Source organism: Siphateles boraxobius, unplaced genomic scaffold, assembly GCF_051911475.1.
Source record: "Siphateles boraxobius isolate OS27281-9 unplaced genomic scaffold, OSU_SipBor_1 11, whole genome shotgun sequence".
Lineage (NCBI taxonomy): Eukaryota > Metazoa > Chordata > Actinopteri > Cypriniformes > Leuciscidae > Siphateles > Siphateles boraxobius.
The window spans coordinates 16822170-16966348 of record NW_027508711.1 but is presented as its reverse complement, the minus strand read 5'-3'; the positions used below and the strand labels follow the sequence as shown (position 1 = coordinate 16966348).

At 40.3% G+C, this 144179-nt stretch overlaps 1 protein-coding gene across 1 annotated transcript; it reads right to left on the bottom strand.

The window, feature by feature from the left end:
• Window positions 1-36813: 36813 nt before the first annotated feature.
• Window positions 36814-134754, bottom strand: gabrb4 (gamma-aminobutyric acid type A receptor subunit beta4). The gene is made up of 10 exons (XM_077197382.1): window positions 134151-134754; window positions 132015-132109; window positions 88597-88664; window positions 70948-71168; window positions 58296-58378; window positions 50861-50998; window positions 46331-46483; window positions 44978-45234; window positions 44229-44318; window positions 36814-43912 (listed from the first exon to the last, which is right to left on the bottom strand). The coding sequence occupies exons 1-10, from the start codon at window positions 134228-134230 to the stop codon at window positions 43559-43561; spliced, it is 1539 nt and encodes a 512-aa protein (XP_077053497.1). The 5' UTR covers window positions 134231-134754; the 3' UTR covers window positions 36814-43558.
• Window positions 134755-144179: the final 9425 nt, after the last annotated feature.

Below are 144179 nucleotides of genomic sequence, written 5' to 3'. Positions count from 1 at the left end.
CTCTTTTACAGCAGTAAATACATTTCCAGCCGCCTGAAAAGAGGGGACTGGGAGAGTGTAAGAACTTTATTGGAGGTTATTGGACCCGACCCCCCTTTTTTTACTCAGCTGCCTGAAATGTCTCAAGGGGAGGTCTCTGAGTGCAGTAGCACCAGAGATAAGTCTCAAGAGGGTATAGAGGCGAAAGGCGGATTCTCTCCTTTCTCCCCTCAGGAACCTGACGATCAAGCCGTGCTTCCCCATGGATTGTATTCACTGCATCATGATGTGCATGATGTGAGTTCATAGAGGCGCAACATACAATTTGAGGGTGGAGGAAGACAGCCCTCGCTCCGACCCATCTTGCAGGAAAGGAAGCACGGAAGAGATCGAACATCTTCAGGGGTCTTCCTGTAGAGAAAAACACCACTCAACGAACAGGTTCCACTTCAGGGCGTAAGCATGCTTCATAGAGGGTGCTCTCGCAGAAGTTATGGTGTCTACGACATGTTGTGGTAGATCATCTAGAACCTCCACGTCCCGTCCTTTCGGGACCATACATGGAGTTTCCAGGGGTCTGGAAGCGGGTGCCAACGGTGCCTCGTACCTGAGAACTGTCTCAAAGTAATGGGTCAGGAAGGGCTGTCGAGAGGAGCATAAGTTTGGGGGAACTAGGTCCGGTTGGGCCATTATGGGGCAACTAGAAAGACCTGCTCCTTCTCCTGCCTGACTTAGCACAGGGCTGTGCAAGAAGGCTCACTGGGGAAACGCATCTCTGCGGAGGCCCCGGGGCCAGCTGTCTGCCAGTGTCTCCGTGCCGAGGGTACTCCACTCAGTCAGGCAGTAAAACAACTGGCAATGGGACGAGTCCGGAGAGGCAAACAGATGTAACTGTGTGGCCCGAAGTGGTCCTTGAAGAGCTGGACAGCCTGGGGATGGAGTCTCCACTTCTCCTTGGGCCCCAGGCTGTCGTGAGGCCTAGTAGGTGGCATGATTGAGCAGGCCGGAAAATTAAGTGGAATGAAGCAAAGTCTGTGAAGGGGAGCCAGCGGCGGAACAGTAACCATCCGAAGAGCTCATTCCCCCATCCCTGGGTGGCCTGTGCAGGGGTGCTAGGCCTTACACTTGACACCTGGATTGGCAGTATTTGACAGACTGGCTCCACGCTGAGGACTGGGTGGAGGCTGCTGCGGAGGCCCAGCAGGAACAGGAGCGGTGGCAGTGGGACGTCCTCAGTGACGAGCAGGCGGAGGAACTGCCACCGACAACCTTGTCAGCATCCGCCATATCATCCAGGCTGAGTCAATGATGGCGCTCCTGGACCACTAAAGTGGCGATGTGCCAGACCGATCGCACACGCCACACTGCTCGTGCACCGGAGGGCGAGGGCGGTTGCAGTGCGGAGCTCACCTATGAGCGCATGGGCTGGGCTACCCTCGTGCATGTTATCTACTACATGCATGGACTACCCCTGGCCTGATAGACCTGTAGCAACGCCATGGCATGCAAAGAGGAGGCGGTTTGTCCACAGCTTTGTAAGCTCTGCCCGTCGGAATGGAGAACTCACAGGCCTTAGGGGGAGACGAGGATCCTCCATCCAAAAGGCAGCTGTGATCGTTTTAAAGGTACTCGAAGATGACAGGCTCCCTAAGCGTGATCCCAATCAGTCGACATGTCAAATATGTCGAACGTGACCGACTGAAAGGGAACCGGGAATACTTTCCACAACATCCACAACAGATTTGAAACATCTTAAGAACATCCTTATCCTGAGGCTAACAAACTCAGCCGAATCCGGTCCATATCCAGATCAGATGGTGGACCTGCACCTAGACACAACCAAAACGCACCCCTGAATATCAGCAGAGACCATGTCAACTAGACAATCCCCTGTGAAGACTTAATCGACATGACAGCTATCAGCACAGATCCTCAGCAAAGACCACAAGAACCAGACAAATCCTCTGTTCAGACCCCATTGGCTAGCTTTATCTCCATACCGGCGTGAAGAATCCAATCTTAAAGCAGAAAGAACTGGATAAAATATATTTTGAAAGATACCATTCCACAATCTGACTTCTAACTTGATGCAGCCTAGAATCAAACTATACCACGTTGCTTCATTTTGCCAGAGGAGAACTGGTCCCTTTACTGAGCCTGTTTTTTTTTTTTTTCTCCATTCTGTCGAGTTCCTTGCCACTGCCGCTTCTGGCTTGATGAGTTGGGGATACTTATTCAACAATATTATTGATCTGACTGTACTGATGCTGCTGTGTGAGAACTGAACTGAGTTGAACTACGATGATATCACTGTTTTCTACAGTGCTGCTTTATAACCAAATTGAACTAAATTTAATAATTAATGATCTTTACAACGGAACTGAATCAACAGTGAACTGACTTCAGATGAACAATGATACTTTTTTAGTGTAAAATTCAAATTGAACTATGTTTGCACAATTGAATCATTAATTTCCTGTTGATCACTTTAAAGCTGCTTTGAAACAATTTGTATTGAATAAAGCGCTACAAAATAAAGGTGACGAAACACTTTGAATGTTGGCATTAAAATCCCTTGTTCGAAAGTTTCAGTTTTAAAAGCCTTGAAGTTTAAGGATTTATAGGCCTTACCCTTACGAAAAAGAAGTGTATTCAAGTGTCTATACTTCTTTTAAACTAAAAATAAGGAAGTATACTTTCAGTCTACATTTTATATACTTCTATACTTCTCAGAAATATACTTAAAATTACACTTAAGTGTACTTGACTCATACTGAGAGAAAAGTCCAAGTATATTTGGGTTGTACTTGTACTCAATCTTTTTTGAGGGGGAGGTGCACCTGAGACGCATCTCTCTGTAGGCAAGGGTGTGATTAGCTGGTACCACAACTTCCAATAGGAAAATTCAACTGCAGTAGCCACCGTTCAACCTGGGCAGCACTCAGACATTTTTACACCATATATTATAGAATTAAAACACTTTAAACCCAAATGTCAAAAAATTTACTCGAATCAATGAACAGCATTTATGAAGCTCCATTCTTACAGATCTTTAACTAAAAAAAGTTGTTTTAGTGTTTAGTTACCCTTTAAATATACTTTTTACATAGGTTTTCATATTCATTTGAAACTTTCATTGTTTGAAAATATTGATTAGAATATTGGTATAAAACATATGTTTCTAATTCTGCGTGCCTGAATTTTTGTGTGGGCTAGTCCATTGGTAGTGTACATAGGAATTTGCTTTAATTCTACTTTACTCTTTCTCCACCATTGACTGAATTTTCCAGCTGTCCATGTATTCACTGTTTTAATGTAGGGGGCGCTATGACACATCTTCTAGTATAGAATTGAACACAGGAGAAGAAGAAGCTGAAACAAGTGATAGAAGATTGCTCACGCAAATGTAAAATAACGTGATCATCAAACATTAAACAGTATGTAAATCAAAACTGCTTAATGTTACCAAATGAAATGTCGAACCCATGAAGAGAAAACGACTGTGAAGCTTTGGGGGTGTTGGACTCGATCTACTCCATCTGTGTTTTGATCATCGTTCTGAATCTGATCAAGGCGTAGTCTTTTACAAAAATGTGATTTTCTTAACTTTTTTGTTTAAAATGTTGTCTTTCTTTATGAAACTTACCGACATTCAAGTGTTGATAAGAAAGGATGCATGAAAAAATTTGTTACAGTGCAGTTAAAGGTATCTTTCAAGTATAAAAAATAATATCTACATTTAAACATAGACTACATATACTGCAAATGCAAAAATAATATATAAATAGTAAACTATAAGTATAATGTTATGGTCACTTAATGAAAACTTACATGTATACTTGCAGTATAAACTACTAAACTAGTAGTTTACTGAGAGTACACTTCATTGTGTACTTTCATAAATTACTATTTTAATACAAGTAGTACATTTTTTAAACTACTAGTATACTTATAAGTTCACTTGTAGTACAGATGCATTACAAATAAGAAACCTAGTTGTGTACTTAAAGTTTACTACTGTTACACTTATAGTACAATTAAAGGTATATTTTTATATACTAAAAGTGGGCCAATTTAGTCCCAAGCAGTATTGAAATAGTACAGGTTTACTACAAGTACACATTGAAATTAGTATATTTTAGTTCACTAGTATACTTAGTTTACTACATAAAGTATTCTTAAAAATATACTTGAACTTTTTCGTAAGGGTATATATAGAACATAATACTTATGACCCCACAACGAATATGTACAACAGGTCATGACGCCACTCTAATAGCTGGGTTTCCATTCACATGTGAAGCAAATCTTTTCAAACTTCGCAAAAAAATAAGAAAAACAAACAAACAAATCCGAATTAGGGCGTTTCCATCAGGTTGTTCGAGCGGATGATGGTGGTATTGGTAACATAGTAACCAACAGTAAATAAAACACCATCATGATAAGTCACATGGCTTTAATGTTCGCTACGTCAGAATTTATTCGGCAAATGCGTTTCCATCTCCCATTATTCTCATTAACTCTTTTTCGCACAAGTCAAAAACCAACTCAAGCGAGTGTAAAAAACTTTTTGGAAATTAAGTGACAAGGTTTCTATCACTCGTTTCTGATGTGATACTTTAAAATGTGCATAAAACAGGGTGATGGAAACATAATTAATGATTAATAAACAAATAACAATAAATTTAAAATAATACAATATACTACTCTTTCCTGCAACAGAGGAGTATTTATCCATTGGGAATGGGTATGTATTTTTAAAGTCTGAAGAATAAGTTTGTGAATCGGATTTATGCATTGCTTACTCACAAATCTGATCTGATCTTAATTTAAGACACAATTATAGACAAACACAATATGACTAAACTGATAACAAAAAAACTATTGTACTTTTCATTTATATATATATATATATATATATAAATATTATTATTATTATTTTTATTTTTTTGTATACACGAAGTAAACCTTCACAGTTTGGGGTGGAGAAATTAAGTGAACCTCTGTGTTACGACAATCTTCAAATCTAATTGGTGTCAAGAAGATGAGATTGGAAGTGTGGGTTGCACAGGTGCACAGAGAGCCAAATCTGTTCTTCTCAAGAAAGATTGGTTAGTGTGAACCATGATATAAACGGAACACAAAAAATACTGTGATTGAACCTTTACTTATTTTTACTCCAGCCTCTAAGCACCAGTGTGTGATAAATGTATTAATGAATCATGTTTATATTGCAAGAGCAGTTTACAAATGTAAATGAAAAAAAATCCTCTTGGGAGCCTGAGAACAGTAGAGGAGACTCCCAGTTAATATCAGCTGATATATCTTGTATCACATCTCATACATTAAACTAAAGCAGTGCCAGGTAGACTTTGGTCTCCTTTGTTGAAGCTCTTGATTTGGAAGATTGAGCAGATGATTTTTTTCCCCTTCATTTTCTTTTTTACATAATTGACAATGAAACACATACACACAAACATGGCTTGGTGGTCATCAGTGGTTTTCATGCTGCTGTCAATATTACCTAATTAATTAGTGGTTCTTGATAAAGCTAGCATTATTGATTGGTCGGCTTATTGAGATCAATTTTACTGAAATATTTTCGGAAATATTTAAATATTCTCTACACAAGTGACTGATTTTATTTCAATGCGTTTAACCTGCAAATGTTTTGTATTTATTACATAATTTATAAGTTATTTGAGTAAATAAAGACAAATCTTTGGTTTTTGGAGAAAGATATATGATCTGGGAGTCTGAGCATTTTAATAATGTGTTGTTTACTGGTGATGCCAGCCATTGCCATCTCTGCTGTGAATAATATAGGAGATAGAGCAACATGCTCACAAGTTACGAAACAAGCACAAGAATGAACTGGGTTAACGTGTCATGACATGCCCTTTGTCTACCCTCCAAAAGCACTCAGAGCACTACAGCATGCTTTATTTTATAAATCCCTCTAAAACACCCCTTAGATATTTTTCTAAAAAAATGTTCTCACATCACACACAATAAATGCCCCTGATGATGGCATCATTCCTCATGAAATCAAGTTTTGACTTTTATGGTTTTAATCCATGCCTATTAGCTTTGTAGCAGTCTCTATGCTAGTGTAAATTTTAGCCTAAAACAACTGAGCAGATCATTAATGGTTTTTATTCTCCAGAAAATTGAAACGGGTATATTGACTGATCAGCATTCAGGGACACATACACATTTTTACAAAACAAAAAAACAATCACCTGAATTTTCTCGCCCCATAATACCAGCTTTGTCCAACAAGTCTCAAATCATTGTTCAAAAGCAAAGCCATTCAAACTGCCCAAGCCAAACCTCCTGTTTAAATAGGAAATAAATCAACACGGAGAAGAAAACTCTTTGCCAAAGTTATACTGTCTTACTGTAACGAACCTTTGCTGCAACACACTTTAGTCATTCATTAACCAATACGAATTTAATAGAGCCATTCCAGTGTTTTTTTCTTTTTTTTTTTCTTGGGGAAATTATATTTGCCCCTTGCGCATCCATTTGAGCATTCTCTAGTTTGTAGGCTACAGTAGGCACTCTTAAAAACAATGTGTTAAGAACAATAAAAAATGAGTTGCAGTATGACTGTTCTTGCCAATAGGGGGTGGTGTTGATTTAAAAAACACATTCAACCATCTGTAGCCAGAGCTGCAGGGTGTTGGAGCCAAGTGATGACAAAGACGTGTGTGCCTCAGTCAACAAAATGGCTCACATTTCCAGTTCTCCAGAGAAACCAGCCTAGACGTTAGCTGTGATTATGTTCCAGCCATATTTGCTCTCCTTATGCTGTGCCATAACGTGTCACAAACACGAGTGACATGCCAGAGCAATATGTTAAGCAAAAATATTAAAATCACAGTGTTTTATTGATTGTTTGTGCCAGTGTTCCTGTTAAAACTGTGCTACACATCTAATTAATCCCTTTTCTGCTCCTTTGTCAAATAAAAGCAAAGGCATCTGTCTGCCTGCCTGCATGCAATCCACAAGGAAATGCATGTTTGTTTGAATCATACAATGAAATTACCATGGAATTACTATAAATCATTAGTCTCCTTTAGTGCAATCATGTTTCACATGAAGCAATTGGCAGACATTTTTGGTGGATCACTTGTGAATTGGAAATAAATATGAACAAATAAATATGGGTGGGCAGAAGTGGAGGTAGATAGAAAGAGAAAAATAGATTTGCTTGTGCATCAGTGGTCATTTGAAATAGATAAAAGAGCACCAAGTCTTAATATTTTATCAGACTCATTCCTCATCTATTCATCCCTGACTACAGTGTGTGTGTGTGTGAGAGAGTGCACGGACGCGTGTGTGTGTGTGTGTGTGTGTGTGTGTGTGTGTGTGTGTGTGTGTGTGTGTGCGCGTGCATTTATGCATGCGTGTAATGTGTGCATTCTAGATATGTGGGACAACCTCAAAGGCACGTCATTTTAGTCATACTGCCCAAAAAAAATCTTCATGCTCTCTTTTACATTTTGAGCAAACACCATTACTTGAATTCAAAATGGTAAAGGCAAAAGCTGTGAACATCGAATGAAATATCAGTACTTGTGCTAGCAACACCATATGCTTTTCCATGAGTTGTCTGTCATCACAACAGTAGTTCTTGATGGATATGGGTTTTCTAATGCCACCAATATAGATACTCCATTTGGAGAACAGATGGCCAGCGGCTGAAAAAATATGTGTATGCAGAATGAAGTAACAATACACCAAATGAGATGCAGACAATCTCAAAATTGTATGAAACAGAACATGTTTATTAGTCATTTACAAAACCCACTGATCATCCGAAAATGTTTCTTATTTTCCATAAAAAATCCAAACATTCTTAAAAAAATAATTAAAGGTATGGGTAAGCAATTTATGAGAGGCTAGCAATAGCAAGCTAGCTCTAAAAACATAAGATCCCACCCACCCTTCAGAGCGTCTCGAAAGTCACGCCTCCTCCAAAATACGTGAACGCACCGAGCAGAGTGAGACAGTGTTAAATGACCTCATGTCTCAAAGAACATAACATTACAATAATAATGAACATAAACTACTTACAGAGCACTGACCTGTACCACCTGACTGCAGCAGATTCATTTTGGTGTTGATAGTTGCCATTGAAAGACATAAATCTGAGTCTGAGGATATGAACAGGTCAGAGTAGAACGCCACCAACTGACATCTCGTAATTACAGTTACAACATGCCGTGAACGCAGCATAAGCTCGTCGTTTTGTTTCAGGAGGAAGTGTAAAAGGCGGCTGCTGTTTGTTTGCGGCACTCTGTGACTGTCAGTCTAAAACTCTGCATAGCCTTACAGAACGCGCTGATGACGTGTGATGTCTGCGCGAGCATGGTGAGCGGAGGTATGCAAATACATATGTTAACAGGCAGGTAGGACATCGTATCGTATTCGGACCGAATGCAATGATTGGACGAACATTTTTTTTGGTCCTGTGACTTCATCAAAAGATATTTTGTTAAAACTTTCAATGAAGACCATACTTATAATGAATTATAGCCCCATTTAAACGTATTTATAAGTAAGTGTTACTATTCTATAAATATATTTACAAAAACTCATTAAGACCTATATATTATAAGAACTGTTATAGTTACAGTTATATTATTTTTTAGAATTCCTTATAATGCTTGCATTTGCTTTTTCAATGTGCATGCTCATTATCAATTATACACTGATTTATAAATGATCACATATCAAATAGATTCAGAGACACTTGTTTACCGTACCAATTAGTAAAATGTTTGAAAATGTTTGCATTAGAGGTCATGAATGGTAATTTTGATTTGTTAAAATCTGTATATCATGGTACTGGTTATAGCAGTTTGGAATCATACTTAAAAAAATAATATTGTTGCAGTGTTTTGCTAGTATGTAGTAAGTAGCTATTTTTTTTCAACTATTTTTTTCATTATTTAATTACATGAATTATTGTTCATTAGTGTCACGTTGTGGGTTCATGTCTTGTTCCTGTCTGTCCTGTGTTTCCCTTGTCTTGTGTGAACTTTAGTTATTTCCTGTGCTGTGTCGTGTTTTGTAGTCCTTTGTAGTTTTTCTAGTTTATAAGTATCCCCAGGTGTTCTGATAAACCACCCTCTTGTTATCTTGTTTAGCTCGTTTTCCCCTGTGTTTAAGCCCTGTGTTTCAGCCCTGTCTTTGTGAGTTGTTAATGTTGTAATGGTTGCTGTTTCTGTGTTCCTGGTCTGAGTTTCTTTTGTTTGTTTTACTAATAAATGTGCTTGCAATTGGATTCACTGCTCGCTTCATTCTCCCGAATCGTTACAGAACAACTCACCGAATATGAATCCAGCAGCACGGATCTCGCCTGATCTACACAGGCTAGACCGGGAGTTCGCTGGACAGATGGCTGGAAAGCCTTGATCTGTTCCAGTATACGTGGGGGTTTGTTCCTCTTGCTGCCTCCTGCTCCCTGGATGACGAGGCAATTAAAGTCTGTTACCGGCTGGGGGCTAAGGAGGTCAACCCGAGGGAACTCCCCGATCTCTCCGGTCTGGGCTGGAGAGAGGCGCTCTCCAGATGTTTGGAGAGCTTCATCCCGTGTCACGGCAGATCTTCACCGCTGGTCCCTGTTCCGGTGGTCCCAGTTCCGGTGGTCCCGAGTCCGGTGGTCCAGAGACGGAGGAGGAGGAGAAGAATGGCCTCCTCAACGACGTGTCCGGTGGCTCCTAAGCAAGAGACCGACAAGCCAGAGACCGTCGAGCCAGAGACCGTCCAGCCAGAGATCGTCCAGCCAGAGCTTCACGTCAGCCCCGTCCAGCCAGAGCTTCGGGTCAGCCACGTCCAGCCAGAGCTTCACGTCAGCCACGTCCAGCCAGAGCCAGTCTTCGAGCAAGAGCCAGAGCCAGTCTTCGAGCAAGAGCCAGAGCCAGTCTTCGAGCAAGAGCCAGAGCCAGTCTTCGAGCAAGAGCCAGAGCCATTCTTCGACCAAGAGCCAGAGCCATTCTTCGAGCAAGAGCCAGAGCCAGTCTTCGAGCAAGAGCCAGAGCCAGTCTTCGAGCAAGAGCCAGAGCCAGTCTTCGAGCAAGAGCCAGAGCCAGTCTTCGAGCAAGAGCCAGAGCCAGTCTTCGAGCAAGAGCCGGAGCCAGTCTTCGAGCAAGAGCCGGAGCCAGTCTTCGAGCAAGAGCCGGAGCCAGTCTTCGAGCAAGAGCCGGAGCCAGGCTTCGAGCAAGAGCTTGAGCCTGTCGCCTGTTCGTCAGAACCGGAGCCAATCACCTGCCCGCCAGAGACTGAAGACGCCGCACTTGAGTCTGCTCTGGAAGACACAGCACTCATTGTGGTGTTCATGGCTGTTTTGTGTGTGTGGGCAGCACACACATCAGTGACAGCCCATGAACCCAGACCAGAGTTTCCTTCGCCGCTGGTCCCGTCCAGCCCAGAGTTTCCTTCGCCACTGGTCCCATCCAGCCCTGAGTTTCCTTCGCCACTGTTCCCGTCCAGCCCAGAGTTTCCTTCGCCGCTGGTCCCGTCCAGCCCAGAGTTTCCTTCACCGCTGGTCCCGTCCAGCCCAGAGTTTCCGTCACCACTGGTCCTGCCCAGCACAAAGCCCTCTTCCCTGCTGATCATGCCCAGCCCCGAGCCCGTTGATCCTGCGCCAGAGCCCGCTGATCCAGAGACTGTCCTCGTCACTTCTGTCGATCCAGAGACTGTCCACGTCACTTCTGCCCAGTCAGAGACTGTTCACGTCACTTCAGCTGATCCAGAGACGGTTCACGTCACGTCTGCCCAGTCAGAGCCTGTTCACATCACGTCTGCCATGTCAGAGACTGTTCACGTCACTTCCTCCGAGCCAGTGTCTACGGACAAGATGGCTGAGCCAGAGACCATTCACGTCACTTCCTCCGAGCCAGTGTCTACAGACAAGATGGCCTATTCAGAGACTGTTCACATCGCTTCCTCCGAGCCACTGTCTATGGACAAGATGGCCTATTCAGAGACTGTTCCTGTTCCCGAGCCAGTGTGTGTGTTGTCTGTTCCCGAGCCAGTGAGTGTGTTTTCTGTTGTCCTTCTGTTGTTTCTTGTTCCTGTCTGTCCTGTGTTTCCCTTATCTTGTGTGAACTTTAGTTATTTCCTGTGATGTGTCATGTTTTGTAGTCCTTTGTAGTTTTTTTCTAGTTTATAAGTATCCCCAGGTGTTCTGATTAACCACACCCTCTTGTTATCTTGTTTAGCTCGTTTACCCCAGTATTTAAGCCCTGTGTTTCAGCCCTGTCTTTCTGAGATGTTAATGTTGTAATGGTTGCTGTTTCTGTGCTCCTGGTCTGAGTTTCTTTTGTTTGTTTTACTAATAAATGTGCTTGCAATTGGATTCACTTCTCGCTTCATTCTCCCGAATCGTTACAATTAGTTACATTTACAAGTAAACAACTTAACATTTATAATGAGAACATCTTCATGATTTCTTAACATTTGCTTTAGGAAAATTGCATCCTATGTTTTGACTTTACTAAAAGCCTACCTTTAAGAAACATATTTAAAGTCACCATGAAAACAAAATTGATATGTTTTTTTGTCATAATTTGTCATGATTATTATAAATGATTTATCCCTGCACATCTTCTTTTTTTAAAAATACAAAATCCAAATTAACAATTAAATGTTAACCTCCGCAAAACGACATCTGTTCTCTTCATGACGTATGTCTCAGGAGGGTGGGGCTAAATATCATCAATAACTGACTGCAAACTGGTATTCAGATCTTACTCCATTTAGTTAGCAACGCCCAACTTCCTATGATCCAGTCAATTCCTGAGGACGAAATCCAGCCCTACATTCATTCCAGAAGCCATTTCATTTGAAAATACACCACAATAGGACAGAAAAGACCATCACAACTTCCGTTTCATGCCGACTTCAAGATATGTATTCAATATCTTTAACTCAGCCCATGCTTATAGGAAAAACATGCATGTGGCAATATTTCTGCAAAGTGTTGTTTCCTGCACGTTTTGCATCACTTTCAAAGTGAAATGAGGTTTTACATGGCCATCAATAACTTCTAAAGAAAAAACTGCATTCTGATTCATAGGATTTATAAGTTTGCCAGAGCAATGTAAGATAGGAACAGTTTGGGGAAAATGTGTCTGAAACCTATTGCAATTTTTGCAATTCCGTTTCATGTTAATAGTTAATTCATTTTTAAGAAAACACAAAATTTGATTATTGTTTATTTATCAAGCATCCATATATATATATATATATATATATATAAATATTAATGCTACCAATAAAAACAAATAAACTAAAATTAAACAGTATTTCTACTTGTTTTGACATATCAAACCTGACAGACCTCTGCTTTTCAACATGGAGAGAACTGTCCACAGTTCACAAAAACCACCAGAAACCTCTTTTTACTGTTTTCATCTGATGTTTTGCCCCTCACCGGAGCAGCCATCAGTTTATGGCCCATGTTAATGCACCTTCTCAATATTTGATGTTTTTATGGAGTGCTGACAATAGAACAAGGAAATGGCCAGCACATTTCGCTGATCTAGTTCAGTGCTCTGCTTCCATCTTCCCAACAGATCTCTGTACTTCCAGCCCCATAAGTGCCTCTCCTCCACTGGGAACATTTTCAAAGTTTACTAAGGCAAGATGGAGCACAAAAAACAACAACTCTGTATTTCCCTCAAGGTTCTATGCAGTATCTTTCTTTTTTTCTGTCCTGCACCCCCTCCCTCCATTTAATGCGTCACTGGTTAACTACATGGACATGAAAAGAAGATAGCTACATTTAAGGAACAAAGTCTCGAGAAAGAGTAGTTATATACATCCTAGTTTCTTTAATACAGTGTTCTTCAGGGATAGCATTGTGCTTTGCACAACGGTCATGTATACCAATACACAAGAAAACACAAGATAGGGAGAAACCATGTTATGCTCAGGGGCAGAATTGCAAATGTTGTATTTATTTTATTTTATTTTATTTTACCAGGAAGTCCCATTGAGATAAATAAATATATATATATATATATATATATATATATATATATATATATATATATATACATTACAAGAGAGACCTGGCCAGGTGTGGGATTCCAAATCTCTGCATGTACAGTATTCAGTGTCTGTGAGGTGAAATCATACTGACACGCATAACGTTTAAGAGATTCACTAGTAATGTCAACTGGCATTGTCCATTAATCGGCTAAAACATAGTGCCTCAAACAGCCCTTGAAAGGAGGTGCTTAACCTTAATGTGCTTTTGTATTGTTTTAATTCATTTTAAATGAGGACCCTGTTACCAAAAATTGGGTTCAAAAACACTTTTAAACAACTATTTTTTTTCGGTTCTATATAATATGTGTAAAAGAATGACAGAATGGAACATCAGTTTTAAGGAATTTACTTTTTTTTGGTAACACTTTATAATAAGTATACAGAAATAAAGTATTTACAAATAATTAACAAAATATTAGTTTATAGTTTATTCATAGTTAATATATTGTAGTCTCTACATTCTTATTTTATTTTTTAGGCTATATTGATGACATTGATATACAAATAGTGAGTTCTTCATACATTGTCTCTGTAATTAAGAATTAATTGTAACTCAATTATTATTGTTTATTTAGTTCATAATTAATTACCTGTTTTTTATGCTTGTTATGCCACCGGCCTCGCGCCGTTCTCTCGCGGCCCTCGGCCTCATCCTGCTTATTTTAAACCAGTATTAAAGAAATGGTTAATTGGTTATTAGGAGTAAATAGTTCTAGGTTATGTCACGAGGACTGCTGCGTGAGGAAACTTCAGGAGACGAAAAGCAGGTTAACAGTCTTTAATGGAAACAAGGCAGAGCCGCAACGGCCGATCAACAGAAATAGTTTCAAAATATTCTTGAAGGAACAGAGGAGCGCACGCAGCAGGTCAAATGGACTGGTGAAGGGTGAGCAGAGTAGAGCTGGAGAAGTGCAGATCCCTCACACCTCTTCAGGACTCAACACAGGTAACCACCGATCTGGTAAAGTTGCAGGTGGATAACAGACAACTGGACTAGATGGGACAAAACAGATAACAACAGTTCAACAGCGGTAACGAACGTGACGGTCAACAATAATCCGACAAACTAGAGTGAAACACGAGAGACTAGAAATAGAGAGTAGCTAATGATAGAGGATAGAGAACAGGTGTGATAATGAGAGGATGAGATTCAGCTGGGGGAGATAAGAGGTAAATGAAGAGTGAGAGCGAACAAGAGGGAACAGATACAGAGAATGACCAGAAGAGGGAGACAGAGACCAATAAAACATGAGAAGAGAACCAGGATCATGACAGTACCCCCCACACCCCCCCCCGTCCCCCTCCCCGCCCCACCCCCCTCAAAGTGCACCCCCTGGCGCACTCAAAGAGGAAGACTGACGGGAGCGAAAGAAATCGTCGATGAGCGAGCGGTCCAGGACATCCCGGGCGGGTATCCAGCTTCTCTCCTCAATACCATAACTCTCCCAGTCGACCAAAAACTGATGGCCACGACCACGAGGACGGACATCAAGGATCTTACGGACCCGGTAGACAGGGGAACCCTCGACACGAACCGGAGGGTTAACTGCACTGGGGGGTGGGCGAACAACAGGCTTGAGAGAAGAGACATGAAACACGGGGTGAACACGGCGGAGATTGGATGGCAATCTGAGCCTCACAGAGACAGGGCTAAGGACCTGAATTATGCGATAGGGCCCAAAAATTTGGGGGCCAGTTTACGAGACGGATACTGGAGAAGAAGATTGGCTGTGGAAAGCCACACTCTTTGACCAATGGCATAACGGGGACTCTTGATACGGCGTCTGTTAGCGGACCGACGGGTGATGGAGCGAGACTTTAAAAGAGCTGATCTCACAGTCCTCCAGGTTCGTTTGCAGCGTAGGATAAACGCATTAACAGATGGAACATTAGACTCAGGACTCGAAGGAAAGAGTGAGGGTTGGTACCTTAAACAGCTCTGAAAAGGAGATAGGCCGGTGTCGGACGAGGGAGCGGAATTGAACGCGTACTCTGCCCATGGAAGTTGCTCAGACCAGGAGGCAGGGTTAGGGTACGCGAGGCTTCGCAGAATACGGCCAATGGTCTGATTAGCACGTTCAGCTTGTCCATTGGTCTGGGGGTGAAAACCCGAGGAGAGGCTGACCGTGGCTCCGATGAGGCGACAGAACTCTTTCCAAAACAGGGAAGCGAACTGTGGACCTCTATCGGATACGATATTCTCGGGGAGACCGTGGATCTTAAAAATGTGATCGACGACAATTTGGGTGGTCTCCTTGGCGGAGGGAAGCTTTGGAAGAGGGACAAAACGAACCGCTTTCGAAAATCGATCAACGACAGTAAGAATTACAGTCTTTCCACCCGAAGGAGGAAGTCCTGTAATAAAATCAAGACCAATCTGAGCCCACGGACATGACGGAACGGGCAGCGGTCTAAGGAGACCAGCGGGAGGTCTATTACTAACCTTGGTCTGAGCAAAGACACGACATGCCGCGGCGAAACGACGGATATCACATTCCCGAGTGGGCCACCAAAATTTCTGAGACACAGACGCACCCCTAACCACTAGTACCCCTAACCCCAGGATGAGCGAAAAGCTTGGAGGAGTGGCCCCACTGAAGGACGGCACAACGAGCGGAGGGAGGAATAAATAATGAACCCTTAGGGCAGCCACGGGGAGTTATGGCGTGGGAAAGCGCGCGCTTGACGGTTCGTTCTATTCCCCAAGTAACAGCCCCTACCACTCGTTCCTGAGGAAGGATAGACTCGATGGGTGACGTCTCGGGGGAGGAGAATTGACGAGACAGCGCGTCAGGCTTTAAATTCTTTGAACCAGGGCGGTAGGAGAGGGAGAAATCGAAACGAGCAAAGAATAGAGACCACACGCCTGACGAGCGTTGAGTCTCTTAGAGGAACGGATGTACTCAAGATTTCGGTGGTCTGTCCAGACCACGAATGGAAAGGAAGACCCCTCTAGCCAGTGACGCCATTCTCCCAGGGCTAAACGGACGGCGAGAAGTTCGCGATTACCCACATCATAGTTACGTTCAGACGGAGAGAGACGATGCGAAAAGAAAGCGCAAGGATGGAACCTCTCGTCGGCAGAAGACGGCTGCGAGAGGATGGCTCCTACTCCTACCTCTGAGGCATCAACCTCGACAATGAAAGGCTTAGAAGTGTCAGGGGTGACGAGAACCGCGCGGTCGTAAACAATGTCTTAAGATGATCAAAGGCGGTCTGAGCCGCGTTACTCCAGACAAAAAACGAGACTTGACAGAAGTTAAAGTGGTTAGTGGGGCAGCCACCTGTCTAAAGTTCTTTATAAACTTACGGTAGAAGTTAGCGAACCCTAAAAAACGTTGGAGCGCAATACGAGAGTCGGTGTGGGCCAATGACGGAGCCGAGAAATGTAACAGACTGAGCATGAAACGTGCATTTCTCGGCTTTGACGAACAATTTGTTCTCTAAAAGTCGTTGGAGGACTCGACGTACATGCTGCAAATGAACCTGTAAAGACGGAGAGAAAATCAAAATGTCATCAAGGTAGACGAAGACAAAAACGTTTAACATGTCTCGTAGAACGTCATTGACCAAAGCTTGAAATACGGCGGGAGCGTTGACCAGGCCGAACGGTAAAACCCGGTATTCAAAGTGGCCCAGCAGAGTATTAAAAGCGGTCTTCCATTCATCACCCTTCTTGATGCGGACTAAGTGATACGCGTTGCAAAGATCCAGTTTTGTGAAGAAGTTAGCTCCCTGCAAGATTTCAAAAGCTGATGACATAAGTGCCAAGGGGTAGCGGTTCTTGACAGTTATGTCATTCAAGCCTCTGTAATCGATGCAGGGACGTAACAAGCCGTCCTTCTTCTTCACAAAAAAGAAACCTGTACCGGCCGGAGAGGAAGAGGGAACTATGGTACCAGCGTCTAAGGATTCAGAGAGATATTTCTCTAAAGCCTGGCGCTCCGGGACGGAGAGAGAATAAAGCCTTCCCCGGGGAGTAGTGGTTCCAGGAAGAAGCTCAATGCTGCAGTCATACGGGCGATGAGGAGGAAGGGATGCCGCCCGGGATCGATTGAAAACTGCTTGCAAATCGTGATACTCATCGGGAACTCCTGACAAATCACCTGGCTCCTCCTGAAAAACAGAGACAGAAGACACAGGAAACACAGCAGACACCAAACACTTAGCATGACACGAGAGATTCCATGACAATATAGTGTTCTTGGACCAGTTAATCTGAGGGTTATGTTCTACCAGCCACGGATGACCTAGCACCAGAGGTATATCAGGGGAATGAAACACCAGAAAAGAAATGGTCTCGCGGTGGTTACCGGACACGGTGAGACTCAAGGGGGCAGTAGAGCGGTGCACCCTGGCGAGAACCCGTCTATCCAAGGTGAAAATAGTGGTGGGATCCTGAAGATCAATAAGGGGAACGCCATGCTTAAGAGCCCAGGCCTCATCCACAAAATTTCCAATAAGTCAATAAGAGCCTGACAGTCAATAGAAGAGTCGGACCAGCGGAGACAAACAGAAAAAATAGTCCGTGAAGGCAGCGGAGGGCTTAGAGAAGATGTGCTCACCAGTAACCCTCGCTTTACTGGGGAGCTTTGTCTTTTAAAGGACAGGAAGTGACGAAATGGTTGTTAGCGCCGCAATAAAGACACAGATGGTTTATAATTCGACGCTGGCGTTCTGAAGGAGAGATCCGGACACCACCCAGCTGCATGGGTTCCTGGTCTGCCGCAGGTGCAGTAGAAGAGCAGCAGATAGATGAAGAGAGAGAAGGCGGGGCCACTGGACGTGCTCGTCGACGCAACTCAAACCATTCCTCCACACGTAGAGCCAACTCAATGAGGGGGTTGAGGGAAGATGGTATTTCACGAGCCAGAACCTCATCCCTGATCTCTGCGTTTAATCCTTCGACAAAGCGCGTTACCAACGCGGGCTCGTTCCAGCCACAAGAGGTAGAGAGCTTGCGGAATTCCCCCGAGAAGTCGGCGACAGAACGTCTTCCCTGGCGCAGAGAGGACAACTGACCAGAGGCCTCCAATCCCCGCACTGAACGGTCGAACACTCGTAACATCTCGTCCTTAAAAAGGGAATAGCTGTTGAGGCAGATGGCATGGGAATTCCAGACCGCTGTTCCCCACTCACGAGCCCGTCCCTTGAGAAGTGAGATGATGTAGGCTATGCGAGTCCGTTGTCCCGAATAAGTGTGTGGCTGAAGCGAAAACACAACTTCACATTGGGTTAGAAATCCCATGCACTCGGTAGGCTCACCCGCATAGCAGGGGGGATTATTCACACGTGGCTCGGAAGCGGAGGAATCAGAGCACCGCACAGGGTCCGTTCGAAGAAGGTGAAACTGCCCAGACAAGTCAGACATCTGGGAAGCCAGGGTCTCAACAGCCTGACGAGCGGCGGTGGGTTCCTCTTCGTGTCTCCCCAGCATGGCTCCCTGGATCTCAAGCACGTTCCGAATGGGTTGCTCATCAGCTGGATTCATGTTGGTCGGATTATTCTGTCACGAGGACTGCTGCGTGAGGAAACTTCAGGAGACGAAAAGCAGGTTAACAGTCTTTACGCAACGGCCGATCAACAGAAATAGTCTCAAAATATTCTTGAAGGAACAGAGGAGCGCACGCAGCAGGTCTGGTGAAGGGTGAGCAGAGTAGAGCTGGAGAAGCGCAGATCCCTCACACCTCTTCAGGACTCAACACAGGTAACCACTGATCTGGTAAAGTTGCAGGTGGATAACAGACAACTGGACTAGACGGGACAAAACAGATAACAACAGTTCAACAGCGGTAACGAACGTGACGGTCAACAATAATCCGACAAACTAGAGTGAAACACGAGAGACTACAAATAGAGAGTAGCTAATGATAGAGGATAGAGAACAGGTGTGATAATGAGAGGATGAGATTCAGCTGGGGGAGATAAGAGGTAAATGAAGAGTGAGCGCGAAAAAGAGGGAACAGATACAGAGAATGACCAGAAGAGGAAGACAGAGACAAATAAAACATAGGAAGAGAACCAGGATCATGACAGGTTAAGATTAGGTCACAGAAAATGAGAAAATGTCATTAATCATGTGCTTTAAACCAACCTTTTTGGAAATGAATTGCATTTATATTTAGTGTTCCTTAAAATGTTTAGCCAACAAATACATGAAACACACCACACACACACACACACACACACACACACACACACACACACACACCCTCATGTTGTTCTAACCCCGTAAGACCTTCGTTCATCTTCGGAACACGAATTAAGATATTTTTGATGAAATCTGAGAGCTGGATCACTCCTCCATACTAGTCCATAGGCTTCTTCAGGGATTGAAACTTGCAAGTCCCGAAAAGTTATTAAAGACATCGTTAAAATAGTCCAAGTGACTACAGTGGCTCAATCTTAAGTTTATCAAACGACGAGAATACTTTTTGTGCGCAAAAACAAACAAAAATAACGACTTTATTTCAACTATTCATTTCCTTCTCTGTGGGCCTAGAGTCAGGTCACTAGCATAATAGCGTAAGCTTCTGTTGTTGTACTTCACACGCATCACCCACATGACCAGCGTCGGCCAATAGTGAGCCTACGTGTGACGTAGCTCTACGGAATCACACTAAGTTAACTGACTAGAGGTCCATAGAGGAAATGAATAGTTGAAATAAAGTCGTTATTTTTGTTTGTTTTTGCACACAAAAAGTATTCTCGTCGCTTGATAAACTTAAGATTGAGCCACTGTAATCACTTGGACTATTTTAATGATGTTTTTAATAACTTTTCGGGCCTGGCAAGTTTCAATCCCTTAAGAAGCCTATGGAGGAGTGATCCAGCTCTCAGATTTCATCAAAAATATCTTAATTCGTGTTCCGAAGATGAACGAAGGTCTTACTTGGTTGGAACAACATGAGGGTGAGTAAATACTGACAGAATTTTCATTTTTGGCTGAACTATCCCTTTAATAACTAATGCAATTATGTATAATAAAGGTTGGTGTAAAGCACTTACAGTTTTTTTCAATTGCTTAAAGGGACAATGTGTAGTTTTTTAGGTATTTTATCATCTAAAATAAATATTTTTTATTCATAAGTATGTCCTCAATGGTGTACAAATACATCTGCCGATTATCTGACTTATCCTCGTAAACGAATAATTTATTATCTTTATATACATGTGACGGGTAGGTCCACGGAGGCTTCCATGTCGTTCCGCCATCTTGAAAAATGATAATTGCAGAGAGGGTCAAAAAGTACTAGGCCAACGCGTTTCCACAACGCTTTTCGTTCAGAGCCAGCGTCATGTGACTGAAAGTAGCAGAAACGGAGGAGTAGAGCAGTGTGGCGCTTCACTACCCCGGCAAGTTTAAAAGGCTGCATTGCACTGCTATTATTTATACTGTAACATTCGTTTGTTCGTTGTGTCAAGTTGCAGTTTGTTTGAAATAACAAAACTGTTCACCCGAAGGAAAACATCTCAGGTTACGACTGTAACCTAGGTTCCCTGAGAAAAGGGAACTCAACAATACGTCATTGACGCTATGGGGAACGCCTCAGGCGTGACAGGTGTCTGAAATCAAGTATCAACTCACAGCAATCATGTTGACCGGCGACAGTCCATGCTTCAACAGAGCACGCAACCTGGATGTATAAAAAGGGCGGCTTGAGACCGTGACAACATCCTATCGTCTGAAGGGACTGTTGCAGGCAGGCCCCGAGGTATGGCAGGGAGACGTATTGTCTCGTTCCCTGTTCTCAGGGAACCTAGGTTACAGTCGTAACCTGATACGTTCCCTTTCGAAGGGAAGTCAACAATACGTCATTGACGCTATGGGGAACGAAATACCCACGCCGCCATACTGAGGGGAGTGCATGCCCAATGGCAGTGACAACTGTCAGAACCAGTAATACAAAGGACACTAAAACCACTCACCCTAGGTCATGTTGGGCTGTCAGTGACAGCACTCCCTACCAGTCATAGCCCAAGCTAATGAACAGAGAAAACTGCCAGAACATAGTTCATGGGAGGTATATCTGGGCCAGCTCAAAGGCCTAGGACCACAACTTCCTAATAGAAGGGGTCCCTTCTAGGGAGTGTGGCTAGGGGACTCAAGGGACTCCCAGCTAGTCACTATTCAGGAGAGCATGCCTCCTGACATGCCAACTGGCTGGCCTGGGGATATATACTAAGACGCACAGTCTGGCCATTGCCTGTCGGTCCAAGATAGAGCCTCTGGAAACTGCCTTGAAAAAGGCATCCAAAACTGAAGGCCTGCAAAGCTGGCAGAAAACATTCAGTTCAGGATCACAGAGACGGGACCACCTGGAGAGTGTAACTCAACCTCAAGCAATGACGGAAGTCGTCCACTCAATCCATGGGTCTACCCAGTGCTCGTTCTGAACACTGAGGGAGTAAGAGAGGGATCAAAACCAGGAAGGTTTGTTCCATCATGTGACTTACCATAAGTATGGTTTTGACATGACCAGGAAGGCCAGATGAGGCCTGTAACCTGATAGTCAAAATGTGTGGGAGCTCACATTCAGGAAGGCCGGGTGAGGCCTGTAACCTGGCGACCACAGTGTGTGGGAGCTCATATTCAGGAAGGCCGGGTGAGGCCTGTAACCTGGCGACCACAGCAGTAGGTGGGAGCTCATACTCAGGAAGGCTGGTGAGGCCCGAAACCTGGCAACCACAACCTGTGGGAGCTTACTTTCAGGAAGGCCTGCTGAGGCCTGTAACCTGACAAACACACCATGTGGGGCTACTTCCAGAAAGGCCATAAATATGGATTTTAGAAAGTACATGAAACGAAAGTGCATGAACTTAGCCATTCTGAGTCCAGGAAGGCCTGGATCAAAAAGTGGAAGTTAGGTAGAGAAAGGCGTCTGTCGTAGCATACTTCGACGACAGGACGCATCTAGAGTGGGACCCAAGGTGAAAGACCGGGATCTAGCCACATAGGAAGGGACTGAAACGTACAGCGCAAGACCCTTACCATAAAAAAATGGATTTTAGAAAGTACACAAGACGTTTCGTCGTGTGACTTACCATAAGTATGGGTTTAAGAAGGTACGGAGCGTACAAAGAAAATAGATGAAGTAAATGTGCATGTACTTCATCACTCTAAATTCAGGAGGCCGGTTTTGAGGCCTGAATTTTGCCCATGATCAGGAAGGCCAGGTGAGGCCTGTCACCTGATAGTCATAGGCCCAATATGTGGGAGCCCATAACCAGGAAGGCCGGGTGAGGCCTGTAACCTGCAACCACAGTATGTGGGAGCTCATATTCAGGAAGGCCGGGTGAGGCCTGTAACCTGGCGACCACGGTGTGTGGGAGCTCACATTCAGGAAGGCCTGGTGAGGCCTGTAACCTGGCGACCACAATATGTGGGAGCTCATAAACAGGCAGGTCGGGTGAGGCCTGTAACCTGGCGACCACAGCATGTGGGAGCTCACACCCAGGAAGGCCTAAGATGCCTAAAACCTAGTAACCACAGTGTGTGGGAACCCACATTCAGGAAGGCCGGATGAGGCCTGTAACCTGTCCTGAGGAAGCTCATGGGGGATCATACTCAGGAAGGCAGGGTGAGGCCTATAACCTGGCGACCACACTATGTGGGAGCTCATATTCAGGAAGGCCGGGTGAGGCCTGTAACCTGGCGACCACAGTATGTGGGAGCCCATAACCTGGGGCCTGTCACCTGCTACAGAATGTGCCGGGGCCACAGTATCTGGGAGCTCAAATTCAGGAAGGCCGGTGAGGCCCGTAACCCGGCAACCACAGTATGTGGGAGCCCACACTCAGGAAGGCCGGGTGAGGCCTGTAACCTGTCGACCACAGTATGTGGGAGCTCACATTCAGGGAGGCCGGGAGAGGCCTTCAACCTGACATGTAGAAGCCCATCACCAGGAAGGCCGGTGAGGCCTGTAACCTGGCGACCACAATATGTAGGAGCTCATAACCAGGAAGGCCGGCTAGGGCCTGTCACCTGGCGACCACAGTGTGTGGGAGCTCATAACCAGGAAGGCCGGATGAGGCCTATAACCTGGCGACCACAGTGTGTGGGAGCTCATAACCAGGAAGGCCGGATGAGGCCTGTAACCTGGCGACCACAGCATGTGGGAGCTCACACTCAGGGAGGCCGGGTGAGGCCAACAACCTGACAACCACAGTGTGTGGGAGCTCATAACCAGGAAGGCCGGATGAGGCCTATAACCTGGCGACCACAGTGTGTGGGAGCTCATAACCAGGAAGGCCAGATGAGGCCTGTAACCTGGCGACCACAGTGTGTGGGAGCTCACGTTCAGGGAGGCCGGGTGAGGCCTACAACCTGACAACCACAGTATATGGGAGCTCACATTCAGGAAGGCCTGGCGAGGCCTGTAACCTGGAGACCACAGTATGTGGGAGCTCGACTCACAACCTTGCTTACCAAACATGTCCCCGGCTCTGTACAGGAGGCGAGTTCTGAAAAAGAAGTGAAAAATGTTATTTGCCCAAAAGAACATTTTCACTCAGCATAAAAACCTGCAGCATGCGGAATGAGGCACACCGGGAGTCAGAAACTCAGTAACCCCCTCTTTCTTTTCTTTCATTTTTTTTTTTTTTCTGTTTCACAAGTAAAGGTAAGGCGCTCCTATCAACCAAGCTGAAGCGGGTCATCAGAGAATTCATGAGCTCATCATGGGCCCCGCACCAGGCCTGATGTAGGAGGAGCCTGGGAGCGATGGTGGATAGGAGACAAGATCCCGGGAGGTTAACGTTTGGTCTGAGAACGTTTGCTCTGGATCACCTCCCTGAGATCGTGCCTCCCGCGGGAGCCCTGCTCCCTCTGCTAGGAGGAGGGGGCGCGCGGGAAGCCACACTGGCCTTCTGGGTCTTTCTGTGATCCTCAGCCCACGACGGACCAGGCCCGCCTGCCTGGGCTGGGACGAGGACCTCCGCGGTATGCAGCTCTTAAACGCCGCAGAGCGCGCCCTCGCCTCCCTGAACTTATCGACCACCGTGTCGACGGAAGGTCCGAAAAGCTCGGAAGGTGAAACCGGCGAATCGAGGAGAAAGGTTTTTTCTTTCTCCCCGATGTCAGCCTGGTTGAGCCACAGATGCCTCTCGGTGGCAACCATAGCCGCCATCGAACGACCGAGATAGTTGGCCAACATCTCGTCCACTGGTGGCATCGACACATACCCGTGCTCCGCGGCCCCATCCACAGCAGCGAAATTATTCCGCTGATGCAGTTGAAGACGCGCAGAGAACGGGTTCTTCCATGCCTTCTCGATCTCAGAGTGGAGATCAGGAAGGAATGGAAGGCTCGTCCGGGCTGGTGGTTTATGGGAAGGGAGGAACCGATCGTCCAAAATACCACGAGCAGGATCCTCCCGGACGCGCCTCCACTGTAGCTGTAATCTGTTGGTGGCGCGCCACATAACATCCACCAATTCAGCGTACACTGGGCAGGAGGGCTGAGATGGTTCAGTCTCAACCAGACTGACATCATCAGCAGCCAACTCCTGCCCGGCCCGAAGAGAACCAGTTACAGATCCATCTGAAAGAGAAAGAACCTCTTCAACATCGATCTGTAACTCACCCTTGTCAGCTGGCAGATCATCCGCGAGGTTAACGCCCCTCTCCAGACGATCTGCCAGCTCCTTCTGAGAGCCCCACGAGCTCACGCGCCGCTGAGCCTCAGCCCCCGCGGGACAAACTTCCCGAGAACTTCCCGCGCGTGCTCCTCTCCCAGGCAGAAAACGCATAGATCGTGTGAGTCCTCCAGAGTCAAGTATCTGGGACACGGGTCGGCACACTTGCGGAAGGAATTTACTCCTCTCTTCTCTGTACGCTTCATATTTGCTTTGTTGAACTCTTCAAACAGACAAAAACAGTCCCTGAAGACGAAAAGATGTTGTCACGGTCTCAAGGCGCCCTTTTAATACATCCAGGTTGTGTGCTCTGATGAAGCACGGGCTGTCGCCGGTCAACATGATTGCTGTGAGTTGATACTTGATTTCAGACACCTGTCACGCCTGAGGCATTCCCCATAGCGTCGATGACGTATTGTTGAGTTCCCTTCGAAAGGGAACTTGACGAAGTGCTATTAGAAGACATCCTGTCATAGCTTTTTTGTACATAACAGCTACCGTAGATGCAATATGCATTTGAAAAAGCGAGGCGCTGGAGAGCACAATGCGTTTGAATGCAAAATACAATTTCACCGCTAGATGGGAGAAATTCCTACACAATGTCCTTTTAATCACAATTTTGAAAACAGGGCCCGATTTTTCAAAACCCTTCACACAATTAGCACAACACTACACGAAAGTAGCACAACACCTTAGATCATTTGCAAAATGGAACACTTTTGTCAAAACTATACAACGTCTTATATAAAACCTTATTTTGTTGTCATAACATTAACAGAACCATCATATGGTCTAATTCTGTTTGAATCAGTTAAAGTAAAATCGCACATACACTGTGCTATTTTGGTCCGATTTTGCGCTGAATTCTGACTCGTGCAACTCTTTTTCGAATCGGGAAAATTTTCAGCTTTGTCGTGTGTCGTTTGTCTGCAGCATTTGTGCAGTGTACAGGGAGAAACGAGAGACAATTAACCTCTCCTGACCGGCAATCGGATGGTCGGATGAATTTCTGGCATGTCCGAAATTTTGGTCGCTCCTCGTGACTATATTGCACAGTTGAAGCAAAGCTACGAACCGTTTGCCCTAAACTCAGTTTTTCCCTTACTGGGCCTGTGTGAAAACAGAAGTTTTAACCATTAAAAACGTATTTTCTTTCTGCAGCAAGAAAGAAAATGAAAAGAGGGAGATCTTTAAGTTCTGCTTACAAATTACTGTTGCTTACCTCCAGTTCGTTTTGCAAAATCGACTAACCATATATTATCCACAACTTCCAAGCCACCTGCGATGTAGGCCTATCTACACCGTGCCTCTTACTGTAATTAATGTGTTAAACTGTGTTTTTGGAAAAAAGCTGTATTTAATTGTCATTGATGACTAATTATTGCAGTGTTCGGACATATTATAGACTGTTAATAATTTTACTTATATGCCTATAATTCATTGCAATTGTAAAAGTAGCCTAGGCCTTCCCTAATAATAATTTAATACATAAATTGGACATGCTAAACCACCTTGATATTGATAGCTGATGCTTGTTTTGACAATATCTCTGGATACACGATATTGTCTATTGGCACAACCTGGCACGGGGGTTTATCACGCATTTTTCACACGTATAGTGTGAGCAGTCAAGTCGCAGCCCGAAATACGGACCGTATAGTGTGAGCACATAAATCCTGAGCTTTGGCTTTACATCGCATGCGATCTACTCGTTCGGTGTGAGTAACCTTGCTGAAATCGCACACAGACATCGCACAGTGTATGCCCGCCTTTAAACACTCCTATGCTCAACCTAACACACTTTAAGCATTTGCAAAGAGAAAAATGAATTCACCAACACCACATGACACAATTGAGCAGACTAGTGAAAATATTAATTTATTTTCATGTACTCAAGTCAGTCAATACTGAACTTTTCAACAAAACATTCATAAAACATTTTCCAGTTTTCAAACAGTATTACTGAACGTACCATTGTACTGTAAGCTTACAGTAATACTGTAACATAAATTACATAGAGTTCAGTCTGCCTAGCTGGATCTGACCACAGGGCCTCGTCAACATTGCAGGCTATATTTTCATTTGCAAGGCAACGTGGGTATATTCTGGAGTGTCGAATCCACCCTTATGATGTATGCTGCTTCAATTTGATCACATGCTTCCTCCATAACTTGAATGAGGGGCATCACCTAACCCTGGCAACACAAAGGGTAATGTTAGCCCCACGTTGCCCTGGTACATTGACAATAGCCCTGTGGCCAATGATGTTTCTTCTCCTTCTCACTGTTTTCAGGTTAAATCCAGCCTCATCAATGTATATACCCTCATGCAGGACTTCCTCCACATCCATTTGCAAAACTCTCTGAAATACAGCAAGATTGAATTGTGTAGATCAATATACTGTAGGTCTGCTATACAGTAAAATTACATCTACAGTAAAAAGGTTATGTGTGCAGTACACAATACTACAGTCAGTGAACAAAACATACCACCACATATTCACACTGCAGGACTTTCACCCTGTCTGAATTTCATTCAAATGGCACTTTATACAGTTGTTTTGTCAGAACTTGGTGTTTTTTAAGGATACAGGCTATTGTTGACAGAGAGACCTGTTTTTTAGGTCCTGTCATTACTGTTTTTTAGGACCTGTCATTATTGAAAATTGGGTGATCATTGACAATATAGGCTTGAATTTCTCCAAGTCTGATTGCATTATTGGCCAAAACGAGGTGTATGATCTCTCTCTTGTTCGTGTGTGAATATGGGGCCCCTCCCTCCTTGGTTTTCTTGACGTTTAATCCTATATTGGCCAAACAAAATACATGTAGCTTAATCTAAAATGATACAGGAATAGATACCAAAACCGTCGATATAGTACATGCAGTAAGCCATGGATTTTCTGTTGATAAAAGATAAGTTTCTCACCTGTGCTCTTGACGAAATGTCCGGACTATTGATGCCAACCTGTACCTGCTTAGGTTAGGCTGTACTCTCAGTCCAGCTTCCCTCAGTGTTAGTCCGTGGTTTATTACATGATCCACAATTTTAGCATGAATTTCGTTACACAGATTTGGTTGTCTTTTTCTTTGCGCATGTCCAACCTTTTCTCCAGGTCTTCCTCTTCCTCCACCTTGTTCTCTCCCTGGATTCCCCCTCTCATCCGCACTCTCCCTCTTCCTCTGACACCGTCCATATTTGTTGAAAAGAGGTGAACTTACCTGTTGCCTTTTATATGGTGCTTAAACCTGATTGGTGTGTCTACAGTTAAGCACCAGTGTGTGCACACCTGGTGGCTGTGTTTAACCAATTGGTTCATGGGTGTGTTCATTTGAAAGCCTTTGCTTTGAAATTGCAAGGAAATGACATCATGATAAATTCCTGTGTCAACTGCATACAAGTGTGTTTAGCGTTTTGCAAATCACTGTGTGTAATGTTTTGCAAAGTGTGAAGCTGACAATAATATTGCTTATTGCAAATATATATGCTTACAGATGTGCAAATCTAGGCAGGCATTTTGCTCCTTGAGTGTAAGGTTTTTCTAATTGGGGGAAAGTTTTAATTTCAGTGAGTAAGCAATTGAAAAAAACTGTAATTAATGTAAATTTTATGATTGTCCATGACCTAATCTAAATTGAGAACTATTTAAGTTAAAAAAGCATAAAAACATGTTCTAACTCTTTACATATGAGCTAATTAAACAATAACAATATTTGTGAATGAATTTGTGAATTAAGAACTCACTATATATACTATTAATATATTAACAATGTAGAGTAGGCTACTAAAATAGTAAAGAGGAACTCAAAAAATCTATGATAAACTGACACTGTTAAAATTCACAAAGAATGGAGGAGTAAAATAAAAGGACAGTCTTTGTTCACTGCATTGCAGATGGCTACTTCCTGAATTTATGCTGTCTTTCATTGTGTTTCACAAAGTAATGCAACTGTTTTAGTTTCTCATCAATGCAAGTTAGACTGCTCCTTATGGCAGATGGGAGGCCTAATGTAGAATTTTGCAGAATTCTCTTGCAGAATTTTGGTAAATATGAGAATTCAGAATAATGTTGTTATTGGGCAAAGATTATACTCTTCCAGCTGGGGTTCTGATGGTACTTTATTCAAGACCAATGGTTTTGGCAAGATGTGTATTTTTAGTAATGTAATTATGGAAGTAAAATAATGCCAAATGTTTTTGAAACAAAAAGCATGTTGAGTTGTACTACTTGAAAAAAATATGCAATTGTATTTTAATGCATTGCATTTTTAGGGCTTGCATTTTTATGGTCTGAAATTTAGCATTGTTGAATATTTAAGCTGTGAATATTTAAATTCAAAACATTTCAAACACATTTTCATTAGTAAAATTGCAATACTCCATATTCACCTTTCATATTTCACTTCCAAAATATTCAAACTGATTAAAATACAACCTATAATATTCAACGGGCGGTTTTCGGTCCATTTTATTTCGCTTTGCAAATTCGCTTCCACAAATTCAGTGGTTCGAATTCGACAGTAAATTCAACGTTGACATCCAGGAACTGCAGGGAAAGTGGTAGATAACGTCCTAGTTGCGTATGCAACCCACCGTTCCCTGAAGGAGGGAAAGGAGGACGTAGTCGACGGTCGACTGAATGGGGATCTCGCTAGAGAGCCTATCCTCTTCGAGTACTATTGAACGAGCCAATGTAATTTGCCGTGCGTGATTCGCATCACACACTCCGCCCCCGCGGCGCAGGTATAAATACGGAAGTGGATGCACGCACTAGTTGCTTTTCGCTGAGGAGCCGAGAGTAACCCGGGGTCAGCGGTGGTCCAGCGGTAGTGGCAAGGGGACTACGTCCTCCGTTCCCTCCTTCAGGGAACGGTGGGTTGCATACGCAACCCGATAACGTCAGACGTAGTCGACGGTCGACTGAATGGGGATAACCTTTGAAAACGCCACTAACGCTGCCACCTTCCAGTGCCTAAACCAAAGCCTCCTGATGCCCCCGCAAATTTAAGGCGGGGAAGGACAGGGCTTAGGCCAGGGAAGTCACTGCTGTTCCTACAGGACCACTGGGAAAGCGTTCCCCGTACATTGGAAGGAAGGGACGCTGCGGAAGCCACATCCAACCCAGAGGGAAGTAACGTGGATAATACACATATGAACTGGGCGGAAACCGGGCAGTCTAACATATGGAATGTCACTGGGGTGGCTCCAGCCTAAGACGGGGGGAGACACACCGGACAGTGACGGCAGAGAGACTCTGCCGAGGGAAGACACGGGCTCGCCGCAGGGAGCCGTATCGTGGAAGAATACACATATGGGGTCGCCGTAGGGACCGCAACATATGGACCCAGCCTAACACAGGTTCCACACTGCTTACGAGTGGTAGGCCTAACACCAGAAGTTCCGCACGTCCGACGTCGGAGGGGTGTGGAGGAACTCAACAGGGTTCAATTTTAAGGGAACTCAACTGGAGTAGAATGGCGCACGTTTCCAGTCCATAGGAGGGGAATGGCGCAGCAAGCCGACACTTGAACCGGGCTCACGGTGAAGTTGGCTTCATGAGAAGGGAGCCCACGGGAAGCAGCGGTTCAACTAGGTGTCGTCCAGCCCCCAACACTAGAATCTGTTTAGCAAAGCATATCATCAGGGCAGCGCTTGCAGGCTCACCACCTGCTCCTATTACGGGAGAGGTAGGAACCTTGGGGACAATCCGAGCCGGGGTCTCAGCTTGTGAGAGTTAGCCGGCCCAGACTCCAGGCACAATACGTTGACCGAAAGCGAGCAAGTCCCTACCCTCTAGTAGAGACCACGCGAGCAGGAGAACTGATATAACAGAATTTTTAACTCACTGCCTGCAGTGGCTCAGGGGCGGTCTCTGCAGTGCAGTCGCACCAGGGACAAGGCCCAAGAGGATAAAGAGGGACGCAAGGATTTACAAGACCTTGCTCCTCAGGAACCTGACGATCAGAACGTGCTTCTGCACACTTCTGCAACACGATGAGCGTCGTTTAAGCACCGAGGCAACATCATTTTGAGGGTGAAGGAAAACAGCCTACTCCAACCCATTTTGCAGGAAAGAGAGCACTGAAGTGATCGAAAGCTTTCAGGATCTCCTCTGGAGAGAAGACGCACTCAACGACTAGGTTCCACTTCTAAAGGCGTAAGCACGCTACCCATTTCTAGGGGGTGCTCGCAGAAGTGATGGTAACTATCACATGTCCCTGTGATAGCCACCTGAACCTCCGCGTTCAGATGTAAGACCGCCCCGAATCTCCGGGGGAAGAACGCGGGTGCCATCGTGCCCCGTCCCTGAAAGAGTTTTCAGGGGAAGTCAGGAAGGCTGTCGATGGGAATCAGGTCTAGTTGGGCCAATAAGGGGCAACTATGAAGACCTGTTCCTCTCCTGACTTGGCACGTAGGTGCAAGCGACGGGCGCAAAAAGACAGGAGAATTGCTCAACACAACATGTGAAGATCACTGGGCTTCAGGAGCATTTCCTGCTCAGCACTTGAGTGTGATAAGTTCACTGAGCTTCAGGAGCATTCCTGCTCAACACCTGAGTGTGATAAACTCACTGAGCTTCAGGAGCATTTCTGCTCAACACTTGAGTGCGAAGAACTTCACTGAGCACCAGGAGAATTTCTGCTCAGCACTGCGTGTGATGAATTCACTGAGCTACAGGAGCATTTCTGCTCAACACCTGAGTGTGATGAACTCACTGAGCTACAGGAGTATTGCTGCTCAACACCTGAGTGCGATGAACTTCACTGAGTTTCAGGAGCATTTCTGCTCAACATGAAGTGTGATGAATTCACTGACTTGAGCAGGCGCAAGGCTACCATGAGTCGCAGTCGCTTTTATAAGGCTCACTGGGGTTAAAACGCATTTCTGCGGGCCCCTGGGGCAGCTGAGAGCCAGTGTTTGTCCAAGGGTAGTCCGCTCGGTTTGTACAAACACCTTCTTTCAGTTCCTTCAGTGGGACCCTTTCTCACTTCAAACACCAGTTGAACACATTCTCATTGGAAAGACGTGTTAGACCGAGTCCATCTCCAAAACTGAAAAAGAGATACTCAGCCCGTGGGCGAGATTACTCTCTTCCAGTTGACCTGAAGACCCAACGGGCTCTGGAGCACTCGAAGGGAAGGACACTGTACTGATACTCCACCCTTACACGCAACCCACAGGATGGCATGCGGTGCGGAAGGTAGAGATCTGTTTTTAAGCACATGTCTTTCAGGTGGGAGCTGCAGACCAATCTTGGGCCAAGATGGTCACGACCCACCACCTAGTAGCACGAAGAACGAGTTTACAACTGGCCTTCGTACCGGCTGGAGGAGCGACTATATCAAATCCTTCGCCAGCAGAATAAGATAAGCACGCACAAGTCAGGAGCACTGCTCAACACTCGGTTTGATGAATATCACTGAATTTTCAGGAGCACGTCTGCTCAACACCTAATGTGATGATTATCACTGACTTGAGCGGGGTAGCCGAGCCTGAGGTGGGGCAGCAAAGTAGAGAGAGTGGTGTTAGTGTGCTGTGCAACACTTACCTGTCTCCACTAGCGGCAGGGGGCGCGTGAGAAGGCGGATGACTGGGTCCTCGAACGCACCAAGCTGCCTGCTGGCGACCAAGGGGGAGATGAGGGGTGTAAGGCTATACAGGGTCACACCCGCCAGACTGGTCCTCTTGCGACCCAGGAACAGATTGGGACCCAGGAACAAATTGCTCGCTCTTTGAAGTGTGGGTACCGCTTGCTCCGCTTTTTTTTTTTTTTTTTAGGGAGCCAGCGGCGGAACAGACACACACACAAACAAAGGCTCCACCCGGCCCTCACTCGGGGGGAGGGAGTGATCGTGCCACTCCAAGAGCATCTCATCCATTCCTGGGCGGCCCGCTCCGGAAAGCTTCCGCTGTCGCTTGCCACCTGGCTTGGCAGCGCCTGGAGCGGGCTGGGCTTCTCTACTGCGGCCGGCTCCATGCTGAGGCCTGGGTGGAGGCTGCTGCGGAGGGCCAGCAGGAGCGGCGGCCGGGGAACGCCCACGGCGACGAGCAGGCGGAGGAGCTGCCACCGGCGGCGGGTGGAGGCAGCAGCTGGCCACTGGGGCAGGATGTGCCGGATGACCTCCGTCTGCGTTTTAGCGGCAGAGAACTGTTGGATGCAGTTCTCCACCGCGTCGCCGACCAGCCCACCTGGGAAATTGGGGAGACCAGGAACCGAAGCTTGTCCGCATCCGCCATACCAACCAGGCTGAGCCAACGAAGGCGCTACTGGACCACCAAGGTGGACATCGCCAGACCGATCATGCACGCTACGACACTCATGCCCCGGAGGGTGAGGTCGGATGCAGTGCGGTGCTCACCTATGAGCGCACGGTCTGGATTACCCTCGTGCATGCCATGGGTGCCCTAGCCTGCAGCAACGCCATGGCACGCAAGAGGAAGCGGCATGCCCACAGGCTTTGTAAGCTCTGCCCGTCGGAACGGACGAAAACTCACAGGCCTTAGGGGGGAGACGAGGATCCCCCCAAAAGGCGGCGGCCGCCGGACACAGGTGCACCTGTGTCGACAGACCGCTCCAATGGAGGGACACCTCGCAACCCATCACTGTTCCTCCATCAAGGGTAATGAGGGGGAAAAGCTATTCAGGCAGTTTCTGGCAGAGAAAGATGCTGTTCACCACCTAATAAGCTCTCCATGCATTTCGGGAAAGAAAGGCACTGGGGCGGCGAGCTGAGAACCAGCGCGGCCCGCCCCAAGATACCAAACTCCAGATTCCAATCGAGACTGAACGGGACATGGTGGAGGTTCCAGTCGAGCCCGGCAGCCCGTTTCAGCATAGCTGATAATTCTGGATCCGGCTCGGCCAACATTGAACTCCCGGAGGGAGACAATGCAGCCGAGTCATCATCTCTAGAAGTCAGCTCACCCTCCGATGCTGCAATCGGCGACCTGTCCTCCAGGGGAGCCCCGAGTGAAACCGCTGGCCCACCCATTACAGATGGACCAGCAGACAACACAGGAGGCTCCAGTGGTTGCAGTGGAAGGGAGGAGTAAGGAGCCCACAGGGAATGGTTACCGGGCGGGACATCCAACACTATCCTCCGGTCACCCATCCCACACAGCACCCGAGGGTGGGGCATGGTAATGGGGACTCGCTCTCCGTGAACGAAGGCGAGTCTCTCCCTCAACACTGCGACAGTCATGTTCCCACAGTGAAAACATGAGCTGTCCACAAAAGCTGTCTCAGCGTGCTGTAAGCCAAAAACGTGACACAACAGTTGTGACCATCAGAGAGAGACAGGGAACGACCGCACCCAGAAACGCACGGGCGGAATGACATCTTGAAAAAGACGCAAACGCACCCGTGTTGCTCTTTCAGAAAATAGGATCGTCACCAGTGCCGGAGCACACAAGCGAATGACCGCGGCAACACTGAACAGAGAACTGAAACAGTGAAGCACTCACTTTTCCACCCTCTAACCCGCCATCAACACACACAAACATTTAGAAATTTGTTGCTGTTAAAACAGCAGTTGAGAGCTCAAAGCTCGCGATCACCGCTGCACTCGCGCTGTAGAACACCAGCACTGGGAGAGTCTTCCTGAAGAACACCGACACACTCGCTCGTTGTAGACAACAGCACTCTCAGAGACATCAAACGATCGGCTCCGAAGCGAAAGGCAACTAGTGCGTGCATCCACTTCCGTATTTATACCCGCGCCGCGGGGGCGGAGTGTGTGATGTGAATCACGCACGCCAATTACATTGGCTCGTTCAATAGTACTCGAAGAGGATAGGCTCCCTAGTGAGATCCCCATTCAGTCGACCGTCGACTACGTCTGACGTTATCGACTGAAAGGGAACGAGCATAATCTCCATCTGCTGTTGGTCGATCTCACCAGCAGGGGGTGCAAGCGCGTGTTGTTGACGAAGAAAGAGCAACAGTTAGAGCGAGCCATTCATCCATAAAAACTAATTTACAACAATGTAAGTGTATCTGTGATTATTATGACGTCTGTTTTATGTGAAATTCAGTGTCTTCACGATTACTTTTCCTGTGTAGCCTACACGCATCTTTTTCTACCATGAACGGGATTATAATGTTGAATTTATATTGCGGCGATTGTGCTGCATGCAGTACTAGGATTTCCCTCGATACGTCAGGATTCCCCTGCTGGACATATAAAACGCTTAACGTAACTTAATGGACTAATACAGTGATATAAAAGACCAAACTCGCAGGCAAGCAGAAGGATTTAGAATATGAACTTAACGCGCAAAGTTTAATGCTCAGCGTTTCTCAGTGATACTGGCATAAATTGGCTTGACATAGGACATTCGCACATTTAGGGACTGTCTCTAAAGTTACATACGACATTGGTATACACGTTTCTAACTTCAATAGCATTTGAAGAGAACGACTTACAGTCATAAAACTAACTGTAAAGTGTTCATTTAGGTGTCAGGCATAATGCGCAATTAATTCAAATAAATTGAAGTTTGCTATTGAAGTTAGAAACGTTTAGGCCTATAGGACTACCAATGTTACTTTAGAGATGGTCCCTAAATGTGCGAATGTCAAGCCAATTTTACATTTAGTCATTTAGCAGACACTTTTATCCAAAGCGACTTAAAGTTAAACTAACAATATAGAACAACAATTCGAAAGTGCTATGACCCGTCCCAGTATGTATGTAGGCATACTTCCCCAATAAGGTGCGAGTTAAGCGTTTTGTCCTGATGGAAGGGGAATCCTTGAGTAGTATGAGGTATTGAGGGAAACCGATTATAATCCCGTTCATGGTATAAAAAGCTGATAACATGTAAGGCTACACAGGGAAAGTAACAATGAAGTTAATGAATGAAACATAAACAGCTTTTGTGCCTTTATCATCTTTTCCGCATATTAAGGCTACTGACCCAGATAATCATCACAAAAAACGTAATGCATGCTCAATTGTTGTAAATGAGTTTTTATGAATGAATGGCTCGCTCTAACTGTTGCTCTTTCTTCGTCAACAACACTAGCTTGCACCCCCTGCTGGTGAGATCGACTAACAGCAAATGGAGATTATGCTCGTTATCTACTGCTTTTCCTGCAGTTCCTGGATGTCAACGTTGAATTTACTGTCGAATTTGAACCACTGAATTTGTGGAAGCGAATTTGAAAAGCGAAATAAAATGGACCGAAAACCGCCTGTTGAATATTTTAGGTTGTATTTTTAATCAGTTTGAATAATTTGGAAGTGAAATATGAAAGGTGAATATGGATTATTGAATTTTTACTAATGAAAATGTGTTTGAAATGTTTTAAATTTAAATATTCACAGCTTAGATATTCAACCATGCTAAATTTCAGCCCCTAAAAATACAATGCATTAAAATACAAGCAGGGTTAATGCAATGCATATTTTTCTTCAAGTAGTACAATTCAAAATGCTTTTTGTTAGAAAAACATTTGGCATTATTTTACTTCCATATGTAATCACGATTAGGCCTATAATCAAATTTAAAGTGATTATATAAGACATGACTATGGTCTTCACTATATAGCCTATGTATATGTATGTATGTATATATGTTTGTCCGGTTTTGTTTTGGGGGTACACATGAGGCACACAAGCACATTTGCACACACACGCAAGGTCTCTCGCTCCCTGCCGAGCGGGCACTTCACGGTTTGGAGCTCACGAGCTTGAGATTCCGGGAGATTAATTTGCAGGCAATACGAAACTAAAACGACATAAGCTTAATTTAAAATGGTTTAGGAACTATAGGCTATTTAGAGGTGGATAAACACAATTTAGAGGTGGATAAACGCACTTTGGAGGTGGGTAAACGCTATTTCCGAATTTTGGGAGGTGCGCAAACGGCGTTTACGTGCGTTTATCCTCCAATATTCTTCTCTGCAGCCCTTTAAAAAAAAACTGAAAGGAAAGAAAATGACAATTTGAAGACCTGCAGTACTTTTGTAATAATATTTGAATGTCTCTACTTACATTATGTTCTAAAAACATACACGATTTACCATTTGGGGACTATTTAGTTTAATCCAACAGCCAAAAGAAAATAAATGCAACCGTTAGTCCACAAATGGCAAATGAAAAAGACTTCTGCATTGTCGTTCTTCACTGTATAAGCCTTTATTTGTAAAAAGTCAGTTGGTTACTTATAACCCTTTTTTGTACCACATACTGTAACATCTTGTATTAGTAAAAAACACATTTTGCTCAAACACCTAGAAAAGCTGACCGACACCATTACATTAATTGGCACTGACAAAAAGAAAAGAAAGAAAAGGGAAAAAAAAAGTAAAGAAGAAAATACAACCTTCTACTTTACAAATGTTGATTTCATGAAGACAAATCATACCCCCAAATGGATCGTCATAAATCATCACACCTCAATAGTTCAACAGAATCAAACCAAGAGCTTAATGAGAACAAAACCAGTACAACACAAAAACAGAATGCATTTTACTTTCAGGGCAGGATGTAAAGTAGAAATATATTTCCTTTCTATGAGAAAACATCAACAATAAGAGTTAACCATTCATTTAAAGAATACAACAAATACAGGCAACTAGAAATGAAACAAAACAGTATAAATAGCGACTGAACTCTCAAATTAGGTATGAAGTGGTTGCCCTAGATAATTGCCAATTTGTATTTATTCTTATTTTTTGAGGATTTTTACTTTAGGTTAGTACTTAACTTGTGTGTGCTGTGTTTATGTGTCATAATTCGCTTCATCGGTAACGCTGTCCTGGTGCAAAGAAAATCAGCACAGCAAAGTTTCTGGCCCATACATTTTAACAAACTCCAAGAATTTGCTTTGCCAGTCGTGCATTCTCATGGCATGAGACTTTAACTTGCTGTTTTGTTCAACAAGATGTAAGCAGGTCTAGTCTACTTTGAACTAATGGCTTAATAGGTGTGTCTAGCTACTCTCAACTCTATGTGATATATATATATATAAAAAAAAAAAGCAAGAGAGGATGAAAATGTGCATATTCTTCGCATATTTTTATAATGAATTCCATGAATCATTTTCTCCGCAATTCTCCTTTTCTAATATAGATAGTATTTGTCTTTTTTATTTTCTATATTTAATTTAAGATTTACAGTGTTTGGTTCGATCTCTGTGTACAAGAAGAAGCAAAAAGCTTCCTTCCCTTGTATGTGAGGGTGATATGAATCGCCAATTTTAGAATAGAAAAGAAATTATGAAAATAAACCTTTCTGAAAACTTAAGACATGCAAAACAAAACCGGTATCTTTTTGTGAGTTTTTCTCTTCTTTTTCTTTTTTTTTTTCAGAGATAGGTTTTGTTTGCAGAAGTTATGCCGGTGCTGCAAAAGCTGTCCATGCCAGTAGCATTGAGGCTAGCTGTTATTACCAACTGCCCTGTTTTGTTCATGCATTAAGAAATATAAGTGAAAGATATCATATTTACAATACAATTCACATGTAATTACACATATACACAAGAGGCAAGAAAAATTCACATTAAAATCAGTTCAACAGTTTTTGTACTTCCTTTTCTCCTGCTTCATGGGTGGATGTAGCAAAATACAAAAACAATGTACTCAAGTAAAAGCTATACGATGATTTGTTGAGTTATGTTAATGGTATGAAAATGTGGAAGTGAGCATATGGGGTGATTTGTGTGTAGTGCGTAGATAATTATGTCCTCCATTGTCATCAGAACACATTAGCACCCCCCCCCCCCCCCCCCCCCCCCCCCCCCCAATAAGTTGTGCAAAGCTCTTTTAAAAAAGAACAATAAACAAAAACAGACAATATATTTGCCTAAAACTGAAGCAAAGTGCAAGGCAAAAGGAAAATGCACCCCCTGTCCCCTAACCAGATATCAAATTACACAGAATAAATCATTAGTATTACGATGAGTCACATTCTCCAAAAAAGGCCAACAATCCCATCCATGCTCAAGAGTATGCTACCTTTACACAATTTTGATCTAAAATCTCTTGGTTGTCCTAAATTTCCATTATATAACGTCCATCTTAATAGATGGAGTCTTGTCGTTTTTGTGTGTCATTACAGTGTATCTATGTCTGAGTCACTATTCTTCAGAGAGTGTGTTACAAATATAGACATGAAGAGCCCATTTCTTTTCAAACACAGTTTTAAGGTGGCAAATAATGGCCAAATGCTATAAATTATGCATGCATCTTAAAATGGTCCCAACTGAACCCTGTTTGCTCTTCACTCGCTAAAAGAGGTAATTAGCAGCAATTTCTGTCACAAATTTAAACCCATTCGACACATTCTTCGATAGACCAATTAATATCAAACAAAACAAATACACAACAGAAAACACAGCAAAAGTTGTATGAATAAAAAATAAACTACCCATGCAGATTCAGTCTGCATGTGATTTTGAAATTAAGTTTACAAATCCTAAATTATTTTAATAAGAAAAAAAGGAAAGAAAAAAGGAAATTCAACATGGACTGCCATGAATACCATCACCCTCTCTAACTTAGTGCTGCTACATTTATCTGAGTATTTTCGCCAAATGAACCTTGTAAACTGACATATTGTTTTTTAACAACAATTAATCTATCCTAGCACTATGATGAAACAGTAAACTTTCAAAAAAAATCTAAAATGGTAGAATGATTTGTTGCATGCACCTACTACCTCAGATAGTGAAACAAATGAGGTTGCAGACTTAGCAAACTGGTCAAGCAGGCTAACTATATAAAAAAAATAGCAGTTAGGCTGTGTCCAGTTTCTAGGAAAATGTTGTTCTGCTATTTGCCATTCTGATGTGAACTACTACACTAGCCATGTTTCCACTCACAAAAACAAAGAACCACATTTCTTGGATAAAACACTAAAATAACTTGTGTGTGTGTGAGAGAGAGAGGCATCAAGATGCAATTACAAGAAATGGAAATGTAATTATGTAAAATAGTCTATATTATGAAATATAAAGTTGCAACTGGGAGATTGCCCAGTTAGGCTACAAGAAGTAATATCATACTTTTAAGACAGTTGCAATGATTAGAACTATAGACACAATTACAGAAAATAAAGTTGAAATGGTAAGATAAAAGTTGCAATTATGCTAAATTATAAATAATGTTAGATCTAAATGTGCAATTAATAGAATAAAAATATTTATATCTAGGCATAAATTTAGTGAGAAATAAAGATGCAATTACGAGGAATAAAGCCACAATTACCTTATTTTATTTTATTACTCTGAGGTCTGAAAAATGAAAAGACAATGTAATCCTAAACCAGGAAAGATTTGGTTCTACACTTTGTGGTTCTGAGGTTAAGCAGTGGAAACATACCCAAAGTACCTGGGTGAGACATTTGAGGGAACTAATTTGTCTCTATATTATCCTTTAAGGTTCTAGAACTGTTAACTGAATTGTACCCCAAATGTCCAATGATCAAATTATAATGATCTGTAACCATGTTTAAGGCTTGAATTGAGTTGAAAGAGAATCACTCTCTCTCATGAACTTTGTTGTAGTTGCATTGTATTGCTCATAAATATTTCATGAAAATGCTTAGTGATCTTGTTAAGGCAAATCTTGCAGGGACAAATGCCCACAATCCAGAATCTTTCCAAAAAGCTGTTCTAGCAGTAAGCTCACTGTGAATAAACAGAGTGCTGGTGCTACAAGAACATGTTGATGATCAACACAATATCCACTTGAACAAATTCAACATCCAGCATGTCTCAGTGGCACAGTATGGCTGCATTAGCATGTTGCTAATCCCCTTTCTATTGAAATATTCAAACTATTTTGTGTGTGTGTGTGCATGATAATTGTCTATCATGATTGGTCAGGACGCATAGACCAATAGAGATTCAGGTTACCCATGTGGAAAAATAAACATCATTAGTGAGAAAGACTGCATAGTGCCAGCAAGTCTACTAGAAATGTATGAAGCTATGTAGTAAATGGGCGCTAACTTATGTGCATTGTACTAACTACTTCTAAGATTTTTGAATTATTCTCATGAATAAAATACCTAACCACTGATTATGATTATGATATAGTGTATGAATTTTTTTGCTCTATTATTAGTCGCTCAAAATGAAAAATTAGAGCGCCTATTAACACCGATTGATATCTTAGAGCAGTAATATCTAATACAAAAATATATCAACATCATTTTAATTGTACAGTTCTACCAGTTAATAGTGGTTGGCGCTCAAATGGAACAATGTACTGTATATTCCACATTTTCCAATGTGTCAAAGGCAGCGCAAAAATCTTCCTTAACTGATCTGGTTCCCTTGAATACAATAAGAGAAATGTTGGATAATGGTGGAGCTGGCATTTTCAACTTATCCCTAAACTTGCCTACAACACTGCACTAGTAACCGTGGATTTATATTGTAGCTTAAATGGTCTGGTCTACATTGTAAATTCATATCTAAACAGTAGATTAAATGAGTATACTAACAATACCAAATCAGTAACTAAACAATCTGCCTTTGAACCTTCATTTGGCAAAGCATTGCAGCATCTTGAATGCCAACTGAGAGTTGTAATTGGCCAAGGCACCCCCATAACACTCATTGTAACTAGAGTTACTCATGAAAAGCACTCTGACCTCCATCCTCTTTTAGTGCAGATTTGCGCTTAACTTAATTGCTACACTGTGCATGCATCTGTGCATGTCTCGCTTTGCACTTGAGAGTACTGGCTCCCTTGCACAGGTGTTATGGTCGTGCTCACAATAACAAATAATAACACAATAAGTGGAAATCCCTCAAACATGCTTCTATGTAATAGGACTTTGCAAGTACATTGAGGTACAGCCTCCTATTTCTTCAGTTTCCCCTTATTCCATTGTTTCTCCATGGAATGAGTGATCTTTTGGTGATTTAGTGGTTGGTTCACACCTATAACTGTTGAGAGGTCTGGAGTGGGGATCGAGAGCCAAGGGACTTTGTTAAGCTCTGAGGTCTGAGGCCTGCTCAGAATATCCTCATCAAAAAACTCAAGCAAGTCTAGGGCTCTCGTGTTCCCAAGGCACCACCGGACCCTCCTCGCTTTTAAATGTCCCCTTGCCCAGTTATTCAGCAGTTCAGTTCTCATCCACATCTTCAAGAACTGATCCAACATTGCTTTGAGTAGCATTTGTTGGGATGCTTCTACTCAATGTACTCTCAGCATTGAGACATTTAGAGACTACCGGAAATAAGATTTGAATGAATATGGATGGTAGATGAATTGACATGAATTTGAGTTTGTGGTCACCTGGAGATAGAGAAAGATCAATGAAGCTGAGGTGAATCATAATGAGGCAAAGCCCAAAAGAACTGGTGGTGGGTGAATCAGAGGTAAATGGTAAAAAGAGAAATGGATTATAGGCCTTTTTGGTTGTCACTTCAGTTCATGGCTTTTATCGTACATGTCATATTGCCCCGAAAAGACTCAGAAGCATTTTTTTTTTCCTGATTATGCTGATGTCATTCATCTTTGAGATTCAATCCCAAGATGCAAAACGTCAGAGCTGTGGGTGGGTCTGCAGTGCTTAAAGTGAAAGGTCAAAGATCAAGGGTCATCTGACCCTCTTTCACTGATAGATGAACTGAGGACACATCCTTCAGGTTTCAGACAGGCACATTTAGAGAAACTAAAAACATCAGAGTATATCATTCTTGGGATGGATCACTACAATGACTGATTATATACAATATCAGGTCACACTATGGTCAGAGTGGTTGACTTAAACATGAAACAGATAAAAACATGGTCACATCCCCTGTTGAATACACAATAATCTTTCCTTATTTTTTTTTTTTTACATTTTTCACATAGTTGATGGACTAACTTCAAATCCAAGTTCTAAAGAAACGTTACAGCTCACTAAGGGTTTCCCTCCATTCCAAACAACACAAAGCTCTACAAGATGTTCATGAATATTGTATCAATAGAACTGATGAAATGCACTAGGAACAAGAGTAAAGAAAGAACACCAATACTACCTGACCATGGCAATAAGGCTACTGAATGAATGAATGTACTCTGTCACTTTTTTTCATTTTCTTAAATTCTTGATGAATGAAGCATATTAGTGACTTATTATCTATTAATGAATTACCTCTAGAACATGTGTAGGTGTCACCCTCCAAAAATATGATTATAGCCCAAAAATGAAAGAAAGGATAATCTGCAAAAAAGAGAATAGAGAAAATGAAATGTACTGACACTGGGCAGGACGCACTGGTTAAAACTCAAGATGGCCGTCCAGTGTAAACCATTGACCAGAGCTGAGGTCCGATAAAGAGAATGTTTGTCGCTTGCAAAATCAAGGAATGACACATAATTGCAAAAGAGGTTGCTGTACAGTGTAGAAACGGACAATTCCGTGAGTATGGGGAAAGGGGTCTGGGGTCCTGCTCAGTTGACTCTCCCCGAAATGCTCAAGCCACTTCTGATTTCATGAGCTGTGGTTACGAGAGGCTGATTACAGTATCAATAAAAAGCCGATGAGACGTTCAGATGTGTCCTTTTTCTCTTGCGATCTTTTCTTTTGTCGAAAATATCATGCAGTCTTTAGTTCCGTACCCTCGAACAAGGGACTGATGCTTGTTATTTGTTTCAGAAGGAAAAGAAATTCAAATACTTGAAATTTTTCTCTTGTATTATTCTTAAACATTCAAGTCATTCTATATAATAGGTTTTTTTTTTTTTTTTACATCAGAAAAGTCCTTTAGATTTTACACACGCATGTGTATATAGAAATATAATATATAGAAATATGCATATACATATGTATCAACTTTATATGTGTACACATATTTTCCAATTGTATCAAAGCCAATTCAATGTGCTCTCAAAATATGGCCCATGTTTCCTAGGGGAACGCATATCAATTCACATAATACAACCAATAGATAAGGTTGAAAAATCCAAAAGTGATAGGAAAAATGACCCGGGACCACTTGTCAATGGTGCTAACATCCGTCAAGTTGGGGATTTTGAGCTTCAGCTTGGACGAGCGCCTCCTTAGCCGGCAGTTGGCACGACTGCGCATGGCGCTGCGGTCCAACGAGTGGTGGCTGAACCCATCCCGCGAAGCCATGGGCTTGCGGAACTGCACTCCGGAGCTGTCAAAGGACATGACGGAGTTCCGTGAGTCACTGACGCTGCTGCCTACATCGGATGGCATCACTTCATTATTCATCTCCAAAGTGGTGAGAAGAATGTTTCCGTAAGCATCCACCTTGAGGTAATAAAAGACAGAGAGGGGTGGTCATGAGCAGCCACAGGAATCGGATAGCACTAAACTGTCTCAAATAGCATTTACTTCCATTCAACCTTTCATGCAGATGCAATAATGATGTGACAGTTTTAACAAACTTCACTTGGGAAGATTACAAGACGTCATTCAAAATGTGATGGCTGACAGACACACACACACGCACGCGCACGCACACGCACACGCACACGCACACACAGTTAGTTTATTACAATATTTCATCAACTTCTCATTCTAAATTTGCACTGTTTCAGCTGATATGATTTCTAAATGCATATACCCCGACTTTTCTTTGTTCCTCGAGATACAGATTTCTTCGCTGTGTATATGACCTGAGGGTGTTGCTTTGAAACGGCGCTGAAATGGAGTCCTTGCAATGTGACAGAAAGAAAAAATGAAGAGAACATTAAAATGCCCATATAAATTCTGACAATCAAGAAACAATTTTTCGAAGAATACAAAAGTGCATAAATATAAGGGTGAAAAAGAAAGAGCCTGCATAAAAGACACAGACACAAATGCCTTAATTTAGTAAAACTATTTTAGTAACTGAGCTTAGAACACAGTTGTTAAGTATGAAAATGGCTGACACATTTTGAGGAGGGAAAAATTAATCAGTCTATCTCTTGATACATCACGGTACTTCGATTGAAAGAGAAGCCTGTGGCAATAAAGCAGACTAGAATCTGATAACATAATGACAATGTAATTTGTAACTTTCCAAGCAAGAGGAACCTCTCTTAATAATGAAATGCAACTTCAATCAAATGAAATACGTCACTGATTAAGTAAAGTGATGGTTAATGGGCTAGTGAATGTTCATTTTTAGCAGTGATGTGTAGCGATTCATTCAGGCAATAGTTATACTGATGAGTAAAGTTGTACTGCTTACAAACTAAATTAATCTGTATTGATTTAGACATGCATGAACATTGTCAACGCTTATTAAATTCAATTAAATTAGGTTTTAATTAGAAAAAAAATGAACTGTGCAAATGTTAGAAATGGTTTACAAGAGATCCTGCATACCTGTTCCCTTAGACGCTTCTCCTCATAGCGGGGGCGCTCGTTGTTGGCTTTGTTCAGCTTTTCGTTGATCTTTTTCTGCTGCTGGGGTCCCCGTCCAAAGAACACATAGTTTACAAAGGCATATTCGAGCAGGGCCAGGAAAACAAAGACGAAGCAGCCCATGAGGTAGACATCGATGGCTTTCACATAGGGGATCTTTGGGAGGGTCTCCCTCAGGTGGGTGTTGATGGTTGTCATAGTGAGCACCGTAGTCACACCTGCAAGGAAGCATGTTAGTCATTTGAATAAACAGTGTCACATTCACATGACTTGCATCAGGGCTTCAATGGACCATGGCCATGCCCCTACTTTTTTTGGATGGTCACACTTTAGATTAGGGTCCAATTCTCCCTATTAACTAACTATTAACTATGACTATTCCTCATTATTGCTTACTAATAGTTAATAAGGTAATTGTTAAATTAAGGTATTTGGTAGGAATTGGGTAGGATTACGGGATGTAGAATATGGTCATGCAGACTTATATGTTTTATAAGTGCTAATAAATAGCCATCCTAGTAATATGCATGCTAATAAGCAACTAGTTAATAGTGAGAATTGGAACCTAAACTAAAGTATTACCCTTTTTTTTCTTTTTGGAAAAAAAGCCATGCCCAAATTATTATTATTTTTATTTACATAATTATGAGACATGGCAATATACTGTTAACGCAAAGTGACTACGGTTTAATCGTGACATAACAAAACATTTCTGTTTGTTTGTTTGTTTTTTAATAAGTCAACTTAAGACTTAACCCTTTCAGCCTTAGAAAAAAATAAATGGACATAGTTTCACAAAGCTTTATGCCCTAAATAGAACAGTCCAGTACTCTATACTAAAAAAAATTAATAAAAATAAATATATATATATATATATATATATATATATATATATATATATATAGATATATACATCAAAAGGGTTCTTTGCCAGCTAAGCAATTGTCAGTGAGATGAATAGGAATGCAAACTGACAGTTCTCTCATTTTAGAAATACTTGATCTGCATACATATAAGATTAGTCTATCCATCTTGCTTTAATTTCTGTACCTGCATCACCCATATAATGATTCTTAATGCAATTTTTTGGGAAATGGAGTCAAAGTTGAACTTTGAGCATCACGCAAGCTTATGAAAGGGTATCATATGAAAGGGTATCTCCTTTAATCATGGTCGACAGGAAGTTGTAAATAAGTATATTTGGAGTAAACGAAATTCAAAATGATTGATATGGTTTTATAAAGAAAATAATAATTCTATGGGATTCCCATCCTGTAAAAACAGGATGCTTTTTAAACAAAATCAGAAGGTTACCCAGGGCCACACGAGCAGCAGAGGCATCATAGTTAATCCAGAAGGAGACCCAGGACAAGATTGTGATCAGGATGGAGGGCATGTAAGTCTGCAGGATAAAATAGCCAATGTTTCTTTTGATGCGGAAACTCAACGACAGCCGAGGGTATGAACCTGGGGAGACACAAGTACATAGCAGAAGCCAAAAAAAGAGATGTCAACATGTAAGCGGGAACACAAAAGAGCAAGCACAGGAAAAATAGATCTACAATTTGCAATTGTCAAAGTCTGCACTTTGACAACAGATAGTCATTTTCCCATTTGTTCAGATGGAGCATTTAATTTCCCCAAAGCAATGGATTCCTTCCCAGGGACTAGTTCCATTCCAATTAAACATGGCAGAAAGTCGCAAACATGGCATATTTTTCTGAAACCCCCTTCTCAGCAGGCAACGTCTACATCCCTTTGAGAATTGTCACAAAACCTGCAGTGTCTTTTTTTCCCATTTAGCCCTGTAATACAGGGAATTCGGAAAAAAAAGAGGGAAAACAATACTTAACTGAAGAGCTTGTCCTGTAAATGTGTAAAATCTGGTGAGCGGTTTAGGAAAACTGTTAGCAGCATGTTTCAAGACGCCTTTCCAAGATTAGCCTGTGTGTGCCCGTTTAAAAACTATGCAGCTAAATGTAAGGTGTGGTATGATTGATTGACTTATTCAATGTACTGATTATTCAAATTGTTGCAATGGCTATTTATCGATGTGAAATAAATATACGTGTTATTTCCCTGCGGTTCCAATCTCCCTGCATTTGGGCTTAAATGAAACCTTTTCAGATAAAGATGCAATGGAACAAATTCATTTGGAAGCCTTTCAGGTGCAATTGTATCAAAGAGAAAGGGAAATAACTTCAGGCTGTAACTTAAATAGCATTTGAATATGAGTGGAACCCGACACCAATCACAGCTTGCAAAAAATTGATGAATCAACAATAGCACTTTTTTTTCACACTTGTTCGGACACCTCACCATGGATCTCTCCATGAAAAAAAAAAGAGCACACATTGGCAAATGCAATTAAAATGATAAACGCAATTTTTTAATCAATTTAAGCTGTGCAATACATTGCGATATCCTTAAATCTGTAGTATAACTTATCCACTGCATTTTTGCCCAGTCCATGGATTTAGTGCTGGTATTAACCCAATGTCGGGTGCAACATTAAGGCAGCAAAACCAACTACATTTTAGCTGTGTAAAAGCAGTTCAATTGCTTTCAAAACTACTGTATTTTACAACACATCTATTTAGTTTTGTAAAGGTCCGGTCACAAAACGTCATGGGCAAAAAGATATCCAATGTTTATTGTTAATAGCAGAGAGATATATAAATAACAGCTCACACAGATATCATGTGACCAACTTGAATTTGAGCAAAATCCTTCTCCCTTACATGAACCTCCCCGTCACACAGATTCCTTTTGGAATGATTGATTTCGTTTCGTGAAATTTTGCCATGCAGCGGTAAATGTGACCGTTCCTTAACCCAATAAAATGATACGTCACTTTGTGTGAACTGCTTGATTTACATGAACTGTCAGAATACAACGATTCATTAAAATGAATCACACATTAACAGCCAAAAATGTAATTAAACATTGTTCATTACTGTTTTTGACTTACATAGAACTTACATAGAGGTATAGAACTATAGTGTCATGAAATGATTGCGTACATGCACAAAGACGAAGGAGACTAAGGGCCCTATTTTAACGATCTGAAACGCAAGTGTCAAAGCGCAAAGCGCAAGTAACTTTGTGGGCGGATCCCGGCGCTGTTGCTATTTTCCCGGCGGGATAAATTCCTCTTGCGCCTGGAGCAAATCTAAAAGGGGTTGGTCTGAAGTAGCTTCATTATTCATAGGTGTGGTTTGGGCGTAACGAGAAACAAACCAATAAGAGCTGTATATCACATTCCCTTTAAGAGCATGATGAACGAGGTGCGCTTGTTCCGTGGCGCAATACTATTATAACAGCGCATTTACCAGGTGGCTTTAGAATCGGTTCACAGCCGAGGAGATCGATGTTCTCGTCAGGGCCGTAAAAGAAAGAGAAGTGACATTCGAGATGGGACAAACCCACCCAAATTAGCTTCGGTTAAACATGCATATAATAATTTGGGTAAATGTGTAGGCTTTATGCCTACTTTCCCCATCGCCATGGACACAACAATGATTTCCCTCGTGTTTTAATATTTTTCCTTATAATAATGTATCATTTGCAAAAAGTTAAATGCATCTGTGTAGATGAGAGAATCATCTACAGTGTATGCGCGTTGTTCACACTCTGTATTATGGCCAAGCATGCGCGCTTAAAATAGCATCTGAATGTACGCGCAACGCGCCATTGACTTTAGACTAGGTTTTTTCTGGTCAGTGGCGCAACTGTTTTATAGAACAGCAAAATAGCATTAGGGAAAGTTTGCGCCGGAACACGCCTCCTCTTTGCGCTGAACCCCCCCGGGGAGCGCTAGTGTATTTCTTAGTTAACCGACGTGTGTCTGTGGAGGGAAAAGTCCGCTTTGCGCGGGTGCAAAATAGGAATGATACATGCGTCAGTGTACAAAGTCATTTGCACCAGGTGCAAGATAGGGCCCTAAGTATTAATGTCTTTAATGACAAAACTTTGGAGATCAAACAGGAAACTAACACAAAAACAACTTAATATTATTGAGAACGAAAGAGAACACAGGGTTTAAATACATAGAGCAAACAAAAGGAACTAATGAGATAATTGATGAAGCGACAGGTGAAAATAATGACTAATTAACCAGACAGCTAAACTAGGTCACAGGGAACACAGGACACAGCATAAATGTTACAAATAGTTTGATCAGTTTTTATTAGTTTTATATATTGTAAATGTATTTTAATGTTATTATAAATCTATACATGTTATTTATTGTAGATATAATGATCTCCCTGCAATTGAGATTCACATTGTTGAATTGTTGAAAATACATTGTATCTTCTAATATGGTCTTTTCATACAGAGATTCTGAAAAAGTTCCAGTAATTGTTCTGGAATTGCATGATTTTGTTCAAACAGTCTGATCTTCACTTTTTCTCTGCTTTCATTTACACACATTCCAAACAGTCCCATGAAGACAAATAACATCTAATGTAATTGCCGAGAAGCCCTGCTTATTCATTTTTTTTCTGTCCTTTTGTAAATAATTCCATCACCTACAGTACAGCTACATTTTCCACATGTACAGTCTGCATGGAAGATGATTGCTCTGGGGTCACTGTATCACTCCTGTTCACAGAAATTGTTCTTTTTTGCATCTTTGTCTGTATACAGTCTTTATCCTCCTTCCCTCAGGCAAACAGTCACATGATAAATAATGTGACATCACAATTTTTGTTCACAGATAACGCTTTTCGTAAATCAATCCCGGGAATGTTACTGGGTCCTGATCCCAGGATCAAAGGCTGTGTCCGAAATAGCCCCATATACCCTTAAATAGGGCACTATTGAGGGGACAGCCATTTGTAGTGGTGTATGAAATCATAGTGGACATTATCAAGTTCACTTATTCAATCCTACAATGCACCACAATAATGAGTGTACAACTGATGTATGCTAAACGACTAGAGAATACCCATAATGCACTATGAGGATAATGCCGAAAGAATTCCCGGGTCTGACCAGAAGATGGCGCCCACAGTGAATCATTCATCCATTCATTTTCTAAACCGCTGGTCCAATGTGGCTAAAGCATAATATCATACAGGTATAAAGGTATTTTTAATTGATTAAAATGTTTAATTAAGGTTTATATGCTAGTTTCCATGACAGAGTTCAAGATAAATCTTTCCATTACTACTGGAGCTGCCAGTTTTTCTAAGTTTCAAATGATTATTAAACCGCAATAAGCTGCAGCCCTTCTGGCGCACCCAGTGTCCAAATTCACTCACTCGTTTTCGTTCACTCTTTCAAGTGGACTGTATTAGTGGACTAATATAGGGAAAAGTGAATGAAGGTACTGTATAGGGAGCCATTTCGAACACAGCCAAATGTTTCCAGCATTCAAGCTGTGTTCACATAGGAGGGTCTCAGGAGACACAAGAAATATCAGTGTGAGCATCAGCTGAGCTAGAGAAACCCCAACTGCTGACACAGATCATTAACCTTATTGTTCATGATTTGAAATATAGCATAACAGTCACCATGCCTTTTGCTAAGACAGACATGTTCCTGGATCATATTTTGTTGATCCTGGAACAACATTCCTGTTAGAAAATTTGGTCTTAGCCCTATCCCTATCCCTATCCCTAAACCTAACCCTACCCATAAGTTATCTCTAAAATCAAAGGGAAATGATAGATGTTGTACATGGTGAAATCACGTTTACCATAGCATTACACTACCAATGGGTTAAATTCCCAGGTAAAAGACAGACTGATACAATTTATACCTTGATTGCAATGTAAGTTGCTTTGAAAGTGTCATGAAGTATTTGGGCTGTTTTGCACATAAGTGAATCGTCCATACCTGTGGTAAACCTCACTTCCCTGGATACAAGACGTAGCTCCACAATGGAGAACTGAGGCAATTCCAGTTTGTCCACACCTGTTACAGCATTGTCTCCTCCTTGCCAGAAGAACACGATGTCATCTGTGGTGTACCCATCTATAGAGATGGTAGACAGTGTAATGAATGTTTACATAGTATATAATTTATTGATACAACCATTGCACTGGACAACAGCAATATTACATCTAGCAAATATGTCGATTTGTGAAGTGATACTGCACAACCTACCAGAAGGTGGTGAAGAAATTAGTTAATTTGCTTGATCAATGGAGACAAAAATGTGATTTGTGTTTTAGTTATGTGTATATTGGTCTGAGTTATGTGTCGTTATCGGCACTTTTAATTGCAAAAGTAAATGGTTCTGCTTTTCGTTATCTGGTGGGTCGCTGCGCTCAGTTTCATAACACATTTGTGTTTGATGAGTGTTTAGTGTGCTTCCTTTTTCCTCTTTGACAAGCTGTAGGGGAGAGCCGGGACGGTTGAAACACTTTTCAGATAAACGTCGTTTTCTAAGATAAGGTTACAGATAGATTTTTTTTGTGTGTGTGATCAACAACTCACATATGTGTTCTCTTAGTATCATGTTATACGGTAGAAACATAGAATGATTTGAGTAAAAATTTACTTTGAACGGGAGTTGGGTTTTGTTTCAATCGTCCCTTCACAGCGGGACGATTTAAACACAGGGGTGGGACGGATGAAACATAACAGTTTAAACGGTAACTATTCATCTAATTCTTGTTTTTATGAACAATACCTGACAAGTAACTTATGTACATATTGTTACAAACATATTTTGTCATTTATTTTCATTTTAAGGTTCATATTAACATTTTTGTTCTGTCGCCAAATAAACAATCAGCGATAAGCCTTTGAGCATTTTGCGTAATCTTTCTAATAGGCTATTTTGAAGAAGACAGACAAATCCGTTTACAATTAATTCTTACATTTATTCCTTGAGTCATATTGAGTGATTTAGTCATATTGAGTGTTTTCCTATGACCAGGTTTAACTGGCACGAGTCGCTGTTTCAACCGTCCTGACAGCGCCTCCAGCCATTTAAACCTGTTTTGTCCGTAAACTAAAAAACTCTGATATTATTCACTTAAGGGTGTGATGCAGTACTAATACACCTGCCATATTATTATTACAATGGCACATGAAACAATAAATACAACTTGTCAGTCAAAAAAAAGTACCGCACAAAAGATTTCACTAACCACACTCAGAAAACAGCTTTCCGGCTCTAACTTTAAAACGGCAAGACGTAAAGAAGAAATGTTTTCGCGGGTCTGATAGGCATTGCGTGCTATACGTGCTGACGGAATTTGACGTACATGACGTGAGTGGTTTTCAAGGAAATCTCAATGTTTCATCCGTCCCGCGTTTCAATCGTCCCGGCTCTCCCCTACCATTATCTATGTTTCCATCCACCTATTTTTATGCACATTTTGGGATATCATTATTGTGTTTCGTTTACATGCTTTGAGGTGCAAGTAATTTATTATATACTGTAGCCAAATTAGTTAAATTTAGCTCTAGTTCATCAGGAAGTGACGATGTTGTTCTTTTCGTCTTGTGTTTCGAAACAGTGCGTGAATGTTTTATGCAATTTTCAGTTTTGCGCATAACTTGAACTTTGCACATAAATCACAACTTTGGATAGAAAACATAGCAAATGAGGAGACATTACTGCATGAAATAGTTTGTCATAAAATAGTGAACTTCAAGATTTCTAAAATAAAAAATGAAATAAAATAAATTTAAAGAATAATTATCTGTCTCTGCTTTTCCAACCGCTAATATGTACTATAATGCGGCAGCTAAGTATCATATAGTGAAAAGTAAAAAATAAATAAAGCAAAAATTATTCTGCTAAGCACAACATTTAGGCATTGGACGGGGGCAAAAAGGTTTTCTGAATAGTATTTTTGTATTTAACGAGACAATTTACGTAAGAAAAGTTTTATGTTTAAACAATTAAAACAACAATTTACATAAGAATGGTTTTATTATCAAACAATTTATGTATTGACAAACACTTTCTATACTGATTGTGTCAATTTATATAGGAATGGTATTATGAATGTTTACAAAGATGTTTCATGAATGAGGCCCACAGTGTGGTTACTGACACCAAAGGAATTCAGTTATTGGAAGACTAAACGTTAATGTTTCAAAAGTAAAGAAGTGTTTATACAAGCAGATCTAAAAATGCTCATGTCTCAGCAGGTAGCAACTGACCCATTGATCTGCTCAAGTGATAAACAGTAAGCATGAAACAATGTACCTGGTGTAATCATTCGAAACATTTGTCTGGGCTCCACTGATGTACCCGTGATGGACAGGGCACAACATCCTGGTACGACTGACTGATCGATAGTGCAGGGCACCTCATTGATAAACCAGCAAACACTTTCAATCTTACCTACTTCTGTCAATTGTGCCATGAGCCCTCAGTGTCAAACCCCTCCAAGAGCATTTATCACTACTGACACCTAAAGACAGAGTGGGCAGGATGGGAGATATGGATGATTGCTCTAAATGGCCTTAATGATTATGTTTGCTTACATTAGGTATCTGTGGAGTGTGACAGAGATAAGAAGCAAAAGTGAAATTGATGAGCTGGACGAGTTCACGATTTATTTTCAAGGTGATGTGGTCAGAATGTAAGTAAGAGTTGGCATTTGTTCAGTGTAGGGGAATTTGTTAATTTTGAAGATTGGATTATTATACTAGTATAATTTATTGCTGCAAATTTGTTCTTTTAACCTGCTAATCAATAGCTACAATAGATACAAATCGCAACAAATATGAGATAATGTGCTTGCAAATGTTTGCTCATCAACTTACTGACTTTATATCTACAAATGATTTTAACAAATGTTATACACTAATTAACAACTTATTTATTAATGTGGATTTTAATGATTACAAAGTAAGCAATAATTGACGGCAGAATGTTGAATTATTAGAAAAATAATTTACACCTGATGTGGTAATGTGGCGACAACACGAAGCGGAGCCTTATATGAAGCATTATTTTTATAATAATTCAATGAAGCATTGTTTTTGTAATAATTCAATGACTCAGGAGTCAATTATTCCTCTTATACTAAGGTTACCACACCTCAAAACATTGTTCAGATGATGCATTTCAAGAAGTTTGTCAGGTTTTTGCCTTAAAACGCTCTTTTGTGTAGGACTACTTTCTTACACATCTAATCCCAAGCCTCCATTGCTAATTCCAAAACGTCATTTTAAAGCTAGTAGCAGAGTCTTGAGCCACTGATAGCAGACTGACGCAGTTATTAATGCAGTTATTAGAGAGAGAGAGAGAGAGAGAGAGAGAGAGAGAGAGAGAGAGAGAGAGAGAGAGAGAGAGAGAGAGAGAGAGAGAGAGAGAGAGAGAGAGAGATCAAGCGTGAATAAATTATCTGAGTCCGTGTGTCTCTCAACAGTGTTCGGCTCCAGGATTTCGTTTAATAAAAGTATAAACTATAAACTGTAGTGAAACTGTACGTGTATCTGCTCCAAGAACAGTGCCATTAATACATTGCTAGTGAGAAATATCATTTAGCTTTTAAGTTGTTAAACTATTTTACTGCTAAAATTGTCAGAGCAGCGCTGATAACACATTTCTGTGCAAGTGTGTGTCCGTACTATATGTGCGTTTGAGTGGAAGAGAGAGCGGGAGAAACAGAGTACATGCCTTTCTATAATAAATAATAAATACATTATAAAACAAAATTCTGTTGCAAAAAAACAGAAATAATTATTTATCCTATTGTTTTCTATATTAATTTGCTTGGTCAGTGTTGTTGTGGGTTTTGGTTCTTTTGCTATTGTAAGCTGTTAGACCTTTGAAATAACTGAAATTATTTGGCGAAGTGGTATAGTGAACTGTAATGCGGTCAAAACCCTGCATGGAACTACTTTACCTGTGCGTTTCCCTGAAAATAATTGGACACCTTAGAACAATTGTCAACCAATCAGATTCAAGCATTCAACTGCCCCATAGTATAAATGTCATTACATGCATGATCATATTTGAATTGAGGTTTAGTAGGTAATTATTACTGTTGTTACGGTTATTCATGAGATGACACAACCCATTATAATGTTGTTTATAAGGCATTATGCATGCATTATAATGCACTAAAGGTGATGATACACAGGGCAACTTTTTGAGCAATGTTGCTGGGCAATGTTGCCGTCAACGGGCAACCACAGGGCCCCCGACCAATCTAAATTATCCAGAATAGAAATCAAATCAAAATTTATTTATAAAGCACTTTAAAATCCAAAATGGACACAAAGTGCTGTACAGTAAAAACAATACATGAATACATAAAAAGCCATAAAACAAATAAAACAAATACACAGCCATACAATGAACCAATAAAATCAATATAACCAAACCTGGATTATCAATTTCAATTACCAAAGGCCAAAGAATAAAGATAGGTTTTAAGAAGAGACTTAAAAACAGACAATGATGATGCCTGTCTAATGTTCAAAGGTAGATCGTTCCACAATTTCGGACCTGCTACAGCAAAAGCAAGGTCACCTTTTAGTTTGCGCTTTGTTTTAGGCACACTTAGGAGCAGTTGGTCAGCTGACCTGAGAACGGGTGGGCCTCAGGGCTGGACTGGGACAGAAAATCAGCCCTGGCATTTTGGCCCAGACTGGCCCACTACATATGATCATAAACACCACCCATCTTTGCACGCCCTTGAATATGTTCAACTCCTATTCATTAAAACCACTAATGGCATGTAATGAGTGAGTAGGAACGAGTGAGAGTTAACAGATGAAATAAGTACAAAATTGTAATTTATTAATACAATTGAACTATACTCCGCAGTGATGCATCAAAAAACAAGCTATAAGCTGCACTGGCATAGCAATACCAGTGTTTCCCACAGGATCTTTGGTAAAACTGTGGTGGGTGGACCTCTGTCCCTCTAGGGGGGTTTGGAGGCATGCCCCCCCCTAAGAAAATTGTGTGCATTTTAATGTTAAATTCATCAATCTGGTGCACTTTGAGAGTTAAAAATTAAAAGCTCCAACCCATTTTTAGTGTGCAAATTAAACACAGAAAAAAAAACTCTTTTAGTATAAAACTATATTTACTATATTACACTACTACATAATAATAGTTATAATTAATCTCAAGATAGTAGCCTAATAGCCATATATTGTAAAACAAATGCACTGAAAAATAAAGAAAACTTTCATAATTAGTTTTGTAGTAATTTATAAACTTGAAAGAGATAAGCACATGATCTTTTATTTTGACGAAAACTGCATCAAGCTTTTATTTTGGCAGAAAACATGGATACAAACGCGTCTCATTAAACTTCTAGTAAATTGCTGTAATCGTCCACATTGCAGATCTGGAAATAATGCGTAAATAGGTAATGGGTTCCTACACTCATAGCCAAAGTGTTTTAAAAAGTAGTTCTGCTTACCACAGCCTCTACACTTTCTCATCTCTCTCCTGATCCTCCTCACTATCCTCCTCATCAGCCACTGGAGCTGATGAAGGTCCTGCTGCTGCAGAAAACGCATATACTTTGACACATTTTACAGCGTCTGCTTGAAGGGCCTATATCTATTTTTCACGCTATTTCTCTGCACATTCCTTGCGTTTCTTCTCCATCTCTCAGACTATAGACAGATACACAGTACACTGCACGCTCACTCAAAGCACAAAGGGGGAGGTGTTTCAAGATGTGATTGGGCCAGCCCAGTGTCAATCAAGAAAACAACCAATGGGCCGCTGATCTACATGTTTCATGGGCCGGTCTGTCATTGGAAAAAAATAAGATTTTTTTTTTTGACCAATGCATTACATCGGCACTAACCCAGCGCCGTCAATTAAACAAAACAAAACAAATGGGCTGCCGATGTACGAGTTTTATGGGCCGAAAAAAAATAAAAAAAATATGAGATGTATCGGCCCAAAAAGCACGTCGGCCCACCGGGCATTTGCCCGGTATGCCAGATTACCAGTCCAACCCTGGTGGGCCTATAGGGGTGTAGCAGCTCAGAGATGTAAGGTAGGGCAAGACCATTTAGACCCTTAAACACAAATAAACGAATCTTAAAATGGATCCTTTGATATATAGGCAGCCAATGGAGTGAGGATAAAATAGGGGAAATGTGCTCGTATTCCGGTTCCAGTTAAAAGACGTGCAGCAGCGTTTTGCACCATCTGGAGACGAGCAATAGAGGACCCACTGACCCCCACATAGAGTGCATTACAGTATTCCAACCGAGTGGTAACAAAGGCCATCTGAGAAATGTATTGCCCATTTTCAATGGGAAAGTGCCCAAGCAACAATTACTCAGCAACATTGCCCAGCAAGATTGCTCAAAAAGTTGCTCTGTATATCATCACCTTAAGAATACCCTAATGACGCATTAAAAAATGCAGTTATAAAAGTTATAACCACAAACAGGTAGTATTATAATGTATTGTAACTGTTTCTATGATTATTTATCAGATGGTACAACATATATGGTTTTTTGTAAACATTTGAAAGCATTTTAACTTAAAAGAACCAATCTTCTTTTTTTTTTAAATCAAGATCATCAGTTAACATTTAAAACCACATTATCTCATACTTGTAGCTATTTGAATATATATTAACTAATGATCTGTTAAACATTATACAATGTTTGATAATGCTGTATTAATGAAAACTATTACAAAGTGTTACCAGTCTTGGCACTACATGCATAATGGTAGTCTCATATGAAAGAAAGCACTTGGAAGTTTGTTGTCCTCCAGTCAGAATTACATACTGTCATAACAAAATAGCGAAGGTATATTAAGGAATAAAGCTTAAATGTATTGTAAAGTTATTTGAAATGTATTTCCATTAAATATTTTATGACAAAAAAAATGAAATTGACCTTGGTTCTGTTTAGAAACGCAATGGAGCTAAATACACGTCTTACCACATTGCATTTACTCTAAAACATTAGTTCAGCATTCATTCAGTCTATTATTGCTATAGTCTGTTGTCTACTGCAAACTGCTCCAATAGTGTTCTGTCTCCCCCTGCACAAATTCACACCTCCGGGTTCTGTCTACAATTATGATTCTTTCGTCTTTCTATTTTCTGTCAGTTTGTTTGAATGACCCAGTAAAAAACAAAAAAAAATTCAGTTATTTGTCATAATATTATGTTACCTGATTTCCTTGTTTGGCATATTATATCCTCTAAAACATGCCAGTGCTTTTAACATATGCAAAGACAAGTGTGTAGAACACAACAAATTATCTTCTCTACAGGTGCAGTATGGTAGTACTGCATTTCGAACAAAGCCTATGTGTGCGTGCGTGCATGTGTTTGTGTGTATGTGTGTGTGTTTCACTTACAGCTCTCAATCTCCAGGGTGCAGTTCTGTTCATCGAGGGGGTACCGTCTCAGGTCCATCATGCAGGCTGCTGTAGTAGTTATTCTGGAAAAAGGACAGCAAGAAAACAGGGAAAGGAGAGTAGAACAAAGAGTTGAGAGAGAATGAGAGACATCGTTACCTTGGTAACCTTTCGGAAATCATAGCTTAGCCTTGACTGTGCCATGTGAATATCTGAGTCATGAGTAATGTTTGCCATCTATTCTCTTATTCTAAGAGAAAAGAAAAAAGGGGGGAAATGCAATAGGCAAATAGTGTTTGAATTCTCGTTTTTTTTTTTTTCTTTGTTATTTCCCCCACTTGGATTCAGATATATTGCATGTTTTTAATATTCTTGTAATGTTCTGTAAAAATATGATAAAAGAAAATTATATAAAAAAAGAAAGACGCATGATGTATATCTTATTATGAAATGTTAAAGCCCCCCTGTAGTCAATCTTTTATCTCTTAAAACTCACCTTTGATCACCCAAATTACATATTTAAGCACTTTTTCCTTGAAAAAAAATTCTTAATCCCTTAAAATAGCTTTATTAGCTTTAAAATTGTTTTAAAATAGCTTTTAGAAATCGCAAGCCGAGCCTGATGGTATAGTTTGGGGCCATCTGGACCGGTTGGGAAGCTTTTTTGGCTTCTACGAACTGGGCCGGGGGACCTCCACTGGAGGGATAGCCTCGTAACCCACCACCGCTCCTCCGTCAAGGATAGTGAGGGGGAGGAGCTACTCAGGCCGTTTCTGGCAGAGAAAGGTGCTGTCCACGACCTGGTAAAATCTCCATGCTCTTTGGGAAAGAAAGGCACTGGGGCGGTGAGCTGAGAACCAGCGCGGCCTGCTCCGAGATACCAATCATCCAACCGAGACTGTTCGGGACACAGTGGAGGATTCCACTTGAGCCAGACCACTTTGGTGGCCCGTTTCAGCATAGCTGACATTTCCGGATCTGGCTCGGGCGACGTTACCCTCCCAGAGGGAGATAACGCAGCCGAGTCATCATTTCCAGAGGTCAGCTCACCCTCCGATGCTGCAATCGGCATCCTGTCCTCTGGAGGGGCCCCGAATGAAATGGCTGGGTGGTCCATTACAGAGGGACCAGCGCGCTCAACGGGGGCTCCACCGGCGGCAGTGTGATAGAGGAGTGAGGGGCCCACAGGCATTGGTTACCAGGCGGGGAAACCTCAATATGATCTTCTGATCACGCATGAAGGCAAGTCTTGATCTCAACACCGCGATAGTCATGTTCTCGCAATGAGAACATGAACTATCCACAAAAGCTGCTTTAGCGTGCTGAATATATATATATATATATATATATATATATATATATATATATATATATATATATATATATATATATATATATACACGCATACATGTATATAAATACATTATTTTTTTATATTTTTTTAAACACGTGATGCAACCATTGTGACCGTCAGAGGGGGACAGGGAGCGACCGCATCTAGAAACACACGGATGGAATGACATCTTGAAAAAGACGCAAACGCGTTACCCTAATCAATCGACACGTCGACTACGTTGAACGTGAGCACCTGAAAGGGAACTCACTGGCTTAACAATCAAAACAGACACCAATATTAAAATTGAAAGAAGCACTGCTTGACACGACAGCATGGAGAATATTTGTCCATAAGTTCACCAAAAGTTATGACAGATCAGTAGCAGCAATAAGTGCACCACAGCCATGTCACCCTGTAGCCCGAGACTGGTTGCCCACTGCAGCAAAGCAAGGTTGAGCCTGGTCATTACCTGGGGTGCGTTTCCCAAAAGCATCGTTAGCCAACTATGTTCGCAAGTTCCGGCATTATCAACATAGTTCAACGACTCTGTGTTTCCCGAAAACTTAGTTCTAACAAACATTCCCAAACAGCATCGGAAAGTTGTGTGGTTGGAACGATAGCTATCGACCTTCTTGTTTGCATTACATTTGGACTCAATAAATCCTTATCTTGTGCAAAATAGGCAAGCTGACATTCAGTACAATCTGTGTCTTTTATTTAGAATACATACCGTTTTTGAAGAGTGCGTATTTGCGAACGTGCTCTAATGCGTAAGAACGACCTTATGATTGAATCTGGAAATAAAGCAAAATAACTGAGAAAAGTGAGAAATAGTCCTCAGATGCCATGTCTGTTATTGCTCCAAATGCGTGAAATCATAAACCAACATAGTTGAACGACCACTTTGCGACAATCAACGTGGTTGAAGACCACTTTCGGGACTAGCAAGTTGATTTCTTCAACGATGCATCATACTATGGTAGTTAAGCAGCGAGAAACGTAGTTGTACTGGAAACATTCCCCTGGATGGGAGACCTCCTGGGAAAACTAGGTTGCTGCTGGAAGAGGTGTAAGTGAAGCCAGTAGGGGGTGCTCACCCTGTGGTCTGTGTGGGCCCTAACGCCCCAGGTATAGTAATGGGGACACTATACTGAAAAAAAGAACCGCCCTTCGGATGAGATGTTTAACTGAGGTCCTGACTCTCTTTGGTCATTAAAAATCCCATGGCACTTCTCATAGTAGGGGTGTAACCCCAGTGTCCTGGCCAAGATTACCTCCACTGGCCTATATCAATCATGGCTTCCTAACAATACCCATTCTTTTGAATTGCTCTATAATTCTCTCTCCTCTCAAAACTATAGCTCGTGTGTGGAGAGCGCACTGGAGCCGTTGTTATGAGGCTGCAATTGCATCATCCAGGTGGATGCTGTACACCGGATGTGGTTGAGGAGAGACCCACTGATATGATTGTAAAGCGCTTTGTGTGTTCAGTAGTACATCGTACAGTTACATAGTATAGTACATAGTACAAAAAATGCTTCGCTTCACTCACACTCTGTGTCCTACCTATATGCAATTTGTGTGTGTTTATCAAGGACATTGTGTCAGGGTATGCACAGCATTCAATTTCCTTCAATCCAACGTGGCGCAGTAAAATGTCTTGCGTTACAAATGAGTTGTGTGTGTTGCTGCACATTTTCGCAATTACATTCACGATGTTAAATCTTAGCGACCTTGTGTAGATGAAATAGGGGCTGCAATGTGTGTAAGGGTAGGCTAAAAATAAACAAGAGAGAAAATGATTGATGAAAATAAAGGATTTCAATGAATGAACAGAGATGTGTCATTGTTTATGCATGTACAACACTGAGAGTGTTCACATGACAGAGCAGTCAACTCCCATAATGAGGCAACAAAGAGCATTATTCGATAGTTTTCACTCCATGAAATAGATTTATAAGATGTTGACTGATTGGCAGATGCCTTAACCACTTATTAACATGCATATAAAAACATCTTTCCATTATTCTCCAAATTGTCCATCTTGTCCATCCAAGTGCGATCGCTGGGATGCTTGAGCTGTGGGAAGGGAAACAAGCAGGATGGATGGCCAGTCCATTGCATGGCTAGCAAGACTACAGCTAGACTTATAAAATAAGATGATGACTATTAGCGATAACTGAGCATTACACAAAATGTACACTGAACTGTTTATGCAAGTGATTTTATGTAACCAGATCAACTGTTTCATTTAAAAAAATGACTCAAATGGACAAATATCTATATCTGTATTTAACAGTATTAGTTTAATGTTAAATAATTCTGCATATGGTAAATAAAAATAATATTGGTTAAAGCTCTTATAAATATTATAAGGTTTGGCAGTTCTTACAATCATAGGCTACACAATGTTGTGGCGTTTTCAATGGTTCACTATGCTTACGGTTGAAATGTGAATGTTTATTTTTAAATGGGTTGAGGAACAGAGATAAAACGTGATCTTTAGGACACGTCTCTGCTCAATTCTACTTATGGGAATCGTGTCACATTTGCTTCAAAAGAAATACTGAACAAGCCAGTGACAAGGGATGGGGAAAATCAAGTATTCGTCTGATGAGAACATTTATTTCACTCTTCTCCACTCATCATCAAATTTCTTCCTCTGGTTTCTGAATTTAAAACATTCAGTCGCCATATGGCAAATATAAACCTGCCACAACCATTACATTATCCTTGATGTAAACACAGAACAGCTTATGACACCACAGATTTCTAAACTTTGAATGATTAAAAGAGTTCAAAACAAGTTCAATATTTAAAAACTCACTCTATGTAAATTTCCTCACAAAAGTATTTAGACTCATCCTTCAGTTTGTGAACACAAACAAATTTTAAAAAGTTGATTTCCTTTCTAACCTGTATCATATGCTAATGCATATAAAAAAATAAATAAAAAAAATAAGAATAAAATCAACATATCGGTTACGACTGTAACCTCGGTTCCCTGAAAAGGGAACGAGACGTTGCATCACCTTGCCATATATTCTACGTGCCTGTCAGCGACTACTTCAGACTTTTACGAAGCTAGTTTCTAGTTTTATAGTTTCCTGGTTCATGATGTCACCCGCCTCTGACGTTCCGTCACACCATTGGACTGATTTTACATGTGCTTCAAGACGTCATCACGCAAAGCGTTACCTTAGCATCAATCAACGCAGCGTCTCCTTCCCTCTTCAGGGAACTGAGGTTACAGTCGTAATCGAGGCATTCCCTTTCAAGGGAACTCGCGCTGCGTCGATTGATGCTAAGGGAATGTCTATACCAACGCCACCATAGCGACAAGTATCTGTCTAGTGTGAAATCGTAAGGAGCAGCACTAGGACGAGAGCACCTGGGACCCTGGTGTAGAGTCCAAGTTCAAAGAGTAGAACCTTACGAATGTGTGCAGTGAGGATCCTGCCGCATCACAAACATCTTGGACAGCAACTCCTGTCATAAGGGCCTTGGAGGGCACCATTCTTCTAGTTGAATGGGAATGGACAGCCATAGGTGAAGGCTGTCCGACCGATTCATAAGCAAGTGAGATAGCTTCGACCAGCCACTTGCACATTCTCTGCTTAGATGCAGGGGACCCTTTTTGGGGTGGAGGGGTTGGGGGTGTAGGAAGCATTCGTATCGTGCTGGTAGGAAGCATTCGTCCAGTTTACTTTTGGAACGAACGTCCTGTTTATCTGCTGGCGCGAGTCAATACTCAGTCTTTCAACCGCTCTTGACACAACCTCAACCAGCTCTTCGAATGCATGAGACTGAGGTGGCGAATCCTCAGAATCTCTTGCATTGACACTGACAATGTCCAGTTGCTCAGAACTAGATAGTTGCAGTGTCGGTGCCTCAATCAGGGTGGAAAGGAACCGCAACACGTACTTCCAAACCCTGAGAGAAAGCACTGGATCTATCAGGTGAAGGCAGAGATAAGGCTGGGCCCGTCTTTAACCCCGCTGATATATCCATTTGCGAACTCCATGTCTGTGATCGCAGCTGTGCCCAAACAAGTTACACAAAGAATGTGTGTGTCCCCACCCGTTAAATAACGCAGGCAGGGGTGCACACACATCCTAAACTGCTGCTTGCTCACCATGACTTATGTATATATTATATATATATATATATATATATATATATATATATATATATATATATATATATATATATATATATATATATATATAACAGTAGAAAGGAGTCACTTGCGCTTCAGCCTAGTTAGTACTCACGGAACAGGACACAAAAATCTGAGGAAAAGGACCCAAGGTCCAGCTAGGACCAAGGAGCAGGACCGGAGCATTTTTTCATGCTCATATATATATATCATATATATACATATACTGATATAAAGACAGAACAAAACCAAATAGAAAAGGACAGTTTCACAATGAGCTCTACTGAAGACACAGAAGCTAGCGCTGCTCTGTTTTGGGCAGGCTTTATAGTTTCCTGGTTCATGACGTCACCCACCTCTGACGTTCAGTCTCACCATTGGACTGATTTTACAAGTGTTTCAAGACGTCATCACGCAAAGCGTTCCCTTAGCGTCAATCGACGCAGCGCAAGTTCTCTTGAAAGGGAACTTCAATTTCCTAATCCTGCTTAGATTAATGCAAAAACTAGTCAGATTTTAACAGCTATGAGGAACATGCTCTACACTTCCCCACAATACTAACCCCCCAAAACACTGACATAACAGAAACTTTTAAATACCAACATAAAAGAACATTAAACATTAACAAGTCTCTCCATTTTCTCATCTTGCTAAAAAAATCATAAAATAACACTTTATTTCAAAAAAAATTCTCCCAATTCCCCCCCTTTGCAACACATGATGGGAAATGAAAGTCCTGTTTGTTTGGGTTACTTGATTGAAACATGTTATTTCCAAATGAAAACAGCAAGTTCAGTCAAATTAACCTGAAGTGGGTGAACCAGAAACCTGATACAATAGTGTTAAATGCAAATTAATTGCTTAAAGGTGTGGTATGTGATTTGGAAAACGACCGGCAGATTTTGAAATACACAATTCAAATCTCCTACATTCTTTCCTCCAACGCTGGCTCTGACTGCACCCATTCGAAGAACATTGACGCGCAATCATGCACAAGCGAAAACTCAGATGTGCGAGAGATTGTAATGACGATTTACTTGGTCTTGGAAATGATTGGCAGGAGTTTTGATTCCTGCCCGTTCCACAGATGATTAAATTGCTTAATTTTCATTTCAGTGCTTCTAACTCAGTTGCTGTAAGTGGGTTAGGAATAGGATTTCAAGTTATTTTGAAAAAATGGACAAAAAAGAGAACCACATACCCCACCTTTAATAAAGTGAACAGTATCATAAAATATTATTTTGAGTGTAACTGAGGTGGAGAAAGTCTTTTGTCAGAAGACCAAGAAACAGCTGTAGTACTGTATACCAATGGTGCAGTCGGGGCCATGCGCACGTATATGCCGCATACTTACTTCCTGCCCAGGGCTGTTTACGTATTACAACTTCTAAGGATCAATAATATTGTATACCCACTTGTTTTGTTGCTTCAAAAGTCCAAAATCTACTGTCATGTTAGCTTCCCTTTTAAAGGTGCAGTAAGCGATTTTTGAAAAAAGCTGTTGAAAGTGCATCGGACCGAGCACCACAACAAACTTGTAGCCAATCAGCAGCAGGGGGTGTGTCCACCAATGATGAGGGTGAGAGAGTGAGCAAGAGGGAGATTTGGAGAAAAAAAGAGACATTAAAAAAGAGAAAAGCTAAGAGGAATATCACTAGAAAAAGATGGGGATATAATCAGGCAATGACCCTCTAAAATTAGAAAAGCTTTCCAACGCTGGAGAGACCTCAGCAGGAAGGCCTGAAAATAGTTGCACCATATTTATCTGTAAATCACTTTTCACAATGAATATAATTCCAAAGCAACATGTTTAAATTATAATCATATAGAATTGTAATGTGGTCAACAGACCCGGAACTATTTCTGCCATGCAGTAGGCTATTTGAAAAATAATCTGTGAACCAATTTTTTAATGCACTGTATTTACTGGGGAGTGCGACTGGGTAATAGCAACTTTTTTGTTGATGGGACTACACCACTGCTGTATATGGTAATAAATGCACCGAAAGTGCAGAGGCTGATGAATTTATTTATTTATTTATTTATGTATGTAATTGATAGGATACTGTATTGTGTTGCATACCGAGTTCATATTCAATTATTTGGTATTTTAACTTTTCTTTTCACTTTTCATCTACTGTAAGATCACTTAACAGTTATGTAATGAAAAGTCATTTTCCCTAAAGCACAATGTTGTATTTTACAGTATCTGCACTCTTTCATTAATGTTGTATAATGTAATAGACAGTAAGTGGCAAAATTATTCCTGAATAAGAGGTTTTTGTAATGAATTGATCTAAATAGTGCTCGCTGGGCAGGACAATAGTCTGTTTATTTGTTGTTGTGTGTCAACTGAAGCCAAAGTTTGATTCGGACAAAAGAGAATATACTTTTTGACTAAAATATTATACTTTGATGTGACAATTTGAGGTTTGTGCAAGTTTATATGTAGTTATGAGATTGTGATTATAGCTGTGAGAAAATGGTGAATTGTTTCATGAATTGTATATTAGCAATCGAGCAAAACTGTATATCTATGTCATATATTTTGCAATAACAGCTGCTTGTTTGTGTTCTTCATTTCATCTCACTCTTTATTCCTCTTATTTCACCATACTGTACTTTCTTTGAAATGTAGAGTAAACAGTCAGCTATACCTGTCATATATTCTCCACAGTGGCGTGCACAGACCTCCTCAGGGGCAGGGGCGGAGGGACCAAAAAGGGCACTAAATAAAAAAAATGATTACTTCTTGATTTTTTTTTGTTTTTATTCTTTCTTTCCTTGGCATTCTAAGAAAAGATGTTGATACAATTATTAGAATACATAACACATCAAATGAAAATAGGGAAATTATGATAATATTACTAAATATTATTTACTCTACCAAACAAAACAGTGAGAATCAAGAAGGTAATTATGGAAAATGAATTGTAAGTTTTGTTGATGTTGTAAATTTATGTATGCATTATATGTATGAAAGACAGTGTTAGCTATCATGAACCGGTAACACTTTACAATAAGGTTTCATTAGTTAACATTAGCTAATGAACTGCACTTCTACAGCATTTATTAATCTTAGTTAATTTCATGATTTACAAAAGTTGTATTTGTTATCATTAGTTAATGCACTGACTGTGACATAGCATGAATAAACAATTAACAGTTGTAGTATTAACTAAGATATAGCCTACAGTAACAAATGTGTTGCTCATGGTTAGTTCATGTTAGTTCGTACATGAGTAATGAACAAATGAACCTTATTGTAAAGCGTTACTATGAAATCAAAGATATAAGTTCCTCACAATTTAGAGTTGAACATAAGATTTCATTAAACTAACTAACGTTAGATGTTTTTCCCCTTGCACTTTTATTCCTTGGATAAAAACGAATGACACTGAATGTCATTCACGAATGAATGCGTCTGAAATCGATTTATACTTTTATTGTAGTTAAGAATAACTCGCATCCTGCAGCAACTTTTAGAGTAGCATGGTGATGGTAGGATAAATGTAATTTTCCTTATTAGCTTAAACGTTACCTGCTGTTCGCTTGAAGAGACTCGCGCGAACTGCTGCGTAGTGCGTACCAGAACCGTTAAATGCGTATGAGAAGCTGCAAAGGAAACTCCGCCACCACTTCTCCGCCACATTTTTGTTTAATATAATATTTGTTTGTATTATTAGTGTTAGTGGCAAGGGTGTGTGTGTTTCATTTATTATAATATTTATAATAATTATTATTATTATTTACAATTATCAGAAAAGGGCACAATACATTTTGAGACAAAAGGGGCAGGGGCGTGAGCCCTCCCCCCACCCCACCCCCCTATGCAAATCTATGTGTTTGTGGGTCATATGGAGGATGTTTTGCATACATACTGTAGCTCTACTAAAGCTGACTAAGGCACATTAATTCGAAATCCCTTTTTAGACACGACAGGGCATGATATGATAATCAAACATTAACAACAGCCCCGACTCATGAATAATTTACAGCCAGCAATGGTCCATCTTAAGACATTATAAAAAAGTGGACGTATCGATACAGCAAACATCCAAGCTGGAGTTCACCTTATTTAAATTCTCCACAGCAGTGCAGGTATGAGAGACCCTCCGGGGGAAAAAAGCAACCAACCTGTGGCCTCACTGCTTATTCCTCGATTCCACCTGTGCCAGAGCCTCTTGGAAGAGGAAACAGTTTGTCATCTTTCATTATTGATAGTTTGATTGAGAGGAGCACGAAAAGTGTACTCTCTGCCTTGCCGGATCAGCTCTAGGTTAATGCATAGCAGAGTCAGGAGGGAGAGTGTTTATTTTTATACCCGTGCCTTTGTTTATCCAAAAGAGGACGCCATCTGAGACAACAGTTTGTAGACGTTCCATCTTATGTGTAACCGTTAAGGGGTGATTTGGGTGTGAGTTATGATAGGTCACTATTTGACTAGACGTCCAGCAACCAAGCTAGATTTTTTTTGTTTTGTTTACTTTTAGTCTCTGTAGTGTTGATATTTTATCCATCACCGCTACAACGTTTGGCCATTGCGTCACGTTTTGCATGATTTTTAGAGCATACAATGTAAGTGTTGAATTTTTAAGACTGTGGACCCTATCGTACACCAGGCACAATGCGGCGCCAGGTGCGACGCAAGTGTTTTTTGCTAATTTCAGACGCAGTTAGCATTTTCACGTCCTGCGCCACGTTGTTTAAATAGCAAATGCATTTGTGCCCATTTGTGCGCCCATGGGCTACTAGTCTGAAAACGAGGTGTGTTCAGGCACATTGTTGCGTGTTGCTATTTTGAGGCAACTAAAATAGACTGCGCCATTGACCAATTGAAACCTGGTCTAAAGTGAATGGTGCAATATTTTTTTATTATTTAAAGAGCGTGTTAGTAATATGCGCCTATAGGCCGGTGCACAATGCGCATACACTCTGCGTATTACACACACACAGTGTGCAGCTGCACACAAACATGCCAAATATTACAAATAAAAGGATTACAATGTAAAATAGTATTATTGTGTACATAAAGATATGGTGGAATCTGGCTTGTCCCATAGATAATCTGCTTGATCGCTTTAACCTCGTGCATGAGGAGATCTGTTTCCTCGGTAGAGAAGCATTCAGTCTTTCCGCTTGCAAATTCCATCATGTAAATAGCGAATCCGCCATTTTGCGAGCGCAACTGGCTTATAAAGGGAATGGGAGATGAGACTCTGATGGTTTACTGAACATTACGCCCAAAACACTCCCGTTAATCATTAAGAGAATAAGAACAAACCAAAAACTAGAAAAATTGTATTCAGACAATATACTTGCGCCAGGCGCTTTGGACCATGCGCTTAGATCATTAAAATAGGGTCCTGTGTGTTGAGCTGACAATAGTCAAAACTTCAAAACTTGTCTCAGTTTGTTCCATTGTGCTCCATTTATCAGCTGAAAAGTTCACAGAATTTTTTTTGTTTTGTTAATTTAATAAATTTACTGAATTTTGGATTATTACACTGCGTCTACACTGGATGTGAGCAGCACAATATGGTACATCAAAAGCAAACAGAACCCATTAAAATGCTGTCTACACTGGACGGTGTGAAGAGTAGATGACGGTTTTATGTGTGCTTGTGCTACACATCCAGCAGGACAAATGGATTTGGAAGGTTTGCTTTGATATGTCCAGCATTTTTTTCTATGTAGCTATGAGATTACAAATAACTATGTATATTTAATGTATCTCTATTTACATATTACATGTAAACGTAAAATGAACGGCTTTGTTGTTTTGTGTAAATTAACTATACAAATCTGACATTAATGGTGATCTTGAATTGATTAATTAGCCTTTACCCGCCAGCGTTTTTACAAAAAAGTTGCCAGCCAACTGACAGCATTTATGATAATTTTCACAAAAATTTGTATGGTCCCCAGAATATTTTGTTGTATGAATATCTGAACATGCAAAATGTCAAAAGAACAGTCCCTCTGCTTTTAAACAACAACAAACAAATAAATCATTCATGCATTCTGTTTTAATCAAAACTTGAATGTGGGTAAGTTTAATTAAAAAAGCAACATTTTGAGCAAAAAGCTGAGAAAATCACATTTTTGTCAAAGACAACATCAGGATCGGATTCAGAACGATGATAAAAACATTTATAGATTAAATCAAGTCCATCTACACTGAGGTTGCTTCAGTCCTATAGCTCGTCCTGGGTCGACATTTCATTCAGTAACATTGGGCAGTTGATTTATATGCTGTTAAATGTTGACGATTGTGTTATTTTACATGTGCTTATGATTACATTATATCTCTTGTTTCTGTATCTTCTTCATATGTGTTTTTCTCATGAGATTCAGTACTCTTTCAGAAGATTTGTGATAGCGCTCCCTACTGTATAACAGTGAAAACACAGAAAGCCGGAAAATTCCGTCAATGGCAGGGAAGCATTTTCTCACAAATGATGGACATTCCTATATTGCAAGGTGCCACCATGTTACAGTTTCAGGAAACAGTCGTGACTAATTTGCTATATGCAGTTTTATGTTCAATGAGAGTAAGGGACCACCTTAATCAATAGCGAAGTTTGAAGCGGGGCTTTAAATCAAAAAAGGCAAAGCTTCTACACACTTTCCACACAATATCATTAGCGCCTTCATTTTCAACAGTCTGTCAGTGCTGTGAACTGTTAACACATATCTTTCACACACCCCAAATAGAAGCTTTCCCATTGCTAACCTTGTCCTCACTGTGATCGCAAGTGTGACAAAGTTTAACTTATAATTAAAGTTAAACTAAGAACTTTGATACTGATATCAACAATATATACAATAATGATGTCACACAAAATGGCTGCAAAGTTCAGGCTAAATGACTGTGAATCAGGCAATTATTGAGCTTGGACTGAGTGAATGAAACCTATTCAGAACTGAGAGATGTGACCGACTTAACATCAGTATTGTGACAAATGTAATTGTCACGGATTAATCGTTCACCACATGACTAGAAATGTGCGGTAATGGCTAATTTCATGTGGACTTTAAGGGCGCTTTCACACTTGGTTCGATTGCCTGTTCCGAACCCGAGTTCGATTGCTCCTCCCCCCCACAATACACAATACAATAGGTAGCAGTGATGTTACAGAGGCAGTTGCATTTACCTCAGTCCATAAAGAACAGTGCCATCTGGGTGGAGCCGAATCATTCGGTTCTTCACCGTCACACCGTGCAGGAAAGACTTCTTGTCATTCAAGAAATAGGTATCTGGGAGCCATAACTGATCAGCCACGCGGTTGTCCAAAGTGAGATTCAAAGCCATCTCAGCGTAGGCCAATCGTTTGTCCCTCCAGCTTTGTTGGAAATACATGGTGATGGTGTAGTCCTGCAAAGAGCACAGAAAGAGTCTGAGATTGAGAATTAAGGTGTATTCAATGTATTATTATTATTATTTCCAGTCATAGATTTGTCCTTTCAAAGAAAATGTACGTTAAATTTAGTCAACATTTCGTCATGTTGTTGATTTTAATCTAATTTACTCTGACTGTATTTACTCTTACATGATAATTATACATTTTATTTCATTACACCACCCCTAAATGAGAATTATGTTTTGAATTAATTTTAGGATAATACATAATAAACCTTATGCCTCAATATTTGTTTGATCTGGTTTGACAGCATTGTAACATCTACGACGGCAAACTCATCATAAAACATTTTTTATTGAATGAGAAGGTAATGCAAAAATTATAAAATGGATTAAGATGTGTACCAATTTTGATATTAATTAAGCAGTAAAAATATACTGCTTTGATAGGATTAGGTCCATTTGAGCAGTGACTTTTGGATGTAGAACAAATACGATTGGCTAAGGAGGCCACTCTAAAGATCCACTGATATGACTCATCGCTGCTGAAAACTGGAATGGCAGCTCTAATAATACAGCATTCTGCACAGAAACTAGTGTACTGTAATAATCCTACATTTAGTTGTGCTGGACTGTTTAAGGAAATGGTTAGAAAAGAGTTTGACTTCATATTCATCCACATGGCAAGGCCCCCGTTTACAAAATGTAATAGAAGCAATAAAATATTTCATATGGCAATTTCATATATTTTGTACAGTTGATGACTGATAAACAAATAATCATAAACAAATTATGGAACGCATAACAGTTTCAATAAATAAGATAAAGCAACCATAAAAAGTAAAAGTATTGTATTTACTTGGAAAAGTGATACCCAACTAAATAACTTACAGCTGTGTACAACTATTTTACTTGGAACAAATATATGAATTATACAAGCTCATAGCTATTGGCAACAATTATTTCATTTATAATGATTATATTATCATAGGCTTAAATGGAAATATTCTGACACTGAGACTGACTTGGTAACCACAGTAAACTGTACTAAACTGTAAAAAAAAATAAAACCTGTAGCCTAAACACAGGTAAAACCATCTTGATTAAATATGGTAACCTACGTTCCCTGAAAGAGGGAACGGAGACGTTCGTCGGAGGGATCCGACTTGAATGGGATCTTCGCAGATAGACCAATCTACTTCGAGAGAAAGTAAATGAGCCAATGCACACTGGTATGCGATAATTGTGCCAGCTGCTTCTATCAGGCAGCGCGTTATATAATGAGCAGCAGGTGCAACACATCTTTGGTTTTCGCTGAGGAGCCGAGCCAGGGAGCTGGCCGTCTGCAGCGATGGTACAACAACATGGCGACAGGACGAACGTCTCCGTTCCCTGTTTCAGGGAACATGGGTTACTATAAGTACCCGAGACGTTCCCTTTCATGTCGGTCACTCTTACGTTCGTCGGAGGGATAAGACTTGAATGGAATCCCTACCAACACGCCAAGTTGTTGGCCCTTCCAGTGCCCTGAATAAGACTCACCTCTCTCCCTTAATTAGGGGCAGAAGCTTATGCGGGTGTCCTGGCCACTGATGTTCCTCAAGACCCACTCAGTGAGAACATTGGATAACACTAGGAAAGCTTGCCCTTCCCAAGGTAACGAGAACGCTGTGGAAGCCACAACCGGCTAGAAGGGAGATAACCTGTGGAGAATACACATATGGTCTAGCCAAGGAAGGTTGTATGACATATGGAAGTCTCTGGGGTGGTTCCAGCCTAATCCTGGGGGGGAAGCACACCGTCAGAGATGGCAGAGCGGGCTCTGACAAGGGAAAAACACTGGCTAGCCGATAGGGTAGCCGTACCATGGAAAATACACATATGGGGTCACCGCAGGGACCGCTACATATGGACACCCAGCTTAACACAGGTTCCTCAATGCATATGAGTGTTAGGCCTGGCGTCAGACGCTCCACAACATTTGACTGCCGTAGGGATGATGGAGGAACTCAACAGGGTTAGCCGTCTCAGGGGAACACACTGGAGCAAATAGATGCACGTATCTGGCCGACCAGGCGAGAATGGCGTAGCAAGCCTACACTTCAGCGGGTTCCCCACGCTACTGGCCACTTGGGGCGAGTATACGGGAGGATACCGGCTCAACACAAAGGCTATAGAATCTAGCGAACGTGTTGGGTGTCGCCCAGCCCACGGTCAGCGAGGCGCCTTGAGCCAACGCCCAGAAGGAAGCAACACTTCTAGTTGAGTGTGCTTGCTACCCGAATGGGCAAGGCACGTCTTGGGATTGATACGCCAAGACAATTGCATTCACTATCCAGTGGGCTAAACTCTGCTTGGAGACAGCCTTTCCCTTCTGCTGGCCTCCGTAACAGACGAAGAGCTGGTCTGAGGTCCTAAAGCTTTGCTTTCTGTCCATGTATAACCACAAGGAGCGGACGGGACAGAGAAAAGCCAGGGCGGGGTCTGCCTCATCCGAGGGCAGCGCTTGCAGGTTCACTAACTGGTCTCTATGGGGCGTGGTAGGAACCTTGGGCACACATCCGGGCAGGGGTCTTAGGACAACTTGAGAGTCAGCCGATCCGAACTCTAGGCACGATTCGTCGACCGAAAACTCTTGCAGGTCCCCTACACTCTTGATAGAAACCAGTGCCGTCAAGAGCACTGTCTTTAGTGACAGGATCTTCAGCTCTGCTGACTGCAGTGGTTTGAAGGGATGTCTCTGCAGTGCGCCGAGCACCAGAGACAGGTCCTAAGAGGGTATAGATTGGGAACGAGGCGATTTAGTCTCCTTGCCCCCCTCAGGAACCTGACGATCAGGTCATGCTTTCCCAATGACTTACCTTCAACTGCATTGTGATGCGAAGAAATAGCAGCGACATACACTTTGAGGGTGGAGGGACACAGTCTTCACTCCAACCCATCTTGCAAGAAGGAAAGCACAACTCTGATTGGGCATCTTCGGGGGTCCCTCGTAGAGAGTGCTCTAGCAGAAGTGATGGTGTCTACCACCGCCTGGGGTAGGTCACTTAGAACCTCCGTGTTTCATCCAGGGACCAGACATGGAGTTTCCAGAGGCCTGGACACGGGTGCCATAAGGTGCCCCGTCTCTGAGAAAGCAGGTCCTTCCTCAGAGTAATGGGCCAGGGAGGGACTGTCACGAGGAGTACTAGTTCTGGGAACCAGGTCTGGTTGGGCCAATAGGGGGCCTTTAACAGGACCTGCTCCTCGTCCTTCCTGACTCTGCACAAGGTCTGTGCAAAAAGGCTCACTGGGGGAAACGCATACTTGCGTAGGCCAGCTGTGCTCCAGTGCATATGTGCCGAGGGTTCCGTCGGTCAAGGAGAAGAAAAACTGGCAATGTGACTTGTCCGTGGAGGCAAACAGATATACCTGTGCGGCCCCGAAGCGCCTCCAAATCAGCTGGACCACATGGGGATGGAGTTGCCACTCTCCCGGAAGTGTAAGCTGTGGTGAGAGCTTGTTGGCTGCACGATTGAGCTCGCCAGTGATGTAAATGGCATAAAGCGACCTCGGATGTTACAACTTGAAGCGGCTGAAAACAAGACGTACTGCCAGCAACTCGAGGCAATTGATGTGCCAATGCAGCTGAGGCCCCGTCCACAGACCCGAAGTTGCATGCCCGTTGTACATGGCCCCCAAGCCGGTGGCAGAGGCACAGCATGCCACAGCATGCCTGGACACTTGTTCTAGGGGAACACCTGCCCGTAGAAACGAAGGGTCCAACTGGGTGATTCTCGCGAAATTAGACTTATGAGGTGTCATGAAACATTTTTATGATAATAGTAAATGCTATCAAAATAAGAAGGATACAGTTATAAACATCTCATTATGTACTATTTTGCACATTATTTCAAATGACATCATAAATACCAATTTTGTTGTTTTTTCCACATTTAAGGGGAAATTTGTCATTACCGCAACGTGTCCATGACTGGATTTGGGTTCTTTGAGATGGAAATTTTTATAATTAAAAAATATAAAAAATAAAAAGCTTCAGTGCATGTTTTACTATAAATATTTACAGTAAAGAAACATGTGGTATTTGGTGATCATTGGTAAATGTAGTGACAATAATAAGGAATATAAATATGTCCAAGACCAATTATCTCATCCTCAAGTCCTCAAGGAATTTTGTTGGAAGGGACATAATTTACTGTGACACGCAAGATGGCTACCAGATAAGCAGTTCTTATTTTTTCTCTCCAGATAAAAGTTAAAATTTTGTTTGTCATAGTACCTACACGACATTTTAGTTCTCATTACTGAAACATGAGTTTGTGAAGTTTTAAAAAATGTTGCCGTTTTAATTTTGAGATTACTATATACCCCATTATGGTCTAAATATAAAAAGAGAGGGAAAGTTTAGCTAACCCTCATTTAGCTTCCACAGTTAGCAAGAATGTTTAAGGTCGCTCATCCTCCGCAACACCATTATCATTCACCGCAACAATTGAAGGCCTGTTGCAGTGGAGATGCTCAATGTTTCGGTAATGAGAAACAGACTTATGAAGGAGGGACGTGCACTATAACTCTTGCTCATTTCAATATAACTTGATATTTGCCTTAAACACTTCTTGAACAGATTGCTTAAACAAAATAGCTATTACAACCTCCCCCCAACAGGGGTCACTCATTTTTTATTTTTATGAAGTGCTTCCACAAAAAGCAGTATGAATGCAGTATAGGTATTTACCTACTATAAATGTAATATTATTTAATATTTAATAGTTTTACCGTGAAACAATGTATTTCTATGTCTTTTTTATGAAATGTTACCTTCAAGATGGCTATTGTGTATTTTGTTACAGGCAAGCATCAGTTGAAAAGAAAAGGGCATCAGCGAAAGACAGCTGGACAAAGCATAGGGAAAAAATATACAGCAATCAAGTGTTACTTGAGGAGTACAGAAGAAAGGAGAGAGAGGTCAGGGGACAGGGTTATAATAGGAAAATAATAGGAAAAAATATAACTTGGATTCATTGTTTTGACCAACACACACACACACACACACACACACACACACACACACACACACACACACACACACACACACACACACACACACACACACACACACATATGAAAACGTGAAGACTAATATAAGTCAAGTTTCCTTCATTTATACAGCGCTTGTAACAATATGGACTGTTTCAAAGCAGCGTTACAGTGATAATAGGAAATGAAAGAAACAGAATGTTTTGGCTTTACAGCAGCTCTAGAATAAAGTTATTGTCCAGCTAAAGTTAGTTTTGATTTATTCACGTCCATTGCAACGATCATTAGTTATTAAGTTAGGGGCCGCTAACACGACACCGTTCTAATAGAAAACCTTTAATTCGATCCGGCCGCTCATTTGCATAAAACAGTGCCTGGTGGCTCTGATAATTTTTTATCGCTTCCACGTAGTCACGTGAATCGCAACATCCCGACAACGTTTTATCGTAAAGAGGTAAAGGGAAGGAGGCCTTCACAAGGGAGAGAATAGTTGACACTTCAGGACTGCGTTGTCGACGTGTCCAGGCGCAGGTCCTTCATCAGATCTGGATTAGGGCTGTCAACGAATATTCTAAATTCGAATATAAATTCAAATAGTTTTAAAAAACAGAAATTCGAAGGTGAAAATTTATATTCGAATGTGGAAAAACACGCCCGCGGTTGCAGAGGCGCGCGGCTGTCTGCTTTGTGAGTAGCAAAATTCTGAAGCTTAACATGTAAAACGCATTTTCCAGCTGCACAGATAGTACAGTGAGTGTCTGGCTCACTCATTGGCTGTGCTGCGGCAACTGCACATCCAATGGCGCGGGCGCCTCCAACGTGTGCGCCAATGAGCTAGCATTACATCATACACGTCAGAGCTCGCCACCACGCCCCCGAAATAGCCATTATAGCAGCAGTTTAGCACAGCACAGCTCGCTCGGAGCGTTCAATGTCGGTTCTATATACTGTAAAAATTAATGTTAATAATATTTGTTTCAATCACTGAATGAAGCCTGCTATATTTAGAACAAAAGTCACAGCCTTTAATTGCTTGCACAAAACTCTTGATCAGCACTCAACATTTGTTTATTGTTGTTCATTTAAACCGTTATAAGAGAGAGAGAGAGAGAGAGAGAGAGAGAGAGAGAGAGAGAGAGAGGTCTGCGGTCTTGGCCATTAGTTGATTTACTTGTTTTTGTGTTAGTTAATACGTTGTCAATTTCAAATATGTTTAAACTTAAATAAACTACCTATACAAGTAGTTATGTCTCTTTGTATTAATTTGTCCTGTTATTGACGTAATGCGCGTCATTGACAAAATGCGCAACCAGATGTTCGAATGGTTCGAATATATGTGTTTTTAGAGGGAATATTCGAACGTCATTTTTGAGCAATTTTGACAGTCCTAATCTGGATACGGCCTGGATACGGCGGACTGCGGTAAACCTCAGGATAAACAGAGAGACTAATATTAGCGTAGATGCCATTTTTCTTATGATGTAACGAGTCCATCAGGATTTATGGGAAGTGTTCCCGGTTTCGGCTGATCTAATCTATGCAGTCTAACATTGAATTATAGAAATATACAGTGTGTGTTATGTGTATGCAAGGTCAAAGAGATGTGTTTTTAGTCTAGCTTTGAACTGACAGACTGTATCTGCTTCCCGGACCATGTTAGTAAGATTGTTCCAAAGTTTTGTTGTTTGGTGCTAAATGGGAAAAGGATCTACCGCCAGCAGTTGATTTTGATATTCTAGGTATTATCAACTGGCCAGAATTTTGAGATCGCAATAGACATGAAGGACTATAATGCGTTAAGAGCCCGCTCAAGTACTACGTATCTTTAGTGCTTTGTAAAGGCTGATTTATACTTCTGCGTCGGACCTACGCCGGAGCCTCTACGCCGTAGACTACGCTTTGGTTTTAATTTATACTTCTGCGTCGTTGTCCGCGTTGACGCACGCAGTATAAATTGGGCTTAAGTAATCAGCAATATTTCAAAATTCTCAGAAACCGGGGTAACCATTGGCCCGTTTTGGACCAGCTATAGTTTGTTTATTAAGCATGCAGGGCAACCACCCATAATAGCATTACAATAATCTAGCCTTGATGTCATGAACACTTGAACTAATTGTTCTGCATTTTTCATTGAGAGCATATGATGTAATTTAAATATATTTTTAAGATGAAAAAATGTGGTTTTACAGACACTAGACATGTGACTTTCAAATGAAAGATTGGTATCAAAGAGCACACCCAGGTTCCAAACTGACGACGAAGACTTGACAGAGCAGCCATCAAGTGTTAGACAGTATTCTAGGTTATTACGTGAGGAGGTTTTTCGTCCAATAATTAGAATCTGTTTTTTCAGAATTAAGTAATAGGAAATTACTAGTCATCCAGTTTTTTATTTCAGCTATGCATTCCGTTCATTTTGTGAATTGGTAAGTTTTGTCAGGGTGCGAAGAAATATAGAGCTGAGTATCATCAGCATAACAGTGAAAGCTAATTCCATGTTTCCTAATGATATCTCCTAAGGGTAGCATGTACAGAGTGAACAGCAACGGTCCTAGTACTGAGCCTTGTGGTACGCCATACTGAACTTTTGACCGATAAGACATCTCTTCTTTTACTGCTACAAACTGATAACGGTCAGATAATTATGATTTAAACCATGCTAGCGCAATTCAACTAATGCCAACATCATTTTCGAGTCTATTTAAAAGAATGTTGTGGTCGATAGTGTCAAATGCAGCACTAAGATCGAGTAACAGTAATAGAGAGATACAACCACGATCGGATGATAAGAGCAAATCATTTGTGACTAATTCATTTAACGTTTTTTTTCTAACTTAATTTTTAGTCGAAAATTTCAGGACTTCAGTCAACCAAGATTTTTTTTGGTTGAGTACAGCCCTAAATAACAGACAGGAACTAGACACAAATAATGAAAGTCTGAACAGAACACCAACAGAAGAAAGTTTATACCTGACAGGGTCTATATATTGAAAACAATATTTATACTAATTGTTGTATATTTGTTAGTACTACAGTGTAGGCTACATGACATGATTCTTTATGAGCATAAGATTATAACTTGTATACACAACACTTGTTAACACAAGGCATGGTACTGTGATGATTACGATAAATGAGAAAATGAAACACTGTTTATGAAATAAATATTCTATTAAAAATTGTATGTGTTTTAAATATGTAAAATGGGGTTAGGCATCAAACCCCTTTGTCAACAGTGAAAGTGTGAGCTAAATCTCATTTCCGAAACATTGATCCTCATTACCGAAATGGCATTTTCATTACCGCAACATGTATCTTTTTTACAAATTAAGTAATAATTAGATAATCATATTTTGTTTTAAAATGTATATACATATTAAACAACACTACTTATTTAAGGTCTGCTACATAACACATGTTTATGTTATCTTTTAGTAAAACAATTAAATAAAATAAATTGTAAATATTCACGTATGTTTCGGTAATGAGAGAAAATAAGGAAATTACAAAAAATAATAAATATGAAAAAGTAATCTCTCCAGAGTTTTATATAGCTTTGAGCATGAGTAATAAGAGTCTACTTTAACATTAGCCAAAAATATACATTTTTAACCATATATTTAAGGTAATGACATGTTGCGGTAATGATAATTGTTTATGGACTTCATCTAAAAATGTAAATAATTATATAGTAAATATTTTTTTAAATCTTCTAAAAATAATGATTATAGTAAGTTCAGACCTTAATCTTATATGTGCAAAAAGAAAATTGGCTTCAAGGGCATTTTAAAAATTCTGATGCTGGACACCTTCTAAATCTGGATTTCGTGAGAATCACCCAACTATGGGCTGAAGGTTTGGCGACAGTGCAGGCTAATGGAAACATCTCGGGACCTGGTCGTGAAGCCAGTGTTGAAGCGGCCTCATATGAAGCAACCCGAGCAGCGTTACTGTGGCTGCGGATACCATATGCCCCAGGAGCCTCTAAAAAAGTTTCAGTGGGGCTGCTCTCCTTTGTTTGAACAAATTTAAGCAGTTAACCCTCTCAGGTCTAAGGGTTTTTTGGGGTCCTTGAGGTGTTCTGACATGCTCTGACATTTGTGCTTTTTTCAGTTATTTATAAACATGTTAATGGCAAAGGTGTAAATTCACTATATATAGCACAAACGGGGCTACCGTAATATGTGAGCAACATGTATGTACATGTTTGTATTTTTGAGAGAATATTGCTTATGCATGGATATTGAAAAAACTAAAACTTAAAGTGTCTGAAATAAGGCCACAAAAGACATACTAAATATGTGTCCACAAGACTTTTGACTAATGAGTGTTGTTGCCTAGAATTTTTGCTTCAAAATGATCTGAAAATCATCCTGCCTAATCATTTACACAAAACAATACATTGATTTAAATTTTATAAGACACCTTTTGTTTGGAAAGGCAATATGCGTGGAGGCGTGTTCACACCTGAGAAGACAAAGGCCGGATAATGTGCCGTATAATGAGCTGCATATTAATTAGCCCTTTCACACATGGTGTGTCACAGGGTCCGAAAGAATGCAAGGACAAAAGAAATGATCTATATATACATATTTTACAATTAGAAATTGTAACCAATTACAAATAGGTTACAATTACAACAACAATTACAATTTTAACAATATTTCAAGTGTATTGCTTTTTAAAAAGTATACATTTTATCATGCGTATTAAAAAAGGTAAGGATTCATTAGTTTGAATATTGGAACAAACACTATAATAACATCTTAGTTGATAATTCAATATACCTACTTTATTTTTGACAAAACATCATACTATAGTATATTTAACTATGAGCAGAGATTGGTGAACAAAAGCTTACCTATTTAATGTGACAGTAGTCTTTTTTTACAGTCAAAACTTTATAATCTATCCAAAACTAATCACAAAATCTTGTCTAAACATTCATATTTAGTCTGTAACATATCGTGTTTATGATATATTAGCATATACATGTTAATTTGCAGTTTGTTGCTTATACAGACATTTTATTTCAACATATTTCAGTATATTTTTACTCATCTTAGTAGGCTATAGCAATATAGTTTGGATGTGTTCATGTAAACATAACGTTTACTAATGTAGGTGCAAGAGTGAATGAACGGCACAGACACGCGCTCTAAAACTGTAATAAACAAAGCGCGTGCGCCTGTGCCGTTCATTCATCATTTAGCCTACACACAGACACGCAATTCATATTTAAACAGTCTTTTTGCGGTTTACAGACACTATTCAATATCGCGATTAGAACAAAGCACTTAAGAATAAATGACTTACTACATCAGCTGGATCCGTTGCTCCTCGAAATGAAACTACCACTTCTGGTACATTTTCCAGGGTTATTAGATAGTATTATTGCTCACACCGAAAGGATACGCTGTGTACACAGCTGTACAAGATACTTACTAAACACGATGTGTTTTATAATCCAGCTGGTGGGCGTTGACATGTTTGAATGGCTTGCCTTAGATCATTTGCGTTTGAATACGGCGCGCTCTCCGTGGGCGTGGCACATTAACGCGTAATGAGGTATAATGAGCTGGAAAGAAAAAGACTGACATCTCTCTCTTTTCATACAGATTACATAAACTGAGAATATTTGTTTTTATATAAATTAATTCATTTAAAAGAAGAGAGTTCAAGCTTCATTATGGAAAAACACTCGTGCCTGTATGACAAGTATTCGCGGAATTACAGTTAATTTTCGGACGCGTTTCAGAATGGACTTAACTGACAGAGAGAAGGCAGAACGCGCATCATGTTTGTTTTTCTTTATTTGGCGAAAAGCACAACACTTTGTTTTTATTGTGAGTATCCACAAAAAAAATAGACACTGATCAGGATCTAATGATGTACAACACTTAATATGTAAGATCAAAATCAACAGAGTATTTTGAGTTTCTTTTGCACTGATAAGAAAAAAAGCGAGACTACCTCAGAGGGTTAAACACTGACTGGACACGCTCCTCTGTGAGGTGCTTTTTGGTTGACCGAGTCCAGCTCCATACCGAGATAAGAGAGTTTGCTCTTGTCCCAGTTGACCTGAAACCCACAAACCTCGAAAGCAAAGCACAGGAAGGGCCTGTGTCGAGGAAGAATTGAGACATCGAGGAAGAAAGTACACGTCCTTCAGGTCATCACTGCAAACCAATCTTAGGGACGGATGCATTCGAAAATGTGTTTCTTCGTGAACATTTTGAATGGGAGCTTGTGCAGGGCCCGATTCAAAACTTGCAGGTCCAAGATTGGCCTTAACCCAACGCCTTTCTTGGGTAGAATGAAGTAGGAGCTGTAGAACCCTGCCTTCATATCGGCTGGAGGGACCACAGACGCACCCGCGGAGAGGCAGCGAGGTGGAGGACGGGGACCCGACCCGAGAGGCACTAGGGCAGCTCAGAGTGGGGTCTGGGTGTGCGATGCAACACTCACCTGGCTTCATGGGTGGACAGAGGATGCGTGGGAAGGCTTGACTGCGTTCTCGAACCGCATGCTGCTGTCCGCTGGCTCATGCCCTTAGGAGAAAGGCAAGATGGACAACATACCGACATGGTCTTGTTCTCCTATAAGAACATAAACAACCCACAAACACTGTCTCAACATGCTTGCGATGCACTAATGGAGGGGAGGGGCCCGAGGAGGTGGTCAGCCTTTATGAGCATCAGCCGCTCCCATTCAGAAAAAAAATAATAAAAAACTCCTGTGCTATCTTGACCAAACAACATCTCTCGGGGCTTTTAGCTAAAAAAATTGCACATTTGAAGAAATATTGATAGATTCTCATAGGTTTACGTCAGATTTCAATAGAGAGGAATAAAATCTATTGAATTTATACCAAAAATGGGCCGATGTAATCATTATGAGCGCTGAATACTCTGATGTACTGTGTTTTCAATCCATACTGGCAGCCTGAGGGTGCCCTATGCACATTTAGTCCATAAATGGAACACATGAAGAAGATCCATGTCATGTGACATTCCAGGAAGTCCCTGACATAAAGAAAGTTTCCAGAGATCGCTGAACATGCAGACAAAGATGTTTTGGAAACAATAAACTTGATTGCAACGATTTATGATTTACTACTACTGAGAGTTTATGCTTTGATATTTTCATTCCGTGAGATGAGATTGTCCTGACACGCAGCGTGAGCTCGTGAGGCTCCGCCCTCTGGGCCGACAGCAGCTGCTCATTTGCTTTTAAAGGGATACACACTAAAACGGTGCGTTTTTCTGAGCCTCAAAAAGTGACAATTTAAACATGCTGTATAAAATTATCTGTTTGGTATTTTGAACTAAAACTTCACATACACACTCTGGGGACATCAGAGACTTATTTTACATCTTGTGAAAAGGGGCATAATCGGTGCCCTTTAAAGACTTTCCCACAAGTGCATGTGCAACAATTGTTTATGGTTCATTAAAAATCCATAATTTTTTTTTTATATATTTAAACCCTTTCCAATAAAGATCTGTAAAGCTTATTTGGATTTTTAAAAAGTTATCTTTAAAATACAGTACACTGAAAAAGGGACGTTTCCTTTTTTTCTTTTCTTTGTGTACATTTGTACAAAAAACTCAAATGCTTAACTCAGCAAAAAACAATGTAAGTAAGAGATTCATTATGCAATGCAGACATCTTCATTGATTATTTTGTACTTTGTGAAATCACAATGAACTGAAATGAGCGACAGCTTTTTAGTATTTATAGCGGGAACACTCTTTGTATGCTTACAAGGCTATATTATCTATTGAATACAAGTAAAATTTTGCATGCTTAGAGGACCAACAGCCAGTTACATGCTGCGTATACAGTATGCTATATATACCCAAAATCACTCAAACACACATCACAGCATAATAACGAGTTCTAGGGACTTCCTAGGAACACTTGAATAAAGCATATATTTAACCAGTAGACAATTTTCAAATCCCCTTTGAATGTCTCATCAACCGTTTTTTCTCAGAGGCAAAACTGGACAGTGAGAAATGTCAGAGCTGTAAAATGATCTCTCTTAATACTCTTCAAAGTAACCATTTGAAAGAACGATTTAGTAACTACTTTTTCTGGGGGGGAAAAAATGTGAAATTGTTTCTAAAAACACAAGGAGCTAATGTATTCTGAGCACAGTGTCTTCTGTTGACACATCTGCTAAAATGGTTCATTTTAGTCAGGTGAAGACTGCTGCCTGTGATGACTGTATGCCTCAGGGGCCTCTGGGGACTTAAGTTCAGCCATCTAGTTTATACAAAGGGTCTTAAGGTTGCGAACCACACACAAGTCCACCCAAAGAGTTGATGTGGCCTTGGGTGTCCCTCCTAATAATTGCTACATTATGACAGAAAAATGCTATGTATGATGTATAATTTATTTTCCCATTAATCACACTTACTATATAGTGAATTTCTTATTACTGCTGGTCTCTTAAAGGGGGCATACATCGGATGAAATTTTCACTTTAAAGCTTTTTTTGCATTTAGTTAGGTTTCTGGTGTGTCAGCCAGCTAAGAAAAAGTGGAAAATAAAACATGCTGCCAGTTTGTTATGGGCTGTCTGAGTCTGAAACTGTGTCATCCAGCAAGCTGTTACAATTTGCATCAGTTTTTTACGTAGATTGCTAGAGCAACTCTGATGGACTCTGTCGCACAGACCCCACCCTGAGCGAGTTGTACATTGTCCGCCATTTTCTCCAGGCCGGAGTAGCTGCGACAAGAATGTCTTGTAAGCAACTAGGGTGTTTTGTTCTTGGATGTAAGAGTGAGCATATCAGTCTTCGTGTACTCCTGACAACAGAGCCGTTAAAGATGCAGGGGATTAGTTTTATTTTTGAAGTTAATGCGATATAAAGTTTACCAGTTTATTAAGCACCCCCTGAAAACACATAATGTCTGTCTGTATATATATATATATATATATATATATATATATATATATATATATTTTACTGTTAGTTGTAGCAAGTGTTTTTGAGTAATTCACTGTGTATGTTGATCATAATGAAAGGGAGAGAAAGTTTATGGATTAGACGTTAATGTGCACTTCTACTACTTTTATTCAGCTCTTACGGTGATTTCTGTAGTGAAAACATTTGCGCCATCTTTTTTGTGATGTACAATAAAGTTCATGAAACTCATCAGTCAAGTTTTGGCCATCATTCGGACAGGGTCCGCTAAAACAGGCTTGTACTAATAGTGGATAAAAGTAAGATGACAACACAAATTATAACCATAATTAAACTAAACTATACCTGTTCTATCTCCATGCAGCATATATTATTTGGCTCTGTTGTCATCATTGTCCGACTCTGGTTCGGACATATAAGGCTGAACACTACTACAGACAGTTTCTGACATTTTTAATGTGTGAGATTGTCTTGTTTTTGTTGTTGCATGAGCTTTTGAAACTCCACCCTCTTCTTGAAAGGGGCTGGGAGCAACAGCAAAAATTGCATTTTTTCTTACCCCCAAAAAGAGGCAATTTCAACATGCTATAAGCATGACCTGTGGGGTATTTTTAGCTAAAACTCCACATACACACTCTCGGGACATCAGAAACTTATTTTACATCTTGTAAAAAGTGACTTAACAGGTTACATTTAAAAAAAAAAAAAAAAAAAAACATTTGGAAAGCAGCTGGCGTATTTTGCATCAGTGGCAGACTGTATACAGTTCTGGTGGTAAATCCAAAGGGGCAAATACTTCAACAGCACTCTGCTGAGTTGTTACATAGCTACAGTGGTAAACAGCTGCTGCTACACTGGAAAACATTTAAATCAGCGGTGTTTATGTACAAATGGGCATCAGATAATCCAAACATAGACACGATTGCTTGTTCTGACAGAGGAACTGTTTACTGATGACATCGACCTGCCTTCCGATTGCTGAGTTTCCACATAATCAGGATGTTTTTATTTTTCATTTGTATTTTGGTGTGTTTAGTAATTCTGAATGGCAGTGACATTTTTTTACGAAGTATGTTTGCAAAAAAGAAGATTCTGTCTTAAATTAATTTTGTTTGAAAAATAACATGGATTTGAAAAGTAATAACACTAGACTACAAATGTTCTTGTGAATAAAAAAGGTTGCAGTATTGATTTGGAAAGGAGTGGGGCCTTGATAACCACTGGTCTAAGTGATATAAAAAGTTATTTTTTTGCTGATAATTTTCCATTCTTGCCTTTTTAAGGTTAATGTAGATTAATATTTATATACAGGCTTTTTACAACTTAATGTTTATTGTGACGTCTTTTTAAAATATGCATCATCTTTTCTGTTATGTACTAAAAAAGAAAAGGCACATTAAACGAATAACTAAAAAAAAAAAAACTCAATTTCTGTAGCCAGTAACCATTATGTGTTCTAAATCATTGTGATGTTGAGGAAAAATACTATTTAAACAATATTGTTTATTCGATTTTTTTCTATGGGGAGTTTGCTTTTACCCAAACTGAACAAGGTTTAAACTGGAAACAATATTTTTTTTGATGATGAATGCTTTATAAATGGCATGGTCATTTTTCAGTGTAATATGGTTACCAAAGTGACATTGCGCCACGGTTCGGACTCAAAAGTACAATGTAAAAAAGGGGAAGGACTCGAACTCTGCTTAAGACCAAAAAGCAGTCGCTAAGACCAAGCAAGCAGGTTTTTTTTTTCTAGGTGTATTCTCAAGTTTCTCAATACGAAATCTAATCTTGGATCATACTTCTTGCTGTCAAACCATTATTATCTGACAGTAACCCAAGGAAAACGGTTCCAGGTCCAGCACTACTTCTCTGGGGTACTTTATGGATTCAGGCCGCAGTCATTGAAGCCAAGGCACTAATAAAACCAAAGTCCCTGACTCTGCATGAAGAAATGATGAATGCAGTAAGTCTGCATGGGGACTCCACAGTAAGTATGTATAGGGAGTTGTCAGCAGAAATTTAGATGACTGCTCTTTAAGTAAACTGCTTTTTAAGGGCTCCAGGGTGGTGTTTAACTTGAGGTGATGGTCCAAAGCCAAAAGGTCTACTGGTGCTACATAATTGGTCATGACCGCAGTTATACATAATCATGCATACTGATCATTTCCTTACTGAACACCATGAAGACTCAATAGAACGGCTTCTAAACACAGCATGTTTCTCAGGAACCAAAGCTAAACTATTCATAATAGGCAAACTTAGGATGTTAAACGTGTTAATTAATTATTTAAAAAAAAATACTATATATACACTAGAAATATATATACTTTATAAAAACAGGAAAATGCACGAAACAAAGCAACACGTTTTTAGTTTTCCAAATAATATACTGACTTAAAGGAGAACTCCGGTCAATTTTAACATTGAGCTCATTTTTTTTTTTTGTAAATTTGGAGTGCTGTCAGTACATAGAACAATGACAAAAATCAGTGTTGCCTACACCGTGTTATCCTCTTTTTAAAATTTGCACCCTGTTGACTTAAATGGGGCAAGTTTTAAACCTGATTTTAGCCTCTTAACATCCTCGATGTGTCATTACAAGTGCACAGCCATGTGAGTGATTTTATTCAGAGTGAACACGGTGGATCTGACTGCAATAGATGTGAAAGATATGAAAAAAAGTGATGTTAATTCAGCCAGCTCACATACCTGTATTTACTTCCTGTTTTCGGTCAAAGTCCGAGTGTGGAGTGTGTGCGCGCAATCATTGGTAATATATATTATATTATTATATGTTATTACATTTATTATATATAATATTCTCAGAAAACCACACAGCACCGTCATCGGCTGACAGCTGACAGTCTGAGTCTCCACTGTAGCTTAGTAACCAATGATCGCGCGCGCGCACTCCAAAATCGACTACTGTGGACTTCAATCTCAAAACAGGAAGTAAATACAGGTATGTGAGCTGGCTGAATTAACATCACTTTTTTCCATATCTTTCACATCTACTGCAGTCAGATTCACTGTGTTCACTCTGAATAAAATCACTCACATGGCTGTGCACTTGTAATGACACATCAAGAATGTTAAGAGGCTAAAAGCAGGTTTAAACCTTGCCCCATTTAAGTCAACAGGGTGCACATTTTAAAAAGTGGACAACACGGTGTAGGCAACACCGATTTTTGTCGTTGTTCTCTGTACTGACAGCACTCCAAATAGTACTAGTACTAAATACTCTGTCTATTTAACGTTTACTTGTCAGCCCCAATAATTCTTTAAATTATCTTAATTTGGATGTTTTTCCTAATATACATTTCCTAAGAATTTAAGATAATTGATTGATTAGCCATACTAATTAAAATATTACTGATCAATTCATGATGTTCAGCTTTTTGAGAGTCTAACAACAATCAACAACATTAACATTAATAATAAAAGTAATGCCAAATTAGTGTTACTAACCATGTTGACTTCTGAAATGGAGTCAATACTGGCAATATTTATACTCATTCCCACGATGACCGGAGGACCTACAGAAAAGACAAAGAGAGAGAAAAAAGTTCAGTTAATTACAACATCATTGTACCATGTACATCATCAGAGGTTTATCTATGATGCCTATTTGAGGAACAAAAACAAAAACAAAAAATTTGAAATGTAAAAACTGGAGACTTTTTCACAGACATAAGCTTGTGGATATCTAACAAATCTTCCAACAAATCTCTGGGTACACTTGAACCTGGAAAACTTTAGCAGTTCCACTGATTATTTAATTATCTATTCATTGTATAAAACTGGACACTTGTAAACACAAATAATCTTTGTTTCCAGACAGACCTAATCCTGTGCCTGTACTACGGGAAGTTCTGCAAAGCTCACCAATCAGAGCAAAGCTTGGTAGATCCAAAAAAGCCCCCAAAAAACTTTGCAATATGCATCAGACGGTCAGTGAACAGACTGAGTGTGCTGTCGACTGAGACATTTATGAGAAAAACAACAACCTTGTAAACATTGGCGAATTTGCAAGTGAGAATGCCTTGTGTTACATACATAAGCTCCAAAAATTGTATAAAGCCTACCAAATAGCTACAAAGAGGAAATACATGAAAATAGCTCATGAAATTCATTATTTAGCCAAAGCATTTCCCCCCAAATAAAATCACTACTTTATATGTAAGTGCCTTTGTTACGCCCCGTGGCTCCAAAGGGACGCAACAAAATTGGGACACACGAGAAAACCAAACTTTTAAAAGAAAGTTATTTATTAACACAAGAAAAATTATACAAAAAACTGTAATGTAGCAGTCAGGTATCAGTAGTGTCATGCTAGGTGAATGTGTGGAAATGTAATGTGCTGTAGTGTCATGATGCATGCAAAAGAAACATAACCAAACGAATATCAAATTAAATAAGCCACCCGCATCTGCCATCCGTCTTGCTTCTCTTAAAAGGGGAAAAGGGAAGTTGGCAGCAGGTGTCAGCGATGCAATCAGGTAGGAGGGCAGAGTAATCCATCCAATACTGGGGAAAATCCCATTAAAAGACACAGTTCGTCACACTCGTCCCCTTAAAACAGGGGTCTGTCAAGAATCCATGCAAATAGACAAAACAATTGAGCCAAAAAGTAAGCCCCATAACTTCCAAGAGGCTAAGGACAGCAGCCAGGGCAAGACAAGAAAATAAACAAGTTACACTACACATTAAACATCATTCATAGGGCACGTGACAGTGCATCTGCCACAACATTTGCCAAATGTCAAGGCAATGGGCCTGGAGAAACGAGCACCAACGTATGATCCTTTGGTTCGGGCAGTGAAGAGATTTCAAAAACGTCAGTGGGTTATGGTCGGTATAAATACAACGGGTTGACTTGATCCAACATAAATGTAAAAATGCTGTAATGCCCAATCAAAGCCAAAGCCTCTTTTTCCACCACAGAATAATTCAGTTGGTATGAATTAAACTTGCGCGAAAAGAAACTGACAGGCCGAACCACCCCCTGCTCATCAGCCTGTTGGAGAACAGCTCCAGCTCCAACCTGACTCGCATCAACCTGCAAAGAGAATGACCTTTCAAAGCAAGGAGCAGCAAAGACAGAAGATGAACACAATAGAGATTTAACATTTTCAAAAGCTAGCACACAATTTGAAGACCATATGAACTTTGTCTTGGAATTTCAAAGATCGGTAAGTGGTGCGACAACTGATGACAGTTACGACAAAAAGAACGGTAGTAACCCACTAAACCCAAAAAGCGCATAAGCTCTTTTTTGGTAGTAGGTGCAGGATACTCTTGAACAGCTTGGATTTTTGGATTTAACGGTCGGACACCATTTCCGACCACTTTACCAAGGTATGTCACAGCGCCTGACCAAAGTTACACTTTGCCAAGTTCACAGTCAAGCTGGCTTCTGACAGACGCCTCAAAACTGCATGCAGACGCTTTAAATGCAAGTCCCAACTGTCACTGAACACAACAAGATCGTCCAAATACACAGCACACCCGTCAAGGCCTGATACCACACGGTTCATCAGACGTTGAAAGGTGGCAGGCGCATTTCGCAGTCCAAAACTTATGACTTTGTAAGAATAAAGACCTAGTGGAGTGACAAATGAGGAGATTTCTTGAGCTCGCAGAGTCAAAGGCACTTGCCAGTAACCTCTTAGCAAGTCAAGTTTAGTCACATACTTAGCCGAACCTACCTGGTCAACGCAGTCTTCCACCCGAGGGAGCGGAAAACAATCAGGTCTAGTCACAGTATTGACTTTTCGAAAATCTGTACAAAACCTTACTGACCCATCAGGTTTTCCGACTAACAGACAAGGAGATGCCCATTCTGAACATGAAGGAACAGCAATCTCATTTTCCTGCATATACTTAATTTCTGCTTCCATCAACTCTCGTTTTTCTGGTGACACACGATTATAACGCTGTTTGATGGGGAAGCATTACCCACATCAATATCGTGCTTAGTCCAGTCTGTTCGAGACGGCGTATCTCCAAATAACTCAGGGAAACTCTGCAAAAGTGTACTCAACTCTGCTATCTGCAAAGGAGACAAATGGGCAAGAGTAACTTTGAAGTTTTCCAGATATTCAGAATTATTTAAACGTCCACGTAAAATACCATCATCTGGTTCTTTGCCCTCACTCTCCCTTTGCCTGGAACAAAGGCCACCTTTAACATCTGAAACAGCTAGACTTCTCATAGTATGGTTTCAGGAAGTTCACGTGATATAACTGGGTTGACTTTCTCCGATGCGGAGTTGCAATCTCATAATTTTCGTCACTCAGTTTACGTTTTATGACATACGGGCCTTCAAATTTCGCTTCGAAAGGAGAAGAAAGCAAAAGACGTGACACAAGATCCTGGTCTCCTGGCTCATAAATACGACGTTCCACCTTGCGGTCATACAAGCGTTTCATGCCGTCTGTTGTTTTTCAAGTTTAATTCTGGCCAGTGCTCTAGCCTGAATCGAGGCTAGAGAAACAAATTTAGAGAAAAAGGCTAGAGAAAAAAAACCGAAAACAAATTTTTCGGCAAGTCAGAAACTTTGACCTCATTTTGTATCACAGCCAAAAGCCCACGAACTTTGTGACCAAAAACTAAATCGTTAGGACTAAATCCAGTGCTTTCTTGCAGAACCTCACGTACAGCCAGTAGTAACCAGGGCAAACCCTCCTCCCATTCTCTATCCAACTGTACACAATAAGCACGAAGGAGTGACTTCAAAGTTTGATGAAATCTCTCTAATGCTCCTTGGCTTTGTGGATGATACACCCTAGCAAGATTATGCTTGATTTTTAGCTGTTTTAGAACTTGTTGGAAGAGATGAGAGGTAAGGTTAATACCCTGATCACTCTGAACGATTTTAGGAATGCCGAACAGTGACATAAATTATGACAAAGCTCTTACAATTGATCGCAATGTAATTGTATGCAACGGATAGGCCGAAGGGAAACGTGGCCAGACACATGACAGTAAGCCAGTAAGCAAGTATTTGAACATGGCAGAGGACCGCATTCCACAATAATGTGTTCAAAGGGATCACAATTTGCAGAAATTGGATGTAACGGATCCAGTTTCAGTTTCTGATTCGGCTTACTAGTTACCTGACAAACGTGACATCATTTTATGTATGCTGAAACGTCGCGTTTTAAACGTGGCCAAAAAAAATATTGCAAAACACGATCATAGGTCTTACGCACCCGAGAATGACCCAACTTTTCGTGTGCGACTTCCAACACAGCATCCCGAAATTTTGTGGGAACCACTACCTGAACAATAGGATCCCCAACAAAATTCTCACCATGAGGACTGCACTTCCTCAGCAACAAACCATCTTGTACAAAATAGCCTCTAGCCATATCTGGTACATCACTGCCATGAAGTGCAGAGGTAATCAGCTCAACCAAGGAGGAATCTCAGTGTTGTTTTTTATTTAGCTCATCTGCACACAGAGGAAAAGACAGAGCAGACAAATCAGGTATAGGTTAAAAAGTACCTAACGTATTTAACTCTTTTCCTTGAGCCCCCAAATGCTCAACATTTTTTGTCATAGCACGAGTTACAACACCCACTAGCTCTCCACTAGATGAAACCATAGGAGCTGGCGATGCATTTGCCCACACCCGGTCTCCTGCTAATTTATTTCCCAAGATGAGATGAACACCCTCGATCGGTAAAGCAGGACGCAATCCCACTACTACTTCACCAGTCATTAAATCAGAGTGAAGATTGACTTTATGAATAGGAACGGTTAACGTATTTAAGCCCATTCCTTGAACTAAAACACTATCACGCGTTTCAGATTGCGCTGAAAACGGCAAAATGGATTCCAAAATGAAAGAATCCATAGCTCCCGTATCACGCAGTGTTCTAACCGGAACTTCAACTCCAACCCAACAAAGACACTCGGGCTTCTGTAATGAAAGGAGTATAAGTGGAAAAATAATCATTAGACAGTTGAATTTCATTAGTCTCAGCATCACTCAAATTAACAGAATTTGCAACTTCATCAGGCTTAAACTTATTCACATCAGTACGTTTATTTTTATCCTTAAGTATAGGGGAGTCCCCTTTCCAATGCCCTTTTCCCCGACAGTAGTTACACGTTTTAGACAGACCAAACTTCCCTTAAGAAATGCGACAGCTCTGTGAAGTAGCATCTGTAAAGCTATTCGCGCTCACTTCATGTGCGCTCCAATCAATATCAAAATTTTTGTGAGTGAGCACAAAATCATCCGCCAAAGACGCTGCCTCCTCCGGAGACTGAACTTTATGCTCACTGATAAACGTCGCAATTTGATCAGAAACGGAAACTTTAAACTGTTCAACAATGATCAATTCAAGCAAATCCTCAAATGTTCTAACATCAAGCGAAGCACACCAATGTGTAACATGTCGTCTTAAATCCCGCACAAACTCCAAATGAGTCTGTCCCTGACTCTTTTTACATGACCTAAAGCGTTGTCGATAGGTTTCAGGTACACACTCGTATACTTTCAACACTGTGGACTTAAAGGGTTAGTTCACCCAAAAATGAAAATTCTGTCCGTAATTACTCTCCCTCATGTTGTTCAAACCCCATAGGCCTTCGTTCATCTTCGGAACACGAATTAAGATATTTTTGATGAAATCTGAGAGCTGGATCACTCCTCCATACTCCTCCATAGGCTTCTTGAGGGATTGAACTTGCAGGCCCCGAAAAGTTATTACAGACATTGTTAAAATTAGGGCTGCAACAACTAATCGATAAAATCGATTATAATCGATTATGAAAATCGTTGTCAACGAATGTCATTATCGATTAGTCGGTCTGCTTACGTCACGGGGAGCGTTTACTGGTACGCACACACACGCAAGGTCTCTCTCCCTCAGGCGCTCTGCCGAGCGCGCGCGCTCTTGCTTGCGCGCTCTAGATTTCGGGAGTTTGAACTAATTCGCGGGCATCAGGGAGCCGCAATCAATATGCGGGAGACTCCCGGGACTTCCGGGATCTTGGGATGTCTGTATTTTGTCTCGAGCATCAGGTTGCGCAATCAGTTCGCTCGCAACGTAAGTGATGGATTAAAATAGCGCTACCGCAGAAATAGGTTAAATTAAAACGGTCTTTACAAAGCGAAGCACTAAATATAAAGGCAGTTAATAACAGCAGCAGTAAAATATTGTTTTTTAGTCACTGTACTCAGTGGTTTTCAGCGAATGCTTGTGCACTAATGCATAATTTCTCCTGTACTTTACTCAAGCCTGTTAGCTTGCTGGGTAACGTTACCTCCATTCCGTTCTCTTTTTATAGCATTTGTCTACTAAGTTTTAATTGTTTTTCAAACGCGATCTACTGCGGCTCTACGTTCACACAATTGTTTTCAGTCTTTCTATATTTATTTAATCAATTTATCCTTATATTATTCTTTTATATATTATATATAATATATATTATATTCTTTATCCTTATATTCCTTATATATAATTAATTTTAAATAAAAATTAAATGAATTATATATTTTAGATGTTTTTAGTTTGTTTTTAGTTCAGATATTCAAATCTGAACAACATGTCTGTGTAAATTTGTTTTAACAAAAATTGTGTTAAAACATATGTTGGATATCATTTTTTTAACAATAATCATGTTTGTCAACTTGCCATCAGCAATTATCATTAAAAACAATGCAAATATTGATATTAGTAAAACTCAATGTGTGGCTTTTGCACTTTTTAAAGTACACTTTTACACATAAATACCCTGATTTACGGTTTTATTTAGTTATAATAAAAAAAAAATCTAATTTAATTTCTATCCGATTAATCGATTAATCGAAAAAATAATCGTCCGATTAATCGATTATCAAAATAACCTTTAGTTGCAGCCCTAGTTAAAATAGTCCAAGTGACTACAGTGGCTCAATCTTAAGTTTATCAAACGACGAGAATACTTTTTGTGCACAAAAAAAAAAAAAAAAACGACTTTATTTCAACTATTCATTTCCTTCTCTGGGGGCCTCGAGTCAGTTCACTAGTGTAAAAGCGTAGAGCTTCTGTTGTTGTACGTCACATGCATCACCCACATGACCAGCGTCGGCCAATAGTGAGCCTACGTGTGACATAGCTCTATGCTATTACACTAAGTTAACTGACTAGACGCCAACAGAGAATGAAATGAATAGTTGAAATAAAGTCATTATTTTTGTTTGTTTTTGCACACAAAAAGTATTCTCGTCGCTTGATAAACTTAAGATTGAGCCACTGTAGTCACTGGGACTATTTTAACGATATCTGTAATAACTTTCCGGGGCCTGCAAGTTCAATGATCCAGCTCTCAGATTTCATCAAAAATATCTTAATTCGTGTTCCGAAGATGAACTAAGGTCTTACGGGGTTGGAACAACATGAGGGTGAGTGAATACTGACAGAATTTTCATTTTTGGGTGAACTATCCCTTTAACGGTTTCATAATCTCAACATTCTTCTGTAATAACTTTCCGGGGCCTGCAAGTTCAATGATCCAGCTCTCAGATTTCATCAAAAATATCTTAATTCGTGTTCCGAAGATGAACTAAGGTCTTACGGGGTTGGAACAACATGAGGGTGAGTGAATACTGACAGAATTTTCATTTTTGGGTGAACTATCCCTTTAAAGGTTTCATAATCTCAACATTCTTCTGTAGGCCTACTTAAAGCAGAAAAAGCTAACTGCGCCTTACCAACTAATACACTTTTCAGCAAAAAAACACAGTTTGCTTTAGACCAACATTGTAGCTCAGCAACACGTTCAAGCATAGCAAAAAAAAAACATCCGGATCAGCCTCATTAAATTTAGGAAAAAGTTTTAGACTTTGATTCAGCGGAAAAATCCCACACGCACCAGCAGTTGAATCGCTATCAACTTTACCTTCATTAATGAGCTTCAGTTTTAAATACTCCAAGTCCATTTTAGCTTTTTCCAATTCAATTCTACCCTGCTCAGACCTCTGCTTTATTTTCTCATGTTCCATTTGTAACAATAATAACTCTTTTTGTTGGTCAAAAGTTAAAGCAGACTGTACAGTCAAACTTTGTTCGTGCTCATCACTTTCACTCATTTCAGCTGTCAAAATTCTCTTAATTTATTTTTCAACTCAGTTCTAATACTACTTTATTTTATTCTCTTATCACTAAGTTTTATTTCATAGTATTCAGCGATTTTTAAAAGTTGATCTTTTGTGCATTTATTTATCAGAACGTGAGAAGGCGATTCAACAAAAGTTTCAACATCAGCCATAAGCAAATAAATCACAGACTGAAAGAAACCAGATGTGCAATAAAAATACTTGGAATTTTACCCACTATCTAACTCTTCAGAATAAATCTATCTACCTACCTAATACTGGCGGGGGGAAATTAGATTTCATCAAAAATATCTTAATTCCGTTCCGAAGATGAACGATCTTACAGGGTTGGAACAACATGAGGGTGAGTAAATATTGACAGAATTTTCATTTTTGGGTGAACTAACCCTTTAAGCACGCAAGCCAAGTGGGTGGAACTGCAACTGGTTAAACCAGCGACAATTCTCAACACCAAAGTGCTCCCGAGACAAAAGCTACTACCCGTGTTCACTACAACACTACAAAAATAACAAAACCCGACATGTCTCAAAGGAAACACATCGCTAATCCTAGCAGGGGAAAACTCAAGTCAAAACAAACAATATTGCACAAAGGCAACTTACCAGTCGATGAATTCAAACGACGAACAAAACAACCACACCAAATGCTTTCAGTTGTCCCAAAATATACTTATTGTGACGTTTAATTATTCAAATTGGGTTTCCCCAAAACGTCACAACTAAACAACCAATCAAATCATGTTCAAAGGAATCGGAAACAAAACACGATGAAACGAACAAAATAATCAAATATTTTCAAATCACAGACGAAATATCAAACAAAGGCAAAAAATTGCTATAACGAGGACGAGCCCCCATTTTCTACACCCAGTGGCTCCAAAGAGACGCAACAAAATTGGGACACACGAGATAACCGAACTTTTAAAGAAAGTAATTTATTAAAACAAGGAAAATTATACAAAAAACTGTGTAATGTAGCAGTCAGGTATCAGTAGTGTCATACTAGGTGAATGTGTGGAAATGTAATGTGCTGTAGTGTCGTGATGCATGCAAAAGAAACATAACCAAACGAATATCAAATCAAATAGGCCACCCGCATCTGCCATCCGTCTTGCTTCTCTTAAAAGGGGAAAAGGGAAGTTGGCAGCAGGTGTCAGTGATGCAATCAGGTAGGAGGGCAGAGTAATCCATCCAATACTGGGGAAAATCCCATTAAAGACACAGGTCGTCACAGCCTTCCTTTAATAAGTTAATATATAAGTTGTGAATTGTTCATTATTAATTATGCTCAGTAATCTGAGGTTTTATGTTTTAAACTTCTACTAAAAAAATAAATTTCAAGTAAACAAGTACAAGTACTTGCTGACTAATTTACCAAGTATGGTATTTGCCTTGATGGTGAGGAGTTAGTCAGTTCTACCAGAAAGACTCGTAAGAATAAATATTGTAACAATTATACATTTATTGACAGCCCAGCAAGCAATAAAGTTCTTTGACGTAGGCCCCGTCCATAGCTCGCAATCCGAGGGTCCGGACTCTGCATTTCCTGCCTGAAGACGAAGGCAGGGGCGCAGCCGACCCCTGGGAGGTATAGGAAGGGACCATCCTGGTGGTGGTGGGGAGGATGGAGGGGAAGGAACCATCTTGGAGGTGGTGGGGAGGATGGAGGTAAATGAAAGCCTCAGCATCTGCGAACTCAAACATGTGTAAGTACCGGTCTTTTATACCGCAAGTATTAGACATGATTGGATAGATGAAAAGGTAATAAGTGACGTAGCTATTGAGTCTTCCTGGCAGAACTTAACGCTAAAGCTTCCATATCAATTCACTTTTTTGCTGCTTTGGAAATCATTTACAATCAGTACAAAATGAATAATATAATGAAACTTTAGTCTCCATTTCCAGTCAGCAAAAACACTTGTCAGGTACTACAACTGAGAAAAAAAAAAGCTGTAGAAGCGGATGGAAACCATAAAATCATTAAAAAAATTGATTAAATCACTTTTATGATATAATATCTTTATGCAGACTCAAGTGTGCATAATAATACTTTTCTTTTAATCAATCAACTCAAAATGTTAATGTTTAACCATTTGCAAGAACATATGGAAAGCATACCAACTTAAATGTAATAATATAGTATTTTAAAATATATATTTATAGCGGATAGCGAGTTTGTTTCAGCCACTGTGCTGTGATAGCTAAGATTTTCAGAGACAAACATTTCGGCATGACACTCTAAATTGGCTGCTGTTCCAGTGCATGTCAATATTTCTTTAGTTCCATGAAACATACAGAAGCGTGTTTATGAGCAGAACATACCAGATGTGAGATTTACTGTAGTATTCTTAGCCATGAGGGCCAAGAAAACTCCTGAATGAGAGCTGGTTAACATTATCCAGAAGTCCAGATGAACAAAAAAAAAAAAGTGTCAAAATCAGCGAAAAAGAAGAATCCTTTCAGAGAAAGAGTAAGTTATACAAAGTCCAAAAAGTATATATTTGGACCAATGAATCTTGTGCAATACATCCAAGAACATCCCAACACAATACAACATAATTTGACATCCACTTTAGTTCTCTTTGACACACGGTTCTTAAGAGAAACAGACTCATGTCTGATTCATAAGGGAATCAGTTCATTCAGTTCACAAAATGTACCTCAATTCATTATGACTTCAATTTTGTTCTGCTATCGTACATTTTTCTGTCCCTTAAACTGTCCCTTTAAGATTATTTTACACGTATCTTCTGACATTTCCTTTGTTTGTCATCCATCTTCTGTGCTGTCTTAAAATGTCTCTAAGATGCCATCCAGACCCACTAAAAAAACCACAATTCTTTTGACTGCAGTTTTGAAATATTTACTAACTGAGCACTTGACTGAGAGTGCAGTCCCCCATCTCTCTGTGTATCATCTCCATCTTCTTTGTGCAGTGGTACTTTTCACCCCCATCTTTTCACTGCTGACATGTTTGCATGGCATTCCGCCTCACTCCTAAATGCCTGAAGTTCTGTTACTCTCTCACCCTACCTCATAAAAACTGAAGAGCGAGAGAAACGCCGCTCGTGGAGAAAAGGGAAAAATTGAGCCCTTTCCCTTTGCGCTTTGTGAAGGCAACCAGCAAGAATTTTCCCAGGGGATGTCAAAGTACATTCATTGGCTAGTTGTAAAACAGCGAAGCCTGAAATCACACGCACGCTCCTGCCGTTACATATTTTTAACCCGGGAGTCCATGAAACTAAGGAACATTGGAGAAAGCTGCCCCGGATACGCTCTCCTTCAGCTTCAATCCCACAGCTCAAAATAAAACCACTTACCTGTGTCCAAGACTCTTAGAGTAAAAGTGTGTTTCGGCCTGCTCTCCTACTACTCTGATCATTAGGAAGTGCTGTGAACGTTAGCCGTGTTTCTTATGAACACTTGTGCTCCCACAGCTTAAAAGTTCCGGTGTGGTATCAAATTCCAACTCCCCGTGAGATTCCGACTCCCCTGCATGTTCCTATGAGATTAGGATTAGGATTAGGTGTGGGTGGTGGGCTTTAGAGATAGGGACCACTCAGGGGGCAGCCTCCCCACCAAATGAACCAATCAGAAGCAGGGGAGTCAAAATTTGAGGAGTAAGTGCTCGAAGGAGGCAGGTATGCACTGGTACACAGTACCATCACTTCTAAACTTTAATCTGTAGAGTGCTGCAAGCCCTCACTTTCCCTCACTTTTCACATGTTACCAGTACTCTGACTGCCCCGCTCCTGGAACACAATTTGAGGTGGATACTGGTAATACTGGGTTTGCATTCTCATGAGAGGAGTTACTGGTCATTTATAAGGTGTAGAAAGATAAATAAAGTAAATGTAGGAAATAACTTTGCATAGCTGAATTCAACTCGTTTCATAATTAATGAACTGCAACATTGACACAGTTATTGAACTAAACTGAATCAACACTGAACTGACTTGTGCTGGAAAATGACAGTATTGCCGTCTGTAGAGCTGTTTTACAGCTAAAGGTGAATTTGTTTCATGATTAATTTTGTACCATCAACATTTGTTTTCCTGTTTATTACTGTGAAGCTGCTTTATTGTATAAAGTACTACATACATAAAAGTGACTTGACATGACATTGAGAAGGTTAGTAGGCAATATTTATATGGAAGCCTGTTCCTGCTTCAGAGTAAAAAAAAAGTAATTGTAAATTTAATATCTAACAACTAGGACTTTATTTTTTATATCTGCGTCTTTATATCTCATAATTGCAACTTCATATCTCACGATGTGACTATATTTATTTTGATCTATTAAATATCTCTCAGTTAACTTTTTACTATAAGCTGGAAGCAGGCGTTGATTTTATTACATTAGTCTTAACACATATACCCCTGGATTCACACAGAAGACTTAAGTCTAGACTAATGCGTGGCACCGGGGTTGAACTTTAAAATCTCATTGAAAGACACAAGCACATTGTGAGACTTTTGTAGAAAGCCAGCAAGCAGCCAGCCAGTGTCTTGATGCGGTTTTTGACATTGAAGTCTAAAAGTCTAAAAAAAAAGATTGCATTAAGCTAGAATTTTTGTTGTTGTTGTTGCTTTTGTTTAAAAGCAGAGGCTCAGTTTTTCATATATATATATATATATATATATATATATATATATATATATTGCATGTTCAGATATTCAAACAGCAAAATATATTCTGGGGGCCATGACAATTTTGTGAAAATGATTAAAATAAATGCTGGCGGTGGCTGGCAACTTTTTTAAAATTATGCCACACAATCTTTCGGTTTTGTATGAACTCGTACTCATCCGATTTGACAATAAAAAGAAACAGGGCCACTCATAAGGATTTTTGTTATACTGGAAATTCTGACACTTGCGTCTTGCACAAGACAAAGGATGCTACTTTTCTTAAGAAACACACAAAGCACAAAATGGCAGATAATTTCAATTAGTAGCTGTCAAATGTTCAAAATGACTCTATGTGACATTGCTCCTTTAGAATACCCTGTCATTTAGAATTAATTTGTGCTTTTCATTGAATTCATCCCCCTTCCTAAAACTCACCACCAACCACTTCAAGAATTTAGTGTGTTCCACCCATTTTATCCTCTCTGACTGCACTAGCAGATGGCACCATCATCTGTGTACATATTTAAATGACAAATGTAAGGCAGGTGGCATCTCTCGAGACGCTTACTACATTCAGAGGACCACTTTGCTCCCCCAATGCCTTTGTTTTGCAAAACTGTGGGCAGATCACAAGGAGCCTGGGCCCGACACAGAAAAAAAAAAAAAAAAAAAAAGGTAAAAACAGCGAAAATAGCAGTTCTGACGGAACACAAGTGCCAAGGATACTGCGTCCCGGGATGAATTCTCGTGGGCCACCGCTTTTTCCCTAAGCAGGTTTTCACTGACACAGCAATGTATCTCTCCTGCAGGTAATGATGACGGTAATGCCTAGTGTTTGTGTTGAACCTCTTTCCTTAGGAGAGAGCTGAAAGTGCTTACTAGTCGGGGGTGAAGGAAACTCATAGCAGTCGATCCAGATGATGTATAGCTGCAAGTCTTCGCCATAACAGTGGATTGCCAAGGATTTATTGCCCCAATTAGCTCAGAAGTTGATGAGCTTTCACGGCATAACGGAGCATAATATTACTACATCTCTGTTTGAGCTAAACAAATACATACATGCAGGTCAGGAGTCCCGTACCGAAGGTGTGATTATGTGAGGTGCCCTAGAGCTCACTCTACTGACATTACAGGTTCCTGCAGCGCTTTTTCATCTTCTGCATTTGCTGTGAAGCATTCTGTTTTATTCTAAAGACAAGGCATACATTAGGAGTGTAGTGGAATATATGTTATCCATTGATTATTTCCTGTATCATTTTTGGGTGATCTGGTTAAATATCAATAAATGCTATATTGATGAAGCTAAAAGAATTTGTATAAGTAAATGTTTGCCTAATCTATGGTGGAAAAAGGCATATGAATTAGAGTAAGGGCAGGCCCACATGCCTTTCATCAACACAGTCACGCACAGCACCATACATGGAGAAACAGAGTGGCGAAGAAAATACCACTCCTGATTCAAAATTCTAATCATCAATTCATTGCTTAGCAACAGAGGGGTTCCATAGCAACAAGGCAGCATTGTCACTCTAACATCACAACGAGAGACACGGCGCTTTTCATACATTGTATTCAATCTGCTTTATTTTCCCCTCTCATGAATGGGCAAATGTTGGCATCGTGTCCCTTTCTCAGATGAGGAACATATATGGCGACTCTGTTAAATCATTTGAGTGTTTAAAACATGAAGCGTTCGCATGTGCCAGAATGAATGGAGAATATTTATATGTTGCTGTACCTGACATTTGTAGCTATTAACACAGCGTTGACATTTAAAAAAGTCTCTGGATGCTGTGAGTCAGAACTAACAACTTATTTATTATTAAGCTGAAATAGTCATTGGAAACACCTACACTAAAAAAAGAACACAAACACTAAAGTAGGCTGATAGAGGACACCCGGTATGATAATGGTACAAGATTAATAATCAAAAGATAATCACACATGTATAATACGATCGATTTAAATGATAAGGCCTACCATTTTTGACCAGTTTAGAAAAATAAATAGATGAATTCATCTACTGTAGTTATCAAATACCTGACACTTTCAAAGGATCTTTGAAACTTTCCATAATGTTTCCAACATTTTAAATAACTGTGTGCATTTTTTGTTAGAATTATGAGAATTATGTTAGAAATAACATCAAGTTAACCTAAAATTAAAAGCAGCTAGTTTTAAACAGATGAAATATCAAGCAATACCGTAACTTGTTTAAATTATGAAAAAAATTATATATATATATATATATATTTTTTTTTTTTTTCCACATATTCTGCTGAACCCTGACAGCTTAATTATGTTTCTTATTTGAATTTAATTTAATGAAGATTGGAACCAAGTCACACAAATCAGGGTTTTAAATTAGACCAATATTTTAGTAATCTTTTTAAAAATGGATAAACAATAAAATAGCTCAAATAATTTCGGTCCCTATTTTGTATCTTATTCATAGAAAGTGTTGCCTGCAACAATAAAAGGGTTTAAAATTGCATTTATTAATTTAAGCATCGTGCAAAGATTCTGACTGTTATTTAATCATTGCTGTGACACTGTTTGTCAAGCTGTATATGGGAATAATCAAATTAGTTTAAATTATTTTATTTAATTAATAGTACTTCAACATTTACACACATTTTGTGGGGTAGTTTGTTTATCAGTGGCTAACAAAAGAGCCTTGAGACACTGACAGTCTTTGATGAATTAAAGCGCTCTTCAAACTCAGAGGCCAGAACAAAGAGATGAATGTGTACAGTTCTGCACGTTTTAGGAAACTCAGCAAGCAGCCATATGGCACATTTGCAGAAATACACATCAGCAAGAAGAAGAAACACCTAGCCGAACTGCGTCAGCCTACAGTACATCTTCAAGACTATACTTATTTTGATATATATATATATATATATATATATATATATATACACACACACACACACACACACACACACACACACACACACACACACACACACACACACACACACACACACACATATATATATATATATAACCCAGAAAAAAAAAACCTTCACCAACTAAAACACACTGCAGTTCATGATAACTGCTTACATTTATTATTCTATGACTTTGAGCCAATGCTGCTGTGTAGGGACACAAATATACAGTCGCAGTGCCACAGTGTTACACTTTTTGTGAAAATATGAATATCTGCATATCAAGCTAGGATCAGAAATAGTGTCAGTATTCAGTAACGTTGCAATTTCCAGCACCAATTAGGAAAACACTTTGTAGGATTCGGTTAAGCCAGGATACAATTTGAAAAAATAATTCTAAACAAAAAATAATTACAAATCTGTAATGCAGGAGTTTACCGACGTACATAGCCACCGCGTAATGGAGGATGTCCGTATATTTTTATTTATTTATTTATTATTAACTTGTGTTTACTTCGCTCAGATAGCCAGCTACAGAGAAACTGATAGGCAATAGACAATTGACCAATCCTGAGTGGTGACGTCATTACATGCATTGTACCAGGCAATAGAATTCTGGCCCGAGAATGGTTTGTAATCGTGCCGTGCTGAACCAAGCTCAAAAGGAAATATAAATGGAACCGTTCCTTATCGTTCCAGGTGGCTATTGATTCGAGTTTATTTTGATGTTTCCCCAACAGACACTCTACTGACTATAAGTAACTTTGCAACTACATTTTTTTTACTTTTTCTACTTACCCAAACCCTAACCTATAGTCTACTAACAATCTACTACTTTAATTACTGGTATTTGACATGTAGTTGCAAAGTTACTTATAGTTAAAGTATATAAAGGGGACCATTGAAATAAAGTGCAACCTATTATTTATGTATTAATCATATACTATTGGATAATGTATAAAATGGTGATGATCTTAAAAGGAGGACAAATGAGTATCCAGCTCAAGGCTGAGCTGGTAGCCACACGTTATATCAAAACTGGACTGTCCGACCTAAAACCGTATGGATGGCCACCCTAGTGTACATTTAGTGTCATCGGTGTGTCGGTTTTTCTAAATGCACCCGGAAGGTCAATGGTTCCCAAAGGCTCTGTAGAGGTATAATAATGAAATGGGTTTTTAAACATGCTTCCTGGCCACTGAGCCAGGCGCATCCATCTCAGGCCCTGCGGCAAACGACATGTCTTTCACTGTGTATTTATCTGAAACGATCACAGGGCCGTATCCTGTCCTTGACTGATCCCTTCTGATTCCCAAGGACTAGTCTTCTCCATTCATCATCGGGGGTGCGAACAGGGTCCCATGGGGATGAGAGTTATTGTGATGCGCCTTCACCTGCAGCGAGTCTCGTCAAACATTCAGTTTGTTGGTGAACAATGAAGTGTGCTTTCTGTGGTTACGTGCCTGCTAATAGGCCTCCTTATTCTTCTTTCAAGCATAACTGCCTAACACACACACACATAGCATGTTCATCTAGTAAAAAGAAGACTGAAGCATGAGAGAAAGCAAAAGGAACAGCCTCCTCAAGCATTTTCTCTTCGACCGGCTCTTTCCCCCATAAATCAGAAGACATTCTCTGCTCATCGGGATAGAGATCATTCGTGCACTGCTCGTTCATTTATCGCCCAGCACTGACAATGCCGCACTTTTGTGCTGAATGCGCTTAACTTTTGCATCCAGCGTTGATGCTCTTTCAGCCCACACACACACCTAAAAAGCTCCTTTTCTTTAAAGCGTCTGCACATGGGAAAGAAGCCATGTGGCTGCTTGCAGGAGTCAAGTTAATTAATAGGGAAACTAGCTGAAGCATTGTAGGTGTATTCATTATTAATTAAGAGACTTTATGCCAGCTGGGAAAGAAGTCAGCAATTAGGGGAGATTTTGCGGTGTGCAGTTGTCCTTGGATATGGGAGTGTGTCCCCTGTGTGGCACAGTGTGGTCGCAGAACACTTTGAGTCATGCGGGTTTATTAAACTCATAGCTTAACTGTTGGGGGGTCCTTGCATTTTATTAATTGTATCTATTTACCCAGGATGAGCCGACTTTCGCATGTAATATACCCAGAAGCACATGGGCATAATGTGGACTCAAATAATAATAATAATAATAATAATAATGATAATGATAATAATAATAATAATAATAATAATAATAATAATAATAATAATAATAATAATAATAGGGTTAATAAAAAAATAATAGGGTTATTCTTTGAAAAACCTTCCCCAGCCATATTTCTCCCCCAAATTAAAAATAAATACATAAAATAAATATATAAATTAAATTAAATGAGACACTTGATTGGTTGGTTGGTTGATTGATTGATTGTCAATTAAAAATTTCTGTAATACTCTGTAATACTCTAATATGTGATCTGTGATCTAGTTTATCATTTGCTTTCTATAAGACAACAGATTCCAATCTGTGTCTCCTGTATGAACTCTGTGAATGAGAGCAATGCTAACCAATCTTTCAAAAATAGTAAAACTATTTATTTAATAACTGGTGACTGTGTTTATCAGGTGATTGGCCGCTGCAGATTTACTGATCCTACCAGAGGCAGTTATTCAGGACAATCCTGACATTTGACATTTAGCACAGAATGTTAAAATAATTAATCGCAGACATTAATGGCCAGTTACCAACCACCAATTTTCACACTAAAATGTTCTAACTGAGCCCCCAAAGTGTGCTTTTTTAAGGTGAACCTGGTTTTAAAATGTATCACCTGATTAATTCCATGGCAACACAAAAAAAGCTTGTCATGTGACAAACCACAGGCACAATAGCACTGAACGTTCTAAACACACCAGTGTGCTTGTAGACACCAAAGGGTTAAGACTTCCACCCAGGGGGTTAAGACTTCTTTCGAAGACTTTCCATCTAAAACTGCAGCCTCTCTTGCCATCTGACTCTAGTCTGACCTCATGAAGGCAAGTGTCTGCAAGATGGCAGTGTGTGTTAGCAGTTAGTGCAAACTATTTTGAGAATGCACTGGTGTCCATGACAACCTAAACCATAGGTGGGAGCGAACCCACTGCAGCAACATGATGTAATGTTCAACATATCAGAGTGTTTCAACTTTTCTCTCTGCACTGTGTTGTTTTTATGCTACTGCTACAGTAGGTGATTGCTTAGTGGCTTAAATCAAAAAAGCCCATCCCCAAATATCTTTGACATTCTAGTCTCTTATGTCTCTCCTTCAGATTAGGTCTATGGAATTGTTTTGCTAGAATTAGGGTACATTTACACAACAATGATGTACTAAAAATGTAAAAGTTTTTCCTTTGAATGTTTCGCGCAATGATGACAACATTGTAAAAATGATCCCAGTTCACAGGGATGCGTGGAAACGATTAAAACGCTGTATTATACATGCCACGTCAGTAGTTGGCGATGTCACTTTGTAAAGAAACACTTCGCACCTATAGACTTGAACACGTAATACCCATGCACATGATGTCACCGTTTTCACAAATTCGCTTTGCACTTTGAAACCCATTTCAAATGTTTGCATTTTCCGGCCCCCAAAACGCTGTTGTCGTGTAAATGAACGACCAAAAACATAAAAAAAAACATTAAAAAAAAGTTTTAGTTGAAAATGATGTTGCGTAAACGGCCCCTTATTGTCCACCAGTAGGGTTGCCAAAACCGGTTCCGATATGGAACCTGTACCTAAGTAACGAGTATGTAACCGGACCGAATCAAAATGCAGATTATGTGCCTCATTTTGGTGCCACTTAAATGCCTCAGCTGTCGGTTGAAATATTTGCCCTCTGGTTCTCCAAAACGGACGTAAGAAGCATCATTACCGCATGTGATTGCTAGTTTACCCTTTAACACGTACGATCGATCACACCGGTGTGATTAGAACGTTCAGTACATTTCATGATCATCAACTGCTAAATTCAAATCTACATTCGCAAGTTGGCTGGCACTGAGCCAGAAACAGACGCGGTCAGCGATGTCATACTGTATATCACAACTATTCAGTGTTTTCAACCACATAAGGTATATTTTAGGTTTCAGACATTTAAATTAACACAAGTACTAGCAAAACTATACATTTATAGTTTGTAAAATACACACTGAAGTCTTTGGAAGCGGAAATAACAATCCTTTGAATTTTAAATTGATGACGCGTTTAGATACACATTGTAGGTACTAGGTAACTATCAAATTTACTCTATTCTTCTCGCATTTCATTTTGCATCACAGCATTTAAGGTGATGCGTTCTAAAATAGTCCAGAGAGGTGTCGTATTTTGCCAGAGAAGAAATGTGGTCAAATTTCTACAAAACAATTGCTGAAAATTTAAAATGGTTTGTAGCATACCAAGAATACAGTCTACTTTACTGTTATTAGTACTGTAACTCTTATTTAGGGTTAAATTATTGTAGTTGGGTTAGGTGGCTTAGGTTTTATTGTGAATCTATGTAAATTTGTTGTTTTGTATTTACTTATATTTATATATTTAAGCATACTTTAAAATTGTATTATATTGTTGAACTTTAAGATTTTTTTTTCAATAAAAAACACGTTCTTTCATGTCATTCACCATTGTTTTGAGGCTTCTTTTTTTTTTTTTTTTGTATCGGTTCAGACACCGTTTCAGCACCGGTACCATTTTAAAAGTATCGATTTGGCGCTGGTATCGAAAAAAAAAAACCCGACACCCAAACCTATCCACGAGGCGGAAATAAGTCAGATATCCAACAAAGCCTCATGGTTTGAGCTATCATTCATGTGCACTCAATAATTTTTGCCTCATTAAATCATTACTAAAAATTATATTTTTTAAGAATATATTTACACTCAGGAGAGACTCCAGTCAAATCTGTAGCAAATTAAAGATGTTTTTATTCTAGATGGAGTTGGTTGTTTATTAAAGGGATATTCATGGAATCTTCATGTCATTTCAAACCTGTATGACTTTCTTTCATCTGTGGAACACAAAAGGAGATGTTTTGAAGAAAGTGTCTCAAATTTGTGTTCCATGTGAGAAAGAACTGCAACCCAGTTTCAATTGGAAAAACATGTCCATGCTTCATGACACCTTCAAAGTTAAAGTGAGTGGCACTAAAAGTGTGTTCAGTTCAGGCAGAAATAGATGATCATGGATCTTTTTGCCAATTCAAGGACATTTCACAATACAAGAATGGAAAAACATACAGCAATAAAGTAGAAGAGAACAAGTGAATGATCCATCCGGCAATACGGCATTACACACAAAATCTTCCACAAAATCAAGAATAGCATTTAAGGAAGAGATGGGTTTTCAGTTCTCTCTTAAAGTCTGAGATATTGCAGATGAAATGTCCTGTGAGTGGTGCCAATTTAATTCTATACCGTGTTTGAAAATAATGTATTAAATACACTAAATCCTACCCAAAGCCTAATTGAGTCTTTCAAAAATGCATAAATGAGATAAAAATGCATTTGCTGAAGCAGCCATGAAATTTTCAACCCAATCGTACAGGTGTTACTATTTTACGAGGTGGCATTTTCGTATTGACTCGTACGATGTGAATTTGTACAAAAATGTACCTGCACAATTATTAGGGGTAAAAGTTAGTCCCGAAACAAACAGTCACTTGGGTATAAGCAGATTGTACAAAAACTTATGAAAGAGATTCATACATTACATTGTGTTGCCATTACAGCTTGCTTATAGAATTCTTTGAGCTCTTTTATTGTGAGACCAGTTTTACGCAACTCTCAACAATGCACTCCACAATTGCAATGCTGTCCTACACTACTGAGCAAAACTACATCAGAAAAGCCATACTTATGGAGCTGGTTGTGCAAAGTAACAATCTGGAGCTGGTTATGCAAAGCAATAATCAATGCATCTTTAAGGTTTGAGGTTTATTCAGATTCCTAACCCTAAGAATGAGCAATAACAGTAGTGATGCTTGTCTTAGAAAACACCACTAAAAATGTAGTTTGCCTGCAGAGAACAAAATTGCGTCTAACTCTATCCTGGTTTAATATCAAGACACTCATTGAGGAAAAACGTCTCAGTAATGAATATACCCCTGGTTCCCTTAGAAAGGGTACGCGACACTATGTCTGACAAGAAGCTATGCGGCGTTTCCCATAGAGTATTTTTCAGATGCAGTGTGAATTCCCATTCAAAGGGGAACCAAAGGCCTAGAGTAGACTCACTCTTGTTCGCAACTTTACGGATGTGTCGCCACCATTTCAAGCTTTGTTAACGGTGGGATCTGAGACCATAAAACCCATTTCAGAGGCAATGACAGCCAGATTTACTGTAAAGAGCTTGCTCCAGGGTGAGGGGCTCAAACTGGATGGGTGGGAGAGAGTTTGTGGCCAGGTTTTCTCATTTGCACATCTTGTTCAAAATCCCTTCAGAGCGGCTCCCCTTCATAAGGTTGGGGGGCTCTGCTACTCGCCAGTGACTCTTTGAACCTGCCTTCCATGCCCAAATCAAACACAGCAGGCACATTTGTCAATTTTCCTGGTATTTTAATGGCGCCCCTTTAATATGCTGTGACACATTCCTGATCCCCCAGCCCCAAAATAACCTCTGTTTGACTAGCACTACATACTCCATTTTGTTAAGCTTGTACACCTGTGAGTGATAGTAAATGGAAAAAGTAGAGAAATCATTGTATTGCTCACTAACCACAACTTGGTAAAATTGCATCTGACATCATATCGCAGACCAGCTTTACATGGTTTTCTGAGATAAGTCCCTGAGAGCCTCAGAAAATGGTACATCACAGTAACATACTGTCCAGCGTTAAGACAGCGTACAGACGTATACATCCTGCCAAGTTAAGATTGATCTAAAGCACATGTCCATGAATGTTGCATGTAATGCACAGCAATGCATTAAGTTTGAAGGAGAAGTGTCAGCTTGTACATTCCATCATAGTGAATACATATCATCAAACACACACACATACACAGTGGTCTGAGGCCAGGGACAGTAAATCACACTGCTAACGAGATGGTCTGCCCTCTGGCTACTCTGCACTGCTATTTGTCTAAGACTTGGCAACCATTTGGATTATATATCAGCCCTGCGATGTAAATGTACTCATGAGATGTGGTGGCACATAGCACTTGAGTTTGGAACCCTATATGTTTGCTTCTAGAGCTTGACACATTATTGAGCACTTTAACAGAATATGCCCTGATAATCTAATCTAAATAAATGTTTGTTTGTTTTTTAATCATTTTTGTTTGAAATGGTTGTGATTCAGTTTAGGTTTAGGCGAAAGCTGGAGTTGTATACAATGGCTATTTACTCAGCATTATGATACCGAGCAGCTATTAATGCTTTAGAAATGTTTTCTATTATATGTTTATTACATAGTTACAGCACATCTGATATATTTTCATGACATTTCTTTAAATTCTAATGTAATTTACAGTGTTGATCTGAAAGCTTTTAAAACATTGCCCACAGTACTAAAGTTGAAGGAGATGCCGATAACCCAGGACAGGAAAAACACTTACTGCTACAATTTACAGGCCACTGCTTTTTATTAGATTTCCTGCAGTCCATGGGGGGCACTTACATCTTGGGAAAAATGGTGAGCTCCTTGAAGATAATGTAATTAGTGGCCTTTTGTTCATAGTTTCGTTTCAATGGTCTCTCTCTTAGACTATAGGCCTTATTCTTCAGGGAGCAGGACACCCCCCTTTAAAGACGAAGCTTTAGTACCAGGACAATAGAGAGAGGTAATCCAGTATAGTGTGAAAAACAGTAATCTGATGTGGGTTTTATATGGTACATATACACATATTAACACTGGCACATTATGATCAGTCACGAGAAAAAACATATTTGAATATACGTAAATGTAAATGAAATTTGAGAGCTGCGGTAGAAGGCAAGATTTTCATGACATAATTTCAGTTTTTGTCTCTTCATCAGACAAAGATATTGTATGGCTTTTGAAGACTCTTGACATAGTGTAGCACAAATCATGTGGACTGCTTTTACGATACATTTATGGTTCTTGAGCATCCTTTTGAAGCTTGAAAGTCTCAAAGCAACCAGTTTACAATTCTTTAAAATTTTCTTAGAGTGTTTCACGAAAAAAAAGAAAGTCATATGGTTAGAAATAAAAATAAGAGTCAAGTCACCTTTATTTATATAGCGCTCTTTACAATACAGGTTGTTTCAAAGCAGCTTTACAGTGATAACAGGAAAATAATGCAACAAAGTTTGTTTCGGCTGTACAGCCGGTCTAGAAGAAAATAGTGTCATAGTCAAACTTAAGTAAGTTCAGTGATGGTTCATTTCTGTTGTAAGATATTTATTAATAAGTGTAATATGAATTATTATATGTAAGTTAAGTTATTCATTTAGTTATATATATATATATATATATATATATATATATATATATATATATATATATAGCCGCTCTGGAGAAAACATCTTAGGTTATGACTGTAACCCTAGTTCCCTGAGAAGGGAACGAGGCGCTGCGTCAATGACACTTTGGGAACGACCTTGCGTGATTGCGTCTGAAGCACTTGTGTCAACTAGTCCAATGGCAAGAGTGAGCATCACAGGTGGGTGACGTCACGACCAGGAAAGGATAAAAGCACATCCGGTCTGACCAGCGTTGTCTTCGATTTAGCCGAAGCAAGTCAATCACAGGAATGCAGGGAGTATGGCAAAGTGACTCAGCATCTCGTTCCCTTCTCAAGGGAACAAGGGTTACAGTTGTAACCTGAGAAGTTCCCTTTCGAGGGAACTCGCGCTGTGTCGATGCAATTTGGGAACGAGAATGCTTGTATGCCATACGAACCAGAGCCTGTCTGTGTGAATACAGAGAGAACAATTAAGACAAGAGCACCTGTGAACCTGGGGTAGGGCCCAGTTCGAAGTTGTAAAACCTTACGAATGTGAGCGGAGAGGACCAGCTTGCTGCATAGCACATCCTGCAGGGATATCTGCTTATATAATAAGGCTTCTAAGCCACCATACTCCTGTCCTGGGGCCGGTTGCATAAACCACTAAGACTAGTCTTACAAGTTAGACACCAATTTTTTTTCTTTAAGACTGTTTATAGTTTTTTAAATCAGTTATATAAAAACGTATATTTGCCTAATTTAATACCGAAAAGTAAAACTGACATCCCAAGACTAACTGCTAGTGGGTCACACTAGAACTTAAGACACTGTCTTAACATAATGGCTATGTTTAAAGAACCGGCCCCTGGTCTACAAGCACCACGGAGAAAACATGCACCAAAGCCCTCTTTTGTGGCTGTGAGGATAGCAGCTACACGAGCGGGCGATAGAACGACTCGCATCGTGACTGAATCCCAAACCCGATTCACTGTCGGGTGAATACACCTGTTCTATAGCTTCCTTTGCTAATAGAGTTTTCACTTCTTGCTCCCTTACCAGAGCCTGCTCGGGATGCACTAACATGAGCAACACCCCGTTGTAGTGGAGCGGACGAGAACCGAACTGGATTCTGTAGGCTTTCTCTATGATGTGCGGTACCCACTGAGATATATTTGGCAGATTCTTCCATTCTGTCAGATAGTCTACTAAGGGTGCCAGGTTCTCGAAACTGGCCTCTGGTGTAAATGAAACAGCCACTTCGGTAACCTGAAGCATACTGGCAGGAAACAACTGTTTTTGAACCCCCTTCAGAGGGTGTGAGTTTTGGCGCTTGTGGTGATACTGAGCCGTGTGCTCGCTGGAGACCGCTGCGCCCCGAGGCACCAAGGGTGGCAGGATTGGCAGAACGGCCCCCTGAGGGCACCAAGGTGGGGCGGGCACTGTATACTGAGGTGTACACCACTTCAGCCTGGTCGGGGCTGCCCTCAGAGGTCTGACACCAGTGCGTTAGGACCTTTCTTTGGCCGAAGTCTTTTTCGCAGGAACAACGGTTCTCAGATCCATCTTCTGCTTCAAAGTTTTCGGTTGAGAATGCCATCCTGGTCCCCAATCTTTCTGAGGGGGGGGGGGGCACATGAATCGACACTCTATCCTGTACAAGGAGTTGGCTGGGTCTGCTCCGCCCAGCAGCCCCCCATTTATGCCTTACCCACCAGCGCAAAGATCAACCAGACAAGTTAACAGATTCATGTAAGTTCAGCCTTTCATCCAGAACGTGTTAACTTGTCTGGTTGATCTTTTGCTGTTTAATTCTGAGGAATTAAATAACTGGGCTGCATTTAATTTTGAGGAATTAAATGATGAATACTTATCTGACTTTCATTAGTTAGATTCATGTAAGTTCAGCCTTTCATCCAGAACGTAACTACTCAAAGTCAGATTAGCATTCATGATTTAATTAAATGCAGCCAACTTATTTAATTCTTCAAAATGAAACATAGTAAAAGATCAACCAGACAAGTCAACATAGTTGGCTGTAAAGGTTGTACATATATATATATATATATATATATATATATATATATATATAGTTTCAATATACAATAAAATAATCATAAATTCATAGCTTGCAATACACTATGTATTTATTTAATCTATACATTGCATTTGCATAGCCACTCGATTCTTATTGCAGTCTTTTTTCTTCTCTTTTTTTTTTAAAGTAAAGAGTAGCAGGGGGAAAACTCCCAGTAGTGCACACATATACATGTTGGGAATGTTTACGAATGAACACAGCCGTTATTTTAATTTTTATATAGAGCTACATGACTTTTCTTCGAAAATGCTCTTCATAGATGAGGGTGATGAGTTTTTATTACCCTGCATCAATGCTCAGCACCTCTACCTCCTTAGAGATAGACTGCTGAAACACTGGGCTCTCTACCAGGGCGGAAGAAGCCGCGACGGGAGCTTTCGATCCCAGAGAGTGAGCACTGGATTCCCCGGGTGAAGGCAGAGAAAAGGCGGAGCCCGTCTCTAACCCCTACGCGAGATCCATTTGCAAACCCCATACCAGCTTCTGTGCTTCTTTGGCAACAACAGTGCCGGTACAGCAAGGAACACAAGTCTGAACACCCTCCTAAAAAGAGTGACAGGCAGGAACGGAGTGTGCAAAGCGATAGTAACTCGCAATGCTCATAGTCAGCGCCCTCGAGTGCTGACAGATCATGCTCCGTTCCAAACAAACAACACATAAATCGTGACGATCTAAGGTTTGTTTGTTCGCCATAATACCTATGCTCCCTCTCCCCATGGACTAGTTGACACAAGTGCTTCAGACGCAATCACGCAGGGGCGTTCCCAAAGCGTCATCAACGAATGACCCTCGAAAAGGAACAGTGATGTCATCGTCCAGCTTAGTTCAGTTCTCATATAATGGTGTCAATGCAGGCAGATCAATAATATTGATAAATGTGTCCCCAACTAAGCAAGCCAAAAGTAAGAGGCGATAGTGGCAAGGAGTGAGTAAATGATCAAAGAATTAAAAATTTGGGGCGAACAATCCTTTGCAAAGAAAAAAAAAACTGTATTGACAAATTATTTTAAATGTGCACTTTTAGTATACTTCAAATCTTAAAAGTATATATATAAAAAAAACTATACTTACATATATTATAATATTAATGAAATAAAAGGCCATTTAAGTGTACATAAAGGAGAGTACATTCATGACTGTTTCTTAACACACTCAAGTAGATTTTTAAAGTGCAATTTGTAATATCAAATGAAAAGATTTACATTAAAGTAAATTTTAAATCATTATAATCTAATAGTCTTTTGTCATGCTTTAATGAAGTACATTTATTTTGATGTGTTGATCAACATACGAAAGCAGATGTGAAGTACTTGATATTAATTTTATCTGTAGTGTTATTTGATATTACATTGTTATTTGATATGCATGGCAACCTCATCATTATATATGTACCAATATATTTGAATACATGACATGCAAGTCTAAATATAAATGGATATTAAATTATATATTTTAATTTACCATAAATGCTTATCAGTACATACTTTGACCATTTTTCATAGACAATAGATGTGAATATGAAATTAAATACTGAGATGAGGGCTACTTAAATGCTACATAAATTAGTTAAAAAGCAAACCCGTAAGTTCAAATAATTGCATTTAATTACAATTAACATGCGATTAAGTGTCCTGAGAACATTACATTTAGTTTGCACGCTAAGTATATCCTTTTGAAGTATATTATTTCCGTAATAAGTACTCTTTTTAAAAGTATAATTTTCAACTAGGGATTCCTCCAGTGTTTGTTTGCAGCACAGCATTGCTGTTGGCATTAGTAGTGTCCACGTCATGAAATTAGTACAGAGAGAGAAATGCGGTTAATTGATACTTTCACACACTTTCAATTAGAAGCTTTCCATACAGGCAGTTGGAATAGGAATTTTAGTCATCCTCACCATCCTCTGACACAGACCGATATTAGGGAGCCTGTTCTGTCAGATTGCCCTGTGTGTGTGTGTGTGTGTGTGTGTGTGTGTGTGTGTGTGTGTGTGTGTGTGTGTGTGTGTGTGTGTGTGTGTGTGTGTGTGTGTGTGTGTGTCTGTGTGTCTGTGTGTGTATGTGTGTGTGTGTGTGTGTGTGTGTGTGTGTCTGTGTGTCTGTGTGTGTATGTGTGTGTGTGTGTGTCTGTGTGTCTGTGTGTCTGTGTGTGTATGTGTGTGTGTGTGTGTGTGTGTGTGTGTGTGTGTGTGTGTGTGTGTGTGTGTGTGTATCTGGAGGGGTGCTGGAAAACATGAACTGCTTATGTAATGTAAACACACACAGGTAAATATTTTGTTTGTGCTCACACATATGTAAGGATTTGAGAGAAGTGTAACCCTGGTATGTGAATGTAATTGTGTTTCATTTTCACACATAAATATGTGTTACTGAGCTAAACAGCCAAGTGGGTTCACCTTAAAGGGATAGTTCACCCAAAATGTTGTCCTTACTTACTCGCCCTCAAGTTCTTCTAAACATATATGGGTTTATTTATTTTGTTCAACACAAACAAAGATATTTTAAAGATATTTAAAAAAAAAAAATACATATTGGGGGGGGGGGGGGGGGGGGGCTTTAAACTCTCTTATGTAGTGAATCACATTTTAGTGAATTGGTTTGTTTGGATAGTTCTTACGGATTCAAGTTTCTTTGGTGCGTTTTTGGTCTTCTTTTACAGTGAAATATTTAGTAAAATGCTGCTGTTTTGGACACAGTTAATAAATTATGATGTTTTGTGATGTAATTTGTCTGTATAAGTTTAATAGTTGTCAACCTATTTGAGATTGTTCTTTTATTCAAAAACTAGAGATATTGCCCCCATTGTTATCTTTTAAATTATGTAAATAATAAGTAGCTTGGATCTTGGCAAGCTACAGTTTCAAAGTATCTTTTTTATGTTAATAATTATCTTAACATTATAACAAGGATCCCTAGAAAGATCAGTTTTTGAATAATTGTATTTCCATACTGTGAATGTTAATAATAATAATTATAAATATATAAAAAAGAAGACTTTCTGTTGCGAGAGAAAAAAAAAGTAGTTGATTTATGGCCTCGGGTGTGACATGTTGCGTATCTAGGCAACTGTATTCATGATCCATTCTGTTGATTAAACTTTCAGCATGTTTTTTATGGGCAGCACATAAACAGGCCCCGGCAACATATCCAGACTCAACCAGACCTGGGAACATGAAGGTATCTTTTGTAAGAGAGGATGACTTGAAATGAGAAACAGCAATCTCGTAAATTTAAGGTCTTCAGAGACCTTCAGAGGCTGCCTTGATTATTGAGGTTGTGAATAAGGCCAGCACAGGCTGTAATTAATCCTGTGTCTTCTTCTAGACAATGGGGAATTCGGTTTCATTTGAATGGAGCAAAATTATAATTTTCCATTGTCATTTTTCCACTGGGATATTTACACTCTTAGGTTTATACATAAGAGATCATGTACAGCCGGCTGGTCACAATCACAAAATAAACCCAGACAAGGTGATCAGGATTTGCAACAGATTTGTTATAACCCTGAAGGAGTTTCAATTGAGTTACATGCAATGACCAACTGGTGTGCATTATCTCACTTATTATACGGCTGCTTACCTAATAAATAAATACATGGAAATACATTAAATATTATTCTGGATTAAAAATATTTTATGTTACTAGCCTAAAGCTTTCACTAAGAAAAATAGTCCATTACTATGTAGAAAGCAAGTGGCATGGAAACAAGACAGATGTGCAACAATGTTAAAATATTAATTTATATACTGTATTATTTCCGACTTTCTATGGACCAGTTATTCAACATATTTTTAATGTTTCTGTCTTCCACTATTTTAAGTTTTCATTATCCAAGTCTTTGTAGAGGCTATTTACACTAACTCCACCCACCAATGTCTATATGCCAGACAAAATTACAAAAGACAGACTTTTTATGCAACGACTCGAGTTTGAATCCGCCATTTTCCGATTCACATATTTCTCCCTTTTCTAATTGCATATGAGTTCGGAGATGCATTTATTTAAACTCTTTCCCCACCACCGTTTTTTTTTTTTTAAGTTGCCAGCACACCAGCATTTTTTTTATAATTTCTCAAAAATTCCTGAACATGAAACATATCAAAAGAAAGAACAGACCCTCTGCTTTTAAACAAGAAAAATGTTGGTAAGTTTCATAAAAAAGCAACATTTTAAGCAAAAAGCTGAGAAAATCTCGTTTTTAACAAAGACTATGTCTGGATCATATTCAGAATGATGATCAAAATGGAGTAGATCGAATCCATCAACGCCCCTAATGCATGCAGATATCTCACTTGTTTCTGCATCTTCTTCGCATATGTTTTGATCAGGAGATTCAGTACTCTTTCAGAAGATTCGTAATAGCGCCCCCTAGTGTCCCTGGACCTGCGAGGACAACTTTACTGATCAGAATTGTCAATATGGTTAGGGTTAGGGGTATATGTAGGGATAGCAATGTAAGATCCTAATAAGTCAGTGTATATATATATATATATATATATATATATACACACACAAAATATAATAAAATATTAATATATTACTCCCAATAAAATATTACTCAAGTAAGATTATAATTAGGCCTATTCATTTTCAAAATTACTTAAATGCACAAAGGTTATACATTTTTTAAGTACTTAAAAAGTAAAAAGCACTGATCAATGTTTTTTTTTTCTAGCCCGTTTTAGTCATTCTTCAGCACTAATAAGAAAGATAAGTGCAGACATTTACCTATATATATCGATCTGCAAATAAGCAAACTTTTTATTTCTTTAGCAAAACTTATCATAATGTACATTACACCTTATTATTATACTGTCACGATGCGCTCCACGACGCCTCCTCCTGGCCTCACCAGATCACTCTCTCCTGAGCTCTAGGACTTCACTTCCCATCACTCCCTTCACTAATCGCCTCCTTCCATCCCTGTCTCATCTCCATCATCTCAGCCACCTGTTCCCACTCAGCTCCCCTTTATCTGGACCTTGCTCCCCTTTGTTCTCTGTGAGGTATTGTTACTGCCACGGCGTGCAACTCTGAGCAATCTTCTATATCTCTACGTATTCCTGGTTCCTTGATTCTCGCCTGTTTTCCCCATTACTCTGTGAACGTTTGCCGCCTGCCTTCGACCCTTGCCTGGTAACCACTCTGAGTTTGGACTGCCCCAGTATATATTCTACCCTGTGCTTTCTCTGTTTTCTGCCTGTTTGTGTTCATCATTAAAGTTATTGCACATGGATTCGAACGCCTCTGACTCTTCGTCACAGAAGACCTCACCAATACAGGATCCAGCAACCTAGCATCGTCTAGCCTCAGAAGTCACCAATCAAGCTTCCGTACTGGTCGTTCATCAACAGCAGCTTGAGAAATTAACTTCACTTACCGAAGAACTGGTGAGATCCATGCGGTCCCTCACGATGCAAACCGCCGACGCTGCTCAAACCACTGCACCTCCAGTTCAACCATCCTCCAGTGTGAGTAACATTCCAGCTTCCAATAATCCTCGTTTATCATTACCCGACAAGTACGACGGCTCGTCAGCAACATGCAAGGGTTTTCTTCTGCAAAGCACTCAGTATATTAACCAGCAATCCCACCTCTTTTCAAACGATGACAGCCGGGTCTCTTTCATCTGCTCGCTGCTGACTGGGAAGGCACTGGAGTGGGCGACAGCGCTTTAGGCAGGTGGTCAGCTTACTTTCCCCTCTTATAACGACTGTCTCGCCCAATTCAGAGAGGTTTTCGAGCATCCAGCCGGCGGAAAGGAACCGGGCGAGCTGTTACTGTCTCTTCATCAAGGAGGATCTTCCGCGGCGGATTACACCCTCAACTTCCGCACACTCGCTGCACAGACAGACTGGGAGGAGGATCCTCTGAAACTGCTTTACCGCAAGGGTCTGAATTCTGATTTACAAGGAGAGCTGGCTTGTCGGGATGAGGATAAAACTCTCAGTCAGCTGATGAATCTAACCATTCGCCTTGATAATTTGATGCGAGCGCGGCGCACCCCGCTCAAACACCGGGTCGTTGTAAATCCTTCCGTCAGTTCTGAGCCTGAACCCATGCAAATCGGCTTCACGCGCTTATCCACTGAGGAGCGTGAGCGAAGAATGCGCAACAAACTCTGTCTTTACTGCGCCCGTACTGGTCACATGAGGTTAACTTGTCCTGTAAGACCCACCTCGAGAGATTCTGCTGCGGTGAGTTCCCGTGTTCGTTCTCTCAACTCTCTTACTTTAGAGGTATCTTTCTGTTCTGATGAGGATATTGTTAATGTAAGTGCTTTGATTGATTCGGGGGCAGCAGGAAATTTTATTGACCTCACTTTTGCTAAAACTCATAATTTCTCTCTCAAACCATGTGAACCCCGGGTGTCAGTGGCAGCATTAGACGGACGACCCCCGGGATCAGGCAAGATACAGTATATCACTCAACAGTTAACCCTTAATGTCGGCACTCAGCACTCGGAGACCATCCAACTTTTCACCATAAATTCACTGCTGCACCCTGTGATTCTCGGTTTCCCCTGGCTGGAGAAGCACAACCCCTACATTTCGTGGTCCGAGAGGAAGGTAATTCAGTGGTCATCTTTTTGTTTAACAAACTGTCAACCTGCTGTCCTAGGTCCTGAAACTGTTTCCAGCCGCTCTGAGAATCCTGACCTGTTGGGGGTTCCCACTGAATACCATGATCTTACTCTAGCCTTTAGTGAAGGAGAGGCCTCTCAACTTCCCCCACATCGAGCTTGGGATTGCGCCATTGAACTTCTTCCTGGAGCTAACCCGCCCCGTGGGAGAGTCTATCCGTTGTCCAAACCTGAGACCGACACGATGAAGTCTTACATTGAGGAACAACTCGCTAAGGGCTTCATTACTCCTTCCACTTCTCCCGCCTCAGCTGGGTTTTTCTTTGTCAAGAAGAAGGATGGAGGTCTCCGTCCTTGTATTGACTATCGCAGTCTAAACGAGATCACTGTGAAGTACCGCTATCCTCTGCCTCTGGTCCCCGCTGCACTGGAAATGCTCCGCACGACCAAGTTCTTCACCAAACTGGACCTGCGGAACGCCTACAACCTGGTTCGTATTCGAGAGGGTGACGAGTGGAAGACGGCCTTCTCTACGACCACCGGGCACCTCGAATACCAGGTTATGCCGTTCGGGCTTTCTAACAGTCCTTCTGTCTTTCAGGCCTTCGTAAATGAGATCTTCCGGGACATGCTTAACCAGAGAGTCATTGTCTACATTGACGACATCCTCATTTACTCTGATACCCTCGAAGCACACGTCCGGGATGTGCGAGCCGTACTTCAACGCCTCATCGACAACCAGCTGTATGCCAAGGTCCAGAAGTGTGAGTTCCACCAGACCCGAATTGCGTTCCTGGGGTATGTCATCAGTGCTGAAGGAGTCATCATGGACGACAGTAAGGTCCGAGCAGTAGTCAATTGGCCTCGACCCACCACCGTGAAAGAATTGCAGCGTTTCCTGGGCTTTGCCAATTTCTACCGTAGATTTATTCGTAATTTCAGCACCACGGCGGCACCTCTCACATCCCTCCTACAGGGGGGGAGGCAACATTTGAAGTGGTCTCCAGAATGCTCTTCCGCGTTCGAACGACTCAAGGAGAAGTTCACTACGGCACCCATCCTTCATCATCCGGACCACGAGCGTGAGTTCATCGTGGAGGTGGATGCTTCGAGTTCAGGAATCGGCGCCATTCTATCCCAACGACACGGTAATCCAGCCAAGACGTTTCCATGCGCCTTCCACTCTCGTAAGCTCACTTCGGCTGAACGCAACTACGATGTGGGTGACAGGGAGCTTCTGGCCATGAAGGCCGCCTTCGAGGAATGGAGACATTGGCTGGAGGGTGCTCGTCTGCCTTTTACTGTCCTCACCGATCATCGCAACCTCGAGTACATCAGGTCAGCAAAACGTCTGAATGCCTGACAGGCCAGGTGGTCTCTCTACTTCTCGAGATTCCACTTTAAGATCACGTATCGTCCAGTTCCAAGAACGGCAAAGCCGACGCCCTGTCTCGCCAATTTGACAGTAAATCCGATCATCCCGAGCCCAAGTACATTTTGCCATCTACCCTCTTCGTAGCCCCTGTTCAGTGGGACATCATGACTGAGATCTCTGCCACACAAGGGGATCATCCGACCCCTCCGGAATGCCCTCCTGACCGAGTCTTCGTACCACAGGATCTCCGCACTCGTGTTCTTCAGTGGGTACATTGCACTCCCAGCGCTGGTCACCCCGGGATTGTGGCCACACTTCTGTTAGTCATTAATCGTTTCTGGTGGTCCAATCTTCATGCAGACGTAGTCAAAGTCATTCGTCAGTGTCCTACATGCAACATCTCAAAGGCCTCCCACTTAAGGCCGGCCGGACTACTTCAGCCACTTCCCGTCCCTCAACGGCCATGGTCCCATATTGCAGTGGATTTCGTCACTGATCTGCCTTCCTCTCAGGGTTTTACTACTATCCTCTCAGTAGTTGACCGATTCTCCAAGGCATGCAGGTTCGTTCCCCTGGCTGGTCTACCCACAGCACTCCACAAACTGCGCACCTAATAGGCCATAGAAATAGCCTGAACAATCCAGTTGCTAATGGTCTGCTTGGATGTGGGAAGCCCCTTCTTGGGCTTAACCGAAACACACAAGCAACTGGTCTGACTTCCACCATGAAGAGGACCTCTGAATATACAATTTAAGAGCTTTGGCAGGGCAGAGCAGATGAAGTCTCTCCTCATCCGCTGTCACGTGAGGTGGAGGATGAAAATTCTCCAGAACCGTAGGCCGTGCCACATTAGAAGGCACCTTAGGCAAATAGCCCTGGGGCCTGGGATGTAGGATGGCTTTTGATGTCGCCTGGAGCAAACTCCAATGACCCATTGGATACAGAGAGCGCCTGAAGATCTCTTACCCTCCTCAGAGAAGTAATGGCCAACAAAACTACCTTTAGGGAAAGGTTCCGACTCTAGAGGTTCGAAGGGGGCCTCAGCCAGCGCTTCGAGAACCACTGCCGGGTCCCAGTTGGGAAACCTTGGTAGAGCAACAGGTCTCATCCTCCAACCCCCACGGAGTTGTTGTCTCCCCAAAGGCCCATCAGCCAGAGGAGCGTGGAAAGCCGCAATGGCAGCCAAGTACACCTTGAGTGTGGACGGGGTAAGACGGGGTAAGACCAGCCGAGAAGTGATCTTGGAGGAACTCCAGCACTGAAGTCACCGGGCAGTTAACTGGGTCCACCTCACGCTCTCTACACCATACGGTGAAAACATTCCATTTTAGACCGTACAATTTCCTCGTGGAGAGAGCTCTAGAGTTGAGTATGGTCTCTACTACTCCTGCTGACAGGCCGTGCCCCCTCAGGGGCCAGACCCACAGTTTCCATAATCCGGGCCGAGGGTGAAATATTGAGCCCTCTGCCTGTGTCAGCAGGTCCCTCCAGATGGGAATCTCCCATGGAGGGCCGTCCAGGAGTGATATTATATCTGAGAACCATACTCGGGCTGGCCACAACGGGGCTACCAACAGTAGACTGATCCCGTCATAACAGACCCTCTCTAGAACTCCCGGGCGCAGAGTGATCGGGGGAAATGCGTACAGATGCAGCCTCGGCCACGTCTGCACCATGGCCACTGGGGCTGGATGTGTGAGGAAGAACCACAGTGGACAGTGTGTCGTCTCTCGAGACGCAAACAGATCCACTTCCACTGGGCAGAACCTCCGACATATTGACTCCACCACCTCAGGGTGGAGTCTCCATTCTCCGGGCCTCAGCCCCTGCCACGACAGGATGTCTGCTCCCTGATTTTGTTCCCCTGGGATGTATGTTGCTCTGAGAGACAACAGTCTTCCCTGGGACCACAGGAGGATCTGATGTGCCAGTCTGCATAGAGGGCGAGACCTCAGACCCCCCTGATGATTTATGTAGGCCACTACTGACATATTGTCTGACCTCACAAGGACATGATGACCCTTGAGGTCTGGCAGGAAGCCCCTCAGAGCTCTGGACACAGCCAATATCTCCAGGCAATTTATGTGCCAGGAGGAATAATGGTCCTGCCATAGGCCTCTCATAAAGTGGCCGTCCATGACCGCGCCCCAACAGGTGGGGGAGGCATCTGTCAAAATGGTTTTCAGGCGACATGAAGCTCCCAGCACAGGGCCTTGGGACAGAAAACAAGCTTTTTTCCACATAGATAGGAAACGAAGTTATCAACGCGTAACCCTGATCATGCGGAACTATGAAGTAGCGGCTGTAAAACCCGGACTTCCTGTCTGGTGGAGGAATACGTTCTATGGCCTTCTTTACCAGCAGGGAGTTTACTTCCTGTTCCAATGCCTGACCCTGCTCTGGGTTGACTACAGTACAGACCACCCCGTTGAATCTTGGTGGGCGGAAACCGAACTGCAGTCTGAACCCCTTTTGAATGGTGTGCAGGGCCCAAGGAGAAATACTCCTGAGATTTTTCCACGCATCGAAATATTTTATACGCATCAACTCTCGAGGCTGGCTTCGGGTATCAATCGGGATTCGTTCTCGACCCCCTGAAGAGGATCTCTGGGCAGGGTTCGACCGAAAACGAATCTCGATGGGTGGACGCGATTGCTGCCTGGCCGCAGGCCTGTGGAGCGGACAGTGCACCGTGCGTTCGCTGGAAACTGATGCGTCCAAAGCGCACTTGACTGCGGGCAGTCGACATCGATTTCCTGCGGGCTCCGCGGAGGAGGCGACCTTGATCGCTCCGCTATGGGTGGGGCTACCCGCAGACAACCAAGGCTGGCTAGGATCTCTTTGACGAAACCTTCTTAGCCTGCAGGACGGCACTCAGGTCGCCCTGCTTCTGCTGAGGCTTCCCCTGAGAGCGCCGTCTATGCCCCCAAGCTCCTTGAGGGGGGGCTCTAGATGAGACACTCTCCTTTGCGCCTGTCTATAGGCAGGGGAGCTGGTGGATGGCTGCGGCTGCCCACTGGGGGCAGGCTTCCTAGATTTGGAGCAGCGAGGGAGGTACTGCTTGAAGGCTGCAGACTGCTTTTCACCTCCTGAAACCTGTCGATGACGGTGTTTACAGCGTCGCCAAACAGGCCAGAAGGCGAAATAGGGGCATCAAGGAGGAAAGCCCTGTCTTTCCTCCTTGATGCCCGTTCAACCATACGTGTCTCTCCGAGACCACCAACATCACCATTCAACGGCCGATGGCTCAGGCCTTGGAGGGAGATCTTCGGAACTGGCGAGGAATCCCGAGAACGTGCCTCAGCAGTCTCGAGATCCCATGTCAGATCCATCTGCGAGCCCCATAAAGAGCATTGCCGGCCATCCTCAATGAAAATGGCCAGGCAGGAATGCAGCACACGGATTGATAAAGTTTCACAATTCTCGCAAGCAGCCCCCTCGAGAGCTGCCTGCGCGTGCTGCATTCCCAAACAATGCACGCACATTTGGAGTGTGTCCCCAACCGTGATATAACGAGGGCAGGGATGCACACACCACCACACGTTACATCATGACGCAACACCAATCAAGATTGGCTTAGTTTCATTCATGCTTCAGAGGCGCTACGCTGAGGGGCGTTCCCCCAAATTGTCATTTGACGCAGTTCGACTTCCCTCAAAAGGGAACAGACACACACAGTACTATATATAAAATATAAAAACTAATCTGAGGTTAGGCAAGACACTTGAGTGGGGTTCCTTTCTGAAGTTGATTTCTTAGAGAACACACTCACAAAACCACACAGGCAAAAACCTCTTTAAAATATATATGTATTTGTTAAAATTGTATTTTCATAATACTACTATTAATAAGATTAGTAAATAAGAAAGGGCCACAACTCAACGTAGTTTTGTATGACTATTCAGTAGTTACTTCTTAGTTATTTTTCTTGAACCTTAATTAGTAGATAATTAATAGTAGTTCTTCATGAGGTATGGCATAATTCATTAATTATTGATTACTTAACACAATCATAAAATTACATTGCATACTGATTAGTTAACACATCTTCCTTCGTAGTTAACAGTAGTGAAGAAGTAATTAATTAAGAATGACCTATTTAGTTCTTCAGTAATTCCTTATTAGTTATGCAGTAAGTAAGAAACAGTATTCTAAAGTGTTACCAGTTTTTTCATTAACAAATGTACAGTTTTTTTGTGGTTGAAAGTGGACTGTCACACAAGATTTGTCTGCACCATGTATTATGTTTACAGTGTAAAAGAATCTTGTCTTTGTTTAGCAAACATTGCTTTGGTAATATGCTAATTTTATACTGACTTCAATTGTGAGTCACAAGTCTTTTACACTTCACTGCGTTGCTGCCTACAATGAGTTTCAAATCAAGTATTAGTATAATTTCAGTCAGGACTCAGGCTATTGCCCAAGAAACAAGGCAGTAGACAGCAAAGCAGCAGGGTTTTGTACTCCACTCAAGCTGAAGATTTGAGTTCTGCTCAGACAGGTTGCTTTCTCAGACCTAACAACAAACCCATCGGCTACTTGTTGAGAGCTGGAGCCAAAGCCAATAACTATAACGCTAACATGAAGGGCAACAAAGTCGAGTGTAAAGCAAGGCTGAATAAAATGACTCATCATCTACTGCTTCTGAAACAATGAACCGTTAAAGGCTGAGAATGGCTACAATAGGAAGACTGGAACAAACAAATACATGGATGGATGGGATGGATGGGATGGATGGGATGGGGGGTGATTTGGGATTTAAATGGATAGTTCACCCAAAAAAGAAATTGTTGTCATTATTTACTCACCCTCGTGTCGCTCCAAACCCGTATGAGTTTCTTTCTTCTGTTGAACAAAAAAAAAAAAAAAAATTATATATTTTAAAGAATGTTGGTAATCAAACAGTTGATGGTAGCCATTAACTACCATAGTAGGACTATGGAAGTCAATGGCTACAGTCAACTGTTTGGTTACCAACATTCTTTAAAATATCTTCTTTTTTGTTCAACAATAGAAAGAAACTGAGTAATTGGTGAGTAATTGATGACAACATTTTCATTTTTGGGTGAACAATCCCTTTAAAGTAAAAAAAGCCACACTATTTTGATACAGTTTATACAATGTATAGTATGAGGAAAATATAGTTTTTTTTTTAAGTCGCTTTGGTTAATTTCCTCGCATCATCCCTAACTATGCAAACCAGTCACCACACAATGGATTACCTGCAAAAGCCTGTAACAAATCCAAATTTCATCAATTTATGTCAATGAACATATCAGTGCCATCAGAATAAGTCCTTGTGTCATTGTTCACAAACAAGATAGTCAAAATGCTTAGCCATGCTGTTAATAACAGTGTATACTCTGACAGTATTTCCTGATGTAAACTATGGGGATGGTTTTGATGACTGACTGAAAATGCTCAAGGCGGCACTTTTTGTGTATGGCAAATATTCATTTCAACAGTAAATTTAGAGTATATAAGATATTGATAGCAAGAGACTGGTCTGTTATGAATTTACTGTTTCTCTGACAACAAATACAGTAAAATGTCAAAGAAAGAGACAAGGCATGTATGTATCTGTATAATATATGTGTATCTGTATAAGTATATTTACTGTATACTGTAAAATATGAGTGGCCTACTGTAACATAAAGCATTACAGCATTACAGTAAGTACACAGTATTACTGAAGAGTCCACATTGTTGGATTACATACCTGTTCTGTTCTGTCTACGGAACATTTGAATGATTGAGGACACGGTTGTTCTCTCAATATTTGTCTGCCCCTCTCGAACAGCCTCTGCCATTGAAATGCCACGATTGAGAACATGGTACACAACAGTAGCCTTTATTTTATCGGAAATGTGCCTACAGTACAGTATGTCATTGTCCTCTACTAACTCTTCAACTGTTTTGCCTCTCTACCCTTCCTCCAAGCATCCTTATACTCCTCTTCTTCTTTCCGGCTGTTGAAACTGTTACAAATTCTGATAATAGAAGAACAACAGAGAAATGAACAGTGTTGTTCTCTGTCTTCCGAAAGGTCATGAGATGCATCTCTGAACTGGTTGATCTAATGCTTTACATTCCCCTTTATTAGTTAAATCAGAGCCCGTCAACGGAGAGCCTGGTCACTCCCTATTAAGACCTATTGAACCGAATTTTGCTTGTAGTTCCGCCAGAGTTCCACTGCGGGCGATCGCCTATGAGTGCAAAATGAATGGGAGTCTATGGAGCTAGACGGCTAAATTTGTCTCTTTCACCCGATTGCCGTTGAGAAATCTCAGATTTGATTGTAGGTTTTGCAAGTTCAACATGATTATAAGGTCGAAAGTTGGATGAACGAGTACGTATGTCCTTTCGATTTCTTACAGGTTGAGTTGTTGTTGCCCATTACACGCTAGCATTCTGCTAATGAATGCTGATTGGTCAGTGAAGGACTGTTACGACCAAAGATACCGCTTGAGGGCATTGTGGCATCCGAAGCGGGACCAGAAAATTTACACTGAAAATAAATTGAATTTGAGCACTTGTGTTATTCTTGTGTTAGGAAATAAAGGATACATATGGTATAGTATTGCCACCTTAAAAAACAACAACAACCAATGTCCCGCTCAATGGTGCTAAATATCAATAAAAATTGAAAAAAAAGAAAAATGCCTCGCAGATGTGCAATGATAAATTGTTCTAATATTGGGCAAGGGTTGTCCTATTTCTCATTTCCCAAGAAAGAAAAAAGGTAATGTATGTGCTCCTGTGTTAATTGTCAAAACCTAACTTAATTTACGGTGGTTCACGTACATATGTGTGTTTGGGTGTGTGTATGTATTTTCGGCGTGGTCTTTTAAAACAACAAAACAAAAACTTCTAGCACGTGTATTTACCTGTGTCAGCTGTGTTGTCGATGCCTCGAGAGAAATTAAAGTGCAGACAGAGCCCGTCTAATGTCCCTTATTAGCACGAAAGCAACAAAGTGACTGAAGGATTGCCGTAAAGCAGTATCTCTGGTCGTACGATGTGTATGACGTCATTGACATTTGAAAAGACTTTTTAAAGCAAATAAGTGACTCTAAAAAATCTAACACCCAGCAATGAGTAATTTCTTTGCATCTCCTTTCGAAATACAACATTCAAATTACTAGACAAAGAAAAGTGGATTTTGAGGGGTATAGCTCCATTGACCTCCATTCATTCTGCACTCGTCCTGTGAGCGCCCTCATATGGAACCAGAGTGGAACTGCAACCAGTTCAGAAGCCGGAAGTTTACTGAGAGTGAAAGTTCTCCCCTTATTAGACATTCTCTGGTTAAATTCAAGATTCATCTGTGCAGTTCATAAATTCAGGACACATTAACAAAAAATCTAATAGAAATTTATAGAAATATTGTTAACAGATTATGACAAGTAGTTCAACCATTTTGCATTTAATGACTTGCACAATGAACTAATGCCTAGAAGTTTTGAGAGATAATACTATTCAACAGTGAACCAGTATAATGTATTATGAGCAACATAACATAAGGAATTTATAATGTAGGAAACAGCAGACAATTGTACAAAAGCACTGGAAGTTTGTTCCAAATAATTATAAATTGCTTTTATGATGTGCACAAGTGACTGTGATGTGGAGTTTGAACAAGTAGTTTTGAGAATTTCAAGTGTGATCTGAGCAATGCAACCAAAGAGACTGAGAAAAGCATTGTGTTTTTGGACTTTAAATCATGTAAATGTATTCAAGCAGATCCTCCCCCCAAAAAATAAAATAAACAAATAAATAAACAAACAAATAAATAAATAAAATAACAACTTTAATTGAGAAAAATATATGCACTTTAATAATAGAGTTTTGTTTGAGGCACATGGAAGTCAACTAGATATTCAAACTGTATAACCATTTAATAATCAGTACCTTAATGATATTTAAACAAATTAAAATTTTGAGAACCAAATCTTTATATCAAGCCTTCTAAATGGAATTGCAATTTGGTATTTGCAGTGTTAATTTTGTCAGCAAATTGGAAGGTGCAATCTATAATAAGTCATTTGCACTGAAATTATGACAATGCCTTTAAAAAATGCAATGTGCAACGCAATGTCAGTACATTTAGAGGTTCATTAAATTTGCTAGTGGATATTTTGTTAATGGCATATTTTTCTTTGCGCAGCAATACTGTTGCGCAACTGTTTTTGTGTGAATTCATGTATGTGTAAGCAGGCTTTGCCCTCATGTGTGTTGTGATGTGACTTGGGATGCGCACACACACACAAATATACCACGGCCAAAGCCCGCGGCTATCCCTCTAGCCGGCCAGAGAGATGAAGCTCTTTTAGGGCAGCCTGGTTTCCCGACAACCTAACTGGCCTCTTTCTTTCTATCCATTTCTCTCCTCTCTGCCCTCTTCAGTAACCTCCCCCGCTCTCTCTCTCTCTCTCTCTCTCTCTCTCTCTCTCTCTCTCTCTCTCTCTCTCTCTCTCTGGCTAGCGTAGCTGCGGTCTGGGTCCAATTAAAATGCACGGGGCTCCAAAGCTGAAGTTGGTCAGCAGTTGTGTCAGGAGACTTGGTCTCTGACTGATGATAGAATTATAAGGATGTGATAGACTACAGTTCCCTGGCCTGCATCAGAGCAGATGCTGCTCCCAATACAAACGTGCAGCGCTGCATCAGTGCTCTGTGGAGGGGCCATCACTCCTGGTGAAACGATTCAAAAATCCTTTGTGTTGTGTAAAAATGGTGTTGAAGAGAATAGAGAACATGTTAATGATCTCCAATTGGTCAATGTGTCCTGAAATACAGCAAATCAGAGGAATTCTATATTGGACTTGTCATCTCTACCAGCAAATTCAAAAAGGCCAAAAAGGCAAATCTACAAGAACATGAATACAGTTTGAGGGAATCTATCAAATATTGACAAAAAAAACATAAATAATACACATATGATATTTAAATAGTGGCAAGATAGATAGATAGAAAGATAGATAGATAGATAGATAGATAGATAGATAGATAGATAGATAGATAGATAGATAGATAGATAGATAGATAGATAGATAGATAGATAGATAGATAGATAGATAGATAGATACTGAAATACAAAGCAATTTGCTGAAGGGGAGCTGCAAAGCTGAATTGAAAAGTACATTCTGTAGCATATTTATAGTCTCTTTACAATATCAGGGGGCAAACAGAATGCTTGTGATGAATAGCCATCCAATCCAACTTCTAGTTGTGGTGAAACAAAATTTTCACCCGACTTTGTGGTTCGAAAAGCATCTCGTTGTCCTTCAACAATGTGAACGTGTGCAGAAATATGGACCATAAGCTGCAACCTAAAACTGTGTGCTCAGCTTTTGTGAAAACTGTACCCACACAACATTTTATAGGAAAGGAGGGGACAAAAAAAGAAAAAGAAAAAAAAAACAGGATACAAGAGTACAAAGTGCCTTGCCATCCCAAACAGCTCCTTGTTTTCTCTGCCTACCTTGAAATTGATGCTATTAAACCATGAGATGTTTCAGCAATTTCTTGAAAATGTCTGCCTGCATACAGTCACTTTATATTCTGTCTTTACATGAGATCATGAGCAACAAACCAGCAAGTTTTGAAAACCTTCCTACACAGGAGATTTATGATCAGATGTGTAATGCGGAAAACATAGCACTATATTTTCAATAAACATACAGTACTGCATTTGCCAATGATAATGTTTATCACTAGACTCCAGATAAGTGACTTCTCTGATTGCGACTGACTGGTGAGAGTATAGGAATACGTTTTTAAGAAAGGATCATGTGTACCTCCGAAGTCTGGCCGGAGACGGATGTCATACCCCTTCAGCAATTTGTCCACTGTCGTCTTGGCCACAGATATTCCGGTATTTCCGGTAGAGGTGCTGCAAGAGAGAGAATTGAGAGTGCTTTTTGTCAAAATTCAGTTAAACCAAATATACATCTTATAGCAAATTTGTTCATTCATATAATGCAATTGAATCATATATTTTTGATTGTTTTATAGCAATGCATTTTGTTTTCATTCAGACAGACTGGGAATGTTTGGCGTAATTGCCAATCCGAAGAGGCTTGTCTTTAGATCAATATAACCACCACATAATCATTAACATAAATCTATATGATTGAATAATGTATTGTTTTACAGAGCATAAAGTGTTACTGAAAGCGCAATTGGATCTTAAACAGAAACATCTAATACTGACTGTGCACGACTGTGTCCTGTTGCTGAAACTATAACAAAAACACTCAAACATAATACTGTCATATGGGGGTGGTCAGTTCAACATGTAACTTTGACAACTGGCATGACTGGGTTTATCTGGTTCAAACATGCAGTCCAGAGCCAGTGTTTTTTTAACTCGGGGTCCTGGGGCCCCTGAGGCTCTGTCAACAGATGGGTAGTTGACGCATAACATATTCCTTTTTTTGTATATGCATATGAATGTTTAAAACACATTTTAAAAATTAGGTTCACATTTTTACAATTTGGCCTTCACTAGTTCATTGTAGATATTTTGACAGACACATTTTCAAAAGAGCAAATATTCTACACAGTCTCAAATAATATGAGGTCATTGATGCTGTATGCATAATAATTTATAAATAAAATAGTTTCATATAAATAAAAATTCATGAAAATTAATATACATTGAAAGTGTTGGGAGTCCCTGGTTGAACTTGAAGGTGGGGGTTCATGGGTCTATAAAGGTTCAAAACCCCTGTTTAGAGGCAAATGTTGGTGTTTGACAACTAATAATTTGCACATGAAAAAGTCTATGTGGCTTCAAACTAATGCATTTGAAAATCCCATACCTCAGCCATGCACACTGCACTTAGAAAATTGTAAAACGTCAAAATGGAAGGCATTGGGTTTTAGGCCACCACTGTTGATTTCAATTAGATTTAGTGAAAATCATAATAATCACGACATGCTATGAGTAAATACAACAGTGTTTAACATAGTAACGCTTTTCATTAGTCTTACAGGTGTTCCGCATACATAGTATGAGATGGAGAAAAGATATGCGTCTTCGGCCTCAGAGGCTTCAAAGCCGCGTCGCAACTCAATGATCACCAGCGAACACATGTCATTAACCATTATTGACTAATAGGCGTCGTCGTTTTTATTCTTATTGGCTGAGTGATGATGGATCTCTTCTAACACCAGTGACATGGTGGTATGGGTGGGGGAGGTGGATCAGAAGAAAATCACTTAATCATTTGTAAATGTGTATTTCACTCAGTGGATCATTGCATATATATATATATATATATATATATATATATATATATATATATATATATATATATATATATATATATATATTGTTACAGATGAAACCGAAGGTTGCAACAACATTTTGCTTAAATGCGATTCAAAACACAGTTCTGTCATGCCCTGATTTTAATTGATGCCAGAATACCGAGATGTCACTGTTAAATCACTGGGCCAAGTGGATGAAGAATGCAGTATGACAGTTTTTTTTTTTCATATATTCAATTGGTTAATAATTAAATAATTTACTGTTTAACTGGACAGGGATTTTTTTTCAAATGAGAATAATATGTTATCGACAAACAAAAGACATGACATATTCGAAAGATTTTTTTTTAGATTTCAATAATAGGCATATGTGCACTGCAGAATTGAAATAACCATGTTTCTCACACATAGCCTATGATTTCTCTCTCTCTCTCTCTCTCTCTCTCTCTCTCTCTCTCTCTCTCTCTCTCTCTCTCTCTCTATTAGACACTGCACACACACAATTGGACAGTTTATTCAGGTAAAAAAAAAATGGCATAGGAAATTAAACATTATGTACGCTATATCTGTGAATCATGTGTCTGTTGGGATTTGCCCAATAAGTGGGCTCATTCATCCAATCCAATAGTCATAATTTCCAATATTTATAATTTTCTTACCTTTGTACAAAGCAGACAAAGGACAAAGCCGCAAGAGCAGAAACAATTCCACATAATTTGTCTTCTTGAGGACCCAACATTTCCACAAATCCGTTTATTCAGTTTCAGTAATCCAACCGCCTGTGCTCCAAAATGATGTGAAACAAACAAAAAAGCAAAGCAAAACAAAAACAAAAACAAACAACCCCCCCAAAAAAATAATAATCCAAAAGAATCCAACAGAAGGGGATGGGAGGGAAAAAAGGCCAAAATGAATGACAGAGATCAAAGCACCAATGCACACATGTGTGATGGCCCCGTAAAATAAAAATAAATAAATAAATAAAATAAATAAATAAAATAAATAAATAAATAAATAAATAAAATATTTAATGGGTCCCAGTTGTTGTTGTTTTCTTCAGCTATGGAAATCCGTGCAGGTCAGAGACCCCCTCGATCAAAACCAGAAGATCAGACATCTCTCTCAGCTTCGACTGGACTTCTGGGAAAGTGCTGGAAAGTCTTCTTCAACCAAAACATGGAGAAAAAAATAAATAAAGATAAGATGATGAAAAGAAAAAACAATGGAAGAGAATCAATCTCCTTCTACACCTGTCGTCGCAATTTCCAGGTCCAAAGCTGTGGGCAAGCCATGGCTCCAGAGATGCTCCTTCAAAGAGGGGGGTGCTCCACAGTAAGTGATATTTTTATTTATTTCCCCCGTCAGCTATAAAGATTGGAGGCGAAGAAAAAAAAACCCTACTGCTGATGGTCGAGATATTCCTCTCAAAGTCACTGGGGAGAAAAGATGCACATTTAAAGAAATGCAGCAGAGAATATCTGATGCATACGTCAGAGCTTGTAGTCCATAGTACAACCTTATATGAAGCAGAAGCAGGGTGAAAAAAACATATGTATCTCAATAAAACGTTTGCAAATGCCCAAGCTTTGTCTAGCCTACTGGAAAACCCCCCTTATCTTTCGATTGAATCCCCGAGCATGTTCCTGCTCTTGTTCAGAGCAAACGATGACACACTTCAATTGCAATAACACCTCCAGGAATCGTAAAAAAAAGAATCAAGACTGGAACAGGAATCTCCGTCGTACAAGCTTGGATTTGAAAAGAAGATTAAAATACATGGTCCCTCTTTGAATGTGGTGAATAAAATGCCAGTGTTTGTTGAAAAAATAAAAGCGAAAGCGAACTAAAGAGGAAAGGCAGTCTGTCCACGCGCTTGTCTCGCGGAGGAATGATGTCTGTACTTGTCGGCTCGCGCGCTGCAGCCTATTAAAATGCTGCGAGAGTATCCCGGCGCATTTTCGTGCATTTCTTCCACATTCTTAAGCTCAACACACCCTCAAACACATAAAATCAGAAACGGCAAAAAAAAGTAAAAGTAAATAACAAACGGCCAAATAAGATTTTGAAATCAGTGCCACTTTTTTGCACAACCAAAATGCAAGTTGCGATGTTATATCAAGATTAAGGAACAAATGAAATTATAAAAATAATTTTGCATATTGCACAAATATATAAGTGGTGTGATTTTTCCCATGCATTTTCACTCAGTAGATGAGGGATGCAGGCATCTGCTGCTGTCTAGTTGCTAGGCAACCATGCTAGAAGTGATGCAGAGCAGTGGTGTTTCGGTGGCACATTTAAAGGAGCTTCTCTGTTGCATCTCCTGGACAGGAGGACCCCAATGGTGATGTGGACATCCTCAACTCCCATTTAGCACTTTGACGGTACCCGCTGAAACGTGAGGAACATTGATGTGAAGGGCAGAGACAGACGGCCGTCAGCACTATCTGCATCAGTTCAGCTGTGCTTTACAAGATTTGCTGTCTTTTCTGAGAATAATAAAACCGTACTAGTGCTCTTTCGTGCATCGCAATAAATATAAATCCAGCTAAGTTTATACTGCTTGACAGCTCATTATTGTCTTTGAAAGAAAGCTCCATCAGATGCACATTTGCTGAGGGCTATGACGGAAGAGTAAGTTTAGGACCATGGACAGTCTCATGTTTGCTCAGCCGAGGAAGTGTGGCTTCAGGACCATGGACAAGGTTGGGCTGTCCATTGTTGATGTGCTTAATGTTCTGGAGAGGAAATTCCAGTGGGGAAGTTAGGGAAAACGAGTGAAACAACCTTCCGCTTCCTTTCATTTCACCCACCATGACATACATCCTTCTGTTTTAGGTTTTAGCAATTCACTTGGAAAACTTGGCATTATTCGAATAACCAAGGGCAGCATAAGACAAGACATTACCGGACCAAGAACAGAAACAAACTCTGGACTTAAATACACAGGGGAAGCTAATCAAGAGAAACTGAAACAGGTGCGTAACATGAAACCAAGAAAACTAACTAGTGTAAGTTAGATGGGCAGACACATAGGGCAAACCAAACTACAACACAAACATAATTAACATAAACCTGACAAACTGTTTAATTTAGTCATTTCCTATTTTATTTTATTTTATTATTTATTTATTAGCTTGCTCTAATGCTATTTCACCTCTTATTTCAACTGAATTAATAATAATAATAAAAATAATTCATTACATTTATATAGCGATTTTCTCAGGATTCAAAGCGCTTTACATAGAATCTCCTCAACCACCACCAATGTGCAGCACCACCTGGATGATGCGACGGCAGACATATTGTGCCAGAACACCCACCACACACCAGCTTATTGGTGTAGAGGAGACAGAGTGATGAAGCCAATAAGTATATATGGGGATGATTAGGAGGCCATGATGGATGGGGGCCAATGAGCGAATTTGTCCAGGATCCCTGGGTTAACCCCCTACTCTTTTTTAATGACTCCTAGATTTTTTAATGACCACAGAGAGTCAGGAAACTCAGTTTAACGTCTCATCCGAAGGACGGATGAGTTGTATGTTATACAACTCATCGAATTTTATGTTATATTGTTGTTGTTCCTTTTTTATGATTTCATGGCTGAGTTCATTCACTCATTTCTAGTGTTGGGGGTAATGCATTACAATTAATGTGAGTTGCTTAAACAGATTAAACAGAACGGAACAAAGTCCGCCATATTGGTCCGTGCAAGACAAAACCGGGAGCTGCGTTTTTTTCACGACAAAAAAACACAATATCGCTTACATTTCTCAAACGATTTCAACGGTTTATGATCAGCATGGAGTACGAAAGAAGTTCTGTCTCAAATTACTCAGAATCAATTTAAATGCAGTACCTACTCTCAGTAAAACTTTATACTTCTTTATTCTTTATTCCTATTCTTCTGCAATCGAGAATGGCAACACAGCTAAAAGGTTTGTTTGAGCTGCGCCATCTACTGTACAGGACTGAATGTGTATTTCCTTCTGCCTGAGGCTTATTAATTTCACTTTTGGTGTTAAAGGACCTTTATATTTGCCAAAATTAGAACTTTTATTTTGTTTTTATTATGAACCAAACAAGCAAACCCAGCTCAGGTGAGAAAAAGTAACGCAAAAGTAACATGAGTAGCATTACTAGTTATAGTTACTTTGGTAACACTTTACTTAAAGCCTTTACGTATAATGCATTATAAACATATTTTTAATACATTAATTATGCACCTTATAATGAATTATATTGTCTCATGGATACCTGTAACTACAGGTATAATACATTATAATAATTTGAATTGAACACACCTTTAGAAAGTATATAATACATTAAAACACATGATAAACAACCAATTTCAGAATCTGCAAATATTATAATGCATTTATAATGCATTTTAACTTTGGTTACAATTATTTATGAAAAAATATAATGCATTATAATGTACATTATGAATATCTTTATAATGCATCATATATAAGGGTTTTAAGTAAAGTGTTATCGTTACCTTTTAGGAAGTAACACAATATTGTAACACATTACTTTTGAAAGTAAATTTCATGTGAACTAACTGCATCAGGAAAATCACCTCACTGACAACTAACTTATAGTTGTCTCTTGATTTTAAACTGAGATATAGGAACAAGTATTATAACATAAAATGCTTTAAATGAGCACACATTAAATGAGCTGATCATGGAATTCTAAATTATGGCAATTACAATGTAATAATGCCCTCAAAATCATTTTAGTTCTAGGTATCATCACCCAAATGCACATGTGTTTCATGATGAATATGCATTAGTCAGCCTCTGCATTTGAAAATTAAGGAGCAAATTTATCATATGATTAGCTAATGGAGGCATGTTTAAACAAGTAAAGTCCTGCTATTCCCATAGACCCAAGGGTCGAATGAGCCTACTCTAGTATAAGTGCTTTCTCTGGTAAAATGGTGCAAAACTTGACAGACCTCTTTCAAGTGAATGTAGAAGTAAGAAGTAAGAAGGTCATTGAGACAAATTTCCTAGTTACTTCTAAGCTTCACCCTCTATCTCTAAGTAAGGTACTTTAGAGAGATCTCCAGGCTGTCCAAACGCCACTAGATGCTTTAATGAATTAGAATGACAGCTATGATATTAAAGACCACTGGGATAATGACAATGGAAATGACATTGCTCTTTTGACACCACTGTATGCGTAGTTATTTGAATCTAAATTGCTCTACAGCCAAGCAATAGAAGAAACATGGCTGCAGGCACAAGAGACCAGATTTTCTGATGGCTTCTTTTTTATTTGTAAATTCAACTGAAATCAGTTTCAGCAGACTGATGATCATCACTGTCATCATCTTTTCCAAATTCTTCAGCAGCATTAAGTATATAGTGTACTTTTTTACCCCTTTAAATGCTTCTATGTCACAGAGATTGATAGAATTTTTTATATATATATATATATATGTGTGTGTGTGTGTGTGTGTGTGTGTGTGTGTGTGTGTGTGTGTGTGTGTGTGTGTGTGTGTGTGTGTGTGTGTGTGTTATAAATTTCATTTTTTTTTGGTTACACTCTATTTCAATGGTCCTCTTTAGACATTCTACTTGTTTTAAGTAACTTATTAGCTACATGTCAACAAACCCTCATTAGAGTATTAGTACACTGTTAGGGTTCGGGTAAGTAGAATAAGTTGATGTAGTTGCAAAATTACTTGTTGTCAAAGACTATCAAAATAAAGTGTCAGCAGATATTAAAGGGTTAGTTCACCCAAAAAATTAAATTGCTGTCATTAAATACTCACCCTCATGTCATTCCAAAACATAAGGCCATTCATTTACACGACAACAGCGTTCAAAAGTGCACGTTTTTGAAAACAGTGGACCATCGAAATAAAATGTTACTCATTTTTTTGTTAACATACCATCATAATTAATTTTGAAAGATTTTATTTTTTTACCCTTGCCCCAACAAAACATTCAATCGCCGAACTAAAGTCTTACACAATTGGTACACAAATTAAGTTAAAAGCTGTGAAAAAAATAAAAATGTAATTGTGTCTAATTAGAATACATAGAACTGCTAGTTATACAATACTTTCAAGGGGTCTTTTTAAATAGTTTATCAAAAAAAAAAAAAATCTAATAAAATTTCCACTACAGAATATTATCAAGCAGATTATATAATTTCAGATGTTGTCCATGCATTTCATAAATAAATAAAGTGCAACATTCTCCTGTGGTGTATGTATACCAATTGTTGGCCATTGTTAGTAGACAAACTGTGCTAGTTTATTTAAAGTTTATTTAAACTAAAATAAACACCCAACTGTTCTTCTCAAAATCCACTATAACCCTTCTTCACACCGTATAGTGAGGCTATTAAATGTTCGGCAGCCATAATCACCTAGTCACCTAATCACTAGTCATAAATTTTTCACGCACTTCACTTTTTGTTGCATGTCGTCTCATGGGAGGCTGTGAAAATAAAATGTGTATCTGCCTCAATTTAAATATCTCGAAACTTAAAAGCAATCATGAGGTAAATTCGAATAGCTACAGCAATTTCACCAGTGCTGACTCATTCAAAAATGCGCTTTGGAAAGCATACTTGAACGCATGCACTTTGGAAGTGCTACAACACCTGCATTTGTTTGTTGCAAATTCTCTTATTAAAAATGTCACTCAGTTGTGTTGTGGAAAGGCTAATTAAGTCCCCCCCCCCCCCCCCCCTCTGTGAGGTTTACATCATGATGTATTGCTTTATCTGTAGGAATGCAGTTCTGAAACGGCTTAGATAGACATTCTTTCTGTTCCCGTTGCTGAATTCTAAAAATGCGCTATTGAGCACTTTATTTGTGCTTACACCAATTATTTCAAACTTTGCTTGAGTGTGACACAGTTCAGTGTGAATGTTTAAAGTCTGCAGAATACAAAAGGACACTGCATCATTCTTTCAAACTTTGAGGTGCAAAAAGTGCAGATAAAATATATTTGATTGAAAAACAGAACAGAAATGCTGGTCATGAAACTCTATGTCTAAAACTTTCTTACATCAAATGTACATCAAAGTCACTGCGAACTGCTAAATGCAACCAATTTTACTATCACAAATTGATGCATTTCATAGTTTATTAGGACAGGACTTGATTTTATCCATCTGGAAAAGTGTGTATTACATACCAGCATAAAGTCAGACTTAAATGTACGTTTTCTCAGAGAAGGCCTAAATATGTGACTTAAAGGGACTATGTGTAGTTTTTTAGGTATTTTATTATCTGAAATCAATATTTTTATTCATAAATATGTCCTCAATGGTGTACAAATACCTCTGCCAATTATCTGTTTTATCCTTGTAGACGAAGAATTTATTATCTTTATATACATGTGACGGGTAGGTCCACGGAGGCTTCCATGTCATTCCGCCATCTTGAAAAAATATAATAGCAGAGAGGGACAAAAAGTACCAGGCCAACGCATTTCTACAACACGTTTTCATACAGAGCCAGCGTCACGTCACTGAAAGCAGCAGAAACGGAGGAGCAGAGCAGTGAGAGGCGCTTGTCACTGCCCCGGCAAGTTTAAAAGGCTCCATTGCACTGTTATTTTTAATGGCATACATATGCCGAGCCACAGGAGAAGAAATCCTCATAGCCAAAAAAGTCCAAAATTGAACGTAAAAGGAAACGTGACCAGAGATTACAAAAAACAAGAGTCAATGTCGGGATAGCTTTTTCCAGGTGGAAAGAACTAATGCAGGAGAAAGATTTCAAAAGAGACACTGAAGTTGCCTGCTTTCTCCTCGACAGGTAGGCTAAGTCAATATTACAGTCTTAATGACATGCTTTTTTTATTGCCTGGTTGTGTACTTTATTATATAGACAGTAGAACATTTATAGTTAAAAGTTAAACAGGCTCTTTGATGAATAGCAGCAATTGAATAAAGTTGAGAAGGCGCTAAAAACAAGGTTTGTAAGTTAACTTTTTATGTTACCTAGAAATTCGACAAGAATATATTTTAATAGAGCATATGATTGTTCTTGCATTGTTTGTCATAGCTTTTCGGTACATAACAGCTACCGTAGATGCAACACGCATTTGAAAAAGCGAGGTGCTGGAGAGCACAATTCGTTTGAATGGAAAATGCAATTTCACCGCTAGATGGGAGAAATTCCTACACAATATCCCTTTAACATTATCCAATAAAGAAAGTCAGAAAAATCATTATAAAATAAATAGAGTCGTTTCTGATTTCATTTAACTGAACTGACTCTATTATTTGATTATATGAATTATATTAATACTGCAAAAAATATTGTAAATGGCCATTTCATAACTGGTAAATAAATGGTGCATTAAAATTTGTGTGATATTCCAAAATTGCAAAATTTCATATTGCCAGCAATATTTTTATTTTGTTACTATTCAAAATACACTACTTTTCAAAAGTTTGGGGTCAGTAGGATTCTTTGGTAAAAATTGAATAAAATAGATGAAAAAAAAGGGCAATAATGAACTTTACTTTCCAAAACTGAGAAATGTTACTTGAGCACCAAATCAGCATATTAGAATGATTTCTGAAGGATCATGTGACACAAGACTGGAGTAATGATGCTAAGCCATCAGGACTGATTCCAGTAGACAGTCCATTCCCTCTCTATGTTCGTCCAGAAAAATTGGATTCCTGAGGTGCAATGTACTCTTAAGGTAAAAGCATTTAGAATTTGAGAATAATATGTATTTCCCAACATGTGCTTGTATTTACACACACACGTTGCATACGACATGCAAGTTACTAGGTCACTCTCACTTCTTAGATATAAATAATATCACATGCTTAATGCATTGCTGCCTTCAGGCCACTTGCCTGCTCTTTTTATATACACTGTTCATTGCTCACAAAGATTTCTGTCTAAAATAAGAATAAAAAAGTGCAAAAGTTCATATAAAATGTGTTTTATTGCTAATGATAAACTAGGGTTTCATGCGCTATCACACAAATAAAGGCAATACCAGGTGTTGGGAGAATATACAGGTGGTTGCTGTACAGATTCATATTTCCTTAAGATTCCTTAAAGAACTGTTAAAGCTATTAGAAAACCAGGTTGCCTGTAAGTCAGGTGTTTGTTAGCCATGTAAATCAGTCTTTCTTTGACTAGTTTATAAGTAAATCAATCCAATATGACTTTTCACCCGGGCTGGATTATAGACTGGGCCAGTGGGACCAGTGCCCTGGGGCCTTTGACTTCCATGGGCCCCTAGAGCCTCAGGACACACAGACTGCCAAAGGAAGCTGAAAACCAATTTACAAAAATTAAAAAATACAAAAAGCTGCGAAAAATACAAAACGTTGTAGAAGAATACTTCCAATATCAAAGGTCAGAGTAAAAAGAGTGTTCAATTTCTTTTGGCAACACTTTACAATAAGGTTTACAATGCTGTAAAATATACTGCTCATTATCAGTTAATACATTAACTCAGAGGTTCTCAAACTTTTTTGGTCATTCCCCATTTTGGATAAGGGGGGATTTTCAAGCCCCACCTGCCCCCATCGCCCCAACACAATGCTAATTAAATACGCAACAAGCTTAAAATGTTCCAATTTATTGAAGTAACAAGTAGTATCAGTATAGTAACAAGTTGTATCTAAATACAAACTATCTACATCAAATAACAGCAAGTTCAAAAATAAAGAAAATAAAAGTGTAGCTGTGTCAAAATTTGTATCAAGTTCAAAAATAGGAAAGAAATAAAAGTGCCACTCGTCATAGCATCAGCACCCCCTGGTTGGGGGCTGTGGACTAACATAATATTGTACTTAAAAACGTGAAAAAAAAAAAATATATATATATATATATATATATATATATTACAGAATATTAAAATAGACATAACATACTGTGTTTGATATGGGATTAAAATGATGGGCAGTGTATAAGATATACACTAATGATTCATTATTTTAATATTCCTTTGTTCCGATCAGAGCATGTGAGCGGAGAACGCATTTCTGAATATTCCTCCGCTCACTCATTCCGCTCAGGGTCGCTCGCTCAACACAGAATGGCCTGCTGGTTCGAAAATATACTCACCTAAAGGATTATTAGGAACACCATACTAATACTTTGTTTGACCCCCTTTCGCCTTCAGAACTGCCTTAATTCTATGTGGCATTCTTTTGAAATGTAGGCCCATATTGTTGGATAGCATCTTGCAGTTCATGGAGATTTGTTGGATGCACATCCAGGACACGAAGCTCCCGTTCGACCACATCCCAAAGATGCTCTTTTGGGTTTAGATCTGGTGACTGTGGGGACCATTTTAGTACAGGGAACTCATTGTCATGTTCAAGAAACCAATTTGAAATGATTCGAGATTTGTGACATGGTGCATTATCCTGCTGGAAGTAGCCATCAGACATGGTGGCCATAAAGGGATGGACATGGTCAGAAAGAATGCTCAGGTAGGCAGTGGCATTTAAACAATGCCCAATTTGGCACTAAGGGGCCTAAAGTGTGCCAAGAAAACATCCCCACACCATTACACCACCACCACCAGCCTGCACAGTGGTAACAAGGCATGATGGATCCATGTTCTCATTCTGTTTACGCCAAATTCTGACTCTACCATCTGAATGTCTCAACAGAAATCGAGGCTCATCAGGCCAGGAAACATTTTTCCAGTCTTCAACTGTCCAATTTTGGT

What these genes read in the sequence shown, in the direction of transcription:
- gabrb4 (XM_077197382.1), bottom strand. Translation starts at nt 134,230, where the DNA reads ATGTTGGGTCCTCAAGAAGACAAATTATGTGGAATTGTTTCTGCTCTT. An exon ending in TCTCCGGCCAGACTTCGGAG is followed by an intron (nt 88,665 to 132,014) that starts GTACACATGATC and finishes TCTTTTCTGTAG; the next exon opens with GTCCTCCGGTCATCGTGGGA. An exon ending in TGCTGCTCGTGTGGCCCTGG is followed by an intron (nt 45,235 to 46,330) that starts GTAACCTTCTGA and finishes GCTTCCTTGCAG; the next exon opens with GTGTGACTACGGTGCTCACT.